Source organism: Aythya marila, assembly GCF_965140915.1.
Source record: "Aythya marila genome assembly, chromosome: 18".
In the NCBI taxonomy this organism is placed as follows: domain Eukaryota; kingdom Metazoa; phylum Chordata; class Aves; order Anseriformes; family Anatidae; genus Aythya; species Aythya marila.
The window spans coordinates 5,652,801-5,796,979 of NC_139059.1; the positions used below are offsets into that span (position 1 = coordinate 5,652,801).

At 38.7% G+C, this 144,179-nt stretch overlaps 2 protein-coding genes across 2 annotated transcripts; both read left to right on the forward strand.

The window, feature by feature from the left end:
- Nucleotides 1–42,653: 42,653 nt before the first annotated feature.
- ANKFN1 (ankyrin repeat and fibronectin type III domain containing 1) lies at nucleotides 42,654–99,445 on the forward strand (the record flags this gene model as incomplete). The annotated part of the gene is made up of 18 exons (XM_082775029.1): nucleotides 42,654–42,701; nucleotides 44,843–45,044; nucleotides 50,863–51,073; nucleotides 55,301–55,495; nucleotides 56,988–57,101; nucleotides 67,629–67,726; nucleotides 69,243–69,333; nucleotides 71,253–71,360; nucleotides 77,554–77,653; nucleotides 78,867–78,999; nucleotides 79,614–79,730; nucleotides 83,471–83,686; nucleotides 85,800–85,966; nucleotides 87,376–87,526; nucleotides 89,332–89,500; nucleotides 92,959–93,125; nucleotides 96,222–96,438; nucleotides 98,649–99,445. Exons 2-18 carry the CDS (start codon nucleotides 44,859–44,861, stop codon nucleotides 99,443–99,445), a joined length of 3,237 nt encoding a protein of 1,078 aa, XP_082631155.1. The 5' UTR covers nucleotides 42,654–42,701; nucleotides 44,843–44,858.
- A 28,759-nt stretch (nucleotides 99,446–128,204) lies between these two features.
- Nucleotides 128,205–129,497, forward strand: NOG (noggin; the record flags this gene model as incomplete). Its single annotated transcript, XM_082774623.1, has 1 exon — nucleotides 128,205–129,497. The coding sequence occupies one exon, from the start codon at nucleotides 128,205–128,207 to the stop codon at nucleotides 128,874–128,876; it is 672 nt and encodes a 223-aa protein (XP_082630749.1). The 3' UTR covers nucleotides 128,877–129,497.
- Nucleotides 129,498–144,179: the final 14,682 nt, after the last annotated feature.

Below are 144,179 nucleotides of genomic sequence, written 5' to 3' on the forward strand. Positions count from 1 at the left end.
ATACATATATAGAGTAAGCTGAAACTGAGAAAAAGTGGATGTTAGTCTTAAAGATTAAACAAATGAATGATAATTGGCCTATAGGAAGAGTTAAGAGAAGCTTATTTATGCAGCTGGCAGCCAAGAGTTTGGATAAGTTTCATGCTTTTAGTAAGGATAATCGCATATAGATTAAATTTCAGGATTTTACCATTTTTATATGCTTATGATTTTTCAACACTAAGTAAAAGGCAATGCTTAAAATGTGAGTAATTCTTTTTTTCAGTCTGATTTATTCATTAAAAAGGCAGCAGCCATAACTCCTCCAAGATACCTCTGGTTAAAAAGTAAATAATATATTAGTTCATGCATAGATCATGACTTTATATCATAGTTCTGAAACAAGGACTGGTGTGATATTCTGGTGTGATATTGCCCCCAGCGATCTGTCAAGATTCACCTGATCCATTGCTGAAATACATTGTTATCATGTGCAAGTAGACAGAGGGCATCCTCTTCTGTAAAAACTTTTCAGAATCCTTTCTAGGGAGAGCTAGAAAACCTAGGAATTGTGAATGGCTTCTACACATCTGTTTCTAATCCTGGAATTGGTCTGGAATTTTCAGAGCCTTAAAAGATTTAAGAAGCCAACACTAGTTACCATATACAGTCTGTAGCGGCTGTTCAGCAAAGTAGCTAGTCTTGATTCTTGTATCATTTAAGTACTGATTCTGGGTACCTCTACATGGCAAACTTTGTACCATAGCTAGAGAGATGATGAGTCCATGGAACTAATATCCCAGCTTGTTGTGTATATAGATGGAGGCCCTGAAAGTAGACAAAGCATCCCAAATCCTTCACTATGCTAACATCATTTTTAGTCATGTTGTATCACTGAGCAAAATGTAATTGTTATGGTAGTATATGCTAGCGTACTCCTGCTGACATAGGTTACAGCAGTTCTAAAAACACTGCAGCAATGGGTTTAGCTTGTTGCATGTTGATGAGAAGACAAACTCTCCAAAGAACCACAAGAGCAACCTGGCTTTTAAGGTGAACTAAATCTAGTGCCTTCATACCTTCGCGTTGCTAACCAGGCCTCCTGTGTCTTGAAGTCCTTTTTAAATTCACAGATATCATACATATGGAAAGACTGAATGTTTCTTCTCTCTACTTGGATGCTATCAATAGATTCCTTATGGACAGCCCTAAGGAGAATCGGTATGACTTCCTCACACCCTCATTTGCCATCACTTGCTTCTATTAATTCTTAAGTCATGGGGTTTGTGGAGTTTGGTTTTTTTCCCATCATATGAAAAGCTGATTTTACTTCTTTATCTGTTTTTGTTTGTAGATGTTGCCTATTCTTACTTCCTTTCTCTTATTCTTACATTCAGTGCATAGAATCCTTTATTTTCCTTTCTCTTGCTATACTTTCAGCACCATCTTAAGAAAGTACATAAATGTGTTTTTGTACTATCACTATGTGGAAGATATTCTTAATTTTAATAGAAGTACTCATGGGTTTATCCTTCAGATTCTAGTGCATTTCCTGGGACAGTTGCAGGAAAAAAAAAATAATAATAAAAAAATTAAAAATGTGGCATGGTCTTAAAAATAAACGATAAATATGTTTTATGACTTCATTATCCTTTCTTCTCTGTTTCTAGAAATATTTCTTTTTGATCTAAAAAGGTAAAGCCAAGATCTGTAAAAGTCTTCGCTGATTTTGTGTCCTTCTTTAGTGTCATCTTCATGCCCATGTTTTAAGGATCACCTCATGTTTGATTCACATCAAGTTCATTCCATAGTAGTAAGCATTGAAAGTCTGGAGTGCCTTTTGAAGGAGTGTCTTGAAGTTAAGTATGAACTTAAAGTCTAAACTTGCCTTCCCCAGAAACATATCAGAAACACATACCCAATGGCACTGAGTCAAGGATTAGATTCCTGCTTAAGGGCAGACAGACAGTGAGCTGAGTAAGACAGAGATCTGCAGAAGGTTCCTAAAACACCTTTTTAAAATTTTTTTCTTAAAAAGGCTAATGTCTCCTTTTCCTTTTGCATTCTGACAGTGTCAAAATTAATGATCTCTGGATTTAAATTTCACATGGAGTCATGCTGAGAGTATGTACCTGAATCCAAGTTTCTTCTAAATACAAAGTTGCTGCAGCTTTTGTTCAGAGCTAATCCTTGTGTGAATCATATGGCAACGCTCAGCATGCCTGTTCTCCTGAAGATGTTCCTTTGAGGTCAGCAATTGTCTCAAGCAAATATTTGCCACTTCATAAATCTCTGCTTGTATAGGCTGGATTCTATAGCCTCTCTTTTTGGGGGCAGTGCAAGATTATACAATAGCTATCATGCATCACCAGGGGAGTAACAAATTCTTTTGGAAAAGGACACTATATATTCAGACTGAAACACAATGTTGTAGCCAAAGTAAGTTTTAGATCAGATTGTCACTTGAAATGGATAGGGATTTCAAGTCCTACATTTTAATGACTAAAATAATATGTCATGAAACCGACTACATATGTAGTCAGTGCACTTTTGAAAAGCAAAGGGCAAAGTCTGAAATATTTCACTGAATGTTTGATCTTAGTGCTTGAAGTTTCCATAATAATATTTTAAATTGTAACTGTTTTTCAAAAATTATTATAATAAAGTGTACCAAATTTGTTCAGAAGTTACCATTGAACTAGAATTACCATTTAGCTAGCTGTACCACTTGAAAAATATATATATCACTAGGTATTTTATATATGGAAAATTTGATACATGGTCATTGCAAAAGGATATGGAAAAAAAAATGCCATTTTAATTGGATTCTGTCTTGTGTGACAATACTTTTTGGTTTACGAATAAATCATTCAATTTCTATTTAATAAGTAGCCAGAAAGTTATTTTTTAACAATAATCAACATAGCATTTTACTTTGAGTTGGAATTTAAACTAGATGATTGGTTGTTAGGAGCTCTTAAAAAACAAATTTGCTGACACATAAAATATCCCATGTCTAATTAGGTAATGTTGATTATGTTAACTGTGACCTCCATTGTATAATTCCTTTTGTATAATCCTAGCACTCTTCACCGAGGCACTGCTACTACTGCTACAGGCATGACGTTTTAGGAATTTTAAAAACTCTGTAAGATGATAGGAAAATGAAGTTTTGGAGAGCATACTGGATTCTGAGTAAAGTAAAAAAAAAAAAAAAAAAAAAAAAAAACAAAACAGGCTGGAGGGAAAAAGTATTTTGGAGGAGCTGAAATTTCTTTCATTTTGCCAATGGCTGTTCACAGTTTGGTGGTAACTACTGCTCCAGACAGCTCCCATCCTCTCTTATTGTTGTCTCCATTGAACAGCAGCAATACTTTACTACTCTATTGAAGGAACAAAACAGAAGCTGCAAAAACTGCAAAAGAGTTTCTCTAAGTGATATCTGCTGTTGTTTTCCTATGGCTATTGATTTACACCCAAGGCATACAGTAATAGAGCTGGGAAAGTATTTGCACTGAGCATTGCCAGTCTTCATAGTCTGGTTCTTGTGCCTTAAAATTAGAGCTAGGATTATATTTATACTTATGATGAGAAGCAAAGAAGGAACTGGGATAGAGAGAGGAGAGAATCTACAGGAGGATGGCAATTGGCAAAGTAAAAATATTTTAGCCTATGACCTCCTAGTCTACCTGGCTACTTGGTCACAGAACTGTGCCTTTGCAGTCAGAGGTGGCTAAGTGGAAGATAAATGTATGTGGTTCTATCCACCATTTGTGTCTTGCATCTAAATATCATTTATAGGTATTAGATAGTTCTCTGCCTGATAGTTTGTTATGAACTCTGTTAAGGTTTCTGGTATTCTTTTTAAAAGGATGATTAATTATAAACATTTTATATGATTTATAAATGAAATCCCCTGCAGGAATCTGTAGAGAGAAGAGAGGTGATGGTAATGCATTGTTTAGGTATGATGCCGAGAACCTGTACTTTGAGATCAAGCATATTTGCTGCATGTGATTTTTTTTCATTTGAAAACTTTTGCTGAGCTTAATATTGTTACTGAGAAATGTGAAGTTTCAGAGTTTTTATTTAAGCTGTTGACATATAGTGTATTTAGTTGTAAACCCAGCACAATCTATGAATTGTGTTTCAGACTTACTCTTGCAAACACTTACTCATGGATCTTGCCTCAAGATGAGCTGTCAATAAGTAAGTGTGCATATTGGGTCTTTCTTGCTTTAAATCAGTGAGTTAAGAAAGACTGCTTCTTTCAGGACACTGACTGATTCATGCATGTTATCAAAAAAATGTAATACACCATATTTCTTTCAAAGTGCCCAGCCTGCTTTACAGGGACTTTTATCCTGCTCACAAAGCTTGCCTTACAGGACCTGGTTTCAGCAGTGATGGGCTTCCCAACAGGTGGTTAGATTGTTTAGTCCATGTTACTTAGGCTACTATGTTCCTCAAATAGGATTTTAGCTGTATTGTGGTATTTCAATTTAATATTATAAAGGGGTTTTTCTGTGTGAGAAAGGGAATATAATCTAAAAGCCTCTGAAGTTAGTGCAAGTTTTTTTGGCTGATATCAATGAGCTATGATTTTAGCTTCCAAAAGGTGTTTTGGAGAATTAATTAGCTTATTTATATTGATATCTCTTTTATGAACCTGATAATGTGTTTTCTGTCTTACAGTGGAAAGATGTTGTACTGAAAATCATAGGGTCTTCATGATATGAATCATGAAATTTCCAGTATCCAGTACTGCAGCTGGGCATGCAGTAGCTCATGCTTCATTTTGCTATTCTTTTATCATTGTCCATAAGGTAAAGGTTGAAATTATATACAAAACCCAAGACATACAACCGGTCAGACACTGCATTGCAATGGAACTAAGCAGGCTCAGTTTTTTATCGTGTCTCTACCACTACTTACTATAATCACACGTAACTATCATCTCTTCATCTCACTGTTTTGCTGTGACTTATTCGTACTGAAACCTCAAACAGGAAATAGTTCTCTTACTGAATGTCTGTAGAACATATAGCCCCAGTTTCAGCAAGGGCCTCTTGATACTATAGTAATAAAAATAAACAATTAAAGTCTAGAATAATTGTTTTAATTAGATATTTTAGAGCTGACCAAGTGCAGATTATAGTAGAAATGTCTCATGTTGTCTGCTGTACAGGGTACAGAGTAACTGGTTTGTGTCCTTAAACTTGACAACAATATTCTTTCCGACTGGAGTTATTAACCTGTATTCCCCACAAGAACTGAAATGTAACACCAGTATGGTTACAAACATAATAAAACTCCATTCCATGTTTCCATGTATTACTAAATTCTTTTATTTTGAAAAAGTTTAATTATGCTCTCATGTATCCCTTCCCCCACTCCAAAATCTATAACATTAAGGATCTACACAGATCATAATTTATCTCTATAGAGAGATAAATTCTCTATCTCTATAGAGAGATATATATATCTCTTATAGATCTATAAGAGAGATTTTATCTCTCTATAGAGATAAATTATGATCTCTCTATACTTTTCCTTTTTTCTTCATACTTCTGTATTAGAAGAGTAAGAAGAATTCTCTTATAGATCCAACCTTTTTCTTCCTTCTGGAAGTTCTGGTTTCCGTTCATAGTTCTCTGTTCTGTAGAGTTGATAAAAATATTCATTAACAGTTGGTCATTTGTAAAGTTCCAGTTTTCAGCTGGTGGAAACTTTCAGTTTTACTAAATTTGTGTTGTCATTTTTAGTAACTGAGTGCTACTACACAAGATGTGCACCATGTTTAGTAAATAGAGAAGGCTGGGGAGAGAGAGACACCTTAGTTTTGTGCAAAGTAGAATTACTGGAGTCTTCTGGTGTGCTTGTCTTTCAGGTGTGAGTAGGGAAATTCTTGCAGATGGTAATACAAATTGACACAGGGTTATAGAAACAAGCTATAGAGAAAAACAGATTAATTGGTTCCTTTCCGTAATGAAACACCAATAGTTTGTACATGATTCTAAAGGTGAAATTCATCATTAATGGTTCAATTTTCAATATCTGAATAGGAATGAATAGCTTTTAAAAGTTCTTACTTACAGTGTTTTATTATATCCAGTAGCAATGGCTTCCACCGTATATGTGACAGTGATCTCTAGAGTGCTGAGAATTCAGCAGACATTAAAAAAAAATAACAGCTTGTGCTTCTGTATAAGCAGTATTTTGAAACAGTGACTTTTAGTAATCTTTATTTATTGGACAGTCACTTCATTTTTCAGTGTAATGGTTGGACTCCGAGATCTATACAGGAAGAACTGGATTTTTAACCTGCAAAATCAGGCACCAGCAGATACATAATACACGTCTCAAGATATTTTTGAAATGTCACATAAAATATTAAATAGCTAATAGAAAAATTGCTGCAAAGGAAGCTGAGGTGTCAGTTTATGTGCCTTAGCATATGCAGTAACACTGTGTGGTCACTTTGAACGCTCAGTAAGTACAAGACAGTTTATTCCACTTTCTAAGGATTTGGGTTATGGGGAGTGGATTAACACAGGGAATTACTGCAAATTGGTATACTGTAAATTCATGTCCCAGTGTAATTTGCAGTAATTTCCTGCACAGACAAATGCAACATTTATTAAAAGGAAACTGAAATAAATGAACAGACAGAAGCAGAGCTTGCAATCCAGACTGCAAAACTGAAAAGAAAAAAAAGAAAAAAAGAAAAAAAAAGAAAAAAAAAAAAAAAGCTTTGCATCTGGCTGTGTATTAAGGATACCAAATCCATAAAAGGGGATATTGAGGATCTCCTACAAGTTCAAATGAGGACAGCTATGCATCCTTCGAGAAGCTATGACCGAATTTCTATGGGTAGGAACATAAAAATAGACTGTCACCAATTTCATGCTTTTGGTTTCATGGTCTGTAAGACAATCACTGGTGGCAGACAGACCACCCCAGTTTGCATCAGACTAAACGTTGTAGGAGATTTGGAAAAAGCAATGCTATTTTTACCTATTTTTTCCTTGTCTGCTTGATAGTGCACGGGGAAGGCTTTTATGTGGTACATTTGGTCAGACATTTTAGGAAGAAGTGGTAAAATTAAAGTATTTGCTAACTGCTGTGAAAATTAAGTGCGGTCACTGTGTAGGGGGGAAGATGGGAGGATTTTTTATGTCATCCCATCCTAGTGTACTGAAGTATTTGTTCCTCAGCAATGTGCTATTGATATAGGAGTGGGACCTAAAGGCTCCACAGCCATTTTTTCTGCCTCATTTAAGTACATTCATTGCAACTAGAAATACAAACATAAAAACTGGCTCACACGAGCCAGGCACCTGAGCATGCTATGTTTTCCTATGAATTTTTATTTGTCTTTTCATTCTGAAATTTAAGGATTGAATATATTGGTCTGATATCTGTAATGGGAACCTCTATAAATCCCAATGACCCCTTTGCAAAATCTTGCCATTTGAACAACAGTCAAATATATGGGCCATTTCCTGGGTGGACTTTTGTTGTCACAGTAGTATATTTTTGCAAAGTGGGATGTTTCTCGCCAAATTTGAGCATCCGTTAACAAAAGCCTTCATTCTCAGAGGCCTCTAGGAAACACATAATCTCACAAATATGTCACAGGCATACAAGGGTTTACCTGTGCATATTGCATAGGTTTATCTGGATTCGTTACCTCTAGTGAATAGGAGCAAATGTCTTATTCACCTGCACCTGCTTCTGCAGCAGGCAAGCTTATTGCAAGCAGAAGAGTGTTTCAACAAAGGGAAAATGAAAGCTTTTCATTGCAAAATGGGAAACATGGAGACAGAAGAGAAAAAGGGAAATAGTAAAATAGACTGAGTCTGTTTCCAGCATCCTTTCTAGGCATCATTCAAAGCTATGTTAGACTGTATGCAGGAAAGGCATGTCTTGATATAGCACTCTCCTTCTTCAATGCTTCCTGTTGAGAGTTCAGCTTCTTGCTTCATGTATCGATATTTTTATTCACACTGCCATACTGTACTAATTTATCAAATTGGACCTTTTCCCATTCCCTGTACTATGTTTCAGCTAAATATATTTATTATGCCCTAAGTGTTTTTCATAACGTTTAGAAAATGTTTTAGCCTATGACAGTGAAGGAGGAGTTGTACTTTTGTCGCCCCTGACATTTATATCCAGCCTGTTCTTTAATATTTTCAATATTGCAGTGCAACAGTCAAACAAGTAATTGGCTGACATGCTTTATTGCCTTTACAAATGCCCAACCTGAACCTTTCTGAATGCTGCTTAAGGCCATTAATTCTTGCCCAAATCACTATGAATAAGATCAGATTATTGCCTTTCTTTTTGTAGCAGCTTTTCGTGCCTTTAAATATTGCCTTAATTCTTCCAGATCTTTCTGTACAGCTTACATTTTCTAGATCTTCCCTAGCTTTTTTGCTTTTTTCCTGTACAGTTCCTCCCATCATTGTGGAATATGTCTGAAGTGCTATGCCCAAATGGGATTCAATATTCCAAGTGAGTCCTCCAAGTGAGGGGAAGATAAGGTGATCTTTCTGCCCCTCTTCCCCAGTTAGGGGGGATCAACTAATCAACTGATCAACTAATATTATTTTTTTATCTTGTTGAAGAGGGGAAGCTAACTTGGAGTTAACTTTGTTCAAAGGGAATAGGGTAGTGCCCCTTCATTAGTCATGCAAGAAACTCATGAAGAAATAAAAATAAATCTGATCTTCATTCCTAGTTTGTTCCAGACAAATTCTTTTATATAAATGAATGTTGTGGTTCTTTTTCCAAGAATGGTGTGGCTTGATTGGCTGGGGAACGGTATCTTTTTAGTTTATATGGAAATTGCCAAGAAAAAGACGAAACGAGAAATTTATTTTCTTAATTTAGCTGTCACTCCAGGAGGCTGATTTCTCAAGAGCATAAACCTCTGTTGCATCATTTTATTTTGTGCTTTTCACAACTGATTAGAGAAAATAATGCCAGGGAACTTAGAAGTAAAAATGAGAAAAACTCAAAGTCATGAGCTGGAATAAGAATGAAAACTTAACTGACATCTGGAAATAAGCTGTCTTGATAAGAAAGTGTTCCTACGGGCCTTTTGTCTTTCAGGGTAAAAAATAATTCAATGTAGTTATTTTCCCATTTTTCTCTGCTGGAAAGTTGGGCTCTGAATTTTGCTATTACCACAAGAAAATTTTAAAATCACATCCTTGATGTTGTATACAAAGCTCTTCCCCTTTCAGATATCAATTGACCAAGGTATTTCAGCCCATGCATAAATATAAGCAGATTAATTAATTGGGTAGAAATGTTTGTGTGAAGTCTTACTCATAAAGACTCAAGCTTTCAAGTATCTTGTTTAACTACATCTAAGATGTTCAGCTATTATAAAAAATAAAATAAATCTGCATGTCATAATACATATCTAAGTATGAAAAAAAAAACCAAAAACATATCTGTTTTTGGATATACCTGTGGATCCAGGGTTCCATCCTTTGGATTGTAGCTGACTTTCAATACAGAAGATATGTGCACCACTTAGCTTAGATAGCAAAATAGGGTAGCCCAGACACACCTCAATGGAGGAAGGTAACATCCAAATTTTGCTAATCTTAGTAACTCTTTGGAGATGCTTGCCTGGCTCCTTTGACAGTAAAGCAAGCATTTACTCCCTCTTTAGGTACCTAAAATGAAGGCGGGGTGTCATCGTTTCCTCACTATGCGTTCTAGCAATGCTAACAGCATGGCATTTTCATTACAGCGATATCTATCTCGCTGGTAAGTATTTTGTTGCACTTTAAACTTTTTATGTTATTGACTCAATGACTGCATCTGTTTAGACCTAAGTACATACTTTAATATTTTACTGCATAGGAGGAAAAAAGTCTCTTCATATTGACTGAATGAATGTTAGAAGAGAGACCAATATATATGAAATTCTAATGTTGTGTTACTAACTAACTGCTGTAATGATGCTCACCTACTTTATGAAATCAGGATCTGGGCCAAATTTTGTCAAAGCTTTACAGCCTAGATTTTCTTTCAGTTTTCACAGTTTGCAAATGGTGGAAATCTGTTGCTCTGAAGCTTCTAGCTTGTTTTTCAGGCTGTCAAAGCTCAGAAGTTCAGACAGACATTTGGCTGAAAACCCAAAAATTGAAACTTTCACCAAACTGGCAAATTAGCTGAGTTTTACTTGTCAGTGTGTATAATGCTGATACTGACATTTACAGCAGAAAATACTCCTTTTCCTAGCTAGATATTTAAAGCTTTAAAATAAGGTTCTTTAGCTTAAATATTGTGACATTTGTGAACTTCTGCCAATTTTTAACAGCAAAATCATTGGCTCTTTGTAAATAAATACTACAGGCATCTCAATACAACACTTTAGACTTCAGAAATTTCCATCTTTCTCATTCTGATCAATAACCGATTCTTCAGCTGGCAGAAAAACTTCCTATTATATATATGCTTTTTTTTTACACACAGACTTTGTTCATATCAGTGGATTCTGTAAGTGAAATAGTACCAATATACAGGAGGAATGTCCTGAAGAGCAAGGATAATTTTTCAGTAATTGGGCTTGCATATAGAGTAGTGAAGAATTCACATGGTTACAGATGTTGGAGAAGATTAAATATAAAGGCGCTGTTACCTGCAGGAATGAAATCCATCTTGTCAGCTAGTTGGAAGACTCGTGAGAAGGAATTTCCTGTTGTGGCCAATTTCTTCTCTCCTTCCTCCGCCCCCATTACGTCTTTGCTGTGCCTGCTTCTTCAGCTCTATCTGAATATATTTTCACTACGGCACATTTAGTTATCAATCAACAGGAATCTCAGCTGCTGTTGTGCTTGGTGCACAAACTGTTCTTTCTTTACACTAACAAGGAATGCCTGAAATAGCCAGACACACAGCACTGATTGATGCAGCTACAGTTTATGCACCTAGCTTCAGACAGTCTGAAACTGCCAGAATTAATGGCTTATTATTAGAAAAATACTTCTGCTAGACTTATAATTTAGAACCATTTAAATGTCTGAGGCATAATCACTGAAGTTAAAGTTTTAGTTCATGGCTTGACGGGACGAATTAGATACATCAGGTGTGTTTTTTCTTAATGTTTTTGCTCTTTTAAGGATTTCCTGTATTCTAGGATGTGATACCAGGGATGATCAAGATTAATGCACAACTTTCTGTAGATTACATTACGTCCCTCTCTTATATCTCTGAGCAAAAGAGTAAACTGTCCCTGCTGCACTGAGTCAGCCTAGTTCAAGCAAGGTCTGGATCTCCTGTCGAATACAGCTCCTACTTCTCTGCTCTTTCTGATAGCAATGTTCTGTTGTTAACTTCAGGGGGGCATTACTCCTGCTCTGAGCAATAGCCTTGCTTTCTTTCTGGGACAGAGATAATATCTGAACCAGAGTCTACTTGCAGAATACAGGCTCCAGCTTTTGGCTGAAAAAGGGTGCTTCCTCACCAAAACAGAAACCCTTTTAACTCCTGCTATGCTGTGCCATGCCATGTAGAAGTTCAGTGTGCAATTATACTGCCTTTCTTTATCCTTGTGCAAAAGCACAAATGCTTAGTGTAAAAGCCTGGGCAGTCTTATATGGGCTGCTCTGGCAGCGTTGCTTCACTAAATGAAGACTTCCTTTTAATTAATGGCAAAACAATCTGTTTCTGACCCCCACTCCTTCCCAAAATGAACTGAGTATCAAATGTCTGTACCACGAACAGAACAAAGAGTAATGATCATTTGGAGTGTGACTGCAAATGCCAGTTCTATTCTTCCAAGTAAACTTCATGTGATTACTTGAAAGACATCTAGGATTGTCATTTGCATCTCTCCTTCAAGTAACCCTATGGTTTGGTTAAAACCTGGGTTGTCAGAAATATGGGAAAGAGCAGAAATAGCTTCAAAAGGCTCCATTGTATATATCATGAGATTAATTAGGTTTTTATTTAATTTTTTTTTTTAAATTATAAAACTACTTGTATAAGTATATTTATTTTTAATTCTTTTCAATTAAAAAGTTAAACACAAACTTCCCCACTGCATAAACTACAGAGAGGGGGAAGAGAAAGACTTAACAACCTTACGATGGAGCTGATATTTTCTTCCTAATCATACAAGCAAAGAGCACATTAGGAGGCTGTTGCAGTGAGCATGGTTTTAAAAGGCTGAGAATAAAAAATGACCAACCTTCAGCTCAGATAGAATGCCTAAAGCATATTAACAGTCTGATTTGGGGGAAGTTGCAAGAAAGATGGTGGGACCCCAGAAGTTTAGGACTGTGCAGTGTTGCACAAGCAGGAAGTGACCATACATTTTCACTTACAATCTTGGACCTTCTGGTTTGGTGAGTGCCCAGTGCCGAAGTAAACACCAAGAGGCCATCTCTGTAAAGAGTATCTGCATTTGCTGTAGTACTGGCAGAAGCAACAATTGCCTTTTCTCCTGGATTTATTCCATGACATACAACAGAATTAAGGACTTTGAAGAGAACATGTTGTAAATTAAGGGAAGGTATCGAGTGAGATGTGAGAGGAGTAAAATACTGCACAAGCAGGGGCTATGGGACAAATAGCTCCCATTTGCCACACACATTCCCTCTGCCTTTGAATGTGACTCTCAGCCTAATGGGTAGCCTTTCTATTTATGTATGAGAGTTAATTTTGTGACTGGCTTTCATCCTGAAAATGAACCGTGAGTTAAAAGCTCCAGCAGCAGAAAGTGCAGAAAATTGAGCTGTGGGAAACTGAGTGCTCAAGAACAGGGGATGGGCTGCCTGGTGAGGGGAAAGCAGAAAACAGGAGAGGAACTACAAGCAGATAGATTTGCATCAGTGGTTGTAACTGAGATTCAAAGCATAAGGCTGTGTGTTGTCTAAGCAACAGTCTGCACTCAGAAAAAGATACCAGACAAACCTGGATACTCTTGTCACTGAGTAGGTTTTGTAATATGTAGTACACAGCCCCAGAAAGCCTGAGCAAGAACATCAGTCTCTTACATTTTGCTGAGCAGTAAATAACTATAGCGCTGCCACTGGTGTTAATGCAATGCTTGCAGGTTGTGTACAACTGCGCAGAAGAGTGAAGTTATCAATGCAACTAAGGAAGCTTTTATCTGATGGAGTCCTTCTGTGAGCTAACTTAAATATTTTTTTTATGCTATTGCAAATACTTATTTGTATATCACCTGTTAGTTATCTTTTTTATCTCTATTCTGTTGTAGCCTAGTAGATCAGAACATCCAGTGCTTGAATCATTTCAAGCTTTCTGTCAACTCATAAACTAAAAAATATATGCTGAATAGCATCATGTTTTTTACAAAAAGTTTATGCTATAGCAACCATCAGTACTGGTGGTTTACCAATCCGTTTTTAAAGAAAATTTTTTTCAAAGGCCACTATCTCTAAGTCATCAGTTAAATAAAGATTTCAACACTATTAATCTTTCCCTTTTGAACTAAAAGTATTCTGTCTATCGGCTACTGGAGGAATAGAAATGTTTTCAGACTTACAAGCTACCAAGGGAGTCAGGAGACCCCTGTGTAACCTTGAGAATATGTGGGGCTGCATCCAGAGCTGCCTGTGTGCTGAGGACACGCAGTGTCAGTCTGCTAGCTTGGTTGGTTGGAAAATAAATTATTTTCCTGCTTTTGCAAAGGGCATCTTTTTTTTTTTTTTTTTTTTTTTTTTTTTTTCTCTCCAAGCTAGACTCCTGGTAGCTGAAGTTGACATGTTCATCTGCAGAGCACAGCAGCAGTCTTTGAATGCTGGTTGTCATGCCAGACCATTGTTCCTTGGTCTGTCAGAGCACTAAGTCACTCGGTAAATATACATGGGTGTTAAGTATATCTCTGTGCTTTTTCTGCAAGAGCTGCGTCTGAAAAGGTGTTTTAGCTTGAGCAGTGGCTGCAGAAACACAGTTAGTATTGATTTTGCAGGTTATCTGAGGCAAAGTGTTGTTTTGCTTTCTCAGGATAATTTGAAGTATCCTTTATAACCATGACATTCAGACATCCCTCAGAAAAGAAAGAAATTTGAAGCTTTTTTTTTTTTTTTTTTTTTAACCAATTCAAATACAAGTCCTTTATATTTAGCCCTTCTTGGTCAGTCTCAATACAATGTTGTGTATAAATAAAATACAGCTTTCTTTTCTATTAATTTCCATTTCATTTGTTTCAGAAATAGATTAATAATATTATTAGTTACAATTCCCAAGTATTTCATTTTAAATGGCTCTGGGTTGGTATTATGGTTTTATACAATTTAGGGCTAAATTCATGACATGTTTGAGATTCACTAGGAAGTTCAGTCAAGGACATATTTCTTATTTTTATTTCACGTCCCAAATTTTACTGACTTGGAGTCTTAAGGTTAATAGGCATATTTATAACTGTACCCACATCAATCTATATTGTGGCTCTCAGTAAGTGCTAGAGAGGAGTTGTTTGCACAGGAAGTTCAGACAAATTAACTAAAGATATGATTTTAAAGTATATTAGTTAAAGTGCATTAAAGCTTGGTGTGAATGTTCTCATTCAGAATTAAAGTGACCGTAGTTCACTTTAGCGTAATGCACTTTAAATTCACACCTTTCAGCTAATTTAGCTTAACTTCCTGTGCGGACAAGCCTTAAGATTGTTCCCATTAAATGGCTGTGCTGAGCTTTATTTTCTACTTCTTAAATGCAAACATGTAAAATATTCTTATGTTCTGAAGAGGCCATGCTTAAAAAGAGATTTTGTTATGAGTTTTCCAGTCATGACATTTGCTTAAATGGGGTATTAAGTAGTAAACTTTAGGATAAATTATACTTTAAAAATAAAAATAATCAGTTATGAGATTAGTAAGATGTATAATGTATTTATCCAAACAGAAAACATTAGACATGATGGGCAGCATGTGAAACCATGACTTTTACTCATGAGTCTGACTTAGTTTCACTTGGGAATTCATTGGAGAAGAATGAATAGAGTTTGAACTACTTTTTTTTCAGGATTCCTGAACATTCAAAGCCCTGGAGGAAAGGTACTGTACATACGCAGATCAGCTCACGAGCATATCCACAGCAACTTTGATGCTTTGAGGATGTGTCAGACTGACGGAGGGGGCAGAACTACACCCAGAGAGCTCTCCCCAAGAAACCCTGTCACAAACATGGCAGTGCACAGACATTTGCTGATTTAAAAAATTATCTTGTCTCACTATTTAGTAATAATTTTAATGCATATATTCCATCTGGAAGATGGATGGTTGATGATTATTTATTACAGTCTATGTACTTGGGGATACTTAACAGATATAATCTCCTTATTGCTCAGCATAGATTTATCATTAGTTTAGGTTTGTATTATTTATTTAAGTTTATTTTATAATTTGTTTAATAGGATTTAACATATTAGAACCTTATTAGAGTTGCATATTTGTTATATAAATATGTTATATATATAAATATACATTTTTTATAAAATTTAAGATATAAACCAAACTTGGTCTTGCTACTACTAACTGAGGGCTAACCCCTGTTACGTGAATTTATCGTGGCGACATGATTTACCCTTTACAGAAGTAGTGCTTTTGCAGTTACCTGCAGATAGCTGTAGCAGGCGCTGTACAGCTTGGTGATCTAAGGGCGTGCAGCTGAAAACAAGGATGTGAATTAGTGGTTGGGTCTGCAAAGTGTGTTGGTCCTGATCCAGCAGCCTACCTGAGCTGGCACTTAATTTTTAGTATTTAAGTGGTCTCATTGTTTTCAATGGAACTGCCTAGACTTCTGAGGGGTTAAGGAAAATTGTGAGCTTAATGCTTTCCAGGGTTAAGACCAGAACGCTAAACACATTTTAGGGTTTAGTGCTATGCATTTTACTCTGCCGATGACATGAACTTTAACCAGGGAGTGTGTGTTACATTTGCCAGCTGTTATCCGTGCTGTTCTACGGTTTGATCAGAGCTGGCATGTAGCTCAGAAAAGACTGTATGGCAGCTGATAGCTATGGGTGTGTGTAATAAAAGTTGTATTTTTGGTCTTCAGATAATGGTGAAAACTTCTATTTGTCTTTCATACATGTCTTTCTCCACTTTGCTTATTGTTCAGATTTCTTAGGAGGCGGTAATAAAAATTTCAGCTCAGTCCTTATTCGTTTTACTTTGAGCATAAGTTCTGTTCCCTTTTCACATTATTCAGAAAGGTAACGAATTGTTTGAGCAAACTGAACTCTCCAGTAAGTCCTGATGGCCTTTTCTGTAAAAACCAAAGCCTACCTGAAAAAGAAGAATCAAGCTTACAGTGTATTAAATTGTGGGTTTAAAAAAAAATATAAAACATAGTAGCCAGATGCTGTAGTCCGATATTTTTTCAGAAACCAACTTTTCCACACACTTAGATAAGTAAGATAAAATACATTAACTGATGCTTGAAAATATCATTGCATCTGATGTGTCCTAGGAGTTTTAGAGAGTACGGATGAAAAAAAAGCTTTTGGCATCATTAATGGTTCACTTATTTGTATGAAAGTTCTGCCCCTGGGAATTATGATGATTACATATTCTGGAGGTTTGAAGGCTATACGTTGCCACCTCTAGAATCACAAGCATAGAGGGAACATGTAATAAACACAGGCAAGAAGTATTGTACAGATATTATTTGTGTTACAGGATCATCTAGAGGCCCTATTTTATTAGGTATGGCAAGTAAGAAAGCAAGCTTGCTGTGCAGACAGATGATGGATGAGGGTGGAAGGGGTCAGAGAAACAGGAAGCGACTTGGTCACGGTCATATAACAAGAATAGAAACGAAGTCTCCTCACTCCAAAACCCAGTGTGTTATCCAGTATTCCACACTGCTTCTCCATCTGTGTGCTTAGTTATTTCTTAAGCTCAGCCACTACTTGAAACCTGAGCCCACCTACCTGGTCATGACAATAAGCACCACCAAAGTTTTAAGTAAGGAAGTTAAATGTGCAGGTATAGCAAATTACAAAGCAAGCCTAGGTCAGCTTTCTAGTCATATCTAGAGAGCACCATTCCATTGCATTTTAACATCAAAATAGCACATTAAGCACAAATAACAGTAACAATTTTATCATCTTTTTGTTTCTTGTATACATGTACATGTAATACATGTAGATTTAAAGTTGCATTTCTAGTTGCTTCACAGACAGAGGGGTAGCATGTGGGATGGGTGATAGACTAGTGGTCTCTGCAGCCAGGCTTTTAGATTTAGGGATAGTTCTGAAAGGAAACCTATTTTCAGTCTCTTTTTGTTTTGAGATGAATAAAGAACTCCTTATACTAGCTTTTAAGCTTAAATCATAATCTCTGAGGAGTCTTTTCACTGGAAACCCTCTTCCTCTTCCAATAAGCTGGGGTGTTTTTGTAAAAGGAGAAAGTCAGACTTGTTGTTCTGAACCAAATGCAACGGTGCAAGGCTGTAGTGAAAGGAGGAGGAGTTAGATTACTTCATTTATGCAGCAGTGAATGTCGAAAAGAGAGATGAAGCATCCCACAGTTACAGGAAATATTGTCCTGTTGTACATATGTATACATCTCTCAGTTCCTGTAGGTGAATTTATAGCTTCTTATATAATGGCTATGTGTCAGACTGGGCACAACTGTTTTAATATACAGTTGTTATGGTGACTAAAGGATTTCAGTCAGGATGCAATTCTTCACACCAGAGTTTACTGAAGAAGAAATATGGAATACCACATCTCAAGATTTTCTTCTTTCTGAATAAAAACTTTATCTATGAACATATCTACGAAGATCATTTACCTAGAATTTCTGGTAATACAGAAAGCCAACTGGAGCATCAGTGACTACATCCTGTGCTGCAATATCTGATGTAGTAAGATGGCTCTTTCAAGAAATGTTAGAGTGCATGCACTGCACAGTTGCTGTCTGCCTGCAATAGAGCTGACATTTTCCGGAAGTTTTGGACAGACCTGCCCCACTACACATGTGCTTTCAATTCCTGCCGCGCTCACTCAGTAAGTCAAATCTTTCAGGAAGCATCTGACCTGCTCCACAAGTTCTCAGTATTTTTTCCTTGCACGCGCAGAAGATTTGCTCTGTTTCCCATGTGCACAACAATTGTATCCCATACAGTAGGTCTGACATGATGTTTTCAAGGTGTTGAGCTGGCTACACAGGTGTTGCACAGCACATGTGTAAGTATTTCAATCTGGACTTATTATAGGAACCTGGGAAGGTTATGTCTTATGTTTAGCTGAAACAGCTGCAATCACAAACGGTTGGTGTGGCAGAACACAGGGCACTGAATGGTTGCTCTGTAGAGAGAGGTGGAGGTGACAGAGAGTAGAAACACTTCAAATCATCTTTGCATTCAGAGAAAGTTCTTGTTGTGCTACAGCCTTTATGTATGTGTTGTAGAGTAACTTCAAGCATGCGCATTAATCAAACATATCAGACTGGGCAATGTGATCATGAACAGTCTATGCAGCACATGTGTGCTAGGTCTGATGACTTACAGAAGTGTTAGACAATGTACGTGTGATACACAGATCACACTTGTGCATGGCAGCTGTAAATATAGACTCATCCTTAGGCTGCAGAAACACTAAACAGCCATGCTTTACAGTCATAGCAGCTTTGAATATCTCATTTTGCAACTTGTGCTTCAATTGCATTTTTATGACAAAGTGACTTTTCTTCTGAAATACAGAATTTGTTTCTGAATTTCCTTAGAAGCAGAAAGATGAGCTTTACAAGCATGGGAGATATTTTAACTATTGATAGAAAAAAATTACATCGTAGCCACTCCTATGCATGGTTTATTTATACTGCACGTCCTATCAATATATCAATTTATTCAAATTTATGTTTACAAAAAGATTGTAGACAGTATGTTCAGATGTGGTTATCCTATATTCATTGCTTGAAACTTCATTGTCTGCTCTTCCAAGAATTCATTTGCATTAAAAATTACACTTTTGTGCAAATGGTTGGCAGATAATAATTACAGTTTAAACTGTCAGCCAAAATATGCCAGAGCTATGGTTCCCATATTTGCATTCTGTATTCCTCCACTGTCCACTAAAGCAAATTAATTATACTCTGTTTCTTTTGCAAGTCAGCAGGAGGTAAATTGGAATGGTAGAAATGAAAGGGAAGAGTCTAAAAGAAAATTGTCAACCAATTTGTTAAGTTTTCCTTTCTCTTTGCTGCATTGTTTTGCAGTATCAAAGCCTGGAAATTAAATGCCTGTCACTGCTTTGGGCATTGTCCTAGTCCTGCTGGCACAGGAACTGGTAGTGGTAAGTGAAAATGTCAGATGGCTTTTTCGTGAGTATTTGAATGGCAGCTAAAGAGTGTGATAAGGACTTTAAAAATATGTTTCCATTTATTTCTAGTGTGCTTTAGCACTCATTAGATTTAAAAGATACTGAATAATATGTCCTTGATTTACTTTTTTCAGGCTTCTGGTATTTTGGCACTGCATGTGAGGAGACTCCGTCTTATTTTATCCTGGAAAATAAAATCCTCTCTTTTGCAGTCTGTACTCCATAGAAAAAACCTGGGGCATCTTCCATAATATTCAATGGACTTTAGACTTGGGTTTTCTATAGAAAAAAGAGCAGTGTTAGCGTATTATGCCTAGCCTTTGTATCTGTGTTCATATTAAAGAAGCTGAAGAACCTCATTACTGAAGGGTGAGGAAGAAATACAGTATCTATATGCTGAGTCTGATCCAATCCCCTACCCACATTCTCCCCTCAGTTCCTTATCTATTACACCCCTCTTTGCTTTCTCAGTTATGATTTAATATAATGATAATACAGGTTATCAGTACTGTAAGTGCAGTCTTGGCTAAATATCCTACAACATCCTACCAATGCTTCTACCTCTAGAAATTCACATGGAAATAGAGTGTTGTGCACCACTAGCCTGACTGATCGGGAGTTCTCATTGATAAAATTTGAGTGACCTTGTTTTCCGTATTTTGATTTACACAGTCAGTAGTCCCACTGAGAAAATAAGAATAATGACATCTTCTATTATTAGTTCTACAAGAAAAAAGCAATTGCACTTGCTTCAAAATTCTAGGTTAACATATGTAACAGCTCATCTGAATGCCATAATAATTCTTAGAGATGAATAACAGGTTTTTAATTGAATCTTGTTGTCTAAAGTAGACAAAAATTACCCCAAACTGGAGGGTCTCAGAGAATTTCAAGAACATGTTGGTCTAATATTTCTAAATTTGAAATTTAGACAGAAAAATCTTTTTTTTTCCCCAACCCATTCTGTAACAGATTAAAAATTAAAATTAAAAAATTTTGTAAGAACTTTCTTTGAAATTTGAACTGTCAAAGACAAAAGAGATTAAAATCATCAATACAGCTAAGCATTTTTTTATGCTTTTAAGTAACTTCTAAAAATAACATTCATTTTAATCCCTATAATGTTGATTTTCAATTATGTGATTTCAGTTTGCTCAGCAGATGGTGTGCAGTAATAAAGAGGGAGTGACATAGAGTTGAAAGGAGCTGCAAATATTAGAAAAGCCTTTTTTAGGGGCAAGTCTGAAGAGTTCACAAAAGTCAAGTATGTTGGTTCCCTTGTATGCAATAATTCCAGTTCTTTCATTGAAGGGGTTAAAGATCTGACTCTGATCTGAACCTTCAATGAAAGTGCAAATTGAAAGATGTAAATCTGGTCTCACAAGTCTAGACATAAGTGTCAGCTACTTTTAGCCATTGTTCTGTATTGGTTTTCATGTTGTTAGTTTTATTTAATGAACAGGTTGTTTTCCCCTTCCTCTGTAATTCTGATCTTATTTGGTAGAATCTCACCCTGCAGCTCCACTTTAGCTTTCAAAAAATATCTTCTATAACAGGTTCAGAAAGCAGTTTCCTGTGAATTTTTATGAGGATGTTATGAAAATTAAGGTTGCATTTTTGACCCCATTTAATCTCCAAGCATCTGGCTTGCACTATTCTGTTTGGTGATGTTTCTTTCCTCCAATCTGACTTTGATAAATACTTTTGGTAGGCTGCTTACCCTTTGCAATTCAAAGCATTAAAGTTATTTACAACACTCCTGCAAACTTTCCTATTGTTTCCACTGTCCTTTGTATCAAATGAGTTGGAGACCAGCACCAGCTTTGCAGCAGATTGATTATGTGGCTGCTGATGGCTGCTTCTTTTAGTAGTTTTGAATTTCAGTTCAGAGTAAGAAGAACTGTGGAAGTACTATAAAATTATATCTTTCTTGCTTTTATTTTCCCTTTGCACATGATGCTTTTATTAAGATGATATACTATTTTTATTTGCCATGAAATCTTAGTTCTACAAAACTAATTTAGTTCAGATGGCAATACTTGACATATGAATTTTTAAGAACTTTGATGTCCTACAGGACAAAATTCTTTTCATGCACCTTTAGTCGATGAGCTGTATTTTTACTGTCAGTAATATTTACTTTTTTTTTTTTTAGTAGTAGTAGTAGTATAGTAGTACCCCACTGTGAGCAGATACCCATTGTAGTAGGCACTAAACCAACATTTATTAACAGAATTCTTGCCTTAAAGAATTTACTGTCTGAACATGGACACAGAGAGCAAAAAAAAAGTATTGTTTATATTCTTCTTTTACGCAGGGAAAATTTTAAATGCAGGAACATAAAGGCTCAGATCCACAAGGATATTTAACTACTGTTGAAACCATCTAAAAACTGATTTAAAGTCCACGATCGCTCCTTGGATAAGTATCAGGAGGAAAGACACCAAAGTTGGAGCTTCTAAATAAAAATTCTGGAACAAAATCATAACAATATAAATAAGTCACAAATAAATACATATGGTAAATCAAGATGTTTCTATCTATCAGTTGGAAAACACTCTTCCAGTATGACTATTGGCAGCAAGAAATCTAACTATATTCTTAGAATTTTATAGCACAGTGCTCTGATAATCAGAGAAAATGAAGAGCTCAGATATCCAGTCAAGCAGATCTTGGAGTTTTGTCTTTGACCTTGAATGCTAGCATTAGAGGACTTGCAGTTCAGGTACGCAGCCTCGTGATTGTGTGGAGGGTTTGCTTGTTCTATAATCAGAATTATAAATGCTGACTTCATACAGCTTTTGCTTTACATGAGAGATATATGTTAGAAGCTGGATGACCCATACAGTGTTTTTGTGCAATACATGGTCTCATTGATCTACCAAAGAATCCTTATTATTTTCTTGATAAGGATTATGGCATAAAAATAATTAGATAATTTGAAGATCTATGTACAGTCTTAGTAGTTAATGTTTTCCTAATAGCAGTTCACTTAATGCATATCTCAATAGTTACCTTACGGATAGTTGTGTTTCAAAGTTAAGAGAAAATGCTTTTACACTATCTCACTGGATATCAGAAAATCCCCAATAATTAATGCCAGATCTTCAGCTCATGTAGCTTCATTGAAATCATTAGATCTATGCCATTTTACCTCAGTTGAAGATCTGATCTAGCAAGTATAAAAATGAAAATGGCAAGGCAAAAAGATATGAGCAATTTGATATCAATAAAAATGTGCATGAGGTCAGTGGGGACAGTGCTTTTTCAAGTTTCCTTTTGACTTTTTTTACCGTAAAGGAGAACTTCTTTCAGTCATTGAGCAAGGAAACATGCAACAAATGATAAATTACATAACAAAATAATCTGTTGCAATAAAACCTGGGCAGACCCCCAAGTATTTCTTCCTAAAATATTCATTTTTCCTAGCTATATTTATGCCTGAATATACTGATGTTTCTTAAGCATGTACATGAAAATATATTTTTTGGGGGAAGAAACTGGTTTCAGTTAAACACATTTCAAAAAAAAAAAAAAAAGTTTTTCCTTTTTCAAAATTCAAACTTCAATCTTTCTGAAGTCTCACTATCACAGTTGACAAATTCCAGCTGTTTTATTTGAAAATGCTTGCAGAAAGAGAAATTTAAGTTCAGAAATCTGGCTCTCTTATCAGATTTCTGTTACAGAAAGGTACTCAGTTGCCAAGAACAGAAACTGTTATAGATTAGAGGACAATTTTGTCTCTCACTTTGAATAGCAAACAAATACTTTAAATATCTTTTATTGAAATTATTAACGCTATAATAAAGTTGTAATTGGAGATGATGTATTAATAACTGTTTACTAAAGAAAATTAAATCAGAAACAAACACAGATTTTACTGTTAAGTCAAAAGGTTAAAATTTCTTTTTATTTCACCTCGATTAAAATGGTTGTAAGGCAAATTACAGTTTAAATAGTGAACTTGGTGGAAAAAGAAAGCTCAGACCTAAGACCTGAATGTAGAAAATGCAAAGATTGAATTTTATTGAGCCACTGGGAGAGAATATTGTATTAAGGAGCTGGGTGTGTAGCCCCACATGTGATTAATTAGCTGCACCCAGGTGGTGAGATAAAAGAACAACAAGCAGCTTAGCTGGGAGAGAGCTGTGGGGAATAGGGGGCTGCTGTAGAAGTGCTGGGTCAGGGAAAGGGGCTTGCTCTACCAGCTAGATGAAAGGCCTTGCTTGGTCCACCTGCTGTGTAGACAGCAGCAGTAGCCCTTGGAAGCAGAGGTCTTAAGAGAGGCCAGGCAGTGGGATTTGGTTTATCTGTTTTTTTTATTGATGACCTATGTTTGAACAGTAAATACAGATGAGGATACTGTGATACTAAAGAAGATTCATTAAAAAGCGTGGCTGGCTTGGATCAGGCTGGGGAAACTAAGGCAGTGATGTTGGAGGGTGGTGACATGGCTTGTAGCACACACAGCGAAGTGCTCTTTGATTCTCTTAAGCCTTCATCAGAGTGCTCCCTCCAGCAGCGCTGGGCCTTTGGAGTGTGTCACAAGGATGGGAGCAACTTAGAATGTTCTCTAGCTCTTACCAAAAGCGAACAGCAGTGATAATGTTTAGCCATGAGCTGTGCAGAACATCTGGAGCTGAGACTGAAATAAGTGGATCCCATGGAGGAGTTCCTTGTCTAGAGTGCTTTGGTTGTGTGCTGGGGCCTAGCCTCGTTATAAGGGATGGAATATATGGAATCAAAGTGAAATTCTATATGGGACAAGAAATGGGGTGGTCTTTATAGCAGGGTGGTCTTAAACCGAGGTTTAATGTATGTACAATATACAAACATTTTTGACAGACCATTAACACCTATAATCTTGTAAATATTTGCAATTTTCTAGATCATAAATATAGCTGCATAAGCAGTTCTTTCAGGACATCATTTATACTCCATTAAAGGTTAATTTACAAGTTAGTACCTTATAGAAAGAAGATATGTGTACTTTTATGTTAACTTTCTGTAAAGGGAGACTGGTGTCTCCAGCAGCAATTTGTAATTCTCCTGTGACACTCCCAGTGGCACTATTCAAAGCGCTATTTGAATTCTTTTCATCAGCTCATGTTCACAGCAAACTTAATCTTCTGTTTTGAAGACGGAGGGAGAAAGAAAAAGAAAAAAGAGCAAGATCTTAGGTCTTCTGTCTGCGTTCCCAAGCATCCAACTGTTTGTTTAAACAGTCTCCCCTGACACAGATTCTCATTTGTCACAGTGCTGATGATACCTGCTGCTGTATCTTAGCCCAACTTAACTAGCTTGGTCGTGCTGGAGACTTGGCTGGGATGGGGGGGGGCAGGGAGAAGAAGTAAATAGCAGGGGATTGACTCTGTGGGCTATGACTTTATTCACTGTAATGGCATTTGTGCTTTCTAAAGATCAAAGGCCAGAAAAAGGACGGGGGCAGGGGGATAGAAAGAAAAGTGTTCACTGTGGACCTAGTCAGGAGCTTTAAGAAGTGCCAGTGAGAAATTAGGTGCCTCTCTGCACATTTGATCATCTAACTTTGAAATCCTGATGAGAGGGCTTAAAGAATGATCTGAAGAGAGGAGGGAATAACCACTCATAAGTTAGGACTATTGTGGAACAACGAACAAGGAAACTGACAAATTTAACTGATTTTAATTTATTTTTCTAAATGACAGTTTTTCTTGTTAAACCTGGTAATTAAACAACTGAATGGCTTAAAAAATTGCAGGTAACTGTGGATATACTGGAAAATTTTCTAAATGAATACAGCTTGTTTGTCTGTTATCGGGATAAAAGAAAGCTTTCTCATATGGTATGGCAGGAGTTCCTGCAACAGCCTTCAGGGTTTATTCATCTTCCTTAGGATTCCCAAGAAGAGAGATGAAATTTTTATGCTTGTTGATCATTATTTAGGATATGTAAGTCTTTGTTACTCGTATCTTAAAAGCATAAAGATTTCAGTAGCATTTTTCTCTATTTTAGACTTCTCTGTCTGTTGCAGGATATTCCAAGCTACTGTTTCTCATCCGAGATTGTCTTTCAGCTGGCATAGGGTGGTCAGCATGGTGCATTCACAGCCACCCTAAATAGCAGCTAAGCAGAGATTCTTAATATACATTTTCTCCTGGAAAGATCTTCATAAAAGTTGAAGGCTTTTTCTCAAAATAGAGTATCAACACTGGTAATTTTCTCAGGCTTAGGGTAGAATTTCTGACTAAAGAATGTGAAAATGACATGAGTTTTGATCATTGCACACTGAATTTGTGATCTTGCAATCCATATTTACACTTCTTCTCTGAAAGAAGCAGAACAAAGAGTAATTAAAAAACTCTCGGGGAGCAGGTTTGCATTGAGAAGATGAAATGAACTTCTCTTATGAAGTTAGTGATCTAATTATAGCACTATAGAGTCAAACCAATCTGTCAGAACTGCTCCATTTGTCTTTAAACAATTGTTTGTGGTCTCAGAGAAGAACTTTGAGTTACCGCTCATGTAAGTTGTAAATTGGTGTTCCTCAACAACTTTAAAAATAAATTGTTATTAATCAATTTGTAGCTCTGGTGCTGAACAAAGTAACTACTTTCTTGAGGCCTGAATGAATTGGCACATATGTTAGTGTTAAATGCAGTGGAAAGATGACTTCTATAAATTCATCTGGCATTGTACCTGGCTCTAGGAGATAGCCAGTATGACAGTGCTTTCAGTCGTGGTGTCATACGTGTGCTTGGAAATCACTGCATTCTGCGCAACACTTTCACCTGTTTATCAGGAATATCAATTCTGATGCTGAAGAGTGGCTTTGGGGCATAATGATGTTAATCAATGCCATGTGCTGCGTGACACAGAAATTTTGACAGCAGGTTAAAAAGGACCATATTAAATGATAGAACACCATGGGACTGTCACAAAGCAGTCCGTGCCTTTATGATGCACGAAGATGGTTGCTCCATGAGGCAGATTGCTGGGTTTGTGTATGCATAACAAAAACATGGTTTTAATTTACCTTGCAGTACTTTGCGTGAGGGGGATTATTATGGGTGAAGTTGCAAGTGGGTGGGCAAAACAAGAGTAATAATTTTTAAAAAGTCTATCAAGTCTCATTCACCAGGGAACTCAAAGAACAGTTTCTTCCTGCTGACTCTAGGAAAGTGGCTGTGGTGAAGGCACATGAGGTTTAATGGCTGTGTAAGTCTTTAATAAAACTTAGCCTTTCAAATTGGTTAGCCTCAACATGTGCAAATCCCTTCCTTTTTTTTTTTTTTGGTATTGTGCCTACTTGTGGGCCTGTGGCTTGCTATCACACACTTGAGGCCACTTAAAGAAATATGTATCTATGTTAAGAAGCAGCAAATGCATTTTGTGAGAGCCTTTGCTACTCATCTTGCAATCTGTGAAAGGCCTGACTCATCTGCCTAGTTTTTTCTACCTCCTGAGATAACTCCCCACGTGCTTCACAAATAGGAAACCCTTCTGAGAAACCCTTTCTACTGCCCTTTTCCCTTTTCATATTCCTGCATCCTAACTCCAGAATGACAAAAGGGAAAGTGACATTTGCCTATCTAAATTTCACAATAATTTATAGAAGTTTTAGGTTCCCCTGTAAGAATCTTAACTTAAACAAGCCCTAAGGACATAAAAGCATAAAATATAGTTTGAAGCAAGATTCTTCCTTCTAGCTTTATTTCCTAGAATGGACACAATTTCAGCTGCTTCAGAAGCTTAAAGGAGTGACTGCTAATAATTAAAATTAAATACTAAAAATCTAGCAAACTTGTATGGAATTGCATGAATACCTGTTATATAAAATTGGAGCAAAATATGTTCAGTCGCCTGATCTTTGAAGTAACAATATACTATACAGATTTACAGAAGGTTACTTGAGGACACCATAAATATTTAACATCTTTCTGCTGATAATTTTGTATATTTTATCATGAATGTGGCTCTTATGTTCATCCAATCAATCTTTTCCCTTTTTATTTAGAGGCTGAAGAGTAGATGTAATAGGGTAGTTTGTCTTTTCTGTTGTGAGAGAAATGTTCCAACACTTATAAAATTAATGTTGTGGTTTAAGTTTATGACTTAACATAATTAAGTCGATAAAAATGGATGTTTTCATCTAGATGGTGATCAGGAAGAGTTCGTTCCTGAAGCAGCAAAGTTAACAAGATATTAACCAACACTGCATTTTCATCAGAGCTGTCATTCCACAGTACTATTTTGCTAGTCCTCTGAATTATTACTTTTTATTGTAGAGTGTTAGTGTGAAAGACTTCATGTTTTTTTTTTGTTGTTGTTGTTGTTTTGTTTTGTTTTGTTTTTTAAGAATGCTTTCATGTAATTCCAAATGCAAGAAAGCAATTTCATCATTGCAATAATTTTTTCTATGTATATTATGTTTTTATTAAATTGCTTTGCTTTAACTAGCTTGTTGCAAATTGACAGAAGAACATTTTTCTGGGTAAGAGTCAGCTTTGTTTTCTGAATAATTGCTTGCATGAATTGAGAATTCTGAGAATGCTTACTGAATGCACCATGCTTCTGATCTTTCAATACAAAGCATAAATAAAAGGAAGAGCTGGTAGAACCATTTATCTCCATGCTCTGAAGATCTGTATTTTCCTAGCTTGTTGCAGTGAAGGTGACCATCAAAGCCAAGAGACAACAAAGATCCTGATATTCTAAGAATGTAATTATCTAACAATTATCTGAATATTTCCCTTAGAAAGCCTGATGCAGTTTTTAAAAAAGATGAGTCTACTATTACCTTACAACTAGACAGGCAATAACTGGGCCATCTTTAGGCTCATATCGACAGTTGCTGAATTGCAATGTAAAACTGCAGGTTGAACAGATTTCTCAATTTGCAATATTCTTTCATTACTCAAAAGCTACTGAAAAATTTGTCTGTCTTTTCAGTAAAAGGGTATGATTTATGTTTTTTGGGGTAATGCTTCAGCCAAATGCATGAGACTTTGGAGGATTTCCAAAAAGAAAAAATGCTTTAGGTGTACATATTGCGGAGATCCTATGTTGTTTGTTGATACTTTCAAGATACAATATGTTAGTGTTGCTTTCTTTGTTACATAAAGTCTGCATAATTGTACCTTGTTTGGCTTTAGCAAAAGCAAATTGCTATTTCTTTTGTAAGAGAATATGACAATGGGGAGTGTGTCATATTTTTTTCAGCTGTTTACAAAATGCTATTGTAATCGAGGAAGTATGCTCACAAGTTATTAGAAGTTTCATGCATCTTTCTACTTTCCCAGACACTGTCACAAACCCATTCTATAAAGATATGTTTATGCATCCTGGACCACTTCTTTTAAGGTTTTCACATTGGATGATTCAGACATACATCTATTGGGACTTGCAAAAGTGAAACTGTGGATAGATTTCTTCTACTAACAGAAATTGTATCCATTTGAACTAGTAAGAGTTATCTAAAAGTATAGCAACCTGAAAGGCATGGGATTTTTCCATCACTGAAATGACATTCACATATTTTAGTCTTGCTCTAATCTATCCTTTCTCTATTGAATTATTGTCCTTTGGTGCTGAATTATTTTATTATCTTGTCTTTCCATCTTGGTCTGGATCTTGGAATGATACAATATAAGTTTCCTCCTTGATTTCTTAACATCTGCAATTTTTAAACCAAATGTGTTTCAATAGTTAAAATAAGTCCCTTTCTGAAGCAGTATTAGGTGGATGCTGCACATTTTGATTCCCTGACAGCTGCTTATTGTTGCTAAGATGATATCAATGGAAGTTAAAGAAGCTTTTAGCTTTGGTGTCTGAATTTCGTGAAAGATGATGCCAATAAAAGAACATAGACGAGCTGTGAATAGGAACAAGTTGCAAGATGTTCCATCTATAGGTAAAAATGTTCCCACATGTCTTATGTGTGGTTCAGCAAAATAATTAAACCAATTAAAACTCTTGAAGCAGTTGATTGGCTCAAATGCTATTGCAGTTAATGGTGGTCAGTAGCTTTGGATCATGATTTCTGATTCATACATGGTCTTCATTTGCCCTTAACTGAGGTTTCTGGAAGATTTTTTTTTGCATCGTTTAATCTTAATATAGCATTATTTTTTTCCAAAACCACACAGATAATGCAAATGCCAATTTTTGACCTTCTCAATCATGACCTGTTAATTCTAAAGAAAAGTTTTTTGTTTCCATTTGTTCCTTATTAATAACTGTAAAATCTCATCTTATTTGAAATATGTCAACTTATATGGTAGCAGGCTGTTTTGTGATCTTAGAGCCAGAGGTGAAAATAAGTTCATGTTTTTTATATGGAACTGATGGAATAAAATTCCTTTCTAATTACTCTGACTTCACTGACTTTCATATTTCACTCATAAGTTTAATTTTCTCACCCATCTGTGTATGCTCTTCAGTTGTATTAATTATTCCGTATTGAAAAACAGTAGTTGATAATTAGCTGGTGATATAATTTGAAGTAAACGCTTGGGTGAATTTTAACTTTCTTTTTATTTGGAATTTATTTGCAGTTTTCTCAAGTGATATTTACAGAAAATTATTTATGTGGTAGTCGTACTTGGGGAAATGCAGTTGCTCTGTAGCTCATGGTGTGTATTTCACTTTTCCCCCTCGTTTTAGCTCTTTTGGGTAGACAAGTATTGATGGTGTTGATACAGTAATTTTCATTATGGTAAATTCCTCTCCTGAACAGAACAGAATGTATGGATCTAAAGATCACTTATTTTCTGCATTGCTTTTTGAAGAAAGTTCATTACTTATCTATGAGAAGTCATTTATTATTCTTTTATTATTTGCTTGGAAATACAGTTCGGATGCTTCTCAGCAGAGCAAAGAAAGTTAAAGGAATTGACTCTCTGCTCTGTAGCTTGTATTCACAAAACAGTATCTTTCAGGCAATTTTTACTGCAAATTCAAAACTTACCACTGCAGTCCTAAGTATTTGATTTTCTTGTGTATTTGTGAACTCTCATTTATGTTTAACTTCACATTTCAAATCTATTTCTGGTATGTGAGTGGCATTTAATTCTTACACTGTCATCTAAATAGGCACCATGCACATAATTGGAAATATTATCTGAACTTAGGAGCAGCTTTCTTCTACATTTTGACAACTGATTGACAACACTGAACAGCAGTAGCTCAGTACTGCCGAAGTTTGATAGGAGCAGTGTTTCTGTTGTGATTAGCTGTTTTAATAGCTGAATTTAAAGTTGAAAAGAGTAGGTACATCTCATGTGCAGTGATGTTTCATATCTGTACCCTAATGAAAGATTCCCACTATCCAAACCTAACATCACAGAGCTAAGGTAGTTTCCAAACCACTCAAATCTTTAACAGATATCTAAAAAGGCATTGACGTAGAGGGGTGCTTGATATTTATTAGCAAATATGAGCCCATATCATGGAACAAAGAGCATGTTGCTTGGAGCTGTGGAACTGCACATAGAGAAGATTCATTTCACTTTAAAGCCTGGACTCATTTTTCATGAGGGCTGTATAAATTATACCAGCTAGAAGTAACCAGTTGTATTATTTTCCTTACTGTTCCCAAAAGCCTACTGGACAGGATGCTGCATACTAAAATCATTCAACTGTTTATAGATAAATTGGAAAAAAACTCAGATAAAGCTGGAAAAATAACCAAATTTTCTGGTATTAATGCAATATAACTATACGATTTCTTGCACCTTCAACTTGTTCATCAAACTTCATGACTTCCTTTCTTCTCTTAATGAAACAGTTATTCTACCTAAAAAGCTGTTGCTACCAACTCTTAAATTAACAGACGGCCATCAACATAGAGCTGGTTTTGGTTAATACTATCATAACAAGTGACTGTGGTCATCTTTTAGGAGATAAATAACATACCACTAAAAGAGGAAAAATAAGCACTTTCTGCACAGGACAGGTATATTTGCCAATATTCCTCAAATTGTTTTAGTACAAGACAAACTAATCACAAAGAAAATTTCTCTTTTCAAATCTGTAGCTCTGTTGCTGGCTGAGCAGCAGCACGGGCTGTTGTGTGGAGTCTGTTGCACCAGTGCCTGTCTGGAAGTGTGAACAGAAGCCCAGTGTTGGCCCAGAACAATATCTTCAGAGAGACAAATTATATTCTCAGCTGCAATCATTCAAAAGATCTGCATTGTGTGAACTGCTGCAGAATTCTCTTGTCTGGCATCTAATATTTCAGCAGAACTCAGGGATCTGCCCATAGGAGAGACTGACTACATTGCCATGTAAGATATTACCTCTGTGCAGGTTTGTAAGTTTGTTATCCATGAAGTGCACATTGTTTTATAAAAATAAAATAATGCAGAGAAAATGTACTCAATGAGAGTTTTCACATTGTGTGCATTCACTTAATTTTTCCTTATAGCACCTCATAATTTTTCTGAACAGAGGTCATTAATCATTCCAAATTGTATAGAAGTTTGTGCGATAGCTGTAAGACCACCAAACTCTGACCCTGGAGGAAATGAATTCCTAAAGGTGAAAAGCAAGTGTTTTCATAATTAAGCCAGCTAAGCTGCCTGCTTTTGCAAATATTTATTAACTCAATTCAGCTGAAGTCAGATTAGCACTTCTAGCTGCAGAGAATGTTGTTTCATTGGACCACAAGTCCTTGTTTTGAAATCAATGTTCAATCCTTTAACACAACAGCAAATTATTCTCCCCATCTGTCTTCTGTGACAACTCCAGCCAACTTAATATCTGGATGGTGATGTACAAGCACTTTCTAAGTACTTCATTTATATTTATTTAAAAAAAAAAAAAGTAGTAATTTATAGCAGCTTGTTAGTTTTTCTATACTTTCTGAAGTCAGTTTCTAATGTTCTTTTCTACTTGCTCTGTGTACCTGAAATGGAAGTGAACATGTAATTAACAAAATGTTATTGGTGCAGTAAGCTTGTAGGGTAAGTGAGATTGGTATCATGAACGCTTTCCTCCCACCCAATGTCTCTGCACTCTAGGATTAATATGTTTCAGTACAAGTTGAAGAACAAAGGTACTTTGAAACGTGGCTCAGCAGGGGACTGAACCAGCTCAGAGTGGGACAGAACAGGCCGTGCCACCCAGAGCACTGTTGTGTTGTAAGCACCTTCTGCCCCAAGATTAGCCAGCACTGTTCTTTCTCATTTAAGGATGACTGAGAATGTGGGAAATAAAACCAAGAGTCTTATGCTCTGAATCAGATTCTGTTTGACCTTCTAGAAAACAGAGTAATGACTTGTTGCAACCTGTCATGAAAGGTGAAAAGTAGGAATTTATTTCGGATTCATTTTTAATGTTTGGTGTTGAAGGCTGCATTAGTCAGGACATGGGGAAGACGGAGGAATGAAAGAGAAGTTGCGAAGCAAATCCTTCCAAGTAGTATGTGGTTGTTAGAGAGCAATGACCACTTTCTCTTCTGTTCTGGTTTGAGATGGTAGAGATTTGATTCAAGTGGCAGCAAAGTGAGGACTAGTAATAATGTTTATTGCTTACTGAGAGGTTGACATAAATAATTGAAAGGAAACAGATTCATCAGCTTTAGGTCTTAAGGAAAGTGATGAGAGGATATTTTCATGAACTGCTATTCTAACTGCTACATATTTTAAAAGCCACCACTGCAATAAAAAAGTAATGATTTTTGGCATAATGTTACAGATCTCCTGAATTCTATACAGGAAAGATTTGGATGCGTTTCCTGCATTTTTATTTTACTTTTATTGAGCTGTTGGATTTGAGGAAAGAACAGTCATGTATTTTGAGCTTTGCACAGATTTTGCTCTGCCTCGTACCCTGTGTAAAGTAAACATAATCATATGTCCTTGTCTCTGTAAATTCTAAGAAGTGTTTAACAAATACTCTTTTATGTGCATGTAAATTGCCTCTGTAGTAAACCTCAAATCTTCATGATTTGAAAGCTAGCATAAACGTTCAGCAAAAATGAATGTTTTAAATGTGCTTTTCAACTCAATGTGAAATAGAATTGTACTGGGAAGCCTGGAGTTACTTCACAGCAATCATTTCTATTCTGTTTAGGTTTTTGTATTGCTCCTGTGAGACACTGGTTTGGAACTCCTTGGAGTTATTTTCATTCTAACTGAAATGTAAATGAACAGTCACATCAGACCAAATGATTGCAGTATGAATTCCAGCCTGTGCAAAACTCTCATAGCCAGCAAGTGTAATGTTTCTCTATTACAGATGGCCCATGGGGCTATTCATAAAAGCTGGTCTAGTGAGACAGATCTCCTTGTGGTTCTTTCTCCAGTAATGCAGAGAAATAGGCTTTTGGGTTGAATTGTTATCTGGAATAGTCTGTCTCTATCAGGATCCAGAAAGATTATTCTCCCCAGGTAAATGTTAGGCTTTGAAAATAACCCCCCTGCTCCTTCTACTTGTCTTCAGTGTCAAAGCTTTTCTGAAATGGTACTTTATCGTTGTTTTGAAATGACTGATTTTATCACTATAAAATATTTGTTAGAGATCGTTGCCCCTAAACAGATTTGTGCTTTTATCAGGACACACAAGCTGCTCTTCATCCATTTAATGCAATAAACAACGTTTGGGGTTCACAGAATAGTAAGAAATAGTTCTTCTGCTATCATAGTTTTTTCTTTACTCAGCATGAAAAATAATGGCACTTCTTTAGGGTCACTGTGTGTCAAATGCATAGTGTTTAGTTTTATAATAAGTGCTCCAATGCATCAAGCTTTGAAGAAGGTTTATCTTCAGAATAAGCTTTACATTAGTAGTTAGATTGTTAGTTATTGTAATCATACAAAAGATACAAAGAAACCTGTCTATATATATTTTAAGTACGTCTTGGTATTTCTAGTGACTATGTCGAAGCCTAAAATTATTCTGTTCTTTGGAGTATGAAACTTTATAGTTAAAAAAACAAACAAACAAAAACTTTTCTGGAATCATGTGTCTGCCTCTGTGCAGCTTTGTTCTATGCTCAATTTTGGTAAATCCTACTTTTTCTTTATTCGTTCCTAATCTAGAAATTGCCAGCTATGAAAAGCTTGTTAATTTCTGTTTGTAAAATGTTCTGCTATAACTTGGATTAAATGCAGTGCAGCTGGGAGTAGTCATGGCCAAACAATACATGGCATAAATTATCTCTATATGGAGTGTCTGACTAGATAGCATAATCAACATGAGGCTGACGAAACATCACAGTTGCGCTGTTGTTGCTGACAACTTCATTATTTCCACAATATTCAGCTGGGTAATTTATTTCTGAGGAGCAGCAGTATCTGCAGCTAGGTCTAATGGCCCGCATGTACTTTTATAAGCTTTCTGAAGATGGATGTGTTTGTGCAAGTTCAGGTTTTCCTAATACAGAGAGCAATTGCAGGAGCCATTAGCAAAGGGCGCTTTGGCCTGTGCTGGTTCTCCCAGCGGGCAGCATCTCCTCCAAGCCCTGCTAGTGGGCAGCTCTGCTGTGTGTGGATCACGCAGGGCAACAACAGCTGCTCTTAGATTCCTACTTTCAAACAGTAACATCTTTAAGGATCTGATGAACTTTTTATGCTAATGTATCTTTGTTTACCTTAACTTACACTCCAGATGATCCCAACTGACTAAGTAGTGTTTTGTAGCTTCAGGCCTGATTCTGCTCCTCTACAGCCCTGGATTAAAATGTCTCAGGAATTTTCCATTTGAAGAGACTAGAGGAAGAAAAAAAAAACACCACCAACAAAAAGCCATGCCATCTTTAAAGAATTCTAACCAAGCAGTTCTTGTTTCTTGCTAGTTCATCTGAAACGGTACTCTGAAATATAAGCAGTCAGGGTCCACGGCTCCAAGACACTGCTGTCATGTAGGCTGCCCCGAAGCCAGAGGCCTCCTGGCTTCCACAACCCTTCCTGTGGAACTGGGAATCTGCACACCTCAGACTCTGGTGGCTCTGCCAGTTTCAGCCCTGCAGCAGAGCCCAGCCATGCTGCAATCCAAGGTGGGTTGAGAGGACTCGAGACCAAGAACCACGGCTAAGGCAGGCAGCCTGGAGGAGCTGGGGCTGCCAAGCTCAGTTTCTTTTAGTCGCTTACATCACGGGTGTCTCAAATATTTCAAAACACTTGGGAAAAATTATTTCATTGGGAAATTTTCTAGAGTTAGTCCAAACACAATTATTTTTCTTCACTCACAATTTCAGAATTTCTTGAGTTTGATCACATCTATGACTGATGAACTGGGAAATATTCGTCTTTTTTATGAAAATACTGAATACTTCTGTGTCTCTGTGGATAATAGGTTATTTGCTATGGATTTGGATCAAGAACACTGGCTAAAGGAACTAGTGAAACAGTAAGACTCAGATCAATGTCCTTGAGGAAACACAAGAAACCAGGGAATAGGACAGAGAATTAACAAATTGGCCAAAGAGTATGTGTGAAAGATGATAGGTAAACACAGAGCCAGAGGGGCAGATATTGCCAAAACCAGAGCTGGAATTTACTACGGTAGTTTATGTATATATGAAACTTTGCAAGAAAGAAGAAGTGAGGGAGCAGAGCAAGATACAGCAAGATTTACTGGTCTGTTGGTGGGGTAGGGCTTTCCCCTTCCCACAGTATGCTTTTGGCTGTGTGGGGGGGTCAGGGAGGGGGGGAAAAAAAGAAACCACAATATTTGGTTTCAGGGAATGCTTTAGCCACCTTCTTAGTCACAGATTTCTGAAATGAGAGAGCAGAGTTGGCCTGCCCATGCTGCTTTGGGAGGGAGGCCAGAGAACCTTCTTCCCAGGCTGGTGATCTGAGGGCCTGATCCCAGCTGCAGCAGTGCACAGAAAGCAGGCTAGATGTCTGAGGAGCGCTAGCTCTTCTCGGGGGACTATTAACAGCCTAAAATACAGCTTTGTCTCTAAAAATGATGAGTTTTGCCATCGACTGACTGGGAAGTTAAGTCAAGCTCCATGTGAAGCTTTAAAATTCCAAATGTTTCAGTGTTTCTCAGGTCCAAACTTCAAAAGCCATTTCTGGACTCCACTGGTCTACTGAGTGTTTTTCACTCCATGTTTTTCACATAGAGTGGAAACGCAAGGATATATAAAAGAGGGATGTTAGATTCTGTATAGGGAGAATGTGCTCGCTGCTGACCTACCATCTGCAATTACGTGTTGGACAATGTTTGCTAGGGACAGTGTAGTAATAATACCTGTGCGTGGCTGCTGCTCCATGGACACCAGGCTTTTGAAGAACTGGGTGAATACTGCCACCTATTGATTGACGAAATGAAAATGAATGTCTCCCAGCCACCCTGTGAGTGTACAGAACAGTCTGCGAGTTTATCACCCTCCACCTGAAAACAGCCTCCCTCATTCCAGAAATGCTACCTGTCTCCAGAAGAAACTACCAGTTTGCAAAATGGAATTAATGGCCAGTAAAATGTGCTGCTTAGCTGCCAAAAGTATCTGTTGTATATAAAGCTGAGATTAAAGGGTAAATATTTTGGTAAATGTGCTGGTTAATCAGCCAGTTTGCATGGTTTCTTCAAATGAAATGTACTGCTAAACTCGCATCTTCATAATAATAATATGCAGCTTTTGGAATAGTGAAAATAATAGCTTCTGGAATCAGCTCATGGTGTGTGCTACAGGTAGGTAAACTGTAGTGTGATCAGGTATGGAGTGAAAACTTGTTACAAAAGGTTGTTTAAATAAGTAGTTTTAGTACAGCAAACCACATTTTCTGCTCAACTAATTAAGCATGAAATATAGGCAAGTGAAATAATAAATGGCTGACATCTGAATCATCTCCTGGAGTCATCAAAGGCTATGAATGTGCAGGTTTCTGTACAAGATCAGGCTAACAGGTCTGCTTACGTGTGATTTATCATAAACACAGGGGGGTGTTTTCTCGAAATCTTTGAGTCTTTTCCATTTTCAGAACTGCACGTGGGTGTGGCTTGGACTTGGATACACTCAGCCATCACTTTTAGTAACTAATTTCTTGTTTTATCATTTGGTAAACTTACTATTAACTCTCTTACCTTACTGAGTGTTGTTTTTTCTCTTCTGGCTTTTGAACACTTTAACAATGAACTTAAATCTATATGACAGGAAGATTAATGATAATGCTTACTTGATATAAACAAAATATCTTTTAAAGTTCTTGCTTCGGCAAGAAAACATCTTGTATTCCACTATTCCGCTAAGCTGTACTTGGGTAGCAATAGAGAAGTGCTAAGCAAAAAGCAAGCACAAAAGTTTTACTTTCCTCCATGCTGAAAGGAGAAAGCAAAGGAGAGAAGGGGGAGTATTGACACACAATGAGAAATTGCTAGAGAGTGTTTAAGAATCGACTAGTTCTAGTAAACAAATTTTAGCTTTATCTAGTGAAAATAGCTGGGCAGTTCCTCATGAAAGAGTTCCATCAGCGGGTTGATGCAGCCCGAAAACTGCTACTGGAGATTTTGACTCCGAAGAAGCATCCCTGTTCAGGACAGCACTGAAAATGCAATTTTTGTGCTTTTGTTTATCTAATTTTGCTTATGCTTAGATACTTCAGATTTTCAGCATTTTTTTTTTCCTCCACGTAGTATCCCACTGTTAAAGTGGTATTCAGGGGGTTTCGAAAGATTTCCCATCTTTCTCTTGTTGACAGGGAGCAGTAAGCTCAGTCATCTGTCCTGCGGACTGCTGACTAATGATCCTCAGAAACAGCAGGACAAAAGAGGGAATCCTGTACACTTTGATCTTGTGATTGTCACTACACAGGAAAAGTAATGTTGCATGTAGCATATTGTCATAGCACCTTGTGTCAGCTGCAGCAAAGCATGTGTATACTTGGACTGTGGATATTCTTGTCGTATGCCTTTGAAGTGGATGTATGCGTGTTTTCAGACACACACACATATATATAAACACTAAAAGAAAATATCTCCCTCAAAAAGGACTCATATCCAGATTGATTTTAAAGGTATAAAATAACAAGTATACTATAGAATAGTATAGACTAAAAAGTATGGAATTTCAAGTCCAATGAGAAATCATTGTCTGGTCGAGGATCAGATTTTAGCTTCAGCTATTTTTGCAAAAGGATGCTGCTTGGAATGGAAACAATTTTTAAAAACTTTTAAAAACTCTTTAAAAACAATTAAAAAAACAAACAAAAACAACCACAAAACAGCATCAATTAAAAACAAACAAACAAAAGCAAAACAAAAAACCACTCTTCTGTAGCTGGCTATGACAGAACCAGGAATGAAAATGTCAGTTTTTTTCTGCTGCCAGGTACTAGACAGGAATGTTCCAATTACATGAACCTAGTGGACTGTCCAGGGAGGTTAATGGTTTCTAGATGGTTGTTTACTTTTGCTCATCACTTACATTATTTTTGGAATTCTGAGGCTGTGTGAAATTCCATATTCTGACTTTCTAACATCTTTGTGGGTTTCTGTGGGATCCAGTGTTAGTATTTTTTGCCCAATTGTAAAAAATGGGTATTTTGAAATATCACCATTCTACTGTTTTGAAAGGCATTAACACAAATATGTTAAAGTTACAGGATCTCTTTTAGCTGAAATGTAGGCATCAGTAAATAAATAAATAAATAAATAAATAAATAAATAAAAATCTTATTCATTTAGTAATCTTTTTTTAAGCATAACTTGCTCAGCCTGGGAGCTTTCAAATGATCTTGCAGATGTCCCATAGCTGTGGATATGGTTGCTGCTTTTGTTGCTATGATTGCAGACAGCTGTAGTGGTAGCTTGCTTGAAGAAAGAAGAAACAATACATCACATGCAACATGCATTACTGGACAGACTGTAGAACTGTGATTCTTTTTTTCCTTTTATTGATTTAACATAAAAGTAACTGCTTTAAGATGGCTGTGTTAATGCCTTTTTGATCATACTTTATGGCAAATTAATTACAATTGCAGTTTTGTTTACTCTGGCAGTAATTATTTGTTCTACTTGCATGCTGTGCTGCTGATCAATTTTAAGGGATGCAACAAGCTAAAAGCATACAGAAGTCATGGCATCTTTGATTACGGAGGCAAGAGCTTTAGATATTAGTCATTCCTATAGCTGCAGAGGTAAAACAGTATAGAGTTAAGGCACCAAATGTTCCAGATATTTTACCTGTGATACAACACTATTTGCTTTAAATACTATTTTGCTCTGAGAGCTTGTCAGTCATCTTGTACTTCAGTAATTGCTGCTAATACCAATTGCTAGCAATAATCGTTTCATTTCTGATCATTCATGCAGTATAAGGAAGAGGTTTACTCATTCTGCCCAGAGGCTGAACCAGCAGAGACAGCAAAGCCAATGTGATTCATTAAAGGAAGACACTGGACAATTACCACCAACTTGTTCATATTTTGCCTTGGATAGCCTAAGCTGGTAAGTCAAATTTATTTTTAACACATATATTGTTAACTATTAGTTCAAGAATAAAATTGTTTAATAAACATATTTAAGAATACGTATAGTGTTGAGTGTTTTCTTGTCTGTTGCTTTCCTAAGATCTAAAGGTAATTCTTTTACAGCTATGCTGTGCCCTTCTAGTTTACCTGTCTATACAGTGCAGCATGTTTGTGCCACATGAAACAGACAGTGATCTATAATTTAGACTTTTTTTCTCAACGATCTGATTTTAAAAGGACATGAATATTATGTCAGTACTTACCAATCAAAATAATGCTTTTACAAGGAGAACATATTAATATTTATTTTTGAATTTGACTTTTAAAACACTCTGCTGTTAGGGAATTAAGAGGTTACTTCAGTGCTTAGAAGTGGAAGCAGAAATCTGCTCACAATGATCAAGCTACCGTATGTGCAGCATGAAATGTGTGTAGGAAGACTTCTGTCATTGGTTTGGTGCATACTTTAACAGGGTGGTAGTTATGCAGATGAGACTGTGCTTTGGTGGTTATTTCCAGGATAGTACAGTAACTTTCCCCAGGAATGCAGGTTATTTATTCCTGGAAGCACTGCCATAAGTCCCCCTCCTCTTCCCCCTCTTCTTTTTTTTTTTTTTTTTTTTTTTTTTTTTTTTTTTAATTTTTGGAAATGCAAGTTTCTGCTAATTTTATTAACAACCAGTTATAAGAGGAGCTGCTCCTCTTCTGTATAGTTCTGGCCTTTACTGAGAAACCTTGTAACATGCTTGTTGTAGTTCAGGACTTGCTATGAGAATGCTAGTGAGAACACATAGGGCTGCTCTGAACCATACTGAGATCTCCTTTCTCGGTTTCATTTTGACCTGTGCTAGGTATGTGCAGAGGTTTCCATCAATGAAAATCTCAAATGGGTTCATTCTGGACATCACCTGTTTCTAAACCGTTTGTCTGATGTACTGTAACAATATTAGTTGTCACAGTGATATATCCTCAGGTCAAGCATGTTTCACTGGCAGAATTTGTTATTTCAGTGGATGCATGTTTTTGGATTTCACCTGATTGGTGATGTAAAGACTGTGTCCTCACATAGGAGTGGGGAGGAGGGCAGGGGGGCATGAGTTACATAAAGGAGAATAAAGCTGCTTTTGCAAAATGGCATGCATCTATAACAATGAAATGCCAACATCCAGTTACATAATTCTGTTGCTTTTTATTATTATTTTGAAGTTGATATGTCTTTGTTTTCCTTATTTATTATTATGTATTTTATTCCTGATTCTACCCGATCTCATTTCACTTGCTCCCCCAGGAGTCATTTTTACAGCTTAATAAGACCATACTTAAAGAAAGTTTTCCAGAATATGCAGCTTACATTCACCTTTCCTTTTTTGTTGTTCCATACCTTGTGTGTGACTAGAAAGTACATGTATGTTAAGTATGATAATCTTCAGCAGTGTTTTGCATCTTGCTGTTTCAGTGGTCAAGAACGCAGTGCATTTGCCTTACGTTATGCCAGCTGTTGCTTTGTTTTTTTGTGTTTATACCATGCATTGCTTCAGGGTTCTGATGGTTAGCATACAAAAATGCATATTTGTATTTTTCAAGTCATTTCTGGTGCACTGATTCTGTAGTATTGTTGAATAGCTGCAGCTCCTACAGTGTTTATCTAGCTTCTCTATAGATCCACCTGCTCTTGACTGAAGAAACATTTTTAAAAAGATTTTAAAAGATTCAGTCCCCTTCTTACCTTTATGCTAATTTTAAGGAATTGCTTTGGCTCTGTACTCAGAAATGTTCACTGCATAATATGGAAACATTGTTACAGTCCTTGGAAGTCATTGTTCAGATGCTTAGTAACACTCTGTTGTTTTATTCTGAATGTATACATCCCGTGTCTTTGACCAGGTCATGGTGGGAAGGACTTTGCTAACCCCCAGAGATACTAATGTCTGGAGTCAAACTAAGGTTTGGTACAGTCAACGTGACCAGTAGTCCACACCATGGAGAAAAGTCCTGAGCAGACTTGGTATTAAACTGCTGCTAGGCTTTTCAGGGTTGGAGACATAGGCCAGAAGCCTAATGATACCTAAATTTATTTTGTTCCTGAGACTACAGTAACCTCCTACAGAACTGTAGCATGTTTAGAAGTTTCTTTTTACAGTATGCATGTTGAAATGGAACTGACCTGCAGACTGAGTTTTGAATGTGTACTGGGAGATGTGATTATCAAACCCTCAGATTTCTTGGAAAACTGTTCAAAGATTGAGAAGTGCTTTACTCTCTTAAGATAAATTTTCCTGATAAAAGAAAATGTTTCTGTCAAGGTGTTCCATGTAAATAAGTCTCTTCAGTGACTCTCTTCTCCACAAAAAAATTAGGGACTTGAAGTTGATAAGCATGTAGTTTGGTCAAGCAAGATGTAATAACCTAGGGTGACTAATAAAGGCATAAGCTGTGTTAGCTTTAATAACAGGTATTGTTGTTTGGTTTTAGTAATACCACAATAAGTATGAGAAGCCCTACTAAGCGGGTGAGCCTTATTTATTTAATGTAAACTTACTAAATGTCTACACAGCTTCTCAGTAAATTTCCATATTGGCCTGTGGGCTTAATGAAGCTTGTAACTTCTCCATAATGTAATATTATGCCATTCAGAGGTACCAAACTTGTTGCTTTTGGTGTAAAAAAATAAAATCCCAAAGCAAACAAAGTAGTGTATGCTGAGGTATGTTTGAATTAAGTATTGGATGGATCTACTTGGCTTTTTAGTCCATGTCCTGATGACATTTAGGTTTGCAAATTGTTCTCTCTCATACGCTCTCATAAGTGTGATAATTTGGTGTTCAGTATCTCCCCTCTTGGAATCAAATGGCTTTGGGAAATTGAAACTTTCTTTATAAACATACCTATAATATTAACTGGCCTGTTTTTGTATACAGTTTGGGACTGATTCTTGAGCATAGTTTATTGATGAAAAGGAGTCTTTGGTTGATGCTAGCTTCACCCAGGTGAAAACTAAGGTAAGAGGAGGATAAATTTATGTGGGATGATCTGTAGTTCTATATGCTAATAAAAAACTATGAGAGGGTTACTCTGAAAAATGCATTACTTTTTGGTAAATTGCTGAGTTTCTTAAAATGGTAATAGCATGGAATAGTCAAAGATGAAGATCCTTTGGTAATCTGCTATTTTTAAAGCTTTTAAAATAAATATCTGAAAATAAATTGTATTATTGAAGCTATTTTAAACAGACGCATGTAAATGAAATCTTTTGACCATTTTAAAACACATTTTATTCCATGTTTATACTTCCAACTTATTCCATTGATACATCTCTAAAACAAAAGTCTGCCTTCAAAGTTTGTCCAATACTGAAACTCAGCACTTACCAGCAACTTCCATGTGGTAAGGTCTGACGTACTTGGATTCCAGAACATGGTTCTAAATGATACTACTGCTCCTTGGAACATTTGTAAGTTGGTGATCTTAATTCTAGTGTTTTCTCTAGGTGACTTTAACAAGCACATTCTCATTACAGAGACATTGATCAAATATATTTCCCTGTGTTCCTTGGTTCCCACTAAGCCTTTCTGTCTAGTCTATGCAGTCTTATTGCTGGGGGCAGTGAATAAAAAGCTTCATATGAGGAGATGTCCTTGTAGTCACTGCAAACACATGTAATAAAATGCAGGATGAATTGAGTTGCTTGTGTGTGAGCCTCACTTACCTTTCTTCTATAAGCTTGGAGAAAGACAGTCCAAAATTATCCTAGTACTGCTGCTCCCTGAGTCCCAGAGAGCTTGTTTCTTACTATAACCATTTTTGCATATTAGTTTCATGAATGCAACTCACACAGCATTGCTGTCTTCTGATTGCACGCACTGTTATAATTTAGCAAAATTTTCTCATCACATATCATAAGTATGTTGGCTTGATCTCTCTCCAATGCCTCATGAGCTTGGAGAATATATGAGATTACTTGTCCTCAGATATGTTTACTCAGGATGTCTGCTTCACCACTATTTGCAAATGAGAAAGGAAAGTGTAGATGGCTTATGAGATCTGGGTGGTGTATTTAATCTTAGGAACCAATTCATGCCAAAGAGCACGTCCAACAGCAGGGTGAGTATTTAGTAAAGAAAGCTTTTCTGATTGTAAATAATAATTAGACTCTAGTCCTGCTGTCTGGTTTGCTCACATGCAGGCTGAGAGACTATAACAACAAAGTCACAGGGTTTGTATCATAGTACAAAGAATCTAAAGCGTATTTACAGGAAAAGATAGTTTGAAAGAGTAGCCAGGTTTACTATTAAGAAAAAATGGTGCATTTTTGTCACCTTTCTCACTTAGAGACATCCCTGAGGATGCAACTCAGTTCCTTCAGTATGGAACTGTAAACAGCAGCACTCAGGACCCCAGATTATTTTAACTGTAAAATATAGCATGTAAGGTCTTGGTTTGCAGTGCCCTGAACACCTTTTGGCCACGGTAGTTTAAAGTAAAAATCCATGTATTCCTCATAATGCCTATAACAGAACCTAAACAGTTTTCTTTCATTTATTTGCTATAACTTAATGCGTTAGGAGTCCTAGTTACAGAGCAGGTTCTCCCCTGCCAAATGCCCCTCAAAACTCTAACAACAAAAAGCGGTCTCTGTAGCAAGGAACTCTCAGCCACCTGTCTTGCCCTGGTTGTGCTTGTGTCAACCTTAAGTCACTTGACGAGTTCAAAAATTCAGTAACCTGATGTATTCCCTTTTGGTTAGTTTGGTTTCATTCTGTCAAAATGCAGATTATGTACCAGTTATCCTAACATTACAGTAACATTTATAAAGCCTGTTTTCTGCATTACCAGAACTCACTCTGTCAAGAGTCCATTTCCATCATTAAATGAAACTCATTCTTACACAAATTAGGAAATACTTCTGCAGTGGTCTATTTTTCTATCCTTAATTCTGCCTTGCCATAGATATCCATGGGACTAATTCCTTAAAGAGCGAATTGCCATTGAAAATGCCTAGAAATATGCTTCCAAGTGTTCTAAAACTGTGTGTGAAAAGGATTTTTGCCACAAAAATCATGCAATGTGTTTCTGTGATACAGTTCTGATCAATGACTTTAGTGTAGCAAAACCTTGTTAAACAGCTGTTGTTTTCTTCTAGGAACTACTAGGTGAAAATGACACAGCAAATGCATAATTTAAGTCTCCTCCAGACTAAGAAGAACAGCATGCCGTCTTCTCCAAATGCTGCAAAGCGGTTGTATCGGAACCTGTCAGAGAAGCTGAAGGGTAGTCATACATCCTTTGACGAAGCATATTTTCGAGCTCGATCAGACCGGCTCAGTCTCCGTAAGACCTCAATGGTAATTACTTGATATTTACCAAATTGCAGGTTTCATTCCTATTAATCTGTACATTTTTGCTCATCTTACTTTGCCGGTTCCCTGACTAGTGCTGTGCATTCTTCTCAAATTTAAAATTATGATCCTGTGTCTGACCTTCCTGAAGGCTGACGAAAAACTGCCTTATGTTGGTGTTGCTTTATTTTAGGAGTAAAGACTTAGCATTAAGGTTGGTCACAGACTGTGATGGTGGTTGCTAGATAAGATAGTGAGAAAGATTACACAGGACCAGTATAGTCTGGGTCCTCTACACTAGTGACAGAACAGAGCCAGGCACCCTAGTGCTGGTACAGGAAAACATGTAAGCACCTGCTGGTCTTAACATTCGATAATAGTCTTATTTATGCCAGTGCTGGTAAAATTATACAACGTATAGCACACAGATTTTAAACAATGGGATGTTCCTGAAATAATAACAGTACAAGCTCAGTGCACTTCAGAATCTTTTACGTTTGCTGGAGCAAGATGAACCTGCTGTTGATATTGCCATAACAAAATAAAGTCTCCTTTTCCATAAGTAGGAAGAACAGACACATCCTTCAATCTCTCCACTTATGAAGAGCAATGACCTTTGCATAGTAGCTAACAGCTGTACTCTTGTGGCAGTGTGTTTCCAGCCTTTAGTTTGGAGATCATTTGAATTTGGACCTCTATTTAAATGTGAACTGTGGGAAAAGATCTCTTAGGTCATCTTTTCTCACTACTATCCTTCTTGCCTTTTTCTTTTGAATTACAAGTTTGTCTGTAACTGAGTGAAATTTAAAAATAAACTAGTGCTGGGGACCATGCCAGAGCAGACTGACATCTAGACTGAATGAATGCCAGTCTGTTAACATATCTTCTGACCAGTGTTTCTCTAAATACACACTTCAAATTATGTATTCCTTCAAATATGGGATCTTCTGTCGTACTTAACTGATGAGAAATGACAAATGAGGATATCCCAAAGACTGAGGAGCAGCACACTGATGAGACTTGAATCCTCTGCTATCAACAGAGCTATATACTTACAGTCCCACTTCTCTCCCCTTTTCAGTGCAGACCTATCAGGCTGTGGAAGTGCCTATTCAATCAGTCATAATGAGAAGAATCAATTATGCGTTGCTTTTTTGATGGTAGTTTAATGGAATAGAGACTTCAGTTAACTTTTTCCTCTCAACCACTACACTGCTGTAGGAGTGACACAGCTTTTGTCACTGATGACCTACTGTGGGCACAGGCACCACCTGGTATAACCAGTCTGGGGTCTGAGCTGGTGTCTGCAACAGTCAGTGAATAGTTTCCCATTGAACTCAAAAGGCTTCGAAACCCATTCTGTCTATTCTGCCTGTTTTTTTTTTTTTTGTTTGTTTGTTTGTTTTTTACAGTTTTCCCTAGAAATAAATGGCAATGAAGCAATTAGTGAAGGGGTGGAAATATTCCAGGTTAGGTTGCTAGCTGTTGTATTTTCTAATCATTGAGTTTCTGTGGTACAGAGGCAAGTCAGTGACTAAAATCATGTCTCCAGACAAGTGAACAACATTTGTTAGAACTTGTTTTCTTTCAGCTTTGGCTAGTGAGGAGTTTTCTTTCCATTCTCTCTCACTGTGCAACACTTTCCATTCAGTAAATTGTTGTCTTGCTGCAGACATAGCAATGTTCCAAAATAGCTTTATTCTTGAACTCATGTTTATCAAAACAAGACTTTGCAGAAACTACTTTAACGTTTTTTCCAACTCCAGTAGCACATAGTAGACTTTTTCAGGCTAACCTAGAGCAAATATCTTGAAAGGGGTACTTCATTTTAATTAAGCTACATAAGATTGCATTTCTAAACACTCCAGCACTGAATCACTTACTGGAACATAGTTATTACTTACTGCAAAGCAATACTGTAGTTCTTTTCAGTATATACATTTGTGCACTAGTGTAACACCTAAATAAATTAATCACATAACACAGCTGTCTAGCTCATGATTAGAAGCTACAAGACTGAGTCAAGGAAAAAGAAATGTGAAAATTGTCCCTAAACTATACTTGATCGTTTTAAATGTGATTCAGTTTCACTTTGAGTTCAATGGTTTTGTCTTTTCAGAGCAGAATAAATTATTTAGTAGATGTAAATGAAGTCAGAATTTAGAAGATATTTTTAGTATTTGTGACAATATCAACTGGACTGAAATTGAGTACATGGGACTAAATACACTACATCTTACCCCTGGATTGTAAATGTCTGAAAAATGTTGCAATTCTAGAGTCTTATATATAGAATATGATCAGCTTTTTGCAGAAAACCATATAATCTTCAAATATGTTTTTGTTATCTATGTGAAAGCAAATAGTTGTGGAAAAGTGAGTGAGTACTGTAGAAGGTTTTCTAGGCTTGGAGAGCTGGGCTTGGTGCAGACTTCCAAATGGGGCAATTTACTAGCATGGCTGAAAATGTGGTAGATATTTTGCTGTCCCATGAGGATGTTTTTTGACTGAAATAAGTCTGTTACGGTTAGATGTGCGCTACTATGTGGACAAGGGATACATGAACGCCTAGTTAGAAACGTCATATCACAATTCCATGTTTTTACACTCTGAAGTCACTAGACGTGCCAACATATTTTAGACTATTGGTTGCGTCTGAATTGTTCATTTGGAAAACCTTATATTTGCAATTTTGTCTCAGAATTGTTTGCATTGGATAAAGTAGGTTATAAACGTCATGCTCTGTTTCTTTTTTAAATGAATGCAGCTTTTTCAATCAGATTTCTAATGAAATGAAGAAATAGAAATTCTCTTGTATCTTTGCATTTTTGGTGAAATGTTCTTGCCAATAGATTTGCTGGCAAGAGTTTTTATAAGGAACTAACTTAAGCATGTGCTCAGATTTTGTTCAGCAAATTACTTAAGGAGAAAACTTCAGAAATACTTCAGTTATTTGGTTTGGCAATCAAGAATCTGAAGATGCATTCTTAAAGACATCTAGGCAGGTCTAAATCTTGACAAATAATCCAAAAATAACAAGTCAAATCGAAGTTTGGAAAATAATTTCACAGGAATCATTCAGATAGGAAAACTCTTCTGTTAAAGTATATGTAAATATTTGGAAAAGGACCAAATGCTTTTGTCAGCCATATCACTGAGTTAATTTCAGCTGCAATGCTGATTTTAGCTATGGTTTTATCATTATTATGTAACAGGGTTTTTTTGTTTTTTTATAATGCAAAAAAATTCTGATATAGTACAGGATTTGAGTTTCACGCAGAATTGGAATTAAAGCCACATAATGGTATTCAGCACTTACAGCAGTGTTCTACAAATGCTTACTCATTTAAACTTTATGCATAATCATAAGGTCAATTAAAAGAGGATGGCTATTCTGATTTCCAAAAGGGGAGAAATTGTGCATGTACCCACTGCCACAGAAGTGAATATTTGATCTGAGACGTACCTAGTTTCCTGTCCTGAACTCCCACCACAAGGCTGTCATTGATTAATATCATCAGTGCTACCTTTTTCTTCTACTCCCCAGCTGTTTGCCAGTGTTTCCTCAAATGAACTTAACTGATAGAAATGGGAACTAATGCAGTCATTCAGTTTACTTCAATCAATTCCCTTTGTAGTAAGCTATCTGTGAATTCACTCTTAAGTAAATTTTTCTATCTGTGATGAATTGCAAGAATAATATGATTTTGCTTGCTTTCTAATTGCATCAACATGGATATGCTTCTGAAGCATAATTCCCCCTTTATTTCATAATACAGCAGTATAGGAAAAGTTCCAAAATCAGTAAGAAAAGAATTTGAAATGGGTGTAAACTAAGATGAAATTAATGCTTTTTAGAAGGTAGATAAGATGAATATTTTTGGAGAATTGGTGGATATATTTTGCTTTTCTAATCATTAATATGAAAAAAGTCTTTCATTCACAGTTCTGTATCCATAATAATGAAATTTCAAAGGGCCAGAACTTTTTTTTTTTCCTTCTTCCAGAGTGAGTTACCTTTTCTATTTAATTGTTTAAAAGGTAGATTTCCAAGTCTGCACTAGTCTCCTTAGGTTCAATTTATTGCCACAAAGTTCATTTCATCCTCAGATATTCCTCTAACGTAGATGTCTCATTTATCTATATTGAAAATTGGGGGTACGTCTTATTTATATTTACTTGTTCTGCAGATCCCTAATATTCAGCATATTAAAACTTTTTAGGTAACATCATTTTGCAATTTCTTACTGTGATATGAATACTTAACATGCAAAGCAGAAGACCAAAAGATTTCTGTCAGGCCTCAGACAAAGTGTTTAAGGACATTTTTAACTCAACAAGTTCCAAATTGTAGCTGTGGACTCAAGTTTTCAGAACCACTTGCAAACCATTAGTCTATGTGTTTCAGGAGAAAAGGAAAGATGTTACAGATCAGTGCTCTGTCAGAAAGTATTGTTTCACTGAAGGCAGAATTTAGGCAGGGGAATGCCAGATAAAATTGCATTAATTAAAAAAAAAAAAAAAGAAAGAAAGAAAGAAAAAAGAAAATTAGGTGTTTTGATATGGCTGAAATGTTAATGTCTAATCGCAGCAGAAGATAGTTTCAATTCAGAGTTTAGTCGCATCATTAAAAAAAAATATATATTATTGTATAAGGATTGTCACTGTGGTTCTTCCATTGTGGGTTTCAGAATACAGGAAACTAGCTTACATAATGTATCTGGATCACTTTGTCCCTTATGTATACATTTCTTTAGTGTGCCTGCTGGCACGATATGCCCACATAGATCTCAGTTCCTTTATGTGACCACATGCTGAGCCCTCCTTGCTTAGCTGGGCCTCTTGCTTCTACTAATTCATTCTTAAGAGAAAAAAAAGCCGCCACACTATTGGGTAATTATGGCAATGGGGAACTGGGAAGGAATTTAAAGAATCTTGGCAAATAACATGTCATTACTGTAGGCTCCAGAATGATGTTCTCATAACAGAAACCTGCAGGCCATGCTACCCTCCTGCACCTGCTTCTCCCCAGCTCATTTAAGAAATGATAGGTTTCTTTGTATTTACAGTTCTTTTATATACTTGTCATTGGTAAGGAAAAAGGTTCACTGGATCTCTCTGCTTCAGAGCTGCTGCCATGTATGTTCTTGATTTTGCTTTCCTTTATGCTTATGCTTACGTTCTCTGCTGATCAGACACACTTTTTCTGAACATGTTCACTGGATAGTTATTTCTACTTTATTTAAAGATGATGTATTTCAAAGCTTCTTCCATTTACAAGTTAAATGCAAAAACATAAGCACCTAGAAATGACTGAAGTGTTGGAGTGAACAGTACCTGTTAATAGCTTACACTGCACCTGTGCAAGTTTTTCTCCAGAATGACTTATTTGATTTGAATTTCGGTTACTTGAGTTTGTATACCCCAGATTTTAACTTTAAATTTAGAGATTGAAAAAATAAGTAGTCCAACACCTTGTCAAAATCATAGTCTTTCTTCCAGTTCCATATCAAAAACATACAATATTTCTTATATGGTTCAATTACAGGACAGGTATCTAAATAAGAGCAAGTTTGTTTTGGATTGGTTTGAATCTCGTCTTAATCTTCCTAGAGCCAAGAACCAAGTTTAAGTACACAACTCCAGAGGCAGAGCAAGTTCAGTTTTATTGTAAACAACTTCCATATTTCTAGCTGAACCTAGGATGGGGCTGAAGGTTCAATATTTTATAATAATCTTTCAAAACTCAAATTTTCCCTATTTTTTAAAATAGTGACATTTGGAAAGTTCTACTGATTTTATTTTTATTTTTATTGGTACACAGAATTTCCAGTGCAATGAAGCTATGTTTGAGGCCGTAGAACAGCAAGATCTGGATGCTGTTCAGATTCTTCTTTATCAATACACACTGGAGGAACTGGACCTGAACACACCAAACAGTGAAGGACTAACTCCATTGGATATTGCCATTTTGACAAACAACGTCCCTATTGCTAGGACTCTTCTACACATTGGGGCAAAGGAAAGCCCACACTGTAAGTAAAGTACACATATTGAATTGGTTTAGATAATTGCCTGTAAGAGATTAGGTTTGCTATTGTTTTAGGAAATTAATCACATTACACACAAAATCTGACTGGCTTTATCATGAAGATAATCATACCAGCAATAGCACTACAGTGCTGGAGGACATCTGCAGAAATATCTCTTTGTTGAATGTGTGCAAAGCAGGCTGTTTTTGATACACCAACTGATCAATCAGGTTGAATTTATAACCTAATGAATGGAGGGGCAGCTGAGTTAATATCAATGCTGAGAAGAAATCTTTAAAAATACAGAAACTGGTACTGAGTGAGTGAGTGATACAAGATCATGGCATGAAAATGGAGATCGTCATCAAAAATGAAAGGATTATGGGTTATCTAGGCTGTGGTTTATTTTGATTATTTTGGTCTTGGTTATGCTGCCTTCAGGAGAATGATTGTGTTGAAATCTAACATTTCCATTACCTCAGATTCCTGCTCATAACTCCTCATCCCTATTCTTCAAATGGACTAAAATTGCAGTCAAATGAGACTTCAAAGTTCTACAGAACCAAAGAATATCTAAGCACAAAATAGGCCTTCACGCATTACTGGAATACCATTGTTGCTTATAACTACATATTGTAGTTATAGAACTGTCCTTTGTATTCCTTCATGGGCATTTTTATGCACGATTTGTGGGCTGGAGGGTGACTTACCAACCCAATTAATCAACCGTAAACCATGACACAAACTCTGACACCTTACTTATGTCTAAAAATACACCAATGTATGCGAATTTGTTTCAAACTGTCAATGCCTATATTTAGGACATTCCCAGCAAGGCTATAATGAGACTGTGTTTGAGGGGTTCGGCCACTGCAGACTCTGCCATTAATTTGAAGTTAGTTAAATTAACAACATTTAGTGCTGGCATGTCAATCTCAGTGCTCCAGGAAATTGCACCTTGAGGCTACTAACATTGCCAGTTTTTTCACTGGAGTGTGTGTGTGTGCGTGTGTGTGTGTGCTGAGTTTTTTTGCCAGACCCTCAGTGTTGGTACACCTTTATTGCTTTTCTATGTCCACAGCACTTATATTATCATTTATTCTGGCCTCCTTTAACCTTCCCTGGAGATTTTTGCATAGTGTAGCTGCTCAGTGAAAAGAGTTTTTTAGCTTTATATTTATTTGTTTATTTTTCTGTCATGGTTCATGACTGAGGCTTTAAAAAAAAGTGTGACAGCATTTAGAGTACATGATTGACTGCTGAAGCAACATTCATTAACCATGACAAATCTAGAGGAAAACACAGTCTTGAGTGTTCTAAACAGCAGTAAAAAAGACTAAACTAATTTTTCATTGACCTCATCTGTAAATAAATGCAGTCTGATGGCGAGCAGGGGCAATCATAAATTAGTATTCATTTCCTGTAATTAATGCAAACATGCCTATGAACACAGAGAATATGAATACATAACCACCTCATTTCCATTTCAAAATATACCCACCAAATTTCCACTTCACTTATCTTGATTTTTAGCTTTTCTGATTGAAATAACGGTTGAAGTATTCTCAATAAAAAGCAAATGATTGTTAGTTGTGTTTTTTTTTTTTAATTATTAATTATTATTATTATTATTATTTTAATGATTTATGATTGCTACTTAAGAGAAAAATGCAAAAAGTTGTTTTCAGCACTCAAAACAAAGGTCTGGAGCAGCTTTGTATATGACTTTGTTCTTGTGAAAATGACAGTGGCCACTTTATTTTCTCTAGTCTTTCTGCTTTGCTTCTTCTATTTAACCAAACTTGTTAGAATTAAACCCATACTGTTTGTATGATGTCGGGCCTTCAAGAACATGATTCAGCACCTAGTAGGAGCATTTTCATTTCTCTGGTGAGTGAGTGGTGAGCAATTGAGAAAGACTTCTCCAGGCTGAGTAGGAGGGGGGATTTCAAGGTAAAATTCTGACTCACACCAGTTTTGGGACAGGACACAAGTATCTCTTAATCTGATTAAGTGATTGCATAGCACAAATACGAAGACCTTGGAGACTGCAAGGTAAAGAAATTCCCCATTGCAAGTGTACACTGAAAACTTCCTATAGAGAAATCTCTGGCATCAGTGACCAGTGACCCAGCTGAAATCTCATTATAGACTCAATGCTGTAGAAAAGAGGATCTGAAGGAGAGAGAGTTTCCAGCTGTATCACCTGGACTGCTGCCTGCAATAGGCAGAAGAGCAGATAAAGCAATAGAATGTAAAACTATAATCTTCATTTCCACATGGAACTCAGACTGTGTAAATCTTCACAAGAACCCAAAATCTCTTAAAGTAGGATCAGAAAATACAACATTTAAAATATTAATTTAGCAGGGAGGAGGAAAAACATTTGCTGTTGTTGAAGTCTACTGTTATCAAACTTTTCAGTTATCCTTATTCATCATATATGGCTAGTCTTATTCATGTGAACCTAAATATAAATAAGATTAAAATTTCCAGTGGCTGAACTGACGCATTTCCAAGACCTGACAATTGTCGATCAGAGAGGAACAGATACTCAGTGAGAACTTGAACCAATGCCAATTCACAATCACCTGAAGTTCTGGCACATAAAATCTCCTTTCTCAGTCCTGTTGTGCTATCAGATGTGTTGCATGCTTATTGTAGGCATGAAGCCAGGAAACCCCGTCACCTTTGGCCTCCCAGTAAACAGCAGTTTAGAGAATACCAGCAGATTCCAGTAAGCCTGGCCATATGTCTCTGATGTCCATATGAAGAATGATCAAACTTCAAGAAGGATGGCTACAAGCCAGCTTCTGAAAGCAAAGTCTAAGAAACAAACATTCTTCAAAAACAACCTTTCGGATGTCAGAGGTGTTGAGTAATTCTTTGCTCTCCTCCTGTGGTTTTAAAGATCCCATGGCACTTTTCACATTAATATGTAGCATTATACTTAGATCTGATAAAATTCAATTGTGATATTGTAATGAGACAGTGGGCAAAGTTAAAGCAAGAGAGGTTCAGACCGGATAAAACAAACACCTTTTTCACCATAAGGACAGTAAAGCAGTGGAACAGGTTGCCCAGAGGGGTTGTAAAGACTCTGTCCTAGGAAGTTTTCAAGACCAGAATGGGTAATGCCCTTAGTATCTTGGCCTGACCTTGTAGCTGGCCCTGTTTTGAACAAGAAGTTTGGTCTAGAGTGTTTTGATGTCAAAAGCCAGTCAGAGTTTTAGTCCCTTATATGGCACAGTTTGGTGTTTCCAGAAACTGTTACTGGTTGGCTTATGCAAGTAAATGATCAGTGCAGCCTGTGCAACACTGCTGCTGTTCCTTACAAGAACCTTCGGGAAACTAACAGCCTGCTTGTCCCTAGACAGCAACACCATACTATTGCTAAGAGTAGTGACTTGTGCCAGAGAAGAGTCTTGGATAAATAAGTCTTTTAAATTAAAACTATTTCAGGATTCTTCTGCAAATTACCAGACACCAGAGAATAGTTATTTTCTGTGATTTCAGAATTCCTTCTTTTATACATTATATCCTGCATATTGAACATCAAATTAGTTGTTGCATTTCTTCTCAGATTAAGTAGCTTTACAAATCCTATTTTCTAATCTGTAAATAGATTTAAACAATTTCAGACTAAGAGCAATTCTGAAAATAGTGCTTGATTCATCACATTTCTCTATATAATCAAGGGGCTGGTTTAGGGCAGTTTTGTGGACTTGGGTTCAGATCAAACCTTTTTTGTTTTGTAATCAATATGATTGTCATTTTTACCTTTATATAGTACACAATAGTTCATACTGGCAATCTGGACTGCTAAATTTTGAATTAAAATTATTCTGAGCACTGGTGAATAACAATCTCCACATGTAAAACTGCTCGCTATCTGTCAAGTCTGTCAGAGGACTAATTAGATATTACATGGGCAAAACTGAGGCACAAGAAAAACCTGGAAAGAGAACCATTGTTTCCCAGCCACGGCCCTTAAGCATAAAATTCTCATTCTTAACTTTTCCAATTAGATCTCTTTTGTAGAGATTTATATATTGTATGTGTTTATCAATAACCAGTACCAACCTCCAATCAAGCTGATGATAAAATATCTATTGGAAGGCATAGTGTTCAAAGATTTGACCTTACATAGGTTACGCTGGAATTCATAAGGCCAGAATTTTGTCATGTGAGTCCCTCAAGCCATTTTTTATTTTTCCCTTTTCTTGGTAGTTGTTGACATGGAAAGCAGGTCAATGCATCTGAGTACATTGGTTCAGGAAGCCCAGCAGCGAGTTACTGAATTGTCTGCACAGGTGATGAATGAAGGCCTTGGTACAGACAACACGGAAAAAGAGAAGCAACTAAAAGCTTGGGAATGGAGATACAGGCTATACAAGCGCATGAAGGCAGGCTACGAGCATGCTAGTAAGTAGAAGAAAATAGTTGCAAAGTTCAGGACAAGAACTCTACAACTGAGAACACTGCCTTTGTTGAAAAAGGGTGCTCTAACTGATTCTCATAGCACTGCTGTGAAGTAGATGTTAGGATGGGAAAACTAAGGCATATGCAATTAAATAGTCTTGCACAGAATGAGAAAGAAATTGATGTTAGGACCAGAGAGGAACAAATATCTGAGAGTAGCAAGCACACAGCTCCTAAAGGGAGTGGGCCATGTAAAACTGTTGAGATGAGATCCACAACTCCTGGTTCAGAATCTAATGATTCTGTCCTGCTTCTTTCACTTCACATTTACTTCTGGATTTCATTTCATGTAATCAAAGTTTAAAATAGGACAATTAGAAAAATATATGAATGTGGATAAAAAGGGAGAGGAACATTAGTCTTTTTTTGCTGTTGTTTTATTCTGATTTTTTAAAATATTTTTGTTTTAAAATAATGGAGTTGTTGTAAATACCTTTTTTAAAGGACTATTTTTCATATAAAACCATGAAAATGTAATTTTTTTGTTGGCATCTACATACAAAATTTCATCAGTGTAGTCACAGATTGGGCCACTTTAAACCATTCTGCAAGTGAGTCTACCCAAAATAAATGTGAATTTGGGCCCATGGGAAGGAGTAAACATAGCTGAACTGTTTCACATTTAGATCTTTTAGCCGTATCCTATTAAATGAAATATAATCATTGCTATAAACATTTTTGCAGCCATCTCTATATATGTGTACTTACAATAAATTTGAGAAAATTTTTTGTATTTTAAGATTACTTCTAGAGAGATGCAGTGCTCCTTGTATTAGACATTAAATATAGAAAATGCAGCAGTATTGTAAGTTAGTATAATGATTTTTTTTAAATTGGCTCCAGCAGTAAGTAATGACATTCTGTTTGATTTCTGAATTGAGTCTGATTGATATTCTGTGAATTAAACTTTTTTATTTTTCTCCAAAATGTTAGGTCTCAACTGACAAATGTATTTTGGAACTACTGCACTGAAACTTTTGTGGAATTTGCAATTTCTGCATCACAATAATGTAAAAATGTTTTCTGTTATTTAATATATTTGCGTTTGTTAGTGAAACCATAAAGGTTTAATTAGCTCTTTGTGGTTTTGTCCTTTCTCTCTCCTCCTACCCACCCCAAGAGATTTATAGGGGCTTTTCATTGACATAATTAGCATGAATCTGTTTTATTGGGTTACATATATGCAGGAAGATATTTTTAACTGAAAGGAGCCAAAAAGCATGATAGAAACAAATGGTGTCTGCAGCATATTGTTAGCAGGAGCACTAATTAAAATTCTCAAAAGGCAGAGAACACAAACACCTACAACACAAACACCTACAACCCAAAGCTCACAATTGCAGGGTGATTTTCAGTGGGTTCTTTGAAGACTCTGAAACATTGTTTGAATAGGATTTGTTGTGCTGAAGAGCTGATGTTTTCTCTTCTCTCCCAGGAGCCCCTGAGGCGCCAACCAATGTCTGTCTCATGGTAACAAGCAGTACATCACTCACTGTCACCTTCCAAGAACCTCTGAGTGTCAACTCAGCTGTGGTGACCAAGTATAAAGGTACTGGATTTAGACATCTTTCATTTACCTTAACAACATCCAAAAATTTGAGGGCCAAATGAGAAAGGTGTTTTCACTAGAAATGTTAGAATTTAATAATTTTCACAATAAATAGCTGTAGTAGTTGAATTTTTCTTTTAAAAAAAAAAAAAAAATCCAAAAAAATCCTCAAAGACAAGGTTTTATTAAAAAGGAAAAATAAATTAACCAAAAGCTTTCTCCTTGAGTGCTTTGAAGGAGTTTACTTGACTTACTGTGGTTAGGACATCAGCTCAGTGACTGGATTGAGATGAGCCAGCTATAAAACACAGGCTAACTTTTGGTGCCTGTGGGCTTCTGAAACTGTGTGTATCCTTGCAAATGCCAAACCCACACCACCATTGCGTAAAGGAATGCCTCTGGAAGCTGAAACTTCTGGCAGAGGCATCATACAGCCCAACTAATTAGCTATTCCAGGGCTGCCACATCATTCTTGGAAGAGCAATACATATGGGGTGGCACCAGTTAGTTGCAAAGTGGAATGAATAGGAAAATGCTTTCATCTGAATAGCTCTGTTGAATAGAAAATGGTTGCAAAACAGAATTTCTCTTTCACAGAAAATCCCAATATTAAAAAAAGTTTTACCAAATATTGAAACAAATATGAAAACGAGAAATTTTAAATTTAAAAAACTCCTCTTTAAAGGAAGTGCAGGTTTTCTAAAGTATTTGGAACAGTAAGGTCTTCGATATTAAATGCAGCAACCAGCAGCCTTCATCTTCAGTAGGAGCTTGCATCCTTCCACAGGTCAAGAGATCTGAAAGCACTGTCCTGAAGATCTGAGGCCTTCTTTGCATACTCCAGGGGAGTGCAGAGCTTGAAAGAGTCTGAAATTATTTTCAACTGTGTTTCTCAATGTTTCCTGTTGTATCTGTTCCTTTGTATTAATAACTAAAACCTCATTGTTATAGGTATTTGTACCTTGGATTTCCATTCACGTAGTAAGAACCATAATGGTTGGGTCCAGACCATTATATTTCATGTTTCTGTGTGTAGGTGTCACAACGATTGCTTCAACAGGAGATGTTCAGAAAACTGCTGTCCATCAAGTGCCCAACAGCTCATGGAGTTCCTCCAAAGGTGGAACATGCTACCAAACAGACTCCACTGCACAAGCACACAAAGGAGTACATGAGTTTATTTTGGAAAAGGCATGTGCCTTCTCAATCTTCTCTCCCTATTTCCAATCACAGATACCAGTCATCACTGGATATGCCCAGAATTATTTTTTTCATAGTGCAAAGGGAAAAAAACAAAAACAAACAAAATGCCAGACATCACTAAAACCATCAAAGTGATTCCATTCTTGATAGCCTCAATAGAAGGGTAAATTACTGTATTACACCTATTCAGCTGTGCAGTGCTGCAGGAAGTGTGATTTGCAAAAACATCAAAGCCCTTTAGGAGCTTAAATCTAATTTTCAACAATGGGTTGGGTTGCCAGGAAACTAAATTTCATTTAAGGGCTTACTACTGCCAGATTTACTTGTAAAAATGATACTTGTGTTCCTGAAACATTTAAGTTCTCTTGAAAATATCAGCCTGCTCTTTGTGATATGCAGGTTTTAAACAACCCTGAAACACTGTCCATATTCTCATTACAATAAATGTTGATATTTTCACAATAAAGCAAATTCCCATATAGAACTGATTTTTAAATCAGAATACTACAGCCAGTTTCTAAACGTTGTAGTATTTTATCTTGCTTATTCATTTGGATTTTCTGTTTCACACCATGTCTGTTCTGTCCTCATCTTAATAAGCACAACATTAAGAGAAATTTAATCCAACTTGACCTAACTTTCTAATCAGACTAGGTAGCCTTGCCGTCATATTTTGAATTACCCTCACTGGTGATCATTTTATGCTTTATCAAGTTGACAGTTAGTTCTGCCAGAATGTTCTTTTTTAATACTTTATCCCAAGAGACTCACATATTTATGGTTAGATAAAAAGAAACATCATTAATAGCTGCTTTTGATGACTTTCGGGAATTAATTAAGCACTGGTTGTAGAATTGTTTATTACATTATGGAGTGAGATTCTGTGTGCTAGTTTGAGGGGTCATAAAAAGAAACATTCAAATGATCTCTTGTAGGAATGATTAGAACCAGCTAACAATTACCCTGAAAGGAGAGCTTGATAACATTGTCTGAGGATCTTTTCAGTCACATGTATAAATCTCCTATACAAAATAAATAAATAAATAAATAAACAAACAAACATCTATGCATTTTGATGATTAAGGGACAAAAATAAAATGCTAGGTTTTATTTTGCTCAATACTTTACCGTTTCTTTTTCTAAGCAAAGAAAAATTCAGAAGCATTTGTAGGAGTGTGTAGGGAATACCTGCTCGTTAACAGAAGCTAATAATGTTCTTTTCTATGGACCAGAATTATAGGGGATAAAAACTGACATCACTTCTGTTCAGTTTAGTTTAGTTCCCTAAAAACACTGAGAAGCTGCCAATTCCTTTTTTTTTTCTGTATTTTTTTCTAACATATTTTTCCAAACTTTACTTGCTCAAATGTCATTTAGAAATTAGGCCTGGAACATTATCTAACTGTCTGTTATTTTCCTGTGTGTGATCTTTTCCCTTGTTAGCTGTATGACTTACAAATAATAATACAGGAGAATAATACTTTGCACTCACTCTCTAACCACTAAAACCATCTCACTTCATTAGAAGATTTAATTTTAACCACACACAGTGAATGAGTATTGACTTTGGTGTCCCAGCTGGATGGCAGTTCAGTGGCTGCATTCTGTTGAGCCATTGCTTTAAGGAGCCAGAGTATTCTCTACTTCCTCTCCTGGATTGTTGTTTAATGTTGCAGGCACCATCCTAATGGCTCCCTTCAGTTTCCCTCCAGAGAAGGCTACAACGTGGTGGTAGCTGATGTGAAATAATTCCAATGTATATTGTAACTTAGTAAAGTGTTTTGAGGCTGGAAGCAGACAGGCATACCATAAATCAATAATAATAGTAATAATCCACTCCATGCTACAGAAAGATTCAAAGCCAGAGACACCTCACTCCAGCCAGTTTTAGGAAGGATGTGAAGCATCGCTGTAATACTAAGAAGAAAAACCCATTCCCTTGGTTAATCATGCCCTAAAGCCAAACTTTACATTCCATCATGGAAGTACTTAAGACCTGCTTTAGTTTTACATTTTTGTAAACACAATCAAAATGTTCCACGTTAATATAAAAAATAACACCACCATTTGAAGCTATGGTGAATCTTTTTATAAAATGTTTTTTTTAAAGTGTTGTGTTGTTACTGCATGATATGTTTTTACCCTAGAGGTATGCTACAGTAACCATCTTGATGCAAAAAAAAACCAACAACAACAACAAAAAAAAACAATCAATCAAACAAACAAACAACAACAACAACAACAAAACAGCAAATACATAATCCACCTAGGTGCTACTTGACTCCTAGAAACATCTCCATTTGAGCTGTTGAGCTGACTAGTAAGTGCTTGGTAGAACTCCTAAGACTGGTTGTCTTTCTAGGGTTCACAGGTTCCACACAACACATACACATAGAAAAATAAGATTAATTAAAAGAACAATTTATGATGATAAGTAATTTTATTGCACTTATTTTCTATATATTCTAAACCTGGTATTTATTTTTCTTTTACAGTCAATAAGTACAGGTTAACCTTGTCTTACTGCATACTATTTTTCATGAGTTTTCCATTAGAAATAGTCATAGTAGTGGTCTGATCCCCAAGTATAGGATAAGAAAGAAAAATGGACACAGTGCTGAACATTACCTACTAGGAAGGACCACTATGCAATGGAAAATCTCCATTTATATTTTATTTACCATTTTAAAACAAACATCTATATCCCCTTTTGGAGAAAAATGAAACAGCTTGTATAACCAAAGTTGAGCTAATTTATTTAAGAGCCTGGAACTATTTATGTTTGAAGAGAGAGGAAGACAGAAAAAAATCTGAGACATGTTTGATGTAGCAAACAGAGCTGATCTTCTCTCTGTTTGGATGTAGCTGTGGACTTGGATGCCAAGTTATTTTCCAGATAGTGATGCTAAGCTGTCTAGGCTGCTTTAGCCCTTGTTACCTTTTTATTTAGTTTGTTATTTTAGCAGAATATTTCATGTTAGTCTGGATTGCCCAGCTGCCTTCTAGGATTTCTGTTGGATGGAGAGAAGATTTTTTTATTTTCTATGTCAATGTAACTTTTCTAAAAAATAAGAGGCAGACAGCTTAAATCAGGAAAGAGGGAGTTATGTCTTGCTTAAATTTTGACAAAGTCACTTCCTGCCTCCTTTCCTCCAAGGCAATTGTGGTTCATTTCAGATTTTTTTTGCTTTAGAGTAACTTAAATTGTCCTTAAATTGCTGGTTCAGTCCTAGTTAGAAATGCATTAGCCTCAGTATTTTGCTATAGGATGGCCACATGTTGTATGTCAGTTATAGACAAGCACTTTTATCCGGGAATTTGGTGGTATCATTGGAAATCTTTAATCAAATGAAATTTAATCAAAGGATTAAATGAGCCACCTTTCATTAAGGGCCAACAACTGAGATTATAAAATGAGAAAATTTGCCAGGTTGGGCCTGTAGGATATGTGATCTGTAGCTCAAAAAAGTCAGTATTTGAGATTTTTAACTGACATCTCACTATGTCAATGGAAGTCTTTCATTGAACATTTTGGTGAGTAAAACCTCAAAGATTTTACAAAAACTGTCTATGATTTTCGTGTGATTCTACGTGTTTTACATTCAAGAGTAGTACTCTCACAACTAAATAATCTTGTCAGTTTGTGTCTGTCTCTGTCCCTGCAAGCATGTACAAACACTCATATATTGTACGCTTTATAATTGTGTATTTGATTTGTTTATCAGTAGTTGAATTGCCATGTTTGATCGAGTTTGGGTTTGTTCCATAGCAGGCTTCCTGCAGTGATCCATCCAGTATTGCACAGTGGGTTTGGCTCCAGACAGATCTGGCTAGTCTAGTAGGTAGAGTTTACACAAAGACTTAAGTGCATATATTTACAAAATCTCCAGCTATATTTTTTTTCACTTTGGTGGCAACTAACTGTTCACATAGTAGTATCAAAGGCAAAAACAGCAAGCCTCTGCTTTGTTTGATTTCCAGAAGAACCTTGGTTATGGAACTGAATGCTTGCAGAAGGCAATCTTAGGTACAAAAATGTGTTGCTTTAACAGTATTACCTATGCATCTTCGAACAGTAGATGCTACATCACTGCTTGATCCTGTTCCAATTTATAGTGGAATTGACTACCATTCTGCATTCAACTTGATCTTGCAACCTTTTTCACTTATTATTCAAAGTTTCATTGTATATTCTGAAACTCTTTCTTGCTTTCCCTGAAACAGTTCTTGTTCCATAAAATGGAAAGAAAATACTTTCCTTTGTAAGACATTTGAATTTATCCTGCTGAATAGGTGTGGTCTGATATTTTTTACAGTAGTTCATTTATGGCATTTTATTAGGTCTCCTGGGCACTTTATTTGCACGTTACATTTTGGTAGCTAACAGGACTGTGCAATTTGACTTCTATTTTTATGCTTAGCAAGTATAAAAATGTATAAAAGTTAGAACAAACCTTTCTATTTCTAGCTCCTGTTAAGGTTTGTAGCATGTGTTGAACTTAAAAAATAGTTCTTAAACTTTACATTGTTTGCTGTATATTTAAAAGCACCTTTGAGCCTGGATTAGCTACTAAGTGATGGTGTAGTTATCTAATGTAGTTGATCAGACAGCAATTACTCAGTCCAGTCATTCTTTCCTTCTGCTTTGTGTTTTACAATGATTTTAAACAGCAGCCCAAGACGGATGGCTGTGGGAAAACCCAGACATATAGACTCTGGTTTTGTCTGTCTTTGGTGTCTAAGAAAAAGGCTCATACCTTGATGTTGCTGAATTTTAGACATTGCTTTGCTTTTTATATTTGCTTTGACTTACTGGCATTAATATGTAATTTTAACAATGAATTGTACATAGCTAAGCATTAGAGCTTCTAGTTTATACATAGGGCGTAGAAGAGGTGAATTTCCTGTAGTGTGGCAGGTCTGGAACACAAGGTGACTAGGAACCAGTTTGTCTGAAGTCTTCTCTGATCCATCATGGACTTCTCTTGTTCATTTACAAGGGTCTAAAAGTAAGCCATTTTGCCTCTCCAACCAGAACTTGATACTGCTCTAGTGATTAGATCAGACCCACAGAACTGATAAATAAACGTAAAGTTGGAATCAGGTCTTTGGATCTGCTTCAAGCTCTTACCTTGTGTGTTGAACATAAATTGCAGGGTTTACTGTTTTCATGCATGAGTGCTCAATTAGTTCATACATGAACACCCAATCAATTAATGCATGAGCACCCAATCAGTTCATGCATGAGCACCCAATTAATTTACTAATGAGCGCCCAGCTGGCTCACACACAAGCACCCTAATAACTCATATCTGAGCACCCAATTAGCTCACGCATGAGCACTCACTAATTCATGCCTGAGTACTGCGTCAGGCATATATTGACAGATGTTGGTAGCCGGAGGCCGTGCGTGTCAGAGGAGGCCAGGAACTGAAGGGTGCTGCTCACAGCTGGCCCAGACAGCTCTGAAACTGATGGAAAACCCCACTGCTGAGTATAACCCTCTGGTGGAAGCAAGGGAAGTTGATACTAGGAAAGGGGTGCATAAGTATTTGGCTTAAATTGAGCCTGGGAAAGGGTGTTTGCTTAAGTGATTGCTTAATTGTTTATATTTTCTTTCTTCTCAATCTGAATTAGTGAATAGATTAATTAGCAATAAATTAAATTAAGTAAAAAATCTACAAATCAAGACAGTTTTGCTTGTGACACCTGGCTGCAGTGCTAGGGAGAGGTGAAAAATCTCTAAATTACTGTAGGGATTAGTTTATAAAGGAATAAAAGCCTTAAATATGAGTAATTAACATCTATTCAGCAATGTCCCTCTTTAAAAATATATTACAGGAGAACCAGAGGAAAAGCAGTGGAATCCCATTAAGCAGATTAATTGAATTAGGGTTTGCGTGTTTACTTTCTTTGTTAACAGTGCTATGCAGTGTTCCAGTTTGTCTCGTACATTTTGATAGATGACTTATTTGTTTGCATTTGCCCAACTACTCACTATTAATTAGATTTTAATGTATTATGTTTTGGGAAGAAGCTGAACCTAACCCATGCCTGCTTCACACAAATGAGTTGTCCTTACTTTCATAAGCTCCCATGCTGGCTTTGGTTGCACAGATTACATGAGTGAAATGTACCCACTGGGAGTGGAAATTTGCAGAATCGGAGCCAAGGCTGCTATACCTTCCTAGGGCGTGAAGTCTTTGCATAAGAACCCTATTTATTCTCCAGTCCCCTTTCACAGTTCTAGCATGTATTTTCTCCCACTTTTCTTTTCACAGCCAGACTGGGCGATGTTGGCCATACCAGGGCCGAGACACAAATCTTGGCTGTTATTATAATGCTAAGTTGTGTTGTAGCTTTTTGACCATTGGCCACATTGGAAGGCCATATTGCCTCTTTATTCTAAAGTGCATGAATTGAGTATAAAAAAAAAAAAAAAGAAAAAAGAGAGAGAGAATGAGAGAGAGAAAGAGATACAGGAGATACAGGGAAATACATCAAAACTCCTCAGTGCCAAATCTTTGTTTGTTTGTTTTTCCTCGTGGAAGCATTATGCTGGGATCTCTGTGAATACTCTGTACAGCTGGTATAACCTGTCTCCCTGCTATCATTCTTTGCAGAATTTCCAAATTCTGAGAGGCACAGAGAGAGCCTGAACTCAAATCTGCAAAAATTGGTATCCATTTCTGATTTAGTCTGGAAGGGCAGGTCAAGGCAGTTCGGAGGAGCCGACCAAAAACTGCAAACATAAAAAAATCAAGAATGTTTTTCTCCATCTGAGCTGGTGATGCTGTGTACACCAACACACTGATTCCTCCTAGCTGCCTTGTTGCTTTAAATTGGTAAGACATTATGAGTGTAAATTGTTATAATTATTTCATAAAGATCAGCAGACAGAAAAAGATGATGTGAAGGGATTTCTAGCATTAGGGCTCTCTTTCAGTTTTACATTTCAAAGGAAGCTATTGAACAATGCAATTATTTGTTCAGAGACCCTTGGGAACACAAGCTAAGATCACAGAGTCCTTCATCCTCGGCTCTGGATACAGGGAGGAAAGGAAGGAGAGAGAATCCTTGCTGCATAAGAGTCTGGGTTAAGTCATAGTGGCACAGTGCTTTGCCCAAAGTCACACAGCAAGTCAGTAGCAAATGCAAGAATAAAATCCAGAATCCGACTCAGTACACTATTCAGTAAACCCCATCAACTTAGCAACATAAGTTATGTCCCTCGGTCTAATTAATCTATTCAGCAATTCAGTGAATAATTTAAGTGCAAGCAAAAACAAATGCCAAGAGAAGTGACAAATTCTGCTGTGGCTTGGGCTATTTACTTTACTCAGGAGAAGGTGCTTTCCTGAATGAATCTGCAAAAGCGTCAGGAGGTATTTTATACCACCACTTTGTCTCTTGTCTGTCTGATAAGCCATTTAAGGCATATTCAATATAACAGAAATATAGTGACTGGGAAAGAAACAGGTGAAAACAAACTCGTCCCTTTATTTTAAAGTGCATGAATTGAGTATTAAAAAAAAAAAAAAAAAAAAAAAAAAAACACTTGGCCACAAGTAGGTTGCATAACTTAAGCCAGTCTAAAATTATGTGCCAGCAATTTACATGAGTTTTATGTAACTGTTTATACTGCTGTTTATTTAAAAATTACTACTTATCTTGGCTACCGCAGCAACACATCGTGCATTTGCTAGCTCTGGAATACAGGGCACCTTCATTAAAACACATAGTCACCAATATATTAAACACACAAAAAACCCCTGCTCTGACATAACGTGAAGTGTCAGATGGAAAGCCGCAACAGCGAAGACATTCAGCGTTCATGACAAAGCAGGCCTTTGGGGTGTTCAGAACAGGACTGGAACATGCTCCATCCTTAATTCACCCAACAGCTCTCAGGTCCTTTACAGCACAGTTGGTACACTCTACAAGACCAGCTCTTGTTCCTAGGCTCTTATAAAGGACCCTCTTCATCTTCAGGTTTTTATACTTGCATATTTTTATAATGAACTTCTACATTGCTGAAGCACCCAGCCTTTTGTTCTTTCTTAAAGTCCCAAGTACTTCAGAGCTACACAGATAGCTGATACTTTTTGTTTACTACCAGAGCAGTCTCTCCCAACACTCTCTTGGAAAGGAGGCAAAGATTTAGCAATGCCTTCATGATGGGTTGCTCATTCACAAAGTCGCAGGGATTTCCCCATCTACAGTAGAATTATTAAGAGATGAATTTCACTATGTTTTTGATAGGTTTGCCTGAAAGTTTGAGTCTGAAGGTACAAGTTATTAAAGCACAGAGGTATGACTTGGTGATTAACTTTAACTCTAATCCTGGTAGCTGTCATTACAAAAATATAATTTAAGAAGGAGAGATTGTTTTCTTATCTGCAGCAATCAGTTCCCCACTTGCATGTATTTAAAAAAAAAAACAAACTTGTGGTAGCTTTTCATGGTCTGTTTGATACTATTTTACAGTCACATTAATTTTTGCAAGGAATGAGGAAGAATACTGACAGAAGGATGGTCATTACAGACCCTGTAAGTAGAAACTGGGCAACAACTGTGGTCTGTACAAGTTGATGGAAGCACTTTGGTGAAGGTGTTCTTTGTAATTCATGCTGCACAACAGTTTGGGAGGGATCTGCCAGCCCAGAGCCACTTAGTGCACTTCAAAAGTGGACAAGACAAGGCATAGATCCTTTCAGAACTCTAATTTCAGTGACCATTGCAGGACCAGGCTTGGACAAGAGAGCCAAAGCCAACTGAAATCAACAAGGAGAATAGTCAGTGTTGAATCTATCCAATTGGTTATTTCTACACAGAGCAGCCAAGGCTAGGTGATTACGGTTTTGTGGTCCTGTGGAACCCAAAGGACTCTCAGCCTATGCTTATCTATGCAAATATTATTGCAAAACTGTGCTTTTTGTTGGTTTTGATATATAAACTGTCTAATGGAATTAGCAGGTCCAAATCCTCTACCTACTCTTTTCCACTGCTTCCCTTTCTTTAAAAGGAAATTGTTTAACAGAGAGCAAATGTTGACTGAATGTAATTTGTATTGCAGTGTATTTTTAAGCATTCTTTCCTAAAAAGCTTTTGAGCAATATTTTGCTTTTCTTTCTCATACACACAGTTATAATTTAATTATTGTATAAAGTTTTCCTAAACATTATTGCTAAATAGGACTTTTAGTATCCACGTGGAATGGTAAACTGCTAGAAGAAAAGTTAACCTGTGAAGTTATTAAAGTACTTTGATTTCTTTTCTTGGACTGTAATCTGATTCAATTTGTTCCCACTACTTGTTTCCTAGTGGAATGGAGCTGTTCAGAAGACTTTTCTCCCTTGGTTGGTGAAATAATTATGGATAATCTTCAGTCTTTGAGGTGCTCCATCACAGGTCTCAAAACAGTAAGTGCCAAATGATTCATTTAGATCTTGATGCCCCCTGCTGCCCCAATGATAAAAAGGCACTGATAATTTGCATCCATGCCTGTTGTAACAACTGCAGAGTGCCTTTCTTCTAACAGCAAGTTCCAGTCATTAAGCATAATATGTCTGGTATCCATAATCTGAAATTCACAAAGGAATAGACAGACAGCATGAACTGGTTTATAAGTTGTCATGCTTAGAGTAGAGCCAAAAGGATTGGAATGAAAGCTGCTGTTTTCTGGATCACAGGATAATCTTAGTGCAGATCAAAGGCTCGTGAAAGATCTAGTCCTGACTCTAATGACAGACAACTAAAATAACTTCTTTCTCTTCTACTTCTTTCAGGAGCACATTTGATGGCAGTCATTTTCATTTTTGTTATTTATTTTTGTATACTTATTTTACGCTGATAAGAACTGGGTCAACAATAGAGAAAATTCATGAATATTCACATGTATTCTCAACCAGAATAGTTCAAACCATGTGCCTGAACACCTTCTTTCTATCGCCTGTTCAGGACCATTTGTGCAAGCAAATTTGATTTCACAAAATACCTGATGAAAATGAAGCTTGCTCAAAATACACACAACTATTTCCACTGGAAACATCAACAGCAGCCCAAGCCAGCATCCACTGAACTTCAGTCTTTCCACTGAACTCACTGCACACTGAATCAGACCTACAAAGTTATAGTAGGGGGAGGCATGTTTCAAAAGCCATTGGCCAGGGCCCTAATACATAGGGTCTCAAAATGGGAGAATTAATATTAAAGGCTAAGAAATGGACACAGTATAAAACCCCAATTTTATGTAATAGAATAATATATATATATATATATATATATATATATATATATTTTTTTTTTTTTCCTAGCCTTTTCTCTGGAGAAATCTTTGATTTGTCAAGCTGTTTGCTAGGGAGCTGAGCCACAATATGCATTTTCTCTGCTTTTCATTTTCCAGCAACAAAACAAAGTAATTTCTTAAGTTAAAAATCAAGCAAACTTGCACAGTCAATTTCTTAGACATGCTTAAGAACAGTGCTTACGATGTGTTTGTCTATAATCTCCGGAATATATAACATTTGTAAATGAAAACTAAACTTTCAGAAGCACTTTCCTTTGGCCTAGGTTTACACGTCAAGATAAGTGATAAAGGTCTGACTGATTTCAGTGGCAGCCAGATGAAGCTTCTTCAGCTGCTGTGCTTGTAGCAAGAAGGAGAAATGGGACTTCCTTACTCTTGAAGTAATTGTTCCCAGGACTCTGCTGTGGTAGAAGAAATTACAGTTTCTCAATTGGAATCAATGTGTTCTGTTAACCCTCTGCAAATCACCTGCCCTGAAATCTTTGTGCTATTCTTCCGTCTGTCATGGTTCATTAATTGACACCCCTAAGAGATTTTCAAAGGAACTTGGGGAGGGACTGCTCTCTAGTTATAACAGCCAAGGTTTTGAGTCAAATGTAAGTTTTGACTCCAGTTGTTTCCATTTTCAGGGTCAGAGGTATTACGTTCATGTTTCAGCATACAACATGAAAGGATGGGGACCTCCACGCAAATCTACTCCTGCATATGCTTCTCCTTCAAGTAGGTTGAGCTTGTTTGCACTCCCAGTTTGATTATTCATGTTGCTGTCAGAATTTCTGGCTCTTCAAAGACAAGAAAAAAAAAATGCTGGAATTCATGATTTAGTTAGCATGTCGTTGAGAAGTGAAATAAGTAAATAAATACAATTGAACTCCTTTCACTACCCCCCAATATCATATGTTAACTCATTTTTCTTATCTTTTATTCTTCTCAAGTCCTTCAACAGAATGTTGTCCTCTAGTCACTAACATTACCAAAAAAAAAAAAAAAAAAAAAAAAACAATCTTTTGACTTTCATTTCTTTTTTCTAGAGAGTTCGGTTTCATGGAACTTCTTTTGTAAGCACATAAAGGAATCAAAACTTGAATTCCAACTGGTAGAACCAAAATACTTGCACATATCATATTTTGTCCTATCCATCCTATCCATTGAACCATTGTTATAGATTTCAGTTCTGAAGTTGGTGGAGCTGTGGGATGCATGCAGTATGTAAAATACTCTAGTATGGATACATGTTTTGGTAGAATCTAGCCCATAAACAAAAAATGTTCCAGACACCCAAAAGCCTTTTTTCTTTTTCAAACTTATGGCAGGTATTTTCAGATTCCATTAGGGCTATAAATTTTCATTTGTAGTTTTTAATCTGCTATAATCACATTCTATTGTTAGTCACTTTTCCAGGCTTAGTGTTCGTTGCTGAAATGGCTCAGCATATTATAGTTTCCCTTGTATTGATTAGTGCAGTAAAGTTGGAGTTTTCATTTTATTGCATTAGCACTTGTTTTTATTAGGCTAATGTAACAATTTAATAACCTAGCATGCTAATGTGAGAAAATAAAGCAAGCTGTACCTGGTCTCAATGGTGGTAATGGAGAGGGTTGGATAAACAAGGCTCTTGCAGTACCATTGTCCCATTTCACTGCAATTTTGCTCTTGTTTACCTCAGAATAAAGACAAAACTATGCTAAAGAAATATTCTGTTTGCAAACAAAAATGTGCTACAATTGTGGGAGAAAATTCTACTCTTGGTTATGCGGATAACTCCCTTGGAGACAAATTTCTTAATACCTTGATCCACCATTATTGTGAGTCAGGAAACTGTAGTGTAATATTATTTATTACAATTAAAGTATAAAAATAGTCAAATCTGGAATAAAAAAGCTCTTCTCTGATAGACACAGTTTCATCCTCCAGTTTGTGAATGGATTGTCTACTTTTTAAAAGCTAGACAGATTATGGCTAGCAGCAAAATAACAGCAAAACACTTTTGTAGGTTCAGGGGATGCGGGACAGAAACCGCAGCTTCTGGCCTCTTGAGTGCAGTGCTGAGCAGACTGTGGACTCCAGGGCAGGAACTGTTCATTCAGGTCTCTTTGCTGGGTGTAGATTTTCAGAAATTCTTTTGCTCGGAGTGAGTTTCTGTGGCTACGGAGCTAACTCAGGATGTAGGAAGATGTTCAACCTCTGCTTTGCAAGAAGTTCCCTCTATAACTGCAGGAGAGCCATTTAGCATCCTGGTGCCTCAACAAAATGCAGAATGAGCAGTAGTATGATTTTAGGGAGGTACTGAGAGGGTCGGGATGGTACAGGCTGAGAGCAGCTCTGACACTAAAGCAGCAGAGGCCATTTATGTACTAAAGAGAAATAGCTATTGTCTAGTCAGTCACTACAGGAGCTACTGGGAGCTGATTGTGAGCTCTTTGTTAATAATCATTATGATTAATTACCTAGCTGGAACAAGGCAAAGGAAGCTTATTGTATAAGTAACAACAGCAGACTTAAAAACAACTGTCATTTTCTCCTGTATGCCCAGATGTAAGAATCCCATAAAGCCCAGAAATATCAGAGGCAAGAAAATATTTTAAAACCTTCTCCTGCTCCTTTGTGTTTCATTTCTGTTTATTTCCTTTGTTCAATAGACTGGAAAGACTGCAGTGGAAGAGAACCTCGGCACAGGGGACACACTGAGGCCCTGGAACGTCTCCTTCAGCAGGTTCGAGCAGCTCATCAGCATTATAATTGCAGAGGTAAGGATAAATATCTATGTGGTAGGGCACCAGCTGAAGCCTCCGTGGCGCCTGTAATTTTAGCAGTTCTCTAACTAGGTCATACCTTCTCATTCATCAGGAAAAGAAAGATATTAATATTGGCCCATCTGGAATCACTTTAGCATACTATCTTGCTCTTAACCCTTGAAATTAGTTGGATGAAAACATCTGAAAACTAGAATGTGCACAAGCAGAGACACACCCTTTCTCCCTCTGTACCCTATGCACCTATTGATTTGCTTATTCCTACAAATCAGTTTTACACCGGATTCTGCTAAAATGCTTCAAGGATCTTTTTTTTTTTTTCATATAAAGAAATACTTTAGACATTTAACAACTGGTTTGGATCAAAAGAGGGACTTGGCTGCCTCCAAATGGAAGACACTAAGTACTCTACTGGATGTGATGCCAATCTATAATGAAAAATAGTTGCACAATGCAGTGGGAAGATAAGATTGCTACATTTTCAAATAGAATGGATCAAAACTGGGAGAGAGCTCGAATCTCAGCCAGCTCTTTGCTCTTCATTCATGAGAAACAGACTGTGCCTTTAATAGTTCAAGAGCCAAGGCAACAGCTTGGCATTCTTTTTAAAGAATATATAAAAACTCCTGTTCTATATGGGTTGTTGAAAAGTGCTATTTATTTTCTTAAAATAAACTTCTAACTGGAATAATCCTTCATTGCAAAGGAACTTATTTTAAACAGAAAACTTGAACTACCATGAAGTTTTCATTTTTCTCCACGTAGTATGACTGTTATTTCAAGCTGCATCAATTGATTTAAAATCACAGAAATACTTAAGGCTAAAATCATGTGGCTGAATTGGAAAGATGCGGCCTTTGTTCTTTATGTGCAAATATGCCACAATCATGACAATCCACAGTCTGCCACAACCCATTGTAACCATAGAAACTTAAACTATTCAGCTATGTTGCTTGGAAAGGGAAAGGAGATATTGCAAGAAAATGTTGTTTCTCTAATTAAAATCCATGCAAGCATTATCACTTGCAGGTGGCCTTGGTAGTGAAAATAAAGTGATGTATTCTATCTCTTACATAGCTTTTTCATGCTATTAAAGAAATCTTTCCATGGTACAGTTTTTCCCTTCTGAAGTTAGTACATATCTCAGGTCTTTCAGGCCACCTTCCTAGTCAACAGAGAATAAGTGATGGAACATCTGAGAATATTCTTAGTATAAATTGTTTTACTGACATTCCAGCCCAGAAAAGAAGCAGTTATAAACAACATGCAGAAAATCCCTTCTTTTAAGAATTTGACACCAGTGCCTGGTTCTTATAAAATACCACTGCTCCAGAAATTAACTCCAGTCTCAAAGCAAAGCACAGACAATTCTGTTACTGATTTCCTAACTCCTTTTCCTTAAATAATAAATAACAACAATATAGAAAATCTGTTTAGCTCAGAACATTTTCTTGCATGTCAGAAAGAGGATGTGGGAAATTACATATGGTAGTACTACACTATGGAGTCAGCTTGAGTAACACCCTTACCTCCAACAAAATAAAAATCTCATAATTGCTTGTAATGTTAACATTATACAGTAGTATATTTTGGATAAATCAGGTTTGTAACATAATAGGAGAGCCTTTCGAACTTACCTTAAATATACAACTAATGTCAATCTGTTGTATATCAGTAATTTGCAAAAGAATAAAGACATAAAAAAAAAGGCAGAAAAAGTAAGAGTTATGACAGTTATGACATCACTTTGACTCTGAAATTTGATTCCATTATTTGTCAGTCTTAGTGAAATCTGAGAAATCTGATCAAGGATCTGAGATAAGCTATTGTGTGTGACTGAAAAGCTCCCATAAAGTTTTTCATTTAATATAATACAGAGGCCTGTGTCAACTGTCATGGACAGAAATCAGCATGGATATGCTTTTTATACATTTAATCAGTTTTTACCATGTTTCTCTTTACCACACTCTTCTGAGAAAGTGCATATTGTAACCTCTGTTTTCCTCATTTGTTTTAGATATGTCAATAAATAGCTTGAAATTGCTTGAATCTGCTTACCGCCACTGATTTGCAGTGAATTAAAGCTAAGTGAAGACAGAGACAGATTCAAAACTGAAACCTTGGCACCTTGGCTTTCCATTAAGTGATTCCTCAGCAGGATATCACATGCATGGTGCTCAGGCTGGCTGAACAAGAGTGGAGGAGGAGTGCAAAGGTGAAAAAAGTGGAGAGGATAGTCCATCTAGAAGGTCTAAGATTATTTGGATAACATAGGTAAAAGCCACATAATGCAAGAGCTACATGAAAAAGGTTGTGTGTTAGTGCTCCAGTGTGATCTGGGAGGGTTAAATCACTCAGATTCCACACATCTCTTGCTAAGGTCTGTTCATTCAGACTTTGCACTGAAGCCTGCATTTTCCCCTATGCTTTGCATTTCAGGGACTAAAGAAAACAAGCTTACAAAAATACCAGGAAGAATACATTGGAATGTACAGTGAGTTTAAGAGCTTTTGGAATTAGATCAGCTGTTGCTTTTGAACCTGCTCTGTGATATGATGAAATCTCCTAGGGAATTACTTAGGAAGCTTTGCTTTCATATGTTTAATCTTCTGGAAAACCCTGATGATTACAAACAACAGTCATCCATTTGTCTTCATAATACCATGCTACAGACTATCATAACTGAATTACTACAATTGTATGTCCTGGCAACACTTCAAATGTATTTTTTAAGTATTTTTTGCTTGTAGATCATTCTTTCTAAACAGTTCTGAGTGGATTAAGCAATTGTGTGATGCTTCATTAAGAAAAGAACCCAACTCTTCAGTAAAATGCTTACCAGATATTTTTTTTTCTGTAATTTGGTTGAAATGTATTTACTAGAGAAGTCAGAAGTGAAATAAATTTTTTCTAATCATAACTTGATTCACAATCAGAGAGCCTATTTTCATTGCATTTAACAAAAGGAAGGATCTCTGATTCCATGACACATTTTAAAAGTGTTTTTTGTTTTTTTTTTTGTTTTTTTTTTGTTTTTTTATGAGAATATACAAAAAGAGTCTGAAGAACCTGGCCATGGACTAAAAAGGTCAGATAGACAATTTAAAAAGTTAAAATTTCAGCTGTTGAGCATGACTTTATGAGCATGACTCCAAAATACACCACTCAGTAATATGACTATCATGCCTATAGCTTGTTCATGAGATACAGAATTTTCTTTGAAAGACATTCCTTTTTGAGGTGAGGTAACATGGAATATATGATGATCTTAAGTTATCGAGGTGTCTGTCTGCTATGTATGCCTTTAACTTCTGCATGGAATTATGCCTCTGTGCATATTATCCCAATGTCAGTTGTCTGCACCGCTAAAATAATGTAGCTTTAAATTGAGTATTTTTTTTTTCCTGGAAGTTTCCAGTTATTGCATGTGTTTTCATAAACTTGCACTGTTAGTAAAAACTCTAAATCCCATTGTGTGCCCTCTACTAGGATTACAGTGGGATCTAGCTCCTCTTGTGCTAATTTGCTTCATTATTCAGTGTTACCGTTAATGATCTTTAGCTGTTCCACAGACTGTCTGATCTGTGGGGCTAAGGTTTCTTCCCAGATAATTTTGCACTGAGGTAATTCCATTTACTTCACATCTGCCCCACTTGAGGAGAGGCACCCGTTTGTCTAGAGATAGGACAAAGAATTCCAGATGATCTTCCTTCTCGGAGAAATGGCACGGCATAACAGACATTCCTCTAGAGCAGATGCATGCTAGCAGGCTGAGCATGCAACTTTGTTCTTATTCCTCCACAGTCAACTTAGGTTGCTTCTAAGTATCTGTTGTATTTAAGTGAACTGCAAAGAAACACTTATAAATCTTACCCAAGAGAAAAACTGCTAAATATAGTTAATTGTCCAGTGTGAAAGCTTCTGATCTAAATATATTCACTGGAACTTCTCTAATCTTGGCCAATATATGTTTGCTTCTGAACTATTAAAAGAGCTCACAGCTCTACCTTATCATTTATTAGTATTGACTTATTTTGTTTTTACTGGTGCTGCTGTAGAAAGGTTACTCTGTTATTTATTAGTTAATTAAATAACAGACTGTTAAAGTTTCATTTCCTATAGATCCAAAGTATCCTCTAATCTCGGCTCCATGTTTTTTGGCTCCTAGACATACTGTACTGTAAAATAAAAGCAAACAGCAAGTAGAAGAATTTACAGTCTCCATCTAGTTTTGCATTATGTCTTTTGCTGTTGGCTTCAAAGAAGCTGTGGACCAAACCCAAACCACTGAATAGCCCAATAACATATATTTCACTGGTAATGTGCCCTCTTACTGTAATGCTGCAGTCTCTAGGTGTTTAATACAGAATTATGTTGCTTTGCTCTTAGCAATTTCCTCTTCTGTTCCATCCATTGCTAATATAGGAGAAAATTGCATAATTAGGATGAAATTTATATTCCTAAATTGGTCTTAACCTTGGAAGAAGGAAACAGTAAGACAAGAGTTTTCATATAGCATTTGGTTTACATTACTGTGATATATTGAAGACAGCTCAGAGTAAAATAAAAATGATCTGAGGAGATATGGATAGAAAAACAAATTATTTTTTCAAAAAGACAAAGAAAACAAAGATCAGTTGCATCAAAGGAGCAGCCATAGATTAGAATGAGTCTATTTAAACTAAAATGAACATTGCATTGGAGAATATGCCATGGAGACCAAGTTTGCAGTGGAAAGACAATGGATTTGATGATCTAATAAGTCTCATACATCAGAATTGTATTATTTCACCCCAATAGAACCTTGCTCTCTTTGTACTTGCTGTTCAGCAGAGCGGTAATTATGCTAACAATGTGTCTTCTTTTTGTGGTTTTCAATGTGCAAATTACGGTGCAAATTTATTCATCACTTAAAAATATGTTGAGTGCTTCCACAGATGGGGTTTTGACAAGAGCAAATTTAGATGTTCTTTAAACGTTCAAATTAGAACTTGCTAGGGAGACACAGATAGACACCTCCTATTTCGCACTAGAGGTATGTGGGAAATATGTTACTCTGAATACACCTAAGCAGACTGATTATCAGCTTTCAACAAATAGTTTTCTTGTAAGATCTTTCATGAGTTATATTTTCCCCTACTGGAGAGGGTTGTCCCTCGAAATGTTTGGTGATTCAGTCTGGATGGGTATCTGTACTTCCTCCAAATAAAGATAAATCAGTCAGATATTGGAAGACTGAGATGTAATTTCACAGTTAGATTTTTCTTTCTGTCTTTCTTTTCAGATCACAGTAAATACGTAAAGATTTTTAAAAATTAAAAATTAAAAAAAAAAAAAAAAAAAAAAGTTTTAGGCACCCATTCCTTTTACAAGCTATATGTATACAACTACTTCTGACAATACTAATATTATTTTACAGTGCATGTAGCTGACTGCCATCTATTGGCATACCTTCTAAAAACCACTTACAGGTATACAGGTGGTCACAGCTGTTTTACAGAGCTTAAGAGTTTCAGTTTCACTGGAAGATTTTTCTTTGACTTAAAAGAAAACTCCAGCCATATATATCAGAGAAGGAAATATATTAAGTGAAATTCATGAAAATAAGAAATTATGTAATATATAAACAAAACACTTTTTTTTTTTTTTTTTTTTTTTTTTTTTAAGAATATTGGACAAATATTTATATTTTGAGTCTGTTCTTCGCTTGTGAGAGCTGATCCAGAGATCCTTGCAGACACAAAGCAGGTCTCATGGACATATGTTGAGGAATTACATTATCCTAAAATGCTGGCTGATGGTTTGATTCTCTTGTGTTTTTGAGACCACTTGTAAAATTCATATCCATCCTGAACACTAAGAGTATGTGATACTGGTTTAAGCTATATTTGTCCTAGGAACAAAACAACAATTTTACCAAGTCTGAATTTGCTGCAAATAAGGACATTGCTTGATGTGCAATATTGTTAAGAGAATGAAACTACAAGAAAAAAAAAAAAAAAGTTGTATATGAGTATGCTCCTAAGTGTTGTCTGTTGAAAGGAATAAAGAGGACACCAACTGATTAGTATTAGTATTGTGGTTCTAGAGATAAAGGTTCTTTATGTGTTATTAACTGAAATGTAAAAGCTGGGTTTGGTTTTGTTTGTTGGTTTTTTTTTTGTTTGTTTTGTTTTTTCCATTTCAGAAAATTCCAAATTACAAAATGCTGGTCGCAAGCAATCTGTCTCCAGAAGCCTGAAGCACCTGTTTCATTCATCGAACAAATTTGTGAAGACTCTGAAACGGTTTGTCATTCATTTTATCTCCCAAACATTCTGAGTTTTATCTAGCAGTTGTTGCTTTTATGTAATAGTGAACAACACCTTAAAAATGGATGTAAGTACATTCTACTCCCAGTGAAACAACTATCAATCCAAATAAACTTGATAAAATTATATAAGTGTGAGACATGCATCTGATAGGAATATAGTGAAATTGATTAATGATTGCTACTGAAATCATTAGCAATCTTTGATTGTTACTGCTGGAAATGAATTTGAGCTTACCAGAGTGAAATATTGTATGCAAACACAACACTGCAGCTAGTGAGGTATTGTTAAAGTACTGTATCTGTTGCTGCTCAGTAAGGAAACCATGGAATTTATTTCATTCATAATATAAAATGCAGAGCTCAGATAACATGTTCTAATAGATACTAATATCTCACTGGCCACAAGCAACATATTGAGAATTCTGTAACATTTTTAGCTAGGTTTGCAGCCCAGTGTGACCTGAACAAACCTCTGCCTTGATAGTTTTAGCAAATGAAGGTTTTTTTAGACTGGATTATTTCTTTTTTTCATTGCCAGGAGTATTTAGTTTGCTTTTTCTTCTTTGTATTTTGATAAGAGTTTGATTCTTTCAGAAGAGCTCTCCAGAGTTTTTAAATCCCCTAAGGCAACTACTTAATGTATGCAACTAATTGCAAGAGTAAATATTGAAAGGAATGATCTCTATAAACAGTTTTGCAGATATGCTGGCCAAATTACACTAAATTACACTAATGTAAATCCATAATAACCCTCCTGATTTCAACTGAGTTACTTCAGATTTACTCTAAAGTAATGAGAGCAAAACTAAGCCCATTAATGATAAAAAAAGTTCTGGTAAAATTTTTGATTTCCAGAGGGCATAACATCTTGCCCCCTCCTCTCCCCCCCCCACTGGGTACCGTTTACTCTGGCAAAACTCTTAGTAAAATTGATGGCATTGATGGCATTGGCTTGCACAGATTCATAATTCCCTAAATTCTTGTAGTCACGCATCATTTAAAGTGATAAGTTTCCCAAATATTTTTCAGAATTCACTGGTTGAAGTTGCATGATCTATATAACACAAAAGACCAGATGATTTGATTTGCCACCTCAGAACTTAAACTCTATGATTAATTGGCTAAAATTTGGCACGCGTATCAATAGACATGAAAGCTGTTTGACAATATTTCTTTTGTTTCTTTAGGGGACTCTACTTATCTGTTATATTTTTTTACAAAGACAATTTATTAGTAACCAATGAAGATCAAATCCCAATTGTGGAAATTGATGACTCTCACAGTAGTTCAATTATGCAGGATTTCCTGTGGTTCACAAAGGTAATGGGAGCCTAATTTTGTATATTGTTTCTACAGTTTTGTTGCTAGCCATGCATAAACCTTAGCTGATCGTTCTGAACACATTAAAAAGCTAATAGATTAAGTGCTTTACCTTTCACTCATGTCAAAATGTAATTTTCACATACCCTTATATGTGTTAAATTCTGATTGGGTCACTCACAGTAGCACAATTAACTTTTAAATGCACGATCCTATATCAGTGATTGCAAACTAGGAACATAAAACTTTTATGAACATTTAGAGGGAGAACTCAAAAAGAAAGTAACTAGAGGTTTTGAAGTTGGTATTAGGGTTATATCATCTTTCAAGATACCTATTTTTACATTTCCTAATTTCACACTATTTTTAATTTCCTGAAGAACAGTAAATCAATTTTAAACAGTAGTCTAAAATGCAATTGAAATAGGTGCATGATGTTTACAGAATGACTTCTGTGTTTGTTTCCCGTTTATCTAGGCAACTCCTTACCACCCACAAGAAATCTAAATGAACAATATCCACTGATTTTTCTAAGTCCAAAATGCTTTTAGTTTCATTTCTGTTTTTGTAAATGCTGAGAACAAAAACTGACTGAACTAGACATATTTTTGCAGTTGTCTTGTATGTGGGATGACATCAGATGGCTGAGGCAGAATATGTCTATATCCGTGTCCTCATCAACAACACTTCAAGCCAGGCAAAAGATGCTTTCTGCAGCAGCACAGCTACAGGTTGGTTTCATTGCATATTTCCAGCTATTAACTTAGTGACTTTCTGATCTCTAAGGGAAAGTACTGCCAGCTGTCCTTTGGTTCATCACTCTGCACTGGCCTATTCTTTGGAGCAGGGTTATTATCTACAGTGAAGTGAGCTACTGAGTCTGTCTTGCCAGCTGGACACAGTTCTATTAGAAGTAATAGTAGGAAAAGGACAGGAAAGAAACAATAGCGGCAGAGGAAGAAACAGATATGAACCAGTAAATAACAACCCCAGCTAGCGCTGTGGGTTTGCAGATTGGGAGTTCACAGGATTGTAACCTGTGAATTCAATTCACTGCTCAGAAACCTCTTAGAAAGTCTATTAATTATTAATATATCTGTGAAGCATTTAAACTCTCAGTAGGATTTAGCACTCCTTTGTGCTATATGGACTCCTATAATAGCAGGTAGATTCTGACCCCAAAAAAGGAAGGACAAGTAGACTGCTGAAGTTGCCAGAACATGACTCTTGATTCATCTGTGGCTTACAAACTACTCAAGAACAGCTTCTAGGCCAGAGCAACACTGTTTGACCAACAGTATGGCTATGCTGTTGTGGTTGGTCATTCAGTATGAATGAATCTGAGGTGTACCTCTGTGCAGAGAACCAACCAGAAACCTGTATAGCCTCTTAAAAACAAAGACTAAAAAAGGTGAAGCAGTGCATGGATTTTTCACTGACCCCTCAGCAGAATGGTAGGGACAGCAGCACTACATGCACGTTCATATCACGTTAAGGCATGGTAGTGACACTCAGGAGACCTGGTTTCCTTCCAACCTGTGATACTGACACAATCTGAGTGATCAAGGGGCTGGAATACCTCTGCTCTGAAGACAGGCTGAGAGGCACTAGAACAGGTTGCCCAGAGAAGCTGTGGATGCACTCTCCCTGGAAGTATTGAAGGCCAGGTTGGATGGAGCTTTGAGCAATCTGGTCCAGTGGGAGGTGTCCCTGCCCATGGCAGGGGGGCTGGAATTAGATGATCTTTAAGGTCTTTACCAACCCAAACCATTCTATGATTCTATAAGTATTTACTGTTGTAGTACAATACATTTTCAAAAAGACGTGGGCATGATTCCTACAGAAAATGTATATCCAGACCTCATTCTACTACCTTTTGTTTGAATGAAGTCACCAAAGCTGCCCAGAAAACTCTGTGGTGCAGTCATGGAATTAATGAAGATCTTCATATTGCTTGGCTCATGTGTCAGCCATGCAGCCATCCCTCTTATTGCCAGTCTATGCAATAAGCTAGATTTTATAGCAGCTGTGAGAGCCAGATACTTTGTGGCCATTATTAAGAATATCCGTGTGGGGTTTGTTTTACATCTTTTGGCAAAGTAAGCTGTACAGGAGAGTAGCCTTCCTGGGCAACCACCTGTCTTAATTGATTTCCCCAAAGTATCCCGAAATATGTGGAATGCCAGTCTGCTGTACCTTTATTGAAGGACCACCTGTGTTAAGCAGCAGCTGCTTGTCAGTCCTTTGAGCTCTCACTGGAGACAGTTTTAACTATATCTGCTGAAAGGTCCCTCTGGTGTGGTTATCTCAGCCTAGGTAGCACAGACTCCTTTGGTTAGCTCAGTTTCTTTCCCTCTGTGTAGGCTGCCTGTAACAGAGCATTGTTAGTATGCACAGACTGCACTTTGAGATAACCAAGATTCCTAGTACTTTGCATTATTATTTGCTACCGGAGATGTTAAGAGCAGAGCTTGAAGCACAGAGATACAGCAAATGTGCCCATGTGGTATATTGCTCTGCTGAATTTGTGGCAAATTTACTGTCCTTATCGTTTGTTCTGTTAGTTTGGTCCCCTGATGAACACAGGGATTGTCACCGACCTGCCAACCTTTAACAATGTGTGGCCTAATGGGATCCACCAATGGAAGGATCTCAATAAAATTTATGTGGTTGAATACATTTTATTGAGGCAGTTAACAGTCTGACTCCACAGGAATTTAGGACAGAATGGAAAAGATCAGTGATAATACAGCTGCTAAGGGACTAGATCAGTGGATTCAAAGACAACAGGGACTGTAATTTTCCTGCTGTTACCACTTGACAACTAAGCAACCAAAACACAAGCGATGGGATGCCAAGCTAAGCAGACACAAAACTTTTTTAGTATATGAGTAGGTGTCCCCATTCTTTTTTCTGGACTGTCATTCAGAATACAGTCATCAATGACAGCAAAGATCTATTTGCCCCCATCTAGGCACTATCTTATATTGCAGTAATTAAATTAACATCACAACTAGATGGCTAAATATCTACCTGCAATGATTTGTCCCATCCGTGGACACATGAATTAATACAAAATGTATAGCCAAACCACCCAGTGTTACTCAGCTATAGAGGCTAACCTCAACAGGCAGTTAAGAAAAAGAGGATGTGGTATATAGACATCAACAGTGTGCTCTGGAGAGGGATGCATAAAGCTAAAGTAGCTAAGTTATGCTGCATAAAGGGCAGTCACTGTGCCCCACTGTGTTATAACCTAGAAGTTATAAATAATTTAACTATTAAGTTTATAAGCAAATATTGTCTGCTAAGTACAGATAAATAAATTCAGGATAATCTATCAGTTTACAATGTCATAAAGTTACAGCACTTCCCTAAATGTACAGTGTGCTACATTGTGAATTCAGGTTCTCATTTTAAACAACCCCCATCCCTATCCAGCTTACTGTAGATCTCTTGAAAAGTCCTGAAGTAATGAGCATATTTTAAATGTTAGGCATTTTTCTTTAAGACATCTGGGAATCTCTTCAGTGGCTGGTCACTGGATTGAGTGTGTTTGCACCTATAAGCAGATGCCTTACTGTGTGAGGAAAGGGATTTTGACCAAAATATGTATTTTATGTGGAGTCTTTTAAAATTACTTTTCTTTAATCCTCACATATTTTCCTGGAGAGCTTTGCCTTGGTAGTTTGTTAGATTCTGCTGGTTTGTCTAGCACATTCTTGGTATCTGAAATAAGAGAAAAAGAGTCCGTGTCTCTTCAAATTCCTTTGTGTTCCTTCATAAACACACCCCACAGTTCAGCTCCAAAATTATTTACATTCAATGCAGTCATGAGTGCCTCTTCCTTTGTTGCTGAAAATAATATTTTTTAAACAGAGAGCAGAAAATGGAGATGATAGTTAATGACCCTACCAGAAAACATTTGAAGTCTCCAAAATGAATGATGTAGGCATAGAAGAAGAATTTTGTATCTCTGATATGCACTGCATCTCTCATTTGAGCATGCATCTAGCTCTTCAGTAAGCTGAAACCAGAAGGGCTTCATTGATACCAAAGGAATCAACACTAGACCAACACTGAGTGCTTTTGAAAACTGCATCCTTTATCTTTATATAACTGGGCACAAAGGGGAAGTATAGGTGAATTACTTTGCAGTGTGTCCTTCTACAAAGGTATCACATCATAGTAGTCTGTTTAATGTTCTCCATCAAATGCTGGACTAAACACTACTGGACCAAATACACTGGAAGATCCATAATTCAATCCACTAACACAACCTAGAGAAAAACTTTTCTTTCTGCCACTGAATGATGTGACTGTTGGGCAAAGGTTTAAGAAAGACTATGTGTCTAGTTTCTATTGAAGTCAACAGGTCTGACATCAGTGAGCACAAAATGAAGTTTCAAAAAATACCACCTTCCTGATATGTGATAAATAACATTCATTTTATAATTTTCTTCTTTTCTAGAATTTGCTGGGAACTCACAACCTAGGTAGAGTTTTTTATGAGCCAATCAAGGATCGACATGGCAACATACTGATAGTTACTATAAGAGAAGTGGAGAGTCTTTATTCATTTTTTAATGGCAAATGGATGCAGGTATCCAAACTACAAAGCCAGAGGAAATCCCTTTCAACTCCAGAGGAGCCAACAGCGTTAGACATTTTGCTTATAACAATCCAGGTAGTGCTTTGCTTCTCTTACTGTATGTTATTTGCTTTTGTAAAGCCTGTGCCAGAGCCCTGATTTTGGAAGAGTCTTGTAGAATTTTAGGCCTTAATCCAGTGCCCAATAAAACTAATGGCAAGGCTCCCATTGAAAGTAAAGACTTATATTACTTCCAAAGGGGCTGGGATCAGATCCTTAATATGTAAAATATCCATGAGATTCTAAAGAAATTACTTCAAAGTCCTAGCAAAGAATGGTACAGTTTCTATCAGTTTCGGGAAGCCATGCTATAGCATTCCTTAGCAAGGGATATAAAAACCTTTAAAATTCTCTGTGATGTTCTTAAGCACCTATACAGACACTTAAAATTTCTACACTCCATAAGATTTTTCCATTCAAACCTTAACGCTAAATCTATGTTTAAAACCTTACTGTTCTACTTAATAAACTTGTTCTGTGGGGTTCAGAGTTCCTTGGAGCCTGGTATAGTTGCTAAAAAATTCTTTACTGACCATAGCTCTCCTTTAATTTCTATATAACATGCCCCCATACTTCACATTTAGAACAATACTGAGGTAAGGATTGATCCTAGAGGGTGTTTAGCATTATCATTTCAGTTAACATCATTGAGAGCCATGGGTTTTCAGCCCTTCAAGAGTCAGGGTATTTGTAAACTCTTAGTTCAAAGTAAGACTAACATATGTTTTCTGTAGGTAACAGCAACTTATTTCTCACAAAATATCTGTAGCCAGCCTCCCTCTTCTCTACAACTGAGTGGTGTAGTTACCCAAAATATTACAAGACAAATTATTGTCTTACTCCCATCTTTTCTAACCTCAGCTAGACAATGACTACTGTGGTTAATTTTTGAGTTTGAGGCACTTTCTTGGGCAGAGACTGTGCTTTTGGTACCGGAAACTGACAGGCAATCAAAATATGCATTACCGGGTTTTAGGAACGTTAAAAAATTTCCAAAAGACAATAAAACTTACCTGATCTATGTTAGATTTTCTGTATTAAAATGTGTTAAAGGTGTAGAAAAATGTCAATCTGGGCAAAAGTTTTATATTAGGAAACCCAAAATACAGGCCTGATCAGATTTCCACAGAGATCCTAGTGGAAAAAATGTTCCCCTAATGGTTTACACATTCCTATCTAATGCCCACCCTTTCTTGTATTACTTGTTTAATCATCGAATGGATATTTTGCTCATGAAGTGCTTGTGAAAATGAGGGTCTAATTGCATTGGTCAGAGCCAAGCATAGCACTGGCAGATAATTTGATGGTTCCAAGAGTAAAGGCGTATGGCCAGGTGTCTTAATCCTCACCCACTGCAGAGGCGCACATTTCTAGGATGGCAGCAGACATCATTTTTTTTACAAGTGCTTCTTGGGGACTGCTATACATAGCCTTAAAAACTTCTCCTGCCTTGAGCAAATACACCATCAGTATTAATTCTTTCTAAGCTCTATTTGTTGATGAAAATATTTGTTCACAAAACAGAGCCGTTAATTTAACTTTGCAGACCACCAACTCCTATAATTACAGAGATCTTCCTGTTGATAGCAGGTGATACAGAACGGGTTTTCAAGAGATTTAGGTGGTGACTCTACATGCATTTCGGTGACAGTACTGCTTTATGCAGCCTCTCTGTCCCACCTTTCCCAGCAGACAGCTTGTCCCCAATGCCACTCTGCTCCATCTGTGCTAGTTACAAACCAGAAGTGAACCAGGGAGCTGACCTGGCTGAAAAACAACTGCTTCTTTTCCTGAAACAGTTCCCTGACCCAGCTCACTGTTGAAATGGTTAGACAAGAGGTGGGTGCTGTTTAAGCTAGTTTAAATCCAACAGTTGAAGAAGGTTGAGGTCTCAGTTTTTAATGCCTGCTAGTGCCTCAAAGAGCTTTAGGAACCTGTGTATGGTTTTGAGCAGGAAGTTGCATCCAAACTACCAGAGATTATTTATATACTTAAGCATGTGCTTAAATGCTTTGTGAACTGGGAGCACTGTTGAAACAAGAAGACAGCTATAAAAGCATTTGTTGCTTTTTGATCCCAAACTCTTCCTCTTATGTGGAAAAAAAAATAAAGATGTTATTTATATGTAGGACTGTTTCCCTTAAAACAGGACATACTTTCCTATCACAAACGAAGTCAGCAACGCCTTCCTTCTGGCTTGTATCTGGGTTACCTTAAACTCTGCAGTTCTGTGGATCAAATCAAAGTTCTCGTGTTGCAGAAGTTGCCTAATGTCCTGTGTCATGTCAAAATCCGAGACAACGGCAATGTCTCCAAGTAAGTGAATATACACGTATTTACATGCATATATTTAGAGAGAGAACATTTAAGTCTAATGCAATTTTGCCGTTGGAGAATTGTAGCTGCCAGCAGACTGTGGCTCAGGTGTGTACAATAGAGATCAGTGCTGAACTAAGCAGGTGCACCTGTGTGTTTCCAGCAATTCTGAAGGCCTATCCAGAAAAGATACATATGAGCCCGTTAGTTTCTAAGGGTAGTATTCTGTGGTTGCTCGCATTTTGCACAGTGGTAATGATCTTCTATATGTCTTTTGGGAAGATCGTAGCCTGCAGCCCTGATTCAGCTTCCAGTGAATTCAGTGAAGTTATTTTTCCCTGACCAAGGGGTATTGGTGTTGGTGATTCTTCAGTGTATTCTTTCATGTAATATCTGTTTTCTCACTAACACACAGCAAACATACAGCCTATTTAGACAAATGCTGTCAGCCATTGAACTACTGTGCACCAGAAAACACATTTTCCATTTGTCCACTGCTTTCTTTATCTATTGGGCAAGTGCAGGTATTTCCAGTGCCTAGTCCCTGCTGAGTGGGCAACACATTTTATTTGCCTCCCCCCCATCTTTTTTTGTGGATATTTTTAATCCCATACCATTTCAGCAACCAGCTGAGAATTTTGCATGATTCAAAGAGGAACTGGATATCTATATGGATAACAAGGATATCCAGAATGTAGAAGTTAATACTAACAAAAATTTTGGAAGGAATATGAAACCTACTGTTTCAGGGTTTATAACAATGTCTGACTCTTGAGTTTAAGATCAGATCTTTATTTGGGAGCAGATTGTTCCACATATATTACTCATCTTGCAGTGGGGTTTCTTGTACTTTTTTTTCTTGAACGTTCAGTGCTGGATGCCTTTCAAGTTTGAATAGTGCAGGGTGAATTAAGGATTTGGTCTTAAAAAGATGATCCGTATGTTTATCAGGTCTAAAATGGCTATATGTCAAGCAAAACAAAACAAAACCAGGAAGTTTTTTGGCTCCAGTGGGTACAAGAGAGTTTGCCACAGAAACTAAACCTGCTAACTGTCACTGTTGACATTTTCTATTCATGTGTTTTATGGTTTTTGTTTTTGTTTTTAATATTATAGTAGATATGGAATAAAATATGTGGAAAAGAAAACCTGGAGTGAGAAGTCTTAGTGAAATATTTCAAAGGCAGTTTGACTTTCAGATGTTAGAAAGGAATGTTCAGCCTGATGTACATGTGCTAGAAAAATTAAACTTTTCTTACATTTTTAACCACAAACAATCAGGATTGCACAATTTTAGAGTGTTTTGCTATATGAGGATTAAACTATCAACAGATCCCACATACACTGAATTCCTGCTTGTGCACTGAACTTTTGTTATATTTCTAATTTTAACTCAACTCAACATACAGAGATGAGTGGGAATGGATCCAAACACTTTCTGGCTCAGAATCTGTGGAAAGTATGGATCATACTTCAGACTGCCCTACTCAATTGTTCTTGTATGAGCTCCAGATGGCAGTGAAAGCTCTCCTTAAACAGATCAATCTACCTCTGCATCAGGTATTTTCCTTTGTGGTATTTATCATCCTTTTAAAAACTGATTCTTAAGAGCACAACTAAAAACTACAAACAGTGTAACATTGAAGTAGGAATTAAATGTTAAGGTTGCAAGAAAAGAAAAGCAGAGAAGCTTTCTATCCAATTACCCTAGCTGAGGGAGAAAAACACCTTCAAGTAAACAATTATTTTCCCAGATATTTGAACATATAAGGATTAAGAGACTACTTTTAAAAAGCTTCTATTTTTGCATCTGTTAGCATATTTGTGCAACTTTGGGCAGGTGCAAATACACACTTTCTCATGAAACTCTAGTAGCTGTGAGCACCTTCACCCAGCTGGCAAAGAAAGACAGGTATTTTCCCAGTGAAGCATGGCAATTGACTGTTCCTTTGGATGTAATACTGAAGGTGAAAGGCCTGCTGAAGACACAGCACTTTGCAATTCTTTCACACACACATAAACATAAGTCTTCTAAAACACATAGCTCCAGATTTCCAGATTGCTGTGGGTGAGGAGAGGTATCTGGCTTCTGGCTTTACATTTAGGTACAATAAATGCATATGTGAATAAATAAAGAAGTCAGGGAGGATAATCTATGATGTGAAAGATCCATGAAAAAATAAGCTAAGGAGTTTGTTTCTTGTTTACATGAATTCCATTTTATTTTGGTCTACAAGGGTAAAGAGGTCTTACAGTAGAAGTAAATCATCTTTATATTTCACTTCAAGATCTGTTTGTGCAGCTAGAAAGATGTGGCCTTAAAATAAATGAATCTGGTTCTACATTTCTTGATTTTGAAAGGTTTAGGCTTTACTTTTAAAAAGGAATCCATCAGTGCTGCACCTTCTAGCCTAAGAAGAGCCAAGATTCAAGTAAATCCAAAATTAAGACAGATGGTGTGCTGCCTTGTGGTCAGTCAGTAATTCAATAGGGTTCTGTACAGGTCTCTATGCTAGTGTATTTTCTTGGATGTTATAGCTTTTGTGCATCTCTCTCTCTTTTTTTTTTTCTTTTTTTTTTTTCTTTTTTTTTTTTAAGCTAGGTACTAAAGTACTGAAATCAATGTGCAATTTGTTCCTTAGGCTACAGTTCTGCCAAGCATTTAAGTTTATCTATTGTGCATGAGGGATAGACATAAACATGGCCTTGCAGTTAAACAGTTATGTTTTGATGATTCAGGACCAAAATTCTTTGTTAATAAATTGAATTTACTTAGGTATTGATTTACTTAGGTATTTTTATCATTTTTGGGGTAAACAGAATCATGGACAGTGACACTGTTGGATACCCAGAGTAAAATGCAGTGCTGCACACAGCAGCTATACAGCAGCCTCAGGCCAAATCCTGTGTGTGCCATTTTCTCCTGCTGCAGCACTTGTTAAACCTTTTCAGTGCTATGTTGAGGGAGAGCTGCATATTTCTCTTAACCAACCCTAAATTGAATCTTAAAGGTTTTTAATTGAATCCATTTTCATGTTTTCACATAATTATGCAATCATAATCTTGAAAAGCACATGGCATGTGATCATTTTCTGCCTAATAAGAAACATAAATGTTGTTTTCAGGGGGGTTGTGCCTGTGTGTGTTGTTTTAATGTGGAACATTGCAGCTTTAAATCTTTATTTTATGTAGTGACATGAACCCACTTTTAGAGCCCCCCCCCCAAATATTTATGTTTTATAAAAATTCCGAGCTTGATGTTGTGCAAATTTTCTTTAATGTTTTATATCATTTGGGGTGTTGTTTATATAAGTGCCATGTTGTAATTCTCTCCTATTTCTTCCCCCGCGCGTGTCCCTCTACAGGCTAAGCACTTCCGTCTGTATACACAGGAGGTGTTGGAACTGGGTCACAATGTCTCCTTTCTTCTCCTGCTCCCCGCCTCAGACGACGTCTGCACTGCCCCAGGACAGAATAATCCTTACACCCCACACTCAGGATTTCTTAACCTCCCTCTTCAGATGTTTGAACTCGGTATAGTAGCTTGCTTCACCTAGAAATATTAACCCAGTCTCCTTATAATAAAATCACAAAGTTGTATCTGTTTTCCCCCTTGTCCCAGTGGAGAGTCAATAAATCACATGATGGCTTTGGCAACAACACTACCTATAACTGTGTACAAGTTATAGAGGGAGCAGAGCAGTTAAAGCATATACTGTAGCAATCGTTATTGAAATGCAAAGCATAGAGCAAAGCCCACAGTTATCCAGTATGTCTACGAGCTTATTTGGAAGACGATGTTCTTTAAAAAACAGAATAAAAAAATTTCAATATGGCAAGTTTGGAGTGTAAAAGCAGATGCAAAAAAGAACCATCCCTCTAAATTGTCACAAGAATAACCAGTTTTGAAGAGGAAGGTTTTTGCAGCTCCTGCTTACAGATAGTCCTACTCAAGGTCTGACTCCCTCACAACTTTGTGAAAGGTCTGAGTGGAGTTTCTGAGGTCAGGGTCATCTTCTTCCTTCTGATTTCTGAAAGAAAAAAAAATAAATGTGGGAGACTCAGTCCTATTGCTGTGGTGCAAGAAAAGCCTATTTTTGTGAAAAATGCTAAAGTACTGGCCTTGAATCTACTTCTTTAGGGAGCACATGCTGTGCAGTGCTCCTCCTGTTGAACTGCATTGCTGACTAGGTAAGAATCCTCCAAAACAGGGTTTTACAACTGTCTAACTGAAAGCAGAAGATGCTTCAGCTCTAAGCTCCTCTATTTCTCATTTCTTTCTCATTGGTCCACAGAGTAAAGAAAGGCTCCACATGAAAGCAGCCCACAAAGACTTCATAGTTCTTTTTAGAAAGAATATGATGAGTAAGGGGACTGCTGAGCCTTATGTATTAGTCTCCTCTGTTTCCTTCTGGCCTGTAAAACTGCTTGTCATTTCTTTACTCCGCCTTGGAGAAGAGAGAATGGTAAGAGCCAAAACTGATGGAGACAGTATACAAGGAGCCACTGCAGAATAGGTCTCTAGTGGCAACTTGGTCCTCAGTGATATATCTGTCTAGTGTTTATGTGATACCACTACCATCACCACCGTATTTGCTATACATCATTGCTGGGTGCTGGTAGAGTCACTGAGGGGGAATGGTAGCTGGAAATTAATGGAGGCTCTTTCAGCTAAAGCTGTGGTTCTGTAATCGTAGTAGATCTGTGACCTACCATCATCCAGCAGCCCATATTTGATTTGAATCAAGCAGAAACATATGATTGTGTTTATATCACATCAGCCAGAGCACACAAAGTGGTGCCCATGACAACTCTGGGTTTTTATCCTGGTTGTGGGAGGACAGATGACAGCTGAGCTGCCATAAAATTATGAGTGGTACAGACAGACAATACGTGAGCTGGTGTATAGTCTGCTGTGGCAAAGTTATCTCTTCAACAGAAAACTAACGTAATTGAACTCAAAGAGTTAGTTCAGTGCTTTGGGTCACATGGCTGTGGCATTTGATGTGGCTGTAGTGCCCTAATGCCAGATTTACTGTCTTCTTGACATGCAACCTTGAGGTCTACAGTTAAGACTCTGTGTATTCAGCATATTATTTCTCCCTATGAGAGGTGACTACTGCATTCACTGTGCAAATTAATGCACAAAGTATATTCATCTCTGGTGTAATTCATCTTTGTATTAGAGGTCTTGCAAACTATTTAACTCCCATCGTGTGGTACATAAACCATGGGCAGGAGCCATGCTCACTTCTGGAAGGTAGTTTTCACTGGGCTGACAAATCAAAAGACACCAAGTGAGATGATGTGGTGCTGATAAACATGCAACAAAGTAATCTCTAAAACATCAGTCTGGGTGCAGACCTCTCTGTTTAGCAATGTTGCTGCAGTGGGGAAGCAATTCATGTCAGAGAGAACAGTATGGAAAGCTGAATTTTACCTCTTTTTTTTTTTTTTTTTTTTTTAAAGTAAGCAATCATCTGGCCAAAGGCAGATGACATTTTCTATATGACTTATTATATATGTATCCCTGATGTTCTATAAAGTGACTGTGATTCACATCTCAAATATTAGAAGCTTCCATTCCCCATTAGCTGGTGGCTACCAACTATATAATTGCATAACCACAAAAGACTATGTTGAAGTAACATTTGTTAAAGTAACATTAAAGGGTCTGACTTAAAACCACAAAGGCTAGAAACTTCAGCACTGAAGCTGAAACCGCGGCTGTAATTCACTCAAGAGTCCACCACATATGGCATATATACTGTAAGACCACACACTATTCAGACTAGATCCCTGCAATATCTAGGCATCACTGGGAAACCAGAAGGTAGAATTCTTTCTCCAACTCTCTCTCTCTCTCTTTTTTTTTTTTTTTTTTTTTTTGGTGGGATTTCTGTGTTCAGATTAGGCCTTTATTGTTACATTAATCATGGTTCTGTGATCAGATTTCTTATTTTGAGAAATTCTTGATTTTTCTTATGTTGTTTGCAAGGAATAAATAGACCTGGGGCACTGCTTTTATTTCTGTTTTAATATTTGTGATAAGAAGAGTGTATGCATTTTGTGTTTGAAACACCATGAAAAATATCAAGCCCCAATCCAGAAAAGTAGCAGTATTAATCCAGCTGCCATTCACTGCTATAACAAGATCATGCTGTATGCTTGCAATGAATGGGGAAGTATTTCTGAAAACTTGCTCTCCCTCAGCAAGATTCATATGTCTATACTGCAGTTTGCAGAGGTAACTGGCAAGTTCTGATTGAACAAATGCAGGTTCTGGACCAATACAGCTTTAAAAGGCCAGGTAACTTAACATTTGTGAAGCTCCGTGGCTTCATAGCTGTTCTGTCCCTTAGCTCTTTCACAGATAGCTCACATAGCTCTTTGCTACTTAGCTTTCTGTATTACTCTTTTGCACAAGAATTCAGAGGATGCTATGCGATAACACCTATCCAAGTTATAATTGTTTCACTCAAACTGTGATACCACTGAAATGCTTTTAATGCTGTCATTTACATTTGAGTTACTGATTTATGTTAGCCTAGACCAAAAGAAGGTTATCACCTTCCAAAACAATATTTTCATTCTGAAACACTCAATTGAAAAACAAGCAAACAAACAAAAAGGTGGGTTCCGTTTTACAATCATGTTTGCTTGATGAAAGAAATGATGAGCCTCAGAAAAAACAGCTTTTCTGATTTAAGCTATCATGGGCAACATAGCCTCTGCAGCTGCATACTAAGAGCCTGATTATCCCTTCACATAGATATAAATTAGAAATGACTCTTTTGAAATCGATGAAGTAACAGAGTAAGTCCAGTGTAAATGAGAGGAGAATTAGAGCCTGTGTTATTTATTTCTAGCTTAAAGTAACTCATCCAGAGAGTTAGTAATTACATTTAATAAAATGTGTGTTCTGAAAGCTAAGGATTTCATATTTCATAACCAGAATATAAGTGTTTCCTTTGCACTTGGTCTTTTCACAGTTCATTTTTGCTGTTACAAGGAAAAATTTATAAGCCTGTATTGCCGCCTTTCTGCTGTCATAGAGCTGGACTCTCTGAAAACCCAGCAATCCCTAAGGGAAGCAATTTCAGACAGTGAAGTCGCTGCAGCCAAACAAAGACACCAGCAAGTTATAGACTACATACAGGTAATAGTCTGTTTCTGACTATTCCAATGAGATTTTAAGGTGGCTTTCTTAAAAATTGCATAAGGCTGTAATTTGAAATCTAAATGGAGAATTATTTACAGACATCATAAAAAAGGGCAGTTGTATCAAAAGTGCAATTCTACTTTTATGAAATTCAAGCCCAGAACATGATTTTCTTAGTTGTTGCTTTTATACAAGGATTTTTACGGGTAAAATCAAATGACAGTCATACTAGACTGTTATACAGAACTATGTCAGTCTGCTTGTAAAACTCACTCTCATCTAATGCAAGGTAAACTAGTGCCTGGCTAGTACATGGCATTCATTTGGGTAATAGTTTTTCTCTGTCTTAGGGGACTGAAGATATTTTTCACCACAATAAATTGCCAATTAAAAAAAATAAAAATGAAAATTCATCTTAGGTTGCAGAAAAAATCTTTATCAACATTATCAGAGGGAAGAAAGCAGCTCTGTGTTAAAGATGGCAAGCTAACCCTGGAAGCATTCGTACGTCTGTCCAGCACAGAAATACTGTCTCAGTCCCCCAGTTATCTGGCTTGCTACAAGTGAGGTGCAGATCAGTTTACAGCTCTATATTCTTAATATACAAGCAACTTTCTTTTGGAATAGGGGCCAAGATAACCACTTATTGATAACACGTTTGGCCCTCCATAATTATGAACAAGATGATAATATTTCTGTTCCTCCTTTTTCTGAATTCCTATTGCCTCTGTCTTACCTACTTTAGAGCTGTTGCTAACCTGCTGGGGAGCAGAGAGAAATATACCATTGTGCTTGCACATCCCCACTGTCTCCACCCTTCTTATCTTCCTATTCTCACACCTAGAAAATCTGGTTTCTCCCCAGCGTGCAGGAGCATCTGGGAAATTTTTACTCTTCACATCAAAAATAAATGTATGTACATATACACTGCATAGACAGTCCTATGTTCCTTTTCTCTGGTGTCTGAGTCACATATATACGCTGGGAAAATACGGGAGAATATTTTAAACTTCAGTGTTTTGTGCTGAATTATTGTGACAGTGTCTTAGCCTTGTCAGGTTTCCTCTCAAATGAAAACCAGCTGTATTCCACCTATTGGCAAAAATATCTCAGCCCACCACATACCGCAATCTTCAGTGGTGACCACAAAACCGCGAGAGCAGTTGTGTGATCCTAGATCTAAGACAGTGTTGAAGTTACTACACAAACCAAACATTGTAAAGAGCAAGGGAGTCTATATAAATGCAGTTCTGAAAAGGAGTCAGAGGGCGACTAAAAAGTTTTTTTAAAAACAACAACAACAAAAAGCAGGTAAGAAGCAGATAAGATAATCAGTATCTTTACCAGAATGTTAGTCAGCAACACAAGAAATTTGCAATGACTGAAACTAAAATTGAAGTTAAACTGCAATTTACAGGGTGTAATGCTTCAAATGTTCCTAAATTATTTAAGAACCACACTTCATTAAAATGACTGGTTCATTGTACTTTAAGATACTACAGAGTGGCATCAGGGAGAGAACCAACAAGATTTACATTTTCATAAACTGGAAGCAGTATGATTTTGTTTGGAGTTGCAGGAGGATTACAGAAAGAAAATATAAGATCCCCAATATCAAATATGTGAGAAGTTTGCTAACTGGTCACACAATTGTATTTTATTCATGGAGCTACACTGAAGTCTTGAAATTAAAGCAGATAATGGATGAACCATTTGCTTTTCTTATTGGTATACATTCTGAGCCCAAATTAACTCACTGGCAAGGCTTGCACCAACATCATTGGAGCCAGGATTTCACCTCTACATAAAAATGGATGTACTAGGTTAAAATAGCTATCCAGTTATCCTATCTCTAACAGGGCTCTGCAAGAAATACCCTAGCTATTCTGGCTAATCTGCAGTATCCTTTGGCAAGAAACCTACAGTTTGAATATGCTTTTTGTGAAAAATTATCTCCAGCTAAGAGGATGTGCTGGAAAACTGGTCTTAGAATATATCAGTTTACAGTCTCCTTTTTTCATTGATCCCTCAGTTATTTCCCTTTTGATAATACTCACTGCACAAAGTACCACTCACTTTTGCCTGCCCATTTACTGACCCAAGGCTCTTTGCCCTTTATATTCTTGCAGAACATAGGCTGTGTAACTGCAAGGTAGTTTCCTACCTAAACACTGCAGTATTAATATGAAGGCTCACTGCTTTAAATGCAGAAGCTTCTGCAAGAAGAGAGGCACAGGGGAAGCTCTGGAAGAATACCGCAGCAGATGTATATTATATTCACAGCTTTGTCTCATTCACTGATTGCAGCAACATTTACTCAGTTGTCAAAGATCTTGAATTGCCTGAAGAAATTGAAAGTCTTCATTATCAAAGACTCACAAGATGCACATTAAACAGCATCTTTGCATAGATACTTAACGCTGTATCCTGACATTGATTTAGGCACTTGTCTCTTATTGCCATCAACAGGCATGAGTTAGAACTGTCCTAGTATAGATTTATACTGTTAAAATGCATACAGGCTAAAAAGATAAGGGAACAGACGTGCAGTTTGTCTCACAGGTTTGCTGCAGCCCTTCACACATATACACATGCACATATATTCTTCTGTTCAAAAACACAGTTTGACATGAGCATTCTGCTTTTGAACATAATCCTGGGTTCACAAGAATCCTTGAGACATCTTGATTTCATTCCAATACAGAAAAGAAAAAAGAAAAAAAAAAAAAAAGAAAGAAAAAAATGGCTACAAAATTAGTCAAACTTTATACTCCATCAAAAGATGGTTATTGTTTCTTTCTGTGTCAGAACTTAGGCCTAGATTCATCCCTCATAACTACAAGTTCTTAGTTGAGGTACCTAATTTAAAAGTCTGGTCCTATGCAGACCTTGCAGTTCTGAATGAGAAAAAACACCTAACCAAAGGCAGGTCAGACCATCTAAAATCAGAAGTCTCCTGTCAGGGAGCCTGCTTGTTTGCTGTCTGTTGGCAGTGACTACTCACCTGCTTAGGCACTTGAAACTACACACTTCCACAAAATTAATATACAGACTTAATTGTAGTTTTTCATCATTTCTTTTTTTCCTCAAAAGCAAATTGATGATATCTGGAGGGAAATGAGATGGATCACAGAAGCACTGCAGTATGCCAGATACAAGCAGCCAGCAGCTGGCCTACCAATAAAGAAGCTTGTGAATCTTTCAGAACATTCTCAAAAGAAAATCAGTTCAACCTCTTCACATCTAGATTGTCTTCCTTCACCACCCCCCTCACCTGAGGCTAGAAGCCAGAGGAGGAAAGCTGTGAGTGGTAAGAGAATTTTGTTTATTCATCAAACAAAATCTTTGAACTCACTTTTAATTATAACAGTTCTTGAATTTCATTTTATAAAAGGAGTATTTTTTCCAATACCTGCTAAGGTTATTTTAACAATCAATTTACCAATCATTTGCCACATACTATCTTGAGATCCTTCTACAGCCTTTACAATCTTTTTTTGTTGCTGTTTTTTTGCTTTCAGCTACTCAGAATAATTGTTCATCATCAGCCAACTTTGTCATTCCACTATTCCAGATCATTTAATGTTCTGTCACTGACTTTACCACAATTAGTAAAGTCCATCCATAGTGAAAACTGCCTATTCCATTTGTTGTCTTCAGCAACAATCTGCTATTAATATATGGAAGGGGCTTTCCCTCTTTCTCAATTACAGCTTCATTTCTTAAGAATCTTTGGTAAAGAACCTTCTCAAAAAGCTCTTCAGAGATGGAAGGATGCCTGCATATTAGTGCTTCTTACACTGTGCATATGTTCACAGTCTTACTAGATTGATGAGCTATAAATTACTAAACAAAAGCTACCAGTTCTTTGTCATCACTCACATATTTGTCTGTTCTTTACCACAGTTTCTAACAATTTGTCCAGAATCTAAGTCAAACTTTTCCATAATATCGATTTGTCATCTTCTGTTTCTGTGATAATATAGCCATTTTCTTTCCATGATTTGACTACTCTTCTGCTTTGGAGCAATTCTTTCTTATGTTCCTCTTGTTTTGTTTTAATAGAGCAAATTTTAGTGCCAGTGGTCCGGTTTGATTCAACAGCCATTTTCACATATCAGAATGCTCTCTGTGCTTTAGACAGGCACTTTAAAACACAAAATTACACAAATAAATACCTACTTCATTGGACATTATTGCTTCTCTGAACAGCTGGAAAATTAAACTGATGAAAGAAATAGATCACAGTGAGTAAAAATGAAGCAAATTAAACAGTAGCACGTAATTTGCTAACAGAAGAAGGACTTTGGATAAAAATGAAAGCCCTTATTCTGCTGAGCTGTCTATAAGCAATGAATAAGTGAAACAGTAGAAACAAAAGCAATAGATGCTGCATTATACAACAACCATGACTGTTTTGGTAATAATAATTTGTTTTATTTTGTTTTATTTTGTTTTTTCAAATTGGCACTTTTTTACAGTTAAGAAAAAAATATAAGTCTACTCTGATTAGACTAGGTTAAAAAAAAAAAAAAAGAAAAAAAAAGAAAGAAAGAAAGATAAAGAAAGAAACCCAAAGATTATTGTGCTTTGATTCTTTCCATTATGTGGTGGCGTTCTTTCTCAGCACCTTGTGCTGAATTTTCCCTGTATTACAGACCGTGAACACAGAATAATCCTTAGCTCTGGCACCATATAACCTACAGCATTATCTTGCCCTGCATGGGATTGATTCTTTATTGTTGCACTATACTGTAATTTACACTAGGTCAAAGTGAATAGCCAGCACTGTAGAAAATCCACAGGTTTTTTCTTTGGATCTATTACAAACTACCCACAGCTACGGAGCATCAATCTGTTCTATCACATATGCCACTACTTATTATGTTATTGATCTTTCAGTAGCCAAAGGACAGAAGAGATTTCAATGCCAGTGTGAGTTTTTTTCAACAAATTCACATTTGAATTGCGTGTGTCTGTTTTGGACTTGAACATACATAATTAAGCCAACAGGGAAAAAGGTAGTTTTGCTCATCTACCTCTATGCCTTGCCTCAAGCTTCTGGTACATAAATGCACTTGCATCCTACTCACAGTTAGAGAGGTATCAATCTGCAGTAACTCAACCAACACCTTTAATAAAACCAGAACCTGGATTAGATTTTCTTTGTCTCCTAAATAGCCATCTCTATGAAATTTGGTGAAGATAAGGTAAAAGAAAACAGTTCCTTTCAGAACTTAATCCCAATTCAAATTCAAATTCTTTCCTCTGTTTAGTTGAATAAATGAATCCTCTCTGCTTTTCTTAATTCTGCCACCACCTCTGTAACACATCTTTAAAAACTCCCTGACTACTGTCTTTTCTGTCATCTAGGCCCATACAAAATTCTGCAGAGGAAACAAATGTATGTTTTCAGGATTGTAGATATTATTCTGAATTAAGAAAACAAATACATAAATGACAGGTAAGCAGTTTTTCTCTTGTGCTCGTCTTCTTAATGTTAATGAGTTCTTTTTGCAGATTCCCAGCCCTGCTCAGATGAAGAAGGCTGCTCTGAAGTATTCCTTCCAACTGACAGTGACTATGATTCCAGTGATGCATTAAGCCCCAGAGAATTAGACTTGATTTACTCCTCCTCACATGACATATCCCAGCAGGCAGGCAGTGGCCTGGGTGGTAGCGCACCTGATGTTCTACAAGTCCACGACATGAAGCCTTGCCTAACATTGAAAGAAGGCCTGACAGAATGTAGTGCCTTTGATACTAATGCTGAACATTGCACAGAGTATATGAGCAATCTAACAATGTCAGGGAATACATCAAAAAGCATAGACAAGTCCTCTAGCTCCAAGCAGCCACTGAGCTTTTTAGGGAAAAAAAAGCTAGGGAAACATCAACATTACAACTACTTCAGCAGGCATCATCGTTGGCTGCGTGTGCACAGTGAGACACAGTCTGCCTCTTTGTCTGAAGGCGTGTATACTCAGCATCTCATGAGATCTTCAGATTTATCTCAAGAACCTACCTCCAGTGAGCAGTTACAGATTCCCATTGATGGATCTCGGAGCGCTTTCTTACCTCATGCATCCAGCCTTCCAGAAGATGGGAAAGGCAAGTATGAGGAATCAAGGCAGAATGTCCATAGGATATATGTGGAACCTTATAAAACAACACTTCTGAGTGAAGAGGACAATTCCTGGGGAGTGAGCATGCAATCTGTAGAACATAAGGATGTGCACAATGCTATGCAACAGAAAATGGATCCAGACGATCAGTTGTGTTCTGCTGTCTCTGAAGTATTCAGCAGCACACTTTAACCCCAGATTTCTACATTGCTTCCCATTGTTCCACAAGGAGATACTGAGCATCATACAAATAGGGCCATACTTTGAAAATCACTTGTAAAAATCCAGCTTCTGCAAATGGCAACTTGTGTCACTTTAAAGAATCCTAATCATTTGACTTCATCACCAGATATCTGGTGTTACAGCGGTGTCTGTCACGATGCAAGCATTATTATTTGCATTGACAGTTTTGCAGGTAGGGTCCTGTCACCACATAACAGAACACTTCGTGGATGCAAATCTAGTAATCAGTTTTTGCAGTTCTCTTGATTTTCACCTATCTCCAAGCATGTAAAATTTTAAGCACGAGTGGTTCTGACTGCAATGTAGCAGACTCTGTAACATCGTTGGTGTGCTCATGTTAGGACTGTGTCCTAATATTCTATTAACGTGTTTTCCACCATTTCGTATATTTTTTCTATTTCTCAGCCCTCCTGAATATATATAGATTGCATGTGACTAAAGTGTTAACTGGTCTAGTAATACAATCATCCCAGAGTTTCTAGCCAGTTACAGAGAAGTGAAAATTCAAAAGTTATCACTGACATTGCATGCACCATCTCTGAACACTGCCAGAGCCTGATATAATAATTATCACACGGTCTGAGGAGTGGGCATTTTTTTTAATTTTTATCTTTTTCCTCAGGAGCTCAGATTTAAAATAAGGTGGCAGGCTATTTTAAAGGCTTAAAAGGCAGTCAACCTTTGAGGTCAAGAATAGACAGAATGAAGCTGAGCTCTGAATGAATAACATGCATGGTCTATGTAAGATCAAAGTGAAGGGTGGTCTTTTCTGCTTCCCACCACACAAGAGTACATTTCTTTATGTTGCAGGCACTCTCAGGCAGACATTAGAAATAAATGTACTTACTTTTGGTCCTGAATATTCAATGTATATTCAGGGGTATTTGATCACTATGTCTGAAATTTGTATATTCTGGCAATTCCAGTTAGGGAAATTTGGGTGCAGTTTGAATCTAAAATTTTTTATTTGTGCAACTGATAAATATTAATATCATAAGCAGGGTAGGAGATGGTGTTTTAGTACTCCATGTTTGTTTAGAGGCAGATCGCAATGAGTCACGATTTTGTCCTTTGCAACTAGAATAAGATTTACAGTACCACAGAAGATGATCTCAAAAATGAATGAGAACCATAACATTTGAGTCACTGAGAAATGAACTAATGAAAAGAGAAACCCCAGCTGTTGCACAAGCTTTAATTTTTCTTAAACAGTTCTTGAAGTTTAATTTTATAGGCCACATTCCTGCTGGTTAAATTCCCTCACTCCATGTTTGTGCAGCCTTCTACCTTTCAATTTTTCAGCCTCCAGGTGGATACATTCTAAGGCCTCCAATAAAGAGATTTGAGTTAAATAGTTGAGTTTACAAGTCCTTGAGGTGAAGGTAAGGATTTGGGCCCATGATCTGTGGTCCTTATTAAAATAGCACTTCCATAACCCCAGCGCTATTAAAATCCCTGTGAACTCAATCCATAAATTCAAAAATAAATGTTATTCACTATTTCATGCTTGGTCAGTATGCAGAAGCCACGAAGAGTCCTTGCAGTGATATAAGGGCAAAAACTTTCTATAAGGGATTTACATTTTTAAGTTCTCTTTCTTTGGGGAGAGGGAAGTTAACTTTTTGCACCAAAAATATTCATTACCTGATCCAATTCTCAGTGAGGATGGAAAGACTGCCGTTCACCTCCACAGGCTCTGAATGGGACCCATACTGAAAATTCCTGTGGGTGAGAAGATGGGGGGAGCAGAAGTGTCAGTGCCAACTTGCAGCTATAAGGACACACAGTGTGCATTTTATGCCACATGGAACTGCACGGGAAAAACCCAACTCACAAACCATAGCACCAAACAGTGATGTTTTACTGTCACTGAAGGCAGCAATAGCTTGTTACCTTAGATTATGTTCATTAGCAGAGGGCTCTTTACCAGGGAGAACCAGAGCCACGTTGTATTCAGAAGTCAAAATAATTTACATCGTTTTCTAGTATACAGCATCAAGCTCATGCTTCCCTAACCTGTTTAGCCTCTAAGCAAAACTGCCGTATAACTGTTTATTAAAGAATAAAAATAACAATATGCTGAGGCAATATGTTTTTGCAGAAGGTGAAGAGATAAAAGAAGATGTTCCTAAAATGAAACCCACCTTGCTTTGCTTTGGCTCTTCAGGAAAGAATAAAACAAAAAATACCACCGCCACCAACAAAACAAACACAAAATAAAACAACAACAACAAAAAACAGTGAGGGCAAGAAGTAGTAAAATCTACAGCAGAAGAACTGGTACACACTGCTGGGTAGATAAGGATGTAAAAATCTGTTATCTACTCCTGGTGCTGGGCTTTTCCAGAAGTAGTCAAGTATCTAATAAAGAGCTGTTTTTTTTTACTGGCAGAAAGGGCTTGACCTTATCATAACTTTGCCTACCTGCAAGTGCTAAGACAGAATCTGAATCTAGGACTGTAAATGCCAGCCACAGTCTACACCATCTCAATTTTAACCTTGTTATATGGAAGTGGTGTTTATGTGATGTCCAATGAGGCATACTTCCTTTATTCTATCGAGGCTCTTCCAAAGCTTTAACAGTCAAACTAGTAAATGATAGTTCTGACTTTAAATACTTTTGTCTATAAAGTACTGAGTTATCTTTTGAGAGAAATATTTGTCTTTGTTCTAAATTGCTATTCCTGCCTATTCAGTGAGTCAGCGTAAAGCAGCTCCTTAAAAGAATAGTAATGAACACCCAGAGATAAATACATGTAGACAGTAAAAAGAGATGTCTTTCAAGCACTGTCATAATACTAATCATAATACTTCTGTGGTTCTCTTAGGAAGATCACTCTCATGTTTCACAAGCAACTACAGCAATTCAGAAGAATCCTGTGAAATTCAGCACTTTTATCCCCACTTCATAGAGGCACAGAAGGATTCAGTGACTGCTCTGAGTAGACCTCAGAGTAAAGGCTCAAAGTAAGGAATCGATTTAAAATTAAGAACCTAAACCATTGCTTTAATCACTAGGAATCCTCCCTCCAACTGGAGCTAGGGTCCCTCCCTGAGGATTCTTGCACAGACACAGGAAACACTGAGGCTCAGAGCCCAGAGCATACTAGAATTCTGTGAGTCAGCAAACAGCTCATTCAAATGAGTCTGTACCCACTTACGTCAGCTGAAGCTCAGCTGTAAAGTGGGTACTTAGGTTTTGCAAACTTCTGGATATGTGTCTTTCTTATTCTTACATTTTGGCACAGAGCTTTTGTCCTGTGTTTTTCAGGCAGTTTATATTCGCCTAGGCTGAACCCAGTCCCTCCTAATTTCTAGGCATGACTTGACTGGCCAGAAAAAAAACATAGCGCTTAAATATTATAACCCTTCAGAAAAGCAGTAGAACTATATCTCCTGTGGTCTGCAACATTCCTGTTTCTGCTGGTAGGAAGCTAGATATAGATAAACAGCAAGGTTTACACTAACAATTCTTTGTATATACAAAAAGGCAGACCACTTGTGGACAGTTTGCCTGAAGGTACCTGTGGCTAAAAAGCATTTATTTCCCATAGTTGCATGTGTTTTTGCTTTGCCTTTAGATATTAATAAACAATTTGATTTTCTATACAGTAAGGGCACACACAGAGAAATCTATAAATTAATACTTCATTGCTTAAGTATGCATATTTTTAAATACAGGCATTAAAGGGGGTGCAAAGGGATGTAATATTTTATCTTGAACATTTATGTTTAGAGTGTTTTGGAAAGAGATGGTGCATCTTTACATTTCGTATGGTATAAAGAAATGCATTAAGTTGCTGGTCAACTCTTTTAAGGTGTTCAAACACATGGCTCATGACTGTTATGTAAAACTTCAATACAGCCTTATTAACAACAAGGGTATAGTGTATTTGAAAATATGGTATACAACTTGGAAACTTACTCTGAATTTCTCTGAGGTGTTGAACTTTGCCATCAGCAAAAAGTATTTTTAGAAAAGGGGCCTTGAATTTTCAGACAACAGAGACTTCATCAAGGTAGGTCTCTGATTTTTCCACTACAGCAAAATACTAAATAGCTAGAATACTTTATTTTTAAATATAATTTATCTTCTGATTTCATGAGGGAGAATTCATAAGGCTAAATCATGCCCAGAAGTGCGAAGCAGAGCTGTTGGCCAGTATATTCTCTGCAAAAACTGAGAGCAACATTCCCCAAGGTGGGCTGAAAAGTTATACTCTGGAAATGTGCTCAGGCCAGTAGTTTGTCCCTCGTCTGTGCAGACAAAAACTATAGGCATCTCTTCTAAGTGTTTCCAAACTCATTAGGATTTTGTTAATTTTGTTGTTGATTTTACTGGACTTTAGAGCAGGCCCTGTGTACTCTTGGAAGCTGTGTAGATGCTACTAGCTTGGAGCTCTTACCCAGTTTACTGTCTCTCACACTGTGTTTTAAGGGTGTTGTAAGAGTCACGCTAGAATATTTTCCTCAGCCTTTTTGTATCACAGCGTCTTGGGCAAGATTTAGCCTTTAAACCAGTCATCCTATAGAAGGGTAAAGTGTTATTAAGCTTTCTGTGACTAGGCTACATAAAACCTCTTATTTTGTTGATCAAATAATAACAGATTTTTATGTTTATTAATTATTATTATTACTTTGAAAATTTACATGATCTAAAATAAGAAAAAGTGATTGGTGTAGCACTAACTGATCTACTTTCAAACTGTGAATTGTAGTAATTTATTAAGCAGATGTTAAGGTAAACATGCAGACTTTTTGTGTTTTACTTTATATAAAGGTCAGATTGGGCCCAATTCTGCTCTCATTGGACCTCATTCAAAGTTCTTTTGCACCAGTGTAAATCAAGAGTAGTTCCACTGAAGCTGAGTCAGGTATTCATCAACTTGTATAAATCAGCAGAGCTCCACTCACTCACAAGGCTGGCTCAATACCAGCCAAGGATCTGGATCAGTGGAGTCATCATAAAAACAACACAGTTACACTAGTGTAAAAAATGATACGTGTAAGGAAGACAAAAGGGTTTTTATCTCATGGAATATTCCCCTGGATGTCAAAGACACTGTTGTCTGAGAAGGGCTCAGAGAGCGAGCCCACCCTGCTGCTGTGTGGTACTGGGAGGGGAACACATAGGGCATAACGTACTGCTACGTCTTGTAGTAGGGACCAAATTTCTCTCCCATATTATGCAAATGAATCCCCTACTGAATGCAATGGGAGTTCCAGTTATTTCACTGAAAAAAATGAAGACTGTTTAGGGTTATTGGGGTCCTGAGGGAGGGCAAGAGGGGTTGTTTGTTTTTTTCCCCTCAGAGAAAAAGTAATTTAAGTGAAATGTGCAAGGCAGTGTTTAATTGCTTCCTGCCTTGTTTGTACATAGCAATTTGGCTGTTTATTGGTTGTCTTTGTTCAGATTTTTATTGTAACTTGTTGCTATATATGCAACCAAGCGTATGTTAAAGTTTAAACTTTGGTACATAATAATGCACAATTTTATGTGCTTTAAAACTTTGTAAATATATAGATGAACAATGTATGCTGTGCTAACTGTGATCTTGGGACTTGACACAACAATATTTTCATGCATATGTACCTACAAATGGTTTGAAAATAGCAAAATATATATTGAGGATGGCCATGAGCCAAGAGTAAATGAGTGCCGTATGACTCATGCTTCTTTAATAATTCCTGAAAGAGGCATGTATAGTACATAAAATAGACAATAAAAATAATTTTCAAGACTACAAATATTTTTTATAACTTCAGATATTAAATACTATTTTAGAAAAAAGATTGGTTGGTAAAAGAAATCTTAGGTTTATTCAAGTGAATCATTGTCATAAAAATGTTCTTAACAGAATTTTTTGTTTGATCTAGTATCATAGAAACCTAGCTCTTTTAAGCTTTAGAAGACCTGAAGTGCTCTTGCATTCTTACAGCTCCTATGATCTACTAAAATCATGTACTTCAAGTCTTCTCCCTCATTAACAAAAACAAATGCTACTCTATGCATTCACATAATCCTAAATACCATGTGTACTTCTGTATAATCTTTAAGCTGTATTTTTTAAATAGGTTCTGACCATCATCAAGTATCCATGTACGTGAGCCTTACAATCAATGGAAATCTGACTGTAGTTTGTGTTCTTTCTCTAAATTATTTTATTTTTACTGGAAAATATTTTATTTCTAAAGCCAAGCTTTGAAATATGGTCTCCAAATTTTGATTTTGATCTGCATTGTCAGAAATCTAAATTGAATGGGCATGGCTTCCAGACTTTGTGGGTGAAAACAATCTCCCATCAAAATCAACAGAAATTGGAAATCATTTTATATAAATGTAAATGCCTTAATACAGGAGTGATGTCTGGATAGTCAGATTTGAAAAGGCATCTTTTTAATCTGTGTGTTATACCTGCAGAAGAAGTTGCTGGCATACAAGCATCTTCACATCAAAGAAATGAGCAGCATAAAAATCTTGCAGGCTGACAGACTGAGCCCTCTTTTTCTGAGCCTGAAGGCTCTCATACAGGCTCTGTAGCTTTCAGCTGTCTATTTACAATGACAGCCAGACAGAATCTGCTGTTTATTTCTGGTGTGAATCTATGCTTTCAAGCCACATTGTAAACATACGGTATTGTGGGTATATATAATCTGGTTGTAGTCGAGAAACACCCCAGATATTACCTACTGAGGCAACTACCTTATAAAAGTGAAACATGCTCTTCTGTTGTGATTCTGTTTTTCACATATTCTTATACAAGGAAAAGAAAAGCACAGCAACATTTCTAATGTAGTCTAAAATTGGGTTACTCTATGTAAGCAAGAGAAATAAGAACAATCCCATTTTGAATGCTGCAGAGACACTGGAGAGATTCTGCTTGGGGTAATTGTACACTTTGTTTCCAAGACAGGCAGGTTGCTAAATGTATTTTAGCTGCCATGTTGTCTGAGCCTTTCAATGTTTCATGCACTGTTCTCCCTTTTGTACAGATAATGCCATAACTGGAAAAAGTGACATGCCCAAGGTCACACAGAGAGCTTGTGACAGAGCAGGGACACAATTTTCTGGCTAGCATCCTTACTACAGCATCAGTCTGTTATCCATAGCTTGTGCAGAAGTATATATGGTAATGCAAATGTTGATGAATGTTTGTGTTTCAGCCATGACATGCCAACTCAATGCAAGCTTCAGAATAACAGCATCCTACTGGAGTATCTGTGGATACTTTCACACATGGAAAATATCTGAACTAAAATGCAGCCAAAGTGGAGTTAAACAACAGAGCAAAATAATTCTTAAAATATAAGATAAAATGTGACTGTCGGTCATTTCTGCTTCCTTGATTTTTAATTTCAAAACATTAAGATTGTTACCACGTTTTCTAAGTTAGTAAAAGAGAAAAACAAATGTGAGCATTTAGTCATGTACAGTACTACTATGAAATTAACTACAAGAAACACCACAAGAGAAGGATTTATTGTGTGCATGTACTTAAATAACTTTGATGCACTTTTGCATGTGCAATGCATTTTTAGGGCCAGGTTGTTCACATGTTTTGCTTGCCCAGAGCTAAGATTTTATCTTTCCATGAGAAGATAAGTGGGTGAACAATGCGATTCCTACAGACCTTTATAGCAAGTTTGCCATGGTTTCTTGCAGACAGTGCTGTTTTATAATTGCCTCTGTGTTCTATGCTGTTTTACTGAAACGCTTTTAAACCAACTGGAAAGAAGCTAAAAAACTCTTATAGGCATGTTTTTGACTTGTTCTTCTGACAGCAAAAGATAACCATTTTGTTGTTCCATTCAAATGTATTAACTTATATAAACTGTCATCTCTCTGAGCGAACTATTAATGTATTTTTTAATTTTGTCTTTAAATAAAAGTTTGGGGTTTGATTTTTTTTTGCTTGCTTATTTTGCAAACACACAAAAAAAATCTTTATTAATAAGCTTCACCATTTCCTTCCCCAGACCACTGCTTAAAATCTCAAAGAAATATATGTTCATTTTGAAAGGAGTTACTAATTGTTTTCTATTTTCTTAGCTTTTTGAATAAATATTAAATATTAATTAATTAGTCCTAATTAATCAGTAGGATTTATGTTACTATCTGTGTGAATTACAGATTTAATTATTCTGATTTTTATTACAGCAATCATGCAGGGGAAAAAAATCAGGTAATATCCCCACCCTCCTTCCACTCACATACACACTCAGAGAAAAAAAATGGTGAACAGCAATTTTGGAGCTTTATAAACTAGCAGTAAAGTCAATTTACAGACAAACCAGTCTTTTTTACCAGTAAATATTAATGCTTATTTTTGGAAATATCAAAATAGAATCTTTGAATTCGGTTAGATGGGCATTCTTTTGACTGAAACAATGTGGTAATTTCAAAATAAATGGTTTTAAAATTTCAGTCAACTAAATTTGAGTTCCCAGGAAAAAAAGAAAAAAAAAAAAAAAAAAAGGCAGTGCCAAAATGTTTTGTCCGGTGTTTGCTGTTTGTAATTGCTTTCTGAAAATACTGAAGCAAAACATGTTAAGTGTGGATACCTACATTAAGTGATGAGAAATACATAACAGATACCTGGCTTGAAATACCCTTCTCAGAGAAATGCCAGTATCTGCCACTGCTGTTGATTTTAGCAGAACTCAGGAGTGCTCCATATTTCTGAAAATCCAGCATTTTGTTTAAGTGCTTAATACTAGTCACATATGTACAGGAATGTAGCTCTAGTTCCCCTCAGCTGTGATCATTTCTGGACCACAGAAGATTTTGCCACCTATTTGGAGGTTCTTCACAAGAACCTGTATGGCATTCACCTTTTCCCATACTACTTTTTAAATGCTTGAGAAAGGAAAATGTTGCTTTTTTGTTTGGCTTTTTTCTTTTTTTTCTTTTTTTTTTCCTTCATCTTATTTATTTATTTATTTATTTATTCTCTGAAATGGTAACAGAAAGGAGCTAAATCAGAACTTCGGCTTGAATAGTTCAATACCCAATTCTTGTGGCTATACGTGCTTTGAACCTTGGCTTTTTTCTTTTTTTTCTTTTTTTTTTTCTTTATCTTATTTATTTATTTATTTATTTATTTATTTATTCATTCATTCATTCATTCATTCATTCTCTGAAATGGTAACAGAAAGGAGCTAAATCAGAACTTCGGCTTGAATAGTTCAATACCCAATTCTTGTGGCTATACGTGCTTTGAACCTGGCCCCGGAAGAACAAGGATTTTTTCAAGCTTTCTTCTGGGGTACACTTGTTCCTTCCCCCTTCTGTGCTTTGTGGGTTCATTCTGATCCCCTTCTCTCTCGTGGCTCCATCCTGATCCCTCTCTTCCTTGAGTCTGAGTCACAAAAGCAATAAGGCTGCCGGCTTCAACCTACTCAGTGCCTCAGCTGTTAGGGTAAAGCCCACGCTCCCGCGGGACTCACGTTTGAGTACAACCCCAGGATTGTCAGGGCTCTGGCTGGCAGTGCTGCCGAGGGGACAGTCTAAGGCTCTATTTTAATCTTCTGGAGTCCAGCCAAGCACTGGAACGGAGCTGCCAGCACGAGGGGGGCCCTCCTGCTCACTGCGCCTGACCTCCCATCAGGAGAGGTGCTGGTGTGTTCCTTCTCAAACTACTAGGGCTCTTTCATTGCGCCTGACCTCCCATCATGAGTGCTACCAGGGATCCAGCTTTGACTACTGGGGGCTTAACCCTGGCTCTGATCCAACACACAAGTTACACGCTGCTTGTCTCCAGATGTAAGATCCACCAACTACAGATGCGTGCACCACAGGCTCAGCTGGAGGGGGCTGTTTCAGGTACTGACTTCTCACCGTGTCTCACAGAGGTGGAGATACCCTGCATGATTTCAGCAGTGCTCTATCTTTCTTTTTGGATAGAACTGCATAACGAACATTTTACCATGTGCTCATGGTCCTAGCCTGAATCCACGCTCCTGCAGCTGACTCTTTAGCCTGACAACAGATGAACATTTCTGACTTTATCCTCACAAGTGGTAATTAGGTAAAAAGGACACTGCTGCGTGTTGCAGCTCAGGAGTGGACAAAGTTTGAAGATGCCTCACCCTGTCTTAAATGCCCAGAGATGTGAATTTTACAAAGGACCATTACCAAGGACAGCAGGTTAGCTGACATCAAGCCAGTTTTGCTGCTCAGCTTTGCAGAGCTCCACTTCAATACAAATACAGCCATGACCTCTTCTAGAGACCAGACGTCTTACGCTTTTACATTTGCTGTCTCATAAATAAATCACCCCCCAAACCAATTTAATACACCTTGCAATTTAACTTTTTGTTAAAGAGGAATGTATTTTTATTGGCCTTAATCAGTATGACCTTATTAACTAGTTTGCTACTAAATACACCCATTGGGTTGGCTCTGCAGAGCCACACAGTTACGCCTGAGCAGCCCAAAGCCTATGCTGCTGCTGTAGCAGCAAACATGCAGTGAGATAACGCTTTTTTGTGTGGACAGTCGGGGGGCCTTTCGGGCACCAGCAGACCCGCAGCAGCTCAAAAAAAACCCACGTTTTACACGTTGTTTTTTACAGGCTTTTCCTGACCGCATGGCCGCGGTGGCTGCTGAGGCGCTGCTGGCCCGGGCCGCGTTCCCGCCGCGCCTCGCCTGCCGCCCTCACAAAATGGCGGCGGGCGGGAGCTGCGCCGCGCCCTCTCCTGGGCAGCCTGAGGTAACGGTGGCGCCGGGCTCAGCTTCGGGCACCCCGCGGGTCGTTTTATGTGCCAACGGGCTCTGCGGGGGGCTAATTCGAGTACCTATAAACGAGCGGGGTGAAAAAAAAAAAAAAAAAGAAAAAAAGAAAAAAAAAAAAGGAACAAACATCCCGTGTTTTCCACAGCTCCAGGGCACTTAGCCGCAGCCTGACAGCGGGCCATGCGCTGGACATGGTGGAGCGTCGCAAGAAATTGGCCTGTGTGGACCGCGTCCTCATCGCCAACTGCCCTGGCTGCTGCCCCCCAGGTAGTTATTGTACTCAGGGCTCGTTGTGGTCCCAGGGGTGGTGGTTTCTGACAGAAACGCAGTGGTTCGTGACAGAAATGGTGGCTTGGCGGGTGTCACCTCAGCACCTCAACATGGGGTCGCTGCATCTCAGTTTTCTCATGGCCATGGCCACCAGCCATCATTCACCATACAGGGATCCACATCTTGCCTTAGAAAAGCTTTCCAAATCAAAAGAGATCAAAACCCACTGCTCTCAGTCACTAGAAAACACCTGAAGTGCAAAAACATTCAGGCATGGGCCCACATGGATGAGGTATGTCGACAATCCGGGGCAGTTTGTGTGTCATCTGCGTTGAATGAGCCTCTGGAACACCGTTTGTACATGCATTCTTGGCAAAGTTAAACTCATAAAGATTACTCTGTTTGAGTGATTGCATCACCACAGGTTTCTGAGTGACTCCAAACTCAAGATGCATATTTTAAATCTCCCCTGCTGTTGCTGATAATTTGTTCCATATTTACCATATTACTTAGTACTTGCAAATGTTTTTTTTTTTAGAATGTAAATGTTAATTAAATTAAATAGCCATGGCCACAGCAGGTCAAACTCATCTCTGACCCTTGATGTCATTGCAATCCTTGCTTTTAACTTTCAGGATTAATTTAGCACTATTGACTTCCTCCTGCATTAATCCATTGTACTTGGAAAGAAATGGAGCTTTCTTTCATGTTTGTTCTCAGATAATAATTATTTCTATGTTGAGCCTTGTGTTCGCATTGGATCCTAAACATTTTCAAAGGACTCAGCTACTGAAACTGTATCATTTGCTAAAATATAACTAGGTGATGCATAGAAAATACAGTTCTGGACTTTTTCAAAGACCACAGTTCTTATGATATCTACATCTGTAAAGGGAGGATTTGGGTAAGAGTTTAAGTAAAATTAGAGTAATATAAAGGCTTAATGCAACAAGCTTTTAAAACTACATTTACACAGCTGGAGTTTGTATGGCAATATTTTTCCTTAGGTAAAGCTTAGCAAACTCCCACAGTATCAGGAAAAGGAGCATTTCAGAAGAAAATTATCTCATGCACAGGCCTCTATAGTAATTTCATCCAATGTTTGGTATTGTAGCTTTAAAATCCATTGAAAAAATAATACTAAAAGTGCCTTAGTTATTATTTATGAGTAGAATATTCTTTATGTACTTGATGATAATTTTTACTTTGGAGCAAGTATGAAGTCAATGAGATCCATGCTGTTGGGCCCACTAATGAGCAAGCTGGTGAGAGGTCCATTGTTTTTATGACAGATAGATTTATTATTTCACTTTCAACAAGTTCTACATTATTTGCTAAATCAATTTACATAAAAACAGCTCAACCAATGCTGAGAAAAATATTTTAGTTTTGGCAATTAATTTTAAAAACAAACTGAGAATTCGCTTTAGCATCCACTGAAGCCATGAAAGCTGGAGAGAAGTCAGCTGTCTTGAGCAGCAACTACCTGATTACATTCCATATCCTCAATAATCTAGTTTTCAGCTTTCATGTTAAAAATCTCATTTGAAGTGGCAAATTAATGCCTTTCACTGGTATTTTTCTTGGTAAATGTCTCCTCCACTTGTGTTTTAATGAATTATTTTAACTTTAATTCTTCGCCAAATTACCAGATTTACCACATACAGGTCCATGTTAATGCATATTAATACGCATAATAAAGTATTTCGTCCTGTTCAGACTTCAGAAGGTTCAGAAGGATCAGCAGAGATTTATAAGAATGATTCAGGGATTGGAAAACATAGCTTGGAGCAAGATACTTAAGCAACTCTTTCTAGTTCATTTAACCAAGAGGTGACTAAGAGCTATTAGCTCCTATTCGGTGTGTAGGTTTGTGAGATGGATGCTTCAGACTGTAAAGGTGCCTTAACATTGACAAGAAACTGCGTTGTGAGACCCAGTGTCTGAATACTGAAGTTTTGAGCAGAAGTAGCGAGTGTAAGTGACTCTTGTGGAAACTTTACTGAGAGTCAATGTGCCCTTTGCATTGAACTGCTTCTCTAAATTCACATTTCTTATTGGATATGGAAAAATTAATTAACCCCCAGATACAGTTTTTTAAGTAAGGGAAAGACAAGAAAAAAAAAAGGGCTTGTGATGATCTCTAGAAATATTTTTAATACATATGCCATAAGATACATATACCACAGCATGTATTCCCATGAACAATTTTTATGAGGAGCAAAATAGTTTGTATTTGGCCTTATACATGTATTATTCATAATTTCTGTGAAAGATGAGGGAAATGAAAAAAGTCATTAAAAGAAAAATCAGGTGGTTAGCCCAGTTTGTGGGCCCAAGGTCTGCTTTTTTAAAACAGCTATGTGCAAAGTAGTAAGAAAAAATGAGGAATGGATTGAACTTTGTCCCTGGAAAATGTCTCTTGTATTGGGACATTTTTTAAATTCAAAAATACCCGTTGAATACTTTCTCATACTGGATGATGTAGTGTAGCAATTCCCTACTTTAATATGAGATTAGTGGAAAAAGAACCAATTGTCCCCATTCCCTTATAACTTCACAATGTACCTTTGATGTTAAGTATTTTCAGAATACATTGAGCTAGTCTTGGTGGTGTAACAGATGTCTCCTGCTTTAATTCATACATAAATTATTTCAATAGACGTTATTAATTAGTCTAATAGCCTGCAGCCACTGAAATGAGGTGTATTTCACCCTCAAAAGGTTTAGACTCCACAAATTCTGCCACGTGATGCTTAGCAGTTTATTACTAATGTTGCATTTTGTGGACTTCACAAAAGTAACTGCCCTTTTGTAATAAATATAACAGCTGTGGAAAAAATTGGGCGGCTGGGCTGTACCTGTCCTTCTGTCCTTTCTGTCCCTGTCTCAGTCTGCAGAGCCCTGCTGGAAAATGCTGCAAATAGCCTGGACCTTGGCTAGTTCAGGGAGCAAGTAGGTGTTCTGACCAGTCATGTTCTCTTCCACCGGGAGCAAGCGCTGCAGTGACTGACCTCACTGCCTGTGTGTTAGCCCACCTGTTTTGGGGAGCAAATCCTTCAGCTCCCTGCTGAGCCTGCTGCAGTCAGCGGCCAGAGAACTTGGCATTCCCTGAGACCTGCGGGAAGGATACTGGAAAACTATTGGCACTTTGCGTGATCTTTATTTAAATCTTTCAGCCTGAGCAAATATATGATGCTGACCCTATTCCATACCCTCTAGCCTGGTAAGAAGGCACAGGCTGAAAGAGCAAATAAGCAGAGTTTGCTGATACCTCGGTGTGAGTTGATGGGGGACAGGCAAAAACATTTACAGGCGCACTAAGGCTACAGAACAAATAAATTGGGACTTTGCACTTGGAAATGAAGTTGAGACAGGAGTTCACTTCTGAAAGGGAAAGACACTGGAAGCTGAACAACCCCCCTAAGAGGGGAGTTTCTTGGAGCTGAACACAGGTGAGAGCGGCCTTTTTGGATTTCGTTTGACTGGGCTAGAAGTTGGCAGAATGAAGCTGACAGTGAGTGCTTTAAAAATCCCATCCCTGCCCTTTTAGTTCTGTGGGTCATACATTCCCTCAGGCAGTGTGAGTTTACACAGCAGCACACCTTTAAGTGCTTGCATGCTGGTTTTGCATATTGACTCATGCCCTTCCTCAGATGCTCTTCTTTAGTTGTCTGTAGGCAGATTTATAAATGATCTGCCGGGGTTTATTTTGCTTATGTGTTTTCTTTAAACATGCTTAGACTTAGAAGATATTTAGTCAGTATCTTTGTCTCTTTAAAGACATTTGCTATAATATATTGCTCTCACTATTAGCCTTTGGCTTTCGCAGAAACTCATAAAACACTCTTCACTGCTTGCCATACAGACTGCCTGCGTGCTAACTGTGTACTGTTTGTCAAGGTGCCTCTTCTTCCCTAGTTCAGCTTCTTGAACAGAACTTTGTTGGCCACAGTAAGCAGTTAAGTAGCTAAATGTCTATTCAACGAGTGGCCCGCCAAGTTACCAACGCAAGCATATTTTTGTAAAGAAATATGCAGCTCAACTTGTGGTGGCCATTGAGAAGCTTAGCTGCAAAAACATCAACACCACAAGGACACAATATTTTTCTCCTGATTACAACACACTCATTTATTTTGGAATTCTTATGCCAGCTGAGGACTACAGGGCAGTGACAGTAGAAGAGTTGTCCAGATGCCAAGGAAAAGAGAGAACTGTATATGTACTCCTGTTCTGAAACGGTAGAGGGTAGGGAGAAGGGCTGGGTAAGGATTTGAAAGAATACATTTCCATAAACTTGTTTCAGAGGAGTCCACAGATTGCTCCTGCAACAGATACCTGCAGTACTTTGAAAATATGTATGAAGTCCAGCTGATTGCTAAATTCTGATTGTTGTTCACCTGATGAGAATGCAGAGATCTTCAGATTCAGATCAACTTTTTTTTCCTTTTCAAATTAAGATAAATGCTTGCATTTCAAATTAGGCAAGGAAGCCATCACATAAGGTATTCGTGGTGGGAGCAATCCCTCTAATATGCATCCCTAGGGCCTGAGAGATACTGGGCTCTAATATCTGACTGGTTTGTTCAGGTAGCAACACAAAGAATGAACAGTAACTAAAGAAGAGACGTTTTGTTTTCTGTGGAAAATTCAATTCACTCTACCTTTCTATACCATATGTAAGGCATTTTTTTTTACTTAATTATGTGATCATTTCTGTTTGAAGGCAACCTCAGCACTTTAAAAATTTTAGATTCACTGGCAGTTCACAGCAGTGACTTTTGAAAGAGACTGTTCATCAAAATGTGTGGAGTGCAGGCTGTATAGCCTCGTGCATGGGCTGTACAAGTTTTTTCTGTATCTTATCACAGTACATACAGATTTTTTAAGCATTGTTTTAAAACTTTTTTTTTCTGTTTTATCTGCAAAACGCTTGAGCCAGGCATAGGTGTGCTGAAGCAGAGCAGCAGACAGCACTGTTTCATTGTCTTTCTCCTCTCATAGCTGCGATGCCTCTTGGTTTTAACTTAGCTGTAGACTTTCGTAGGGTGGGGACTGCTTTTTCGTAGGCATTTGTCCAATACCAAACATGGTCGGTCCATGTCCAAGCTCTTAGATACTAGGATAAATCTTTGAAAGGATATGTATGTGTTATCTTAATAGTATCATCATGTGTGTGATGTCATTGTTATGGTTGGGGAAGTAAGACAAAACTACTGCATATCCCCTAATTGTGGGTGTGCTTACTGAAGCCACCTAGGAGCCGATATTTCATATCAGTACTTCATATGTTCAAAGCACAGCTCCAGTTGGCTTGAACTGCAGCTGTTGTGGATGCGTGCCCTGCTATGAATGGCGTCCCAACTGAGGCTGCATAGCTTAAGCATTGTAGAAAATGAGACACACACATTAAGTGGCCACCTGTGGAAAGTTTTCAGTGGCTTACATGCTACCGCGCTGGGATTCTTTGGCAGAACACAGGGAGAGAATTCATTGCGCTGGGGTGATGTTCAGGTCTTGCAAGAGTTGCCTTTATCTTCTTGCAATCCTCTGGTTCCTTCACTACTTAGCATCTAATTCCTGTAACAAATTAGACTCTTATTTCTGCAAGTCTCCTTTTGTTGTGTACCCACTGATATAACCTGATATTATCATTATCAAAATATTATCATTATCAAAAATGTTTCTTCCATGCTCACACAAAAGCCCTTCAGCTTCATTCCTTTATATATCACCCTGCGGACTGAAGGATGTTGAGGGCCCTCTGTCCCCAGGACTACTGGTGTTTGAGAAACGGTGACTATTCAGATAAAACCGTGAGAAGCCCTCCAAAAGCAGCACTTGTGTTAAATTTAGAAGGCTGCTTCTAAACAAAGTTTTGTCCGTGCAGTATTTTCTTGCTGTGTGGATTACTTCGAGAAGTTGTGCAGAGAGCAAGCGGTATTTCACGGTGCACAACTGTTCTCTGGAGCTACGTTCTTATTTGTGCATATTCAGTGCCAGTTGATAAGGCCACTGCTAGCAGCACTGCGGAGTTCTGTCACTGCCTTTCATGCGGCTGTGGTTGGGATCTCCCTTTCTAGTTGATGGATAACTTCCACTCTAATGAAATAAGGAGATGCTCTCCAGCCCGTGAGGCCATGCAGCCTGCCTCTGCCAACACCTTCCTGTTACGAACTTGTTCTAAGCAGTGAGCCCTCTTCTTGGTTTTGCTGTTTTGTGACCATGGGCAAGCCAGTTCTGTAGTGCTCTGCGTGCCTACATCTTCTCACCTTTTATCTGTGGCATCTATTGAGGTGATCCAGTACATGCACCTGAGCCACCCTTCAGTCTAAGCATAGTGCCTGCTGCAGAGGGATCCTGATTACAGTGCACCATTATTCACCTAGTACTTTTAGCTGAAAAAAAACAAAGTGAACCACTGACAGAAGAAGCTGAACTTGACAGAATAATCACAGAGCCAGTGTCAAGTACACATATCATAATGCAGAAAATGTGCGCTACTTTGTTTGAAGGATTCCCTTCCAAAAGTCTCTGATAAATCTCTTTCCAAAACCACAGCTGTCCTCGCACGCTGCTCTATTCATGTTCATGATGATTTGAGGATTTTCAAAGCAGCCTTTCAGCAAGGAGCCATTATTTTCCGGTGCTCTTAGCCCACAGTACAATAGTCTTATCTCCTTTTACAAAACGGTTTGTTTGCCCGGTGCCCAGTGAATGGCATAGTTGAAGCCAATCAAACTGAAATGTCATTACAAGCAGCACCTGGTGTGGCACAGCAGGGTTTTAAAGCTGTACCTGGTGTTTCAGAGCCCCAGGTTTGGTTTTCGGTTGTCATAGATAAATGCAACCACCTCCGTTCAGGCAGTGTCTGTCCACACCTGTATCTGGAGTGAGCCTCGCAGGTCAGCAGCAGCCAGAATGGGCCTTGGTGGAGAGGGTGAGACAGGGTCCTCGACAGAACCAAACTCCCGTCTTCATTTCCAGCTGCTCCACATCACAGCTCAGCATCTGGCTCTCCACTGCACACACCGTGGTGTTGCCACTGCTCTGAGCAAGCATGCACGCCTGGTCTGCTTCCTGCTGGCTTCACGGACACGACCTGTGCCAAGACCATGACTCAATAGCAGGGATCTGGAAGAAAGCTGTTCCCCGAGTGGTGTGCTCCCTCAGGAGGCTGGCATTCACTGACACTCAGCAGCAGCATCCCTCTGTTGGATGTCTGCTTGTGTGAGCACACACACGGCTGCTGCCTTTGGGTATGCATTTTCAGCAACTGAACAACCGGGGATATGAGGGAATCAGGAGACCTGGTTGCTCTTTGCTGTCTTTTGAAAGGCTCTACTGCCCATTAAAATCCACATGAACTTTTTCTCTCCCTTCACAGGCTTCTGGAATGAAGCCCTTTCCAGTGCCAGGATCTAAGCTGCAGGATCAGGCTCTTACCTTGAAAATCTGTGCATTAAGTGCCTCGTATCGTGTCTGTATAGCTGTTGAACTAATCAATAAACACTTTACTGGTTACATTTATCCTCCCAAGCTGAGGTATCACGCACCACTGGCATTGAAAAGGCTGAATGATTTGCCCCGGTTCATGCTTTTGAATAAAATTGACAGCTATGAGATGGAAATGTTCAGCTCTTTTTTTTTTTTAATTTGCCGCAGGAAAGATTTATCGGACAGAGGTGAAGTCTTTGACCCAGTTTTGTCCTGCTGGGGTCTCTCTGAACGCCTTCACAAGCTGCAGAGGGAGAGGAGGCGTCCCAGGCACCGATACTTTCAGGTACCTCTTTCTCTGCCAGTTCCAGCCGCAGCACCCCGGCTGTGGGATCCCTCAGCGGCCCAAATTTCAGCCTGCGCAGTGCTCTAGCAGGGCTGGGCAGCAACTGCAGCCAAACAGGGGCTTGGGGCTGTGGGAGCAGGGGGCACCAGGCACCCCAAGGTGCCACATCCACCCACGAATTGCTGCGGGGTGCAGGGAGGGCCTCAGGATGCTGCAGCCTGAGCAGCTCTGCCATCTGGGGGGGCTGCGGGCAGGACCCTGGTCGGGGGAAGCGTCAGGGTGGGAGCGGGGCCGGGGGGCTGCCGGGGCCCAGCCGGGAGGGCCGAGCTGGGCCCAGCTGAGGGCTGCGCGCCTCGCGGGGTGCCGGCGGCCCGCGGGCCTGGGGGCAGGGCGGCTGTCTATTTTTAGTGAGGGTTTTATAGAGTGGATCCCTGCGGTCTGGCTCCACACTGAAATATTGTCCTAGTCTCAATGACATAAACACAGGGCCAGCCTGTGATCCTGGCGCCAGCGTCAGCTTAGGGAATGTGAATGAAAGTACCAGTGGGGTCCAGGCAAGAAGGAGAAGAAAAAAATCCCGACTGTAATTACAAATAAATCCCAAACCCTTTCGCTCTCATGGCTCACTTAGTACAGCAAATAGCCTCTGATTCTCTACAAATAAGACCCAGCTTAGTTACTGACAGATCTACCAAGAGGCAGTTAATGGAATAATGACTAAGGGAAGCTTAGGGTAATTTACAAACGGTTCCCGGTGTTGGAGGGTGATCGCCCCCACCTCGCCCCCCACCCTGCTCCAGTCCTGCAGCAGTTAGCCACCGGGCAAGAGCTAAGCCCAGGCACACAAGGGGAAGGCTGTTTATTTATTTATTTGTTGAAGAGAGCTAACGCAGAATGATGACAGGCAAACTCCAATGCCTGGAGCCGAGTTGTGCCCCTGGAATGAGTGATTGAGGTTGGGGTCTGCAGAGCAAGGTTATTCTCACCTTCTGTTTTGATGAGAAAAGTGGAGAGATCTTAAATGAGAGTGGCATAAAAAGGCAGCTCTGCCATGAGACACTAAATGCAGCAGTGTGACTTTCTCTGTCACAAAGGCAGGTCTCTTCTTCGAATCACTTGTCCAAATCAATCCCTAATATTTGAGTTAAAGCATTCAGTGTGCTTACAGAAGTTAACCTTCATGTTCAAAGTATGCAGAACTCTTGTGGAACTTACAGTGCTATCAAGGCAATTCTGTTTTTCTATTGGTTATGATCTTTTCGTAAATAAAAACACAGTTTTATTCCAAAGACATGTTATCTCATCACGAATGGGAGTAATGGAGAGGCTGTTCCTGCGTGGGAAGCAATTGCACACGCATGCACACACACCCATGTGCACATGTGCACACGTAGTCATAGAGAGAACAAAACCAAATTTGTGCCTGGCATCTTACTGAACAGCTGATGTGTTTGTTGTGAAAACAAGTCCTTTAAAAGTCAGTGTGACTTCAGAAGGCACGCTGAACAGCAGCTTCAGCTGAAGTGTCATTATCTAAACCTTGCTTGAAAGAAAATGATCTTAAGACCAAGGTGTATGTGTGAAAGCCTAGCTGCTTTTTAGTCCTGTGATGGGTGCTTTCTTCCTACTGTGCCAGCATAGGATTTCCAAGTATCTGCGTTAAAAGAAGGAAAGTAGTAAACTTGTGAATATTTTTGAATGGTTAAAAAAGCTAAACACCTCACTTGGGTTTACTGAAGGAAGTTGACTAAGCATAACGGATGCTTTGCTCTGAGCATACTAGTAATTTGCGAACCACCTCATTCTTTGCTGTGGAGATGTTTGCTGCAGAGGTGTCTATCTCGTATTCGTCCTACAGCCTGTGTCAATTCTCTTTCAGAGATGGTGGTGTTGTGGGATATTGCACTATCCCCCAAAATGGCTCTAAAAGATTTTAACTCTATGCTATAATTGATGTGTTGTGTAAGCTGCAATAAAGGAAGGATATTAAAAAGGATGGGGGGAAGACATATTTAATGAGGATGAGTAAACACACCCAAGATGTAACTGTAGATATAAGAAAAATAAAAGCAGCTGGGGGGCTTCTGAGACATTGTTTGTCTTGAAAGTGATGAGAAGAGGCACCATCAAAAGACTTGTTTTACTACAGTCATGCTTCATTATGGGGAAGGAGAGTGTGGGGAAGGGGAGGGGTAGGGGTTCCCTACGTGACCAGGTTGCCAGAAGAGGGAACCTAACTCGTTTGCATGGCCTAATTAATCCCTGAACCCAGTCAAAGCCTGAGTCAGAGGGAGAGAGCAAATGTCAGATCTGTGTCTGGGAAGCCTAGATTCATTATTTTGCTCGCTTGGGTCCCTTTGCCCTCGCAAGCAAAGACTTGAAACTCCCAAGCCAAATGAACATGTCCCAGAGGTTCCTATTGAACATTGGCAAGTTTGGACTATGTCTCTTTTGTGTCTGTTTCTGTATCTGAATTAATCAAAAACCCCCATGTGTGTGTCTGTTTCATCATGTGGGAGAGAAAGTGGAAGTCTTTCCATTTGCCAATAAAGGTACAAGTTCCTTTGAAAATTATCCCATTGAACGTAACAGCTTTTCACAGCCAACCCTGGCACTGTGAATTTGTATTTCGTGACATTTTGTGGAGGCTGCAAAGATAATGTTATGCACACAACTCCGGCTGATCATGGTGATCTACTTCTTTTTGAAGAGATCAGATTCCCTGAAGGGATAAAGCATAACAAGCAGGAAAGAAATGGTACATATGAAATGCTGAGGATAGACGTGCAGCTTAATCTTTTTCTAGTTATTCAAAATCCTTCATTCTTGCAAATTCCTAGCCAGAGCAGATTTAAAGGATGTTTAAATCAGTGCTTTAATAAAGCAGTGATTTCCACTTTGCAGGACCTTCCTCTGTTGCATTTATTCTTGAGGCAAGATGGTAGTCAGTTGTTTTATAGATACTGGGGTAAAAATGTGCTCCTTGAGTATCTGTAGCCAAAATATTTCTTGTGTTCACAAAGTGCAGCCGTTCTAGATTTGGTCAGGGGGTTCTGAGTTCAATATACTGGTGATCCTGCTTCCCCTGGCTCTCTGGTCAGGTTTAGACCCTGCCTTTGGGATTTTGTACTTCCACAAACCCCGTGAGTCTTTTGGAACATTTTGCCCCAGTATCTGAGGCAACATTTACTGAGTGCAGGGGACCTGGGGGGTCTGGGCTTAGTTGATAGAAGCACTTTTAAAATAAGTTTAATTTTCTTTCATTCACAACGAAGTGGATAAATATGATGTAATCGGATTTATTTTTTCCTCTTCGCCCCCACTGGAGCCAGGAAAATGAAGTAGTTGAAAGAAAAGGGGTTGTCATTTTCAGTGAAGCAGCCATTCATCACATAGCATTAGACAATTAGCAATAAAACATTTCAAGGGCTCCATTGGTGCTAAAAGGGCGAGAGGGTCTTTTTAAATATCAGAGGTGGGAAATGTTATGTATCAGGGTTATTCAGTAGCTGGCATCAATGAATCACTCACATGCACACAGGGCTTGATTGGGGGGTTGCTGTATTTTTTGCTTCATTGAATCTCTGTCACTCAGTTGTCTTTGCTGTTTTATAAAGAAAGGAATAATAAAAAATTGGTTTACCTCAGTAGATGTTTATCTTAATAAGCTAGCTGGCAGAAAAAAAAAAAAAGATAAATACATTCCTACTTGTCATGTGTGTATATGTGTAATATATGCTGCAACAGGGAGTTTGTTTGGATAAACAACGTTGCCTGTGTGGAAAATCAAATCCCCGTCAGGAGCCATAGCTTGTAAATGTAAGTGTCATTTTTTAACATAAAAAATGCCTTGGTTTCTGTTTCATCTTTGCCAATTCTCCCACTGGCCTCTCTCTTCATAATGAATTGGTCTGTAAACTGCGAGACACTCAGCCAGCTCGGTCTCTTCTCTTGACTGCTGAGATGTTAATATTTGGCACAAAAAGCAGGATGGTTAGGTGGGGTGAGAGGAGGGGGAGAATATTAAAAAAGCTTTGGGTTTCTTCTGTTGCAAACCTTTTGCAGTAATAAATAAATAAATAAATAAAATGTTTAATTCCTCCAAGTGGGGTTGCAGCCAAGAAAACTGTTCTGAGAGATTCAGATTTACGGCAGAAAACACTGCTGAGAGAAAAAGCGAGAGACAGAGACAGTGGAGTTCCACCTCCCATGATATATAGAGCCAAGGGGAGGTATAAATACCCGCCACTTCCCGGACCCTCTTTTAAAAAAAAAGACAAACACCCAGGATCCTGTCTCTGGCTGGCTTGCAGCAAGGCGCCCTCATAAAAGCTAAGATAAACAGTTTATCAGCAGATGAATGCACAAGCCCTGTTCTCAAGACAAAAGTCTATACCTTAGGAAAAATGCAGGAGCAAGAGGAGAGCAGGCTGAGAATCAGGGAGGCATGGTATTTGAAGAGCATGAACGACATGAAATCATGAAATGAGAAAAATAGAGCAGTTCTGTAAGGACCTTGCAGGATTTTTTTTTTCTTTGACAGCTTTCCTTTTTTTTTTTTTAAAGGAAATGTATACGTTTGGCAAGTGTCAAGTCTGTTCTTTACATATAGCTGTACTTGGAGAATACTAAAAAATAACTTGTATTTGTTATTTGGGGGGCTTTTTTTTTCCTTTTTATTGCTTTAATGCATCAGTCACCCTAGGATTTACTCTGCTATAAAACATTCATTCCAGAGCTTAGTTTCAAAATACATTATTTATATACCATTTATCACTGCAGATACAGGTTCTTGGCCAAACGCATCCATCCCTGTTTTTGTTCTATTGGGATTTCAAGGCAGAACTTTGCACTCTCAAAAAAAAAAAATGTTTACCTTCCAAAGCGTGTGATCCATAACTGTTTTCTTTCAGAGTAGCTGATCACCTACTAGCATTGTGTAGTCCATTAAAACAATCCTTACTCCATAGCCCTTTTCATGAATTTGGAAGGGGAAGGAGAAGTGAGTGAGGTACCCTGAGATGCAGCACTGCATTTCAAAGGCCTGGCTATATCTCCCTGACCCTTTCTGAACTAGCGGATGCAGCTTGGAAGCAGTGGAGCAGTGGTGCATGGATTGCTGGGTAAGGTCACACATGGCCTGCAACAGCTAAAAATGTGGGTTGGGTAGATGTCATGTGGCATATATGAACTACATCAAATGTCTGTGTATCTCCTTAGGAAATATTTTAGGGATTCACAGTTAAAAAAAAAAAAAAAATTAAAATGAAATCTTAAGCAGTCTCTTACAAAATGTATAGGGGTGTGACAAAGAGACGGGGAGTTGGTCTAGCAGCTAACTAGGACATATGAGTAATATTTGAAATCAGTTGTCTGCTCTATCAGTCACAGATTTCCTCTGTAATTTTCGTAAGATACTGGACTCTCGTCTGCACTGATACAGGTTTACTCTAATCAGGCCCTCCAGCATCTCCGTGAAAGAGGCAAGGGCTGGCATTCCTGCTTTACAAATAAAGCAGAAAGCTAGGAAATGTATCGCCCAAAGCCATATGAGAAATTTGCATGAGAGCTATGCAGAGGATTTATTTGGTTGTGTTGTTGGTTTTGCTTTATTTAACAAACCATCGTCTCATATGCCAACGTGTTTTTGAAAATAAGAAGTGAGAGGCAAGGACTTCATGATCTATGTTAAAATAATCTTCAAGTATAAGGGAAATAAGGATGGTTGTAAGGAAGCCTCCTCTCCTAAGGAAGACACAGATTTTCCAAGTGCACCTGGCATAGTTCTTCCTCATCCCGGTGTTGTGGTGGTTTGTTACTTTCTGAGCGGTTTGCTCCATGCTACTTGCTTACAGACCAGGCTGGTTCAAGCCCATGCACTGCGAGCAGCGTGGCGGTGCTGAGCACGGGGTTGGGTGGGTAAGGAGGGCCGTTTCCCTAAGATTGAATGGGAAACAAATCTCTCCTGAGTTCTTTCTGTGCGCCCTTGCTCTTGTGGACTGAAATCAGATCCTTACATAATGTGTTTTCAGAGCTGTGCCTCCAGAGTCCTAACGGGGCAGGCTGCATACCTCTTCTCTCCTCATCAGAGATGTGACCCTGCAGAAGCAGCATCTCAGCCTTGCCCACATTGGCTTCCTGCGTGCCTTGAAAGTTGTATTTGCTTTGTCTACTGAAAAAACACATTTTTACTACTGTCAGCACTCCAGAACCAATAAAGCTGAGGCGAAAGGAGTTGTTTCCTCCTCTGCTTCATGCTCCATTGCCAGTAGAGTGACCAGCTAAGGCCTCTATGAGCCGCTGGCCTCTCTCCCTATACCAGGCAGGGCTGGCATCATACACAGAGTCTGGATCAGGCCCTTTACCTCTGAGCTCCATTTACTGCTGTTTTCAGCAAACCCTGCACTGAACCCGTTTGATGGGCATCCAAATCTCTTTTCCCTCTGACCCAGAGGCTTCTGGCAGAGCTGTTACTGGCAGCTCTTCCCCAGTCCTGCTATCAGCCATTCCACCAAGAAATTCTTGGGCCACGAGCGACTTCTGTCACTTCTGCTTCCCTCGAGCTCTCGCAGCCTCGCCAGGAGCGTGGTGCTCCCCACGCAGGCACCTGTGCCGGAGGAGTTCCCAGGCCCCAGCCTGCCCCACTCAGGCCATGTGGGAGGCAGCCTGTCCGTCCTTCCTCCTACCTGCAACTGGGGGCAGCAGCGTAAGGGCTCTGAGTGCCTCCTTGGGAGCGTGGTTTTGAATTAGAATCTTAAACACACACCTGGCATGAAGCAGACAGGACACAAGCTTTATAGGCTTTATTTTTAGACTCTGAGACTGGTAGTTAAAAAAGTGTTTTTAACTGAGCTGAGTAAAACCAAATTTATTATTAAAGGAGAAATACAAGACATCATGCTCTAACTTCAGAATTTTTGCTTTCTCTTCAAAACACTTTGCTTTAACCTATTGTTGGGTTTTGTGCCTTTGTTTAAACAAGGTAGTTTAAGAGCAAATTCCCAAACATTTGCATAGAGCTACAGCTTACAACCTTTCCCAGCTTTTCCTTGGCCAGCATTGCCATGTACACAACGAAGAGGAACCGGCCCGTACCAGTAGCAAATTTTCGCAGTAATTTCATTGGGAAAACAATCTGATCCAACCTAATATTTGACTACCTTCATAGAACTCTTTTTGAAAGAAGTGGAAGTGTGTCAACAAAGACTCACAAAAGAAAGGAGAAAGGAGGAGGGGATCCAAGGAGGAACGGTTTCTCTATTCCTCAGACACGTAACACTGCACATTCCCATTTTTGTAGTTGGTCAGAAGTCACAGTCTGAATGAAATCCCTCCCCAAACAGTTCCAGTTCTCCCTGTGAAATAAGACTGGCCAGAGGAAGGAAGATAGTGAGGAAAGAGCCAGACAAGCAGGCAACCCAAAAACCATTAACCCCTTGCTAGGATTCATCGCCCATCCTCTCCACCTCTCCCTCCTGAAATCAGGCACACCAGGCAATACTACAAAACAGAGCAGTGCTGCAGCAGCACAGCTGAGCAGGTACATCGGTGGTTTCACATCCTTGTTCCTTGACAGAACCCAGCATTGCTTCTGCTGCCGGGACGTGGATCAGCCGATGAGTGCTGAGTGTGGACTTAGGCTCCGAAACGCCATTCCATTTTGTCCTGCGGGGTGACCAAAAAAGGAGGGTGAAGGAATGAGAGGGGATGAACAGACCTTCACCAGCTCAGCTCTGGGACAGAGGACCTGCTTCCAAGAGGGCATCTCCCAGCAGGCAGGAGTGGAACCAGCACGTGAACAGGCCAAGACCCGCATGGAGAACCTGAGCCAGAAGCAGCAGCACTTGAGCAACCTGCTGGGTCTGTGCAGACCTGAGCACCTCTGTGTCCTGCTGGCAGGCAGTTAAGTAACCAAGTCACATCCAGTTGAAGACCAAATCCAGCACAAAGTTCATCTTCATTTCCTAGTCAATTGCTGCTCCTTGAATTTTGGGGGATCTTATTTTGAAAGACTGGAGGTGTGGCTTCTCCCTTAGCACATGGACAAGTTGAATGCCAAGTTTCAGCAATGAACGTTCATCAGGTTCTGGATGAAGGTAGAGACCTGAACTACCAGGTGAAAAAATACCTTCTAAAACTCCAGCAGATCCTGTGCTGACATGGTAGTGGCAAGTGTCACCGTGAGGCTCCTTTCCCAGTGCAGAGCATGCGTTGGCTTTCCATCCTTTTCATGACAGCTATTTCAGTTCTGTAGGGTTTATAAAATACCCTACCTGCTCAGGAATAAACAAAAGTAAGATTTAAAGCAGCATTGCATGAAGTTTAGCTTAGGGAGTGAAAATAGATGACAAAAATACAGTTAACTCAGACAAACAGCTCACCCTGGGTAATACAGTCTATACATTGCTTTCCTTAAGACCCTAAGTTTGAAGAGTAACACTTAAACAAACGCATACATAATTTAGGAGAAATGACAAAGCTTCAGCCCCATTAAACTCAGACTCCCGAGCGCCTAACAGCCTGCAGCAGCGGCATGCGAGCACTCGAGGCGATTGTCCCGAGATCTCAGCAGCCTCCCCTGCCAGCCGGCCGCCTGCCTGCCGTTACCGAGGGGCACTTACCCCGGCCGCGGGCCCGCTCCTGCCGCCGGTGCTGGGGGGCTTCGGGGCATCCCACCGCGCAGCCCCCGGCCCCAGCTCCCCGCAGAAGCGCCGACACCCCCGGGGCTCTCCCCGCCGCCTCCCCCGGCCCCCCGTTTCGCTACCGGAGCCGCTTTCTGTGGCCGAGCCGAGCTCCCCGGGGCTCCCCGTTGTGCCGGTGGCTGCGCTGCCCGGGGCGGCCCCGCTCGCCCTGCCCGTGCCCGGCGCGGAGCGGAGCGGAGCGGCGCCGCCAGCAGAGGGCTCGCTCCGCCCGGGAAGGTGCCGGCAGCGGCCCCCCGGCCGGGCACGCAGTAGGAATTAGAGCAAGGACCCCCCCGGGCCCCCCTCCCCGGCGGCCAGGTAGCGCTGGCCGGGGCAGGGGAGCAGGAGTGGGGCAGGCTGCGCTCCGCCGCCAGCAGCGCTGCGCCCATGGGGTGACCGGCGCCAAGGCCACCCCTAGCCCTTCTCCTACCCCTGCCCCTGCTCCTAGCCCTGCTCCTGCCCCCGTCCTTGCCCCCGTCCCCGTCCCAGCCCCAGCCCCAGCCCCAACCCCTGCAGCATCTCCCGGGGCGCGGCGGCGGCGGGCGGCGGGGGGGAGGCGGCGGCGGCTCCCGCCTGCAGCCTTCCCCAGCAGAGGGTGTCTGCCGGGTGGGAAGGGGGAAGCTCTCCTGGACTTTTGTGGGAGTGGGGGTTGCGTTGTGTGTGTGGTGGTTCTTTTTTTAAGGGGGGTGGGGTGGGTTAGAAGAGAGTCTGTGGTTTCCATGGAGATGAAGCTGAAAGTGCAGGAAATTTAAAGGCTTTGGGTCCTTGCAAAGCAGACAAACTGGTGCCAACGTGCGTGGCTGCTGTTGCTGCTGAGGAGGCTGCTTTGCGAACGGCGGAGAGGAACGGGGAAGAAGAATCGGCAACAACTTCTTCCACACGCACGGGCAGACAACGCGGAGCTGCAGCAGCGAGCAGAATTCCCAACAAAAAGCGGCATCTCCCCTGCCCGGGGAGGGCGAAGAGAAGCAGCAGCAGCGGCAGAATTTTGGAGCGGCTCCACCAGGAGAAATTTTACAGAGAGGCTTGCAAGAGAGAGTGTTTGCAGGGGGCTTGCTCTCCTGGCATATTCGGGGGCCGTCTTTGCTGGTGGCGCGGGGAGCGGAGGGGATCCCCCGTAAAGACAAGCTATTTTGGATATCCCCGTACAAGTTTTCTGATGCATTTGCTCGCACCTTCTTCCCCTGCCGTTTGGTGAACCCAGCCCCCCTCTCCCCCCCCCCCACCGGTCTCCCAAGGATGGATCATTCCCAGTGCCTTGTGACTATATACGCCTTGGTGGTTCTGCTGGGTCTCCGGCTAGAGCAAGGCGCCTGCCAGCACTATCTGCACATCCGACCGGCTCCCAGCGACAACTTGCCCTTGGTGGATCTAATCGAGCACCCGGACCCTATCTTCGACCCCAAGGAGAAGGATCTTAACGAGACCTTGCTAAGGAACCTCATGGGCGGACACTTCGACCCTAACTTTATGGCTATTTCCCTGCCCGAGGACCGGCTCGGGGTGGACGATCTAGCCGAGCTGGACTTGCTGCTCAGGCAGAGACCCTCGGGAGCGATGCCCAGCGAAATCAAAGGGCTGGAGTTTTACGACGGGCTGCAGCCGGGCAAGAAGCACAGGCTGAGCAAGAAGCTGCGCAGGAAGCTGCAGATGTGGCTCTGGTCCCAGACCTTCTGCCCGGTCCTATACACGTGGAACGATCTCGGCAGCCGCTTTTGGCCCCGGTACGTCAAAGTGGGCAGCTGCTACAGTAAAAGGTCTTGTTCAGTCCCAGAAGGCATGGTTTGCAAACCTGCCAAGTCCGTGCATTTAACGATCCTGAGGTGGAGGTGCCAGCGTCGGGGAGGGCAGAGGTGCACATGGATACCCATCCAGTACCCCATCATTTCGGAGTGCAAGTGCTCCTGCTAGGGCTGCCGCTCGCCCTTCTCGCCCCTTCCCTGGCGGACTCACGTGGACCTTTGCTGCAACAAAAATAAAAGACACTTGCTTTCTGGTTAACGTTGTAATGCACTGTAACGTGTAGGAGAATGTATATTGTGTGTATATATGGCACCGTTTTAATATACTATTAAAAGGTCAGTATTATACGTGAAATAATCAGCGTCTACTGTATTTTTAAGACTATTACCCTGATCGTTGCTAATGTATCTTTTTTTTTTTTTTTTGGTATTTATATTCCAGAGAGAAGTTGCTTCGCTTTGGCGAAGTAGGTTGGGGTTGCTGTTGTGTGTTTTCTTTTTTTTTTTTTTAATAAAAGGATTAAAAAATACAAACCAAACTTTTTGATAAGAAAACGTTTTAAAGCTATTTTCCATTATACGGAAAGCGTGTGTGTGTGTGTGTTTCTTCTTCCTCCTTACGGACTTTAGATTAAAAAAAAAAAAAAAAAAAAAAAAAAGAATAAACGCCTAGAGCACAACGTTATTGTAAATAGAGAGAACAGTTTGAATGACTTAATCCTATGTAAATGAAGAGTATCTGCTATTTATTCTTTATATCCCTGTAGTAAAAGCGCAGCGCAGAATTAAAGTCAACCACTAAAACACGAGCCGTCCGCAGTCTGTTTGCTCTCTGCTCGGGCCGCCCCCGGGGGGGGGACGCACACACGGGACACTTTCTTCTCCCCTCACTGGGCGCCGGGGGGGTGGGAACGTGCCGGGGGCCGGTGCCGGAGGGCAGCAGATCCCCCCCTGACCCCCCCCAGCCCCGCAGCGCCCCGGGGGGGTCCCGTTCGCCCCGCTGGGGGCCGCCCGCTGCCCGCCGCGCCCCTGGGGCGGACCCGCACCGCCCGCCGGCCTCGGGCTGCTGCTTTTTTTTTTTTTTTTTTTTTTTTTTTTTTTTTTTTTTGTAACCGCTTGACATTTCATTTACAGCGGGACACGTGTCTTTCACACCTACCATTGTGGTGGGACACTGCTGAAACTTGACCCTTGGGCTTTGGGGGGTTGCAGCGCGCACACGGCGTTAGCCTGATCCTCGCACAGTTTTCCTGGCCGGAGGCAACCCGGGAACCCTGCGGGCACCCGCCGGCCTCCGGGGCATCCTCCCGGGCACGGCCCGGTCCGGAGGGGCACGGCCCGGCTGGCCCTGCACCTCCCGGCTCGGCACGGCCCGGCCCGGCCCGGCCCGGGACGCCGCTGCCACGGCTCCAGCGCCCGGCGCCCCCTGGCCCCGCCGCCCCCGGCCCCGGGCTCCGCTGGGCGCTGCGGGGAGGCCCCGGCGCTGTGAGGGCAGCGCTGGGCTCGTGCGCGCTGCCGGAGCCGCCGGTAGGATCTCGGAGATAGCACTGCACAAACAGCCCCGCCACGTGCTCTCCAAAGGCTGCCTGACAGTGCAGAAAGCCTTTTCCTTATTTATCTTGGAATCAAAAAACTTTTTTAAAAAAAAAAAAACTCCCAGCGAATCTATGCTAATTATTGTAAACCCGCGGGTCTTTCATTGACGCAGCCCAGCCCTGCGTTCTCTGTGCCGCCTATCTCTGAATGCATATTCATTCCCTCTCGCACACTTTCGGTACGTTTTACCATCAGTCTCTTTGCTTTTAATTTCAATAGTTTGAAAAAAAAAATCAGATCTTGGGACATTTAGGGTATTCATTAACCTAGTGAAGAGGAACAGAGGCATTATTACTCACATAGAAGGCACCCTGCCCCCATGTCTATCTAAGGGTTCATTGTAAAAGGATTAAAAGTTAAAGACCTTCATCTTATGATTCTTTCATTTAATCTTCGTGGCGCCTGAAAGACATGCTGGATGGATGATCACATTTAAAATATTCCTAATGTCGGCTACCTTAGGACTCCAGGCAGGGCAAACAAACGTAATTTATTTCTAGAAGAAAGGGGATATTGAGATGTTTAAGTTTATGAACCACCATTACCATGTATATTTGTTAGGTTCTGACAAATACCCAAATAACATTAAAATCAGCCATTCATCACATATGAATTTATGCAAAACCTTCTATGCCTGGGGCCAATATTTTTTTAGACAGAGTTTCACTTGCAAAAAAAAAAAAAAAAAAAAAAAAAAGTTTATTTAAAAAAAAAAAAAAAAAGCCAAAAGCAAGAGTTTTTCATGACTGGTAAACACGAGAATTATGTGAACAGAAACTATTTCATGCTGGGATGGCAGCCAGGGACTCGGGAATGTCAACAAAAGTTCTCCGAAGGTTGAAAATGTCACTGGATTACAATACAAGGTCCTTTGCCCCATTAGCAAACTTCACTAAAGTAATATTCCCACTACATAGGGAGGGACTCACCCAGTGATTTATCTGTCTGTGATCCGAGCAATGGGGCAAACAGAGGCTTCATCTGGAAACCACCTCTGCCTGTTTGCTTGAGGATTTTAAACTTCACGTGTGCAGAGATGTGTGTGTTTGTGGGTGTTACGTGAGTGTCAAATAAGTGCGTTGGTGGTAATCTATCACCATATCTGTCTGGTTTCTTAACCTGGTAGTCACTCAGTCAGGACGGTGTATGGACATACAGCCTTTCTCAACTAATAATGCCCCGGTACTAACACATTTACAAGAATATTTTGGGTTTAAAAAAAAATCAAGTTTCACTATCCACAGGGCCTGTGATTTTATTTTATTTTTTTAAATAAATAACTAAATTTTGTCAGCTGGTAGAGCAAAAATAAACGAGTAGTTTTCACCGTTGTTTCTGGTCAGGTTCACTTTCTGGTCCTCCTGCCCTAGTGTTGAAATGTTTGGCTTGTAGTGGAAGTGTTTCAAGCCAAACAAATAAAATATCTTTCTGATGAATGTTTCTATGCAAATCTTTTTAATATTAGATTTTGTAATATGTTTTTAAAGCAAAATTGAATTATGGCTCTTTTAAATTGAAATCAATTCATAACACAGCCAATTTTTGTTTGCTCATCTTTGTAGTGGCATCATAAGACCTCACAGAGACCACTGTGGGGAAGAAAAAAGAAGGGAAAGGTTGAAATTGAGCTTTTAGTTACTCTTCGGTTTCTTTTGCAATTTTAGTGTCTTAAAGTGTAATGCTGGAAATTTTAATTCATTTCCACCTCCCCCACAGAATGTGTAACCTCGAGTGAGTCCGTTAACCTATGTGCCACAGTTCCTTGTGAGGAGTGTACAGGACTTGCCTCCTTTGTCTCTGTAGCTAGTTTTGTCCAGAATAATGTGTGCTCTCTTATCGCATGTTAATTCAAAATCTGGTAGAGTAAGCCCCACTGTCTGGGGGGGGGGTTCCTTGGTGGTACTGGGCTTAGCACCCAAGGCATTATCTTTGCCAGTGCAGAGCAGGAGCTTATGCAGCATTCTCAAATGCTTTATACCTCTGTTTATCAGAAAAAGCATGTGACATCTTGAAAGGTATGGAGTTGTAGGCTAATTTGAAAGTGCCAAAAGCAACACGGCTGATGAAAGGATGAAAATACAGACCAGAGGTAAGTTGTCCAAAAGTTTGTAATAAGCTCATTCAAAATTAGTCCAGAAAGTGTGCAGAAAACAAACCGACTCAGAAAACTGTTATACATGCCATTAGAGGGTGGTGTCCTTGCACTTGTACTTAAGTGAAAAAATATATTTGATTTGTTTTATCCTTTTCAAAATACCACTACAAAGATATATTCTTGAGATTGCCTGACTGCATGGTGTAGTCATCACAAAAATAACCACAGCGAGAAATTAGAGCAGCAGTGTTTGTATAAATACTGGACAAGTTTTTCCTCTTCCATAGTTTTAACAGAGAAATAATCTTAATTTAGTAATGTCAACAGCCATTAAAAAATTCCTAGCAGTTCACCTTACTTGGGTTGTGTTATATAAATGTAATCTGCACCATGTTGGCTGGATCTTGGATCCATTAAAAAGAAGATATTCCAGCTCGGAGGTTTGCCAGGAATCTTCATTGAAAGTTGAAATAAATATAATGACGTCATCATATAATGTAACATCATCGCTTTCAAGGTAAGCCAAACCAAAGGTATGTTGGCAGGGGAATGCTGCCACCTGGTAGATCCATGCTAGGAATAGATACGATACTCTCATCGCGTGGGGAGGAGAATAGCCACACTCTTCCTGCAGTACCCACAAGGATCCTGCAGTCTTTCTGTGCGTGTAAGTCCTCTGGGAGCCTTACTACACGCGAGAGCTGCAGAATCTATGTCAATGCTCTCTTTTAAGAGAGCAGCTACAGCAAATTTGAAGAGACCCTTTCATTCCCTCTTCCTTGCTCCCAGACCAAGCAAGAAGCTCCAATGGTTAAAAGGAAGGGAATGAATACATTCGCTTGAAACAACTGTTGGAATGGTTCAGAGGGGAACAGAAATATTCAGCAATCAACATTAAAGACTCTAAATCCTTCGAGGTGTTATTGCAGGATCAGCAGCTTACAGCGCTCTTTCGTGAGGGCTGGGTACCAATGTAGTACTGTTAAGTCTCCTGCAGCTAGTCCTGTGCCGGGAAAAGCTGCTGCAGCTGTATGTGATGTGCTTTCTGAAGAGTTGGAGGGAAATGGGACTGGGAGAGAAATCTGCACAGGTGCTTTCACAGCGAGCCTCTCACTTTTGTGAGCAGCAGGAGAGGCTCTGCAGAGGTGGCAGTACTCAGCCTCTGGCTCTCTAGGTGGATACTGTGGGTGGAAAGCAGCTGAGAGGAGATGTTCTGGGGGCTCATTGGTGGAGCCCTCTGCCCTCTCTGGGATGTATTTATGCTGCCATTAAGCGTCGGTCTGCGGCAGCGCTCAGGACCAGACCAACCTGCACATGTGCTTATGCCTGGGGAGCCTTCAGATGTCCCGGAAAGCTGAGCAGGCGTCCCTGTCAGGGCCTCCTCTGGCACTGCGTGGCTGCACTGGTGCAAGAGCTGCAAGAGCTCCCACCAGCTAGAGCCAGCAGCTCTGGCTGAAGGCACACACATCTCAGCTCCTCACCTAAGGCAGAGATTCCCCAGGACTCGCGTCTCTCTCTTAGAGTCCAAGAGTGCGAGCTGCATCAGATAATCATAACAGGGTTTGAAAATAGGTTTCACACTCCCTCCTTGTATTTTTTTTTTCCCCTCATGAGAGGGGGAGTGGCAAGACTCCCATCACAAAGAACGTTACTCAGAACCAGAACAGTTCTTAAGGCACAACACTAAAAACCTGTATGCAATGGAGAAGGACTGGGTGGCTCGAGGGATTGGTAATGGTATAAAGAGCTTTTCACCGCTAGGCTTCTGGCTTCAGTCCAGAGGTAGTAACTGAAAGCCACAGTCATCTGATGCCTGCATCGTGGGCTGTGCAGAATGAGTTGTTGGTCTCAGCGTAGATCCTACCAAGCGGGATCCAGATCACAAAGCCACCACCAGAACTGACATGCCTGCAAGGTTTCTCAATCAGAAGAGCAAAATGGAACAGGAATGAGGACCTTTGATCTGTGTTTGTGATTTAGGAGCAATAAGGGTGTATTGTTTGGGGGGTTTGTTTGTTTGCTTGAGCAGAGGGTGGGGGTTAACATTGGAGAATATAAACAGCCCCTTACATGGACACAACGCTAACAGTACATAGCATTTTCCTTCTCTCACAGTAATATCTTTATACTTGACATACACCTGGCATCTTTTTACCTGGCTTGGATGGCAAACCATGGTCCAGAGGAAGATGCAGCAAATGCAAGGGCCTACCCTGCTGTTAAATCAGGAGTGTCTGCTACACAGTGTAGTGCAAATTACTTCCCAGTAAATTAATCTTACATTCTGTTTGCTGGGTTGGTCTGCTTTAGGTAAGGCAGTGCAACGTTGCCAGGCTCAGGGTAGAGGTTACCCTTTCATAGCACTCCAGTCATGCAGCTCTTTGACCACACGTTTCACTGAACAAAGGATGGAGCAGGCTGTGATTCAGAACATGCTTGCCAAGCTGCTGTGTTGTACCTGTTTGGTGCAATAAAAAAATCCAGCACCTTTTCTCAGCAACACATAAGCTGAGTTGAACTTCAAGTATTAGGAAAAACAAGTACATAAAACCAACACATATTTATATAAGGCCTGGTGTAAACATCACTCCTGTGTTTCAAAATGAACCTTCTGGTATTCCAAACACTTCATAATATTGTCTGTGAGTGAAAAATGGGCAGAAAATAATTTTCCCTCACTCCCACTCCTTGTTTGCTTTGGACTTTGAGAGATACTACACATCTAGTCAGTTTTACTTTGACCTTTGCATAGATTTGACCCTCCAAGGGCACTTTGTGTCTTTCATACAGCAACAGAAAACTAAAAAATAGTGCATATATATAATGGTAAACCTGCACAAATTATTTGAGGGACTTATAGGCCAGTGAGGACAACTGAAGTAATATCTTTAAAAGCTGAGTGCCTTTCCAAGTTCATCATGTCCTTTTGGAAGAAGTGGCTAAAATTTTGTTTTCTAGGTAGTACATGCACAATAAATGAGCTCATTGACTCAGACCTTGAAGGTCTTGTAAATAAGCTGTACTATCTTAGTTATAGTCAAGCCCTAAATTAAGTTCGAGTGCTACATTACGAATCTTTTTGTGGCCTTAGGAACTCTTAAGATACCTATTCACTGTCTTGCTGTTTCTGCTCATAGGCTGTTGGCTTCAGAAGGGTGTGAAGAGCTCCTTTTCACTGAGTAGCTTCCTGGAGCCAGATCTGACGTTGCATGTGTACACGGTGGAGCATTCTCCTAGTTAGCTGAAAAGTCAACGAGGTTCACTAGGAACAATGCACAGAAGGCATTACTGCTAGACCACCAGGCCAGGGATAGTGGCGTGTGATAGCTCGTGCAGAGCACTTTGGTCTGAGCCAACAAAACCCTAACCACACACTCAACCTGGGCTTCATGAGTACTTCCTCTGAAAGACTCTTCACCCGATTAAAGTCAAACCTCTATGAAAGCTCTCCCAGCACCCTACAGCGGAGAGTCCCGAGGGAACCACGAGCAGCTTGGGTGTTCAGGGGAGGGCTGTTTTACCTAACCAGGAACAGCTGAGTGTTGTGGTTTGTATAAACTGTTTGCCATGTATGTGTGGCATGTGGCAGTAAATGAAACACTTACTTTAAAACTTATTGAAGTTCTTTCAGCAAAAAAATTAATGTGGGGTTGGCTTTTATGCTTTGTTTCAAATGAAGCAGAGATTTATACACCTTATTATCCTAATTTTTTTCCAGACACTGCCCTGAATATCTCTCATATCTTATGGGAAATTAAATATCAGAGTTTTTAAAGAGATCATTTTTAATTTCCCATCTATGGTATGAACAAAAAAATGGGTAAGTCTAATGAAGTGGCATGTAGTCAAATGTTCAGACTGTAATCATCCACAAAATATTTAAAGCAATCTGAATGAAACTTTTCAGACAGCCAGACTAGGTTTCTCTTACTTTTCAGCTTTTGAGAGATGCCAACAGACTTTAAGGTTAACATTTTCAGGACTGGGTGTGTAAGATTCGGCATCTTATTCAACAATCAGACATCTACTGGAGAAAAAAAAAAAAAACACAACTATGTTTTGAGTTTTGGTTGCTGACATTCACACATCCTAGTAGGAGTCAATGATTATATTCCACTTGGTGAAAAACAACAGATGTAGCCTTACTGCTGAAGTTTGTATCTGATACTGTGAAGGTTGTACTTGGTTAATGTAAGACTTACCAAAAAAAAAAAAATCAAAAAGAGCTGACAGAAATAGATGCACACTAAAAAATGTGGGATTTAGGTACATAACTTCCCTGGGAGCTGCAGAAAATCCCATTTTCAAATCTTCACTCTGAAACCCTGAGAAAAAGAAGTGGACTTACAATTTCTCACAGGCAAGAGAAATCATAAAGCAAAATAATGAGATTCTAAGCCATATCTTCTGCCAGGATGGATTTGTAGGGAAAAAGGGAGGATGAGGGAAGTAGAGCTCAGGCAGCGTTACCCTCTCTTCACTTTTCTCCCTCTTCCTGTCTCCCACCAGCGTGGGTGCTGCCGTCACAGGCTGAAGGAGTGCCTGAGTCCCCTCCCTTCTTAGTTCAGCTCTCCATCAGCTCCTGCAGATGGAGTGGATAGATGTATCCACTTTGATGGAGTTATTTTATACTGATCAGAGACCTCAATCTCATAAAATAAATGAAGTATTTTCAGAAGTCCCTTTTCCTATTTCTTGTTGCCTAAAAGTCTTCTGCCTTTAGCAGAGTAATTAGCTGTCACTGAAGTTTCTCTTTGTCTGTTAGCACATCCTCCCTGAAGGTGGTCATGATATCGTGATTAAAATATTTTTTTGACCAAATAGCAGATGTTTTATGAAATTGCAAGTTTTCTTTTGTGAGTTTAGCTTGATGGAATTTCCTTAGCTTTCTGTAAAAGCAAAGCAAAATGTGGTTTTTTTTGGTCACTTTTTTTTTTTTTTTTTTTTTTTCCTGTAAAATAAATGAATTCTGAAGCTATACTGCCTATTCTTGAACTCATGAGGAACTTCCAGGAATTGCAATTTGCAATTTTGCCAGAGTTGACATGAAAGTCTGCAGTTAAAGGTACTCTTTTGGTCACTTCCTAGTGTAAAGCAGTGGTGTTGAGGGGCCGAACACAGCAGGTATTTTGCTAATTACAATACCTGGCATAACAATCCCTGTCAGTATCTTGCAGCAGGATCTGTAGTGTCTGTGCAGTGTGCTGCCACTTGATCTGAAGAAAACTCTTGGCTGGCAGCAGCAGGAGGCTTCTCTTTTCTGTGCAGACTTGCTGTCAGAGCAGGAGGCAACGTATGTATTTCCCAAGTGTGCGAGGTGTCTTCCTGTGGTTGAGTCTGGGCCAGCTATTGCTGTAACCTCCAGTGACCTGCTGCACTGCTCATTGGAAACAATAATTTGAACACTGAGGGGAAATAGCAATATTTATAATATATTAAGCCATGGAACATGTGAAACCTGGTTTCCTGTGGATTTATGTCTTGAAAGCGAATTTCTGGAGCTTGTTTGCCAAATCGATCTGGAGCCAAACCTGGACAGCACTACCCTGACCCTCCCAGTTCTGGGGCGCGTTGTCTTACTGCGTGCTGCAAGCCAGGTGACATCAACTCTGAGTAAGCCGAGCTGCGCTCCGAGAGGCATGTCCTGAATCCCGGCCTGTCCGGCTGTCCCGCTGGCTGAGGTAGTTCCCCGATTTTTCGTAAGAGCTGAGCTTATTCTTCAGCTCACCTTCGTAGTGCAGAGCTACTAGATCTCTCTTCCCAATATAGCTATAGTGTGTTTTTTTTATCACCATCAAGAATTTAATATTCATAACTGAGAGAGAATACAGACACATAGGCAGCACAGTCTAGTAAATCTAATTTTCTTTGAAAGACAAAAAAAAAAACAAAAAACATTTACCATGGCACTGAATAATAGATCTGAAGCTCTTGAATTCCTGAATAGTTCTACTGCAGGTACTAAAGAGACCTATTGCAATCACCCTCATTTTTTTCCTGCCTCAGATACTCTTGAGCATTATTTTTGCTCAAGTACTTGCAATGTGTGAATCAAATATTTATTTCAAATTATTTTGCTGCCCTTTAGCCTTTACTGAGCAACCCTCTAGTTTATTCTGTAACCCTTGCCCCTCTTCTTAGCATTTTGAATTCGTTTCATTGTACTGCAAATGAAATTAGATTGAATTAGATTTGAGAAAATGCCTCTGTTTCTCTATCTCTGCTGTAAATTGCTTGGAGTACTTTAGGTTCTGTTAAAACAGTAAATGCTTCTGGCCCTGCTCGTGTGAATCATGTTACTGAGGTCAATGGATTTATCTACTTGTACAGCTGTGAAAAATATTTTTAACAGTTTTCCTGGGGCAAAAAATGGTGACCTAGTGGCAATGTAACATTTTACAGATTCATATCAGCTGAAAAATGTGACTGCTTTCCAGCTTGGAAATCGTTAAACTTTTTTGTTTGTTTGTTAATCTACATATTTTGTTTTGATGTTTTCAGAGTACTACCTGTTGATTTTTTTTTATTATTTTAAATAGTTTTACATTTTCAAAGCCCTTATTCAATTCTATTACAAAAAATCCATTCCTTTTAAAGTTATGTAAGACAAAAATCCATCTCAATAAGATTGAGCACAACATTTTGTATAGTCCTAAGCCAGTAGTTCTTTTCAGTTCACCAAAACTTTTGAAAATATATTATTTTTGGTGGCCTCCAAGCACTTATTTAAATTATCCACCAGAGCTGTGAGGAATGGAAAAATTAGATTGTCTCACAGCTTGGATGAGATGCCAGATCCATAGCTGCTGTAAATCAGCAGAGCTGTGCTGGTGTCGGGCAAGCTGCTCAGTTCTGTGCAGGCAAGGAGTCCAGCTCCATTTCAGTGTTTGGTTCAGTGGGACTGTGTGGATGAGCTCTTCAGGTGGATGTGGCTTGCAGCTGAGATCCTGGAGAGGAAAGACTTGTAAGACAGAAATACTATCTGATTTATCCGTGGCATTAACATTTGATGCCTGTGTTTTCACTACTAAGGATTAGAATAAATCCTGTGTGCGTAGCCATGTATTACATGAATTTACTTCTATACTCCTTCACTAGGCATATTAAAAGTTGCATGACTTCCAACTCTCTATGTGCTGTTGATTAGCATTCCACCAGGATCACTAACCTATTAGAGTGGCTGTCACTATTGGTGGAAAAGAGTCTTTTATTTCCTTCTCAAATGATTTTGCTTTTCTTCAATGGTGTCCATAGCAACACATACTGGTAGTGATGAGTCCCTGATTCTCTTGCAGCCTTTCCACAGCAGTGTCTTGCCAGTAACAACAGTTGACCCGACATTGTAAGGCTGCTCAGAGGCACGTAGCCACACTGGTTCTCCTGATGAATGGGAGGTATCTTTCCTTACGTGGCAGGTCAGTTCTGGTACATGACATGGCTGATTTCGAATCAGACCAGCATCTTCCCTGATTCTGAACACAATAATGGGAATCTAACTTTGGAAGGTCTTTTGACTGAATGTCTTTTTCTTAACGTGAATGTGCACACAAGTGTTCCCGAGAATGCGTGTAACTGTTTCGAAGGGTAGAAGCTGCCACTCAAAGCTGAAAATGAGCTCTAATAGCAAACAGGCTGGGGAAGAGTTCTCCCAGAACGTCTCCAGGGGACGAGGTGAGCCATTTGTCCCTTAATCCTCTCATGCTTCTCTCCCTGTTTTTAACTTTTTTGTATAGGTAAAAGACATTTCAAGGAAATGAGTAATCTGCACTACAGACTATCTGTGCTGTAGACTTTAAATTAGAACCAACAATCTAACATCAAACTCAAATAAAAATGACTTCATTACCTAGACAGACTGGCAAGGAAGACAAAGCACTCTGCTGTGTGGTCTCCTGTGCCTTAACCTAATATTCAGAACTAATAGGAGCGAATCTTGGACTTAGTAAGAGTTGGCTTTTTATCCCAACATGTATAGAGCAGGGACCAGATCCAGTAACCTTTCTCCATGCAAGTAATTCTTCCTCACATATGTAATCAGTGGGATGATTTGCTTAGGTAGAGATTCTCTGCATGTGTAAAAGTGGAAAGGACCTGGACAAAATTCTGCAGTTTTTCTTTCTCTGACTCATACTTGTCTCTGGATTTGCTTTGTGTATGTATTGGCACTGTGGTTGCCTTCAGGCCCCAAGTACATATCTGCAGTTCTTTATGTTGTGTTTTGAATGCCAAATCGACATCCTGAGCTCTCGTGCACCCATCGAAGAATCTGTTTTGCAAGCGAGAAGTCTTGACTAAACGCCTGTTGCAGTAAATGAAAATGATTCTTGCCGGCTGCAATACCCCTGTCATCTTCACTTGTGCTGGTCGCGTGTCGGTTCTGTTGCTCAATGTCATTTCTTCCAGGGACAGCTTTTCCCCACTGTCTTGGTTTAAGGGTCCCATCTGAGCTGGGGCCAAGCACAATGGGCGTTATGTTACCAGATGGACATGACTGCAGTCAGTCAAGAGACCATGCCTAAGCGTGAGTGTTGAGAGTAGAACTCACAGGTGGGAATGGCCAAATGTCTGTCTGTACTGTGGTTAGGGGGACATACCATTGCTAATTCTGCTGTGGGCTGACTTAACTGAAAAAAGAAATTCTTCCTTCACCACATAAGGAGAGGTTTTGGCCTGTAGGAATTGCCTGGGTGGTGCAAAGGAAGGTGGGGTGTAGAGAGACATTCTAATTAAGTCTCTATCCCCTTTTGTTCATATCTTTTTAGGAAGGCCCCCATGGAATAGACCAAAATAAGCTCCTACCCCTAGCTGAATAGGTTGTCAGGGTGCAGAACTATATTCTGCAGACTTATGCATGTGTAAGGGGTGTGTAACATTTTTGTCTGAATGGAGCCCTATGTTCTCATAATTTATAGTAAGTAATCTTATTTGCAAAGCATGCCCTTACAGTTTTAAAAAACAAGTTAATTGACTTGCATAAAAATCAAACATGTCAAAGTTTTCCATCTCGACACAAACAGCACATTGAGCAGCACATTGCTACAATAGCCATGATGCAGTCTGGGCTACCTATTGAGATATTTCATAAACCAAAATGGAATCTTAAAAAGTTTGTCAGTTTTGCATACCTCTGAGTTGCTGAATTTAGGAGTCCTTTGCTCAACTAATTATACAATGTTTTATTTTTTTCCTTGTGTAAATAAACAAACTTGTGTCTGAATTTTGGCAAGGGGCACTAGAAGCCAATTAGAAGGTGTTCCCAATGTATTACAGTATTACAAACAAGATGCCTTTTCTTAGAAAAGCGAACACACCATGTTTCTTTTAATGAGTGTGAAAATATACCAGTTGCTTAATCACTAGCAACTTATAGTTATAAGCATAAGTGAGTTCTTTCTCAGGAATGAAAAACATAGCTTGGTTTCTTTACTAACAGATGACATTTTAATTTAGAGGTCCAGTTTTTGTCTGGAAGGGCTAAAACATCTGAATTATTTGAGTGAGAAATAAGGGGCAGAGGGAAAGTTTGAGTGAGCAGGAGGGATTTGCGTATCTGAGTAGACTTCATGCAGCGCTCATCTGAGTGGCGCAAGGATGCTGTGCTCCCTCGCTTTGTGTCTGCAGTGCCATCTAAGATGCTGTCTTGTTACGAGTACCGTGCATTCACCGAGCCTTGCTGCACTTAATACAAGATTTAAACTACATCCAAAACTAAAGCACTGTTAAGTCACGGATGTGCGGTTAATTCTGGATGGGTTGTGCTTTCTGCACATGTAGGTATGTGTTGGGGCACACCAATAACCCTGGTAGAGCGAGCCCCAGGAAGCATGGGGACTCAGCCACAGTTTCTTCCCATCATCCTCTTCTGGGTAAAAAATAGGGATGCGGCATGAACTTATTTTGAAAGGATAAAGCTTCCTTCTATCTGGGCAGTCTAGACAAATCACCATATGCAGGCTCGTTGTGAAGCAATAAAAATATTAAGACTGGATAGGACAAATAGCTCCTTATAGAGATCCTTTAGCCCTGTTTTTCTGGAAATGTTTGTCTAGAGACATAAAGATCCCTTGATTTATGGCTTGTTCAGCAATCTCCAGATCAGATGGCGTTGCATTCGCAGCAGTGAATCTGTCAGCCTGCTATTATTCCTGGGCAGCCAGTGGAGTGGTGTAAGTTAGGCACATCGACGCATCCGCAGCTGCTAGTCCCTGGGATTACGGCAGGAGCGTGTTACTTGTCAGCAGATAGACGTGGGGAAGAATCTGGCCCATCATGACTTTTAATCCTTCTCATAAAAATAAAATAAGCCTTGGGAAAACTCTCCAATGTTATTTAAAAATAGAAGAATGAGTGTTAGTGGTTTTATATGGATTACATAAATTACTAGTTTATTAGAAAAAGGGATAATTTTTAAAAGAGAGAATTTCCCTCAAAGGGAACATTTAATTTCTTTGGGTTACTTTATGGATATTTTATTTTACATTTAAAAATAATTAAATCTTTTAAAGGAGAAATTTTCTTTTTTTTTTTTTTTCCCCCTTTGTAAAATAATGCTCTTCCTGCTTCAGCTCGACACAGCCCCGTGTGAGCCAGCCTCCATGCTACTCAGCACTAAGGCATGTGCTGGTGCAGCCATGGCTCGCTCGGTTATTGTGCTGAGCTTCAGTCATAGTCTGTGCATGTACTCTTAATTCAAAGCAAAGGTAACGTTGACTGACTTACAAATCGACCACGGGAGATTTAAAGCAGAGCCAGCTCTATTGCCCAGCTTCAGTTAAGTCAGGTAGACGAGCTGGATTCCTGGCTGAGGGGTTTCGTGTTCCTGGTTGCAGTGGAGCATAGGAGAGGCAGAGCACCGTTAACCGCCTGCTTACTGCCTTATTTGCTCTAAATCCTGCACCGAATTTTCACACAAACTTCGTAACAATGCACCACAAATAGTTCAGGAGTACTTGAAAGTTAAATGAATGCAAAAAAACTCACAGCCCAACCCTTCCTTCAGCGAGGCCGGGGTAAGGCCCAGCCATCCTGCCTGCGCTGGACCCGCCGTGTCCTGCAGCAGTGCCCAGCGGTGCTCACCCACCGCCCCGTGGAGACAGGGAGCTGCCGAGGAACCGAGGCTGAGGAGGCCAAGGTTGGTGAACCCACTGCGTGCAAGGCACCTTGGTGTGGACACTCGATACCGTGCTCGAGCAGTACTGCTGGGACAGGCCAGTGCTTCCTCTGCACTGCCCACGGGGCAGGTGGCAAAGGGGAAGGAAACAGAGATAATTGTCTCCTCTGCTGTGATTTTTAATGAAAGGTTGGTCTTATCAAAAATTGGGCTGTTTTTTGTTGTTGTTGTTGTTGTTCTTGTTCTTGTTTTTTTTTGTTTGTTTTTTTTTTTTTCTGTCGGGAATACATCTGAAAATGTTCAGGTTCAGATTCTGAAAATATTGTGAGGCTCTGATTGGGTAGCACACTTTCTGCTCAAACCAGGAAAAAATCAGGTTTGCTTGTAAAGATTCTTTGGTTTTCAGTACCCAAAAGCGGAGGGGAAGAACTGTGTTCAAAACTAAAACATTTCAGCTTTCTGTCACTGAAAACCAAAAAGTTGTCACTGAATTTTTTGTGGTGAAAGTAATAGTTTCTAATCTGGTCCTGAGATTTTCCAGGACATTTAGGGAATAGGAGGCTGCGTTCTGGATGGGGACGCAGGAGGCCAGAGCTCCATCCTCGGCGCTGTCAGAGGCTTTTGACAAGCTGCACGATCCAACCGGGGATGTCTGCGTGCCCCGATAGAGG